Source organism: Corvus cornix, chromosome 4, assembly GCF_000738735.6.
Source record: "Corvus cornix cornix isolate S_Up_H32 chromosome 4, ASM73873v5, whole genome shotgun sequence".
Taxonomy (NCBI): Eukaryota; Metazoa; Chordata; class Aves; order Passeriformes; family Corvidae; genus Corvus; species Corvus cornix.
This window is the reverse complement of record NC_046334.1, coordinates 60266387-60410565: the sequence shown is the minus strand read 5'-3', so window position 1 is coordinate 60410565 and position 144179 is coordinate 60266387. Positions and strand designations below refer to the sequence as shown.

Below are 144179 nucleotides of genomic sequence, written 5' to 3'. Positions count from 1 at the left end.
TAGATACGTCTTTATCTTGGAATTACCTTGTCTCTGGTCTAAACAGGCTAGTTTTCCATATGTTACTACAAATTGGTCAATCAATAAATTCCTTTGATCAATATCTAGGGAGAAGCACCACCCTTTGATTTGATATCTATTTCTTCAAGCTACTCAGTAGTAAAGGCTGATAAGAACAGAGACAAAAGATTACCAACAGCCTGAGGTTAGGAATGTAGTTGAAAGCTAAGATACCCACAAATCAGTGCAGTGCTGTTTAAAGAATGGGATCATCGACAAGGAACACTAAGAGTGTGTGTTTTGCATGTTATAACTATGTGTGCTATCCTTGCTTGTTATCAGTGTTGAATGACTAACAACCGAGCACTACACTTTGAAAAGGCAGAAATAAAAGGTGGAATTTTTAGGACAAATCAGTGAAAGATTTATGCATAAAACTGTCATAGATAAACTTTTCTTTTTGTACCAAAAGCTGGCAATCTAGACATGTAATATCCACACATGCTGGCTCGAAGAGAAGCCCGGAGGTCTAGCCACGCAGCCTCTGATTTAGGGCGGCACACACAAAAGGATCAGAGGGGAGGTGCTCCTCACCCCAGGGAGCCGTCCCTTGAGCGGACTGTGAGAGCACACAGGCAGAGGCAGAGAAGCAGAGAGAGGGGACTCTCCGTATAGGTTCCACACAGAAGGTTTATTCCTGTGAAACAATGGGGGGAAGGAGACAGAGAGCCAAGGATCTGCACGTGTCCAGGGACTTTATAGTGGGGATAGGAAATGCGGGGATAAGGGATATAGCCAATGGAATACTTAACAGGAGATGAGGTTGAGGCTGAGGGAACCAATGGAAATAACACCGAGGAGGGACTTGGGGAAGGAGACAATGGGGTGTTGAGTGCAACAGAACTTTCTAGAACTTACATGTATTAAATTAATGGAAATGAATATACATAGAATTATACATAAAATAGGCAGGGGAAAACATTCACCAACCATGCAAAAGTATGCAGATAACTGAACTGGGAGGTTATGGGCTCTCACCCTGACTAGAGTGAGGCATTAAACCTCAGGGCCTGACCACCACAGCTCGTTATCAGTGTTGTCCTCAAGCGCCAGGGTGGGTGCAGCCGCTTGCACTGCCACATAGATATGGTGTGCTGTAGCAATACCTGTGTTTGTGCAGTCACAGTCAACTGCAGGAAAGCATAAAAACGTAAGGTTTAACTCACCCAGTGCTCCCACATCTTGCTGCAGCCAAGAGGGCTGATTGCAGTCCTGCAGTCAGACATGTGGGGTGAGCTGTGGTAGTAGTTGATACAACAGAACATTGCCTGCCATTGAAGAAAATGAGGATGACAATGACAGCCATTAGCAAGAACATTTATATAGATTTCCTTTTTGCCATAATCTTTTTCAATGCAGTTGGCAATTCAGTATGGTCCAGTCTGTGCCACTAAGTGATAATGGTACCTTACTCTCTGTTCTCCCATTACTGGAAAGGAGAAATTCAACCTCAATCCACTGAAATTTGGACAAATGGCACCATCTACATTGTGATACGAAGTTGATTGTGATGCCTGCTTTAATGCTTTGCTGGCTGAGGACTAAACAAAAAAGAAAGCAAAGAGGTATCTCAACATTATAGGGGGGATGGGAAAAATCTGTCAAACTCTAAATAAGGAAATAAAATTCACTGCACTATATGGGAAATACCTAATTTTGGCAGAAGCATTTTACAAGCAATTGCATAATATGAAGAGCAATGACTATATGAGTAACAATTTGCTCTGTTCATGACACTCATTTTCTGTTCCCTTCAGCACTTTATGACTTATCTAAAAAATATTTGAAACCCTTCTTTTTTGATTATGTAAAATCTTTTTTGATTATTTGATTAGTATGCTCTAAGGATATCTACAGGATATCTACATTTAAACTAAAGTTTCTGCAAGTCTTCCATGTTGTGTTTATTGCTTCCTCTGACAGGACACTGGGCATCAGTTTTTGGGATATTTTGTATTGAATGCTTGCAGAGGCACACAATATAGTTGAACAAGTGACTATACCCAAAACCTGAGCCTATTCAATACTCCATGCTGTAACAAAGCCCTGTCTGAGACCAAGATTGCCCCTGCCTTCTGGCAATTTCTAGTCCATTCAGGACAATTATTCAGGCATTCATAAAAGAGTATTAAAATTAATACTTTGTTTATAAATACATGTTTTCTATGAAGCTCGCTATTATTTCTAGTCACTGGGAAAGCTCTCAGGGTAATAGTAAAGCTTAAAATATATATCCCTAGAAGGCAAGAATATGAAGCAGACAGCAATATGATAATTTTTCTGAAGTGGTAACTGAGCTCGTTTTACTTAGTAGCTACATAGTTATTAGCCATTTTACACATATAACTATCATTTAGTTACTATGCACTAAAGACTGCAGTAGTCATTGAATAATTGTGTTTGTTTTATTTAGTTGAAGCTCATGTACTCAGAAGGTTTTCTTCTCACTTCAGAAGGGCTATGAGTTTACCCCCTGCTTAGCAACCTCACTCAGCTCCCTGGAGGAAGTCAGAAACTGCAGATGGGATTTATCTTACCTAAATATAGCTGCCTTAAGGTTAGGAGTCTAGTCTGCACCACTTAGCCAGACTTCCCGTATGGCCAGTGAAAAACTACAGTCGTTTTATGCAATAAATTCCATCTACCTTGGATGCTTTATTACTGTTGCAGCTACACAGCTATGAATCTATAGCTATGCTCTCCTAAAATACGGAGTGTGTGCTGTTTCTTCCAGCTTCTTTCAGCCTGCAGAACACTTCACTCCGAGATGCTCCTGCACCACTGCGTCTGTGAGGTTAGCTGTGCATGGCCTTTCCTACCTAGCTTTTATTTTCAACAAATGCTCCGACTTCAAAGAAACCCTGTTGATGTTCTTTGTTACCAGATACAGTCTACGAGATGATTAAGCTAGAGACACACACAGGTTGCTGATGGGGGCAAGGAAGGGCTGCAGTCAGAATGCTGATCTCATGAGGCTGTAGTGATTGCAGTGGCAGTGGAGCAGAGTCATGACCTAGGCATTTGGGAGCCGAGATTTTGTGTGGGATCAGGGGCGTAAGACCTGACTGCTGAGAGGCCATACACAACGGTTTTCTACTCCATCTCTCCACTGTGGCTATGGCTGTATGGATAATTATATTCTATTTCAAGTAACAAATGGGTAAGTTCAACATGTCCTCCTTAGCAGAGATTTCAACTAGCCTCTTGTTTGATTTTGCCTTAAGCAGCCTTGTAGACACCACAGAGCATGCTAAATTTCTCAGCTGAGCACCTACTATCTGAAAATCAGTGTCTTTTAAACCATTTCTCATATGAAGCTTGCATTTTCAAAGCCAAGTCAAACCTGACAGATTAAATTACTTTTAGAACTTAAGGTAATATCAGGTTAAGCAAGTACTTTAAGAAGCTGTTCCTTTCTGCTTTCAGTAGTGATTTACCACTTCTCAGCTCAAACTGGGCAATGGATGCATATGTATATGAAGACTTATTTGGTAAACACCAAATGGGAAAATCAATGTGACAGGTTAGCATAATTCAGTTTGGAGATTACAGTTGATTTTTCAATACTAGTTAAAATCTTTCTCTTTATAAAGACATTCTCCCTGATAGACTGAAGTTCTTCTGCAGAAGAATTCTTCCACAGAAGACTTTTCTTTGCCAAAGCATGCTATTTTCATCTTCTGCTCCTCATAGATCAGTAAATGGTTTTGTAGTCTCTGCACCTTCTGTGATGAAGATTCACAGCTTTTTTAAACATGTTTTGAGAAGAAGAAAAGACTTGAAAGACTGTAGTCTTAAGGGACCATATAATCAGCTGTTTTATTCAATCTTATCTTCATGGTAAACTCCATAAACTGCCTACTTATGCAGCATCTAGCCTGTTTCCTTGATTGGAGTTTCCAGTTGCTGTTGTAAAGAAAAAAATCAGGAATTCTCAGTGTTAACAGCTCTCATATTTAACAGCAATTACTGCAATATAAACTTAAGGATGGCTGGTAGAATCATCAGGAATTCATTTGAATGTGTTCTACTATTTCAAAATTATCTAGAAGAAATAATTTAAGTAAGATGTTTGTCTAAATTGGCAGGAAGCAACTACATGGGGCTGAAATTAAATTACATGCACTTATTCACTGTGAGTTGAAAGAGAGTTTGATTATTCTAGTGTATTTTGAAGTTACAGCTAATGTAATGAAATTGCACTTGCAACCTTCAAATGGGGTTGTTCTACTCTTGCAGTAGTTCTTTCATATGCTCCCTGCCATGACACTTGCTTGGACCTAACAACCAAGTGACCTAAGTGTGAGTTAGTAGAGTATTAGTTAATTTGCTGTTCCAGTGGAAAAGTAATCCACCAAAAGGAAAAAAAATAATTTTCTCTTGTGACAGTTCACTGAACCAACTCTGCTAGAGCTGTCACAAAGAAGGCAAAAAAAGCAAATGTTCAGGGAAGGGAATGTGACCAGTCATTCCACAGGATGTCTGCAGAGCTTGGAGTACAACAAACCTCAGATACCAGTCATACAAATGCTTTAATTTCATCTGAAAGGAGATGCTGCCAAAAAGCCCTATAGCAATGTCTGTGTTGCTGGTAATATGTTCTTACATCATCCCTCATGCTGACATTGCATAAGTGTACCTGGGCCAGGCACCTCATGTACAACAAAAGTGCTTTGCAGCATCAGCAAAACCAACCATTGGATTTTTAAAAAAAAAAAAAAAGCTTAAATTTTTTGAATTCTTATTGGTAAATTGAAATTCAGGTATGTCAGTGCCCTGGTCTAGATCATTGGGTAGTTATCTAATTGCTAGAGCTGGCACAGGAGGAAATGTCAAGTTATGAGCAGAAGAAGGTCCCTTTGGTAGTTCATTCCTAAATTGTCTCAAAGCAAACATGAGATGTGAGACTACACTCAGGCCACAATGGATATCAGGTGTAGATCTAAAACACAAAGGATGAAATGCCATCTGTTGTAATTTTGTTGCACTTTGTTGTGCATGTTGCCTGTTTTATGCTTTTAAGGTTCATGTTCTCTGCAGAAATAACTGCAACAACTGGTGTGGATACCCCACCCCTGGAAGTGTTCAAGACCAGGTTGGATGGGGCTCTGGGCAACCTGCTCTAGTGGGAAGTCTCCCTGCCCATGATCTTACAGTCTCTTCCAATCCAAACTGTTTTATGATTCTAGGATTCTGTTCCGATAAGATAGTTTTCAGCAACTGCTTTCTTTTCTATTCTGCTATAATCATTATTCTGAATATCTATAAATATTACACACCATTCTGAATATGATTTCTGGTTTTGATCTGTTGATTCAAATAAAATGTGTCTTTAATTAACTTCTTAAAGGAAATATTATATATGTTGGGTTAAAAAAAGGCCATGTTTTACTAGCCTAGACAGACTCTGTTCTGCTAAAAGAAAATGCTGTGCATAAATCCACAATACAACATAAATACTTAAGGGACTCAGCTGTACTCAAAATGTGGATTAGAGGCCAACAGCTCCATTATATATTTTTGTATATATTTTGTATAATCAATTTTTATACCATGTATTTCTTCCTTCTTTCCATTAAACATGAGGCATAGGTACGGGAGCCCCTTAGTGTAATAGCTTTATTTCTCTTATTTTGCACCTTCTTAGGACCTTCCTGCTAGTCATCTATGGTATATCTTGCAACTTCAACCTCTTCAGGAGACAGACAGATTTCACCTTCCACTCTGCTGCACCTCCTTCACTTCAGGTTGTTGTTTGCAGATAAAACAGGTCTCTAATTTTCAGCCAAATGTCTGCTTTCCAAAACCTGCAAATTAAGTCCATCTAGTAAATACAAAGATCATCCTCAGGCATTTTAAGAGAACTTGCATACAATTCTCTTAATGCTTCTTTCTTTTTGCTTCCGGTGACATGTTGTGAAAAATAGGCATGTGCCAGTACTGAAAAAAACCCTGCTTTCTTAAAAAATATAAAAATGCTTTCCAAGGGTGACGATAACAAGTACAGTAGTTGTTTCATTATATAATTGTTCAGAAAATAGAGTAGGAAAACAGTAACTGTTGTGAACTAAAAAATAAGACATAGAAATGTCTTAGTGGAAAAAAAGTCTAAGATGAAATCCTGACTCTTAAAGCATGCCTTTCCCATTGATTCCTTACAAGGCATGGATTTTATCAGTAGCATTTGTACTAATTATGCTTACTATTAACTCCTTCATCCTCCCCATGAGACAGGAAACTCTGATTTTCTTTTTTCTGCCCAGCTGGGGATGTGCAGCATTCACTCTCACAGGTTTCAGCTGACTCCAGGCCAGGGGTCAGCATCATGTGAGAAATGTGGTCACATTTTAAAAAATGCTTGATCCCAAGTTATTCTGTCTATTTTCTACAGCAACTGGAGAGCAGGGTAAAATATGGCACTTGGAGGTTACCTGCAGATTTTCTACTGCACAAGCCACAGAAAGCTACTTAATGCAATGAGCTACTTTTAGCTCTAAGTATCTGAGCTCCTTCCCATTTTTTACATATGAAACAATAATGTAGTGGGGCCTTTCATCTTCATGAGCTTTCATTGTGAAACAGTTCTTGGGAAAACATGGAGCTTGAAAGTGGTTAATGAGGTTGCCCTGCTGCCATTAATTTAACAGAGAAGCACAGAAGATGACTGTCCATAGTAACCACAGAAAAGATGCGAGACACTACCCAGCCTCTTTCATCTTCTGAGAACACACCCTAAAAAGGCTCAAAAATATGAAAAGTGGAGAAAAAGTAGGAGCAACTTGGGTATTCATACCTCTTCCTCTGCAGTGCAATGTAACACCCAGAGGCTTAACATTATATTTCTTAATTTTTAAATAGTTAAATTACTATTCTCAGTTGATTCTGCTGACTCCTCAGAATACAGAGTATTGACAAATATTTGAGTATCCATTCTTTTTACAATGAAAACTACAGAATTATATCTGTGTTTGTGAACTAAACACAAGCCCAGGCTGCAGATATATATGATCAGCCATGATGTTAAATTTTTTGCATAATCCCTAGGACAATTTTAGTCTGTTCCAAAAACCCCTCTAGTCTCCCAAACTGCACCTGGGGCAATGACCATTATCAACACAGAGCCTGGATTTGGCTTCCTGATACCAAGAGAATTCAACCATAAAGATGTGAGCTGTGTCACAGCACTAAACCATGGGGCCTGTTTTATTTCTTGCTATAGATATACTCTAAGTGTGTCAAAGAAGAGGAACTGTATTTCCTGATGCAGCTTAAGAAACCAAGAAGACTGATACTAACACATTCTTACACATGACAGCTTCAATTACACACAATTCCATAAAAATTAAGTTGTATAAAAATACACTTTAATGTATTTTAATGTTATGTTTACATTTTTTATTATTTTTGTTGTTAAAATCTTATCAAAATATCATTTTTTTAATAAAAATATATACTGGATGTTGTTTTAAGAGCTAAAGAAAATCTATCTTCTGACTTGCATCATAAATAGAATCTTGTCTAGTTTGTTCATCACACTCATCAAAAATTGAAACATAGGATTTTTAAAAATTGTTGTAATCAGAAACGGTGAACTTTAAAACAGGTTCTTTATTTGTGTCCATGCATTTTTAATTGCATTCAGTTCCAGGTTAAAAAGAAAAACACAACAGAACTGAGTCAAAGGAAGCAAATTTTTGCTCTTGAGCATTGGCAGCATCCTACCTCAATGGGAAAAAGGAGTCTCTGTAGACGTTCAGAAAGAGAACAAACCAGAGGATGCTGGCAGTCACATCACTTGTCATTTGGTATGATGTAAAAGTTGCAGGTTATTCCAATCCCAAAGTGGGGAGAAAACAAATCAAAAGTTATAAATAAGCCAAGATTTAATAGCACTACAGAGAAATCAAAGCAATTACCAGACACCGTGTGTTTTACATGAATTCAAGCATGTTAAAACTAATGTAATTTGCTTTTGTAAATAAAGAATAACATCCAAGCATGCACATTTATCTCTTTTGAAAAGATTAGTGTTCCATCTGCCAGTGGTCTGTGCCTACAAGGTTGGGGTTTATCTTATTGTATATTTTCCATATCTAATGATCAACAGCGGTCTTTCCCATGTGGAACTGCTTTGGCATTTGGATAGTTTTAATCTTATTTTCATTTAGCACTTTAACATATGATTCATAAAAGGCAAAATTAGGTTTCCAATGTCTGGGTCTTAACCGTAATTTTTGTTATGTCTTCTTTCCTGTTCTAATGGTTCATAAATCACTGGAATGTAATACCAGTGATTACCTGTGTGTTTCCATTTTCTTACCCTTCAACTCTTAAGATGGTGGAAATTATGCTGAATTCTGCATTGCAGAAGGTGAGAGAAATATGGCAGTAAGTTTATGCACCTATAATGCTGCTCAAGCTGGAAGCATCAATGTATGATATGCATATGTGATAACTTTTCTGAGAAGAAATGTGATCAGACAAATCGTTATGCAAGTTGTGGTTTCATTTAACCTTTTTACTCCATGAACAGATTTGATGTTTTCTTAGAGCAAATTTAATAAATTCAAACATCCCTAGACTTCCTGGCCACCACTGTCCTTTGCTGGCATGTAGATCTCTGAAACTTGAATAGCTGGAGGTAACTTACACAGTCTGTTCATGCTACCTTTGCTACTTACGCTTTAATCCCGTATAAAGCAAATAAACTTTCATCTTCTAAGCACTTAAGCTAATTACATTTAGCCAGAATCTCAAGTACTGGAATCAGTTCTATATACAGCCATTACAAAGACAAACATCATAAAATCCAGATGCAAAAACCATGGCAACTTAGTCTAACAAATTTTCTTTGGCGTGAAATATAAACAAAACCGTATCAACCACTGTGGCACTTCAGATGTCAAGCTGTTAATCAGTGTTTTCAAATAAAAACTTATTTTCCTATGATGGTAATACACATGTACATTACTAAAAAGTACTTTGATTCAAATACCAGTGGATGTTAGTCTAACTAGTAGAATCTTTGAAAGTATTTTTCCAGAATAGTAATCATGAGTTATAGAATCGATTTCATTTTAATTTGATACCGTTTATTATTTTTTCCATTTAAGGATTTTCTGTATTTTCATTTCTATGCCACAAGTATTGGGGCATTACTGGTTTTTCAAAACCTCCTAGGGTTCATAATTTTAAAGTCCTTTTCAAATCTATCCAAGTTTCAACACAAGTTAACCCTCCAAGCTTGGTAGTGCTTGATTGTTCTCCTACACTGCTAGTGTAAAACTGTTCCATCTTCAGTGTTCTGATTCCCAAACTCACACCCTAGTTCATATTGTTGCTCATCACCTTAGGTTCATACGGCTGTTTTTATAAAAGTAAGCCCTAATTATTCTATGGAATTTATAGGATCTGTAGTGCACCGTTTGAGATAGCTTGGCAGTTCTATATCTTATTAATTCATAGAAACTTGTTTACCATTGGGTTCATTTAGTAGAAGGTACACTGAGAATGTGTGAAGTCCAGCTCCTTTTTTGTTGCAAAAGTAATTTGAAAAATGATCATCTGGCAACATCCTGAAGGCAGCCTATGAGCTAGTTTGCTTTTGAGTCATTATGAATCCTCAGTGCCTGTGAAGTAAATGTGACAACTAGAGTTCATCAGGGATTTCGTGTCATGTCATTTTCAATCAATGTCAATCAAAAACAAAACTTCTCAGTGGGATATTTGCACCAGTTCTAATGAAGGTGCAATTCTTGTCCACATTAAGGAGGAGAGTAACCCACATTAGATTAGTCAGTATCAGGGACATGAGAGAAAAAAGTTCAGAATTTATAGCTAGTAATTTTTAAAATTTTAATCAGCTCCTATAAAAAAGACTGGGAAGATTCACCCCAAAAGAAGCAGATGGAGCCATTCATGGGGGATTTAGAAGCCTGAGGCAGGCACAGTTACAGTAGAACATGCTAAAAACATTACTATTCCTTTTTGGCTGCAGACCACTGCTCCAGAGCTCTGCTGGAGGAAAGAGTCATATTCATGCTGCCTCAGGAGTTAAGTTAAATTAAACTGTGAGTGTAGGTGTTTTGATATTGCTTGATATGGGCTATGACTGCTTTTGTTACTCTTCCTCAGTCTTGCTGCTGGCAAAGAGAGACAAGATAATGCACAGTAGGTGTTGCTTGAGCTGGAGGACACCATCTCCACTGCTTTAGATTCCAGTCCTTTGCTTCTCAAGCAGGGCATGATGTAGGTTTCCTCATAATACAAGTTTAGATCCTAACTACAGGTTGTCTCATTCTTTTCCACTGTGAGATAGGAAATGTCTTTCCTTATCACTCTTACTGGGAACCATTACATCCCAGAAACTGACAGTGAAAGCCTTGAAGCACAGCAAGGTGAGATATTCTAGGATTCAACCCTTCCCATGGCTGCTGCATTGAAAAATTCTTGTTAACTAAAGACTAAAAGCTGCCTAAGTAAAACTTAAAAGGGGATTCCGTGATTTCAGCACCAAACACCAAACTAAATGACAAGCCTAATCCAATCAATCCTCTAAGCTCAGTAAAGTTCTGAAGCTCATGAAACTAACTTTCACTGTAACACATTTCTTTACACCTTTAAAAAAGGACTGATCAGGCTTTGTCATTGTTGTTGTTGTTATATTACTGCTGGCATTCCCTGAAACACGATTATTTCAAGGACAAAATAAAGCCTAATTGCTTTAAAAAGAGAGCAATAACACTCATTTTGAAAGGAGCCAATGCTACACAGGTTACACTCCAACTTCTTCACAGGAGATTGCCAAATCTTTTTAGTGCTTAGGGCCACTCCTTCCTTCACCTAAATGAGCAATAAAGCTGCAAAACAATGTTTATAACACAGTTCTATCTAACAACTCGTGTTACTCCTTTTCCCCAGGAATGCTACAGGCCCTGAGCTTCCTCACAACCTTCCTGTGACATTAAGTTCAGATATTTGGCATAGGGAAAAGTTAAATATGCTTTATTTACACTCTGCCTTGTTAGCACATCTCACATATTAGTATACATTAAATCTAAATGTTCTGTTTTGACTCTCCTTATGCTCTAATTCATACACTGTGCCTCCACAGAGGTTATACTTACAGGAAAGGTGTACATGTTTTCTACATCAGAGCAAGCCTGACTTATAAGCTTCTCCAGATATACCACCTATATGCATCTGAGGAAATCTCAACTTAAGTGGATTTGAGTAAGGATAATGCCTTACCTATATCAGAAATCTACTAAATATATTTAAATTAATTACAATCTTTACAAATTTATGTAGTCGCATTGGTGCAAACTTTTACTAAAATAAGCTTATTTATCATAAACAATTTAGGAGAGTAGGTCTGACATTTCTCAGGTCAATACAGACTTTGACACAGTGAGGGTCAGAATTAGACGAAGTATGTAGGCCAGTCCCAGAGCAAACTTTTAATAACTGATGACACCACAGATTTTCAAAATGCATGGGTAGCTCTGGATTACTTACCTTCCACCAAAAGCCAACAGCAGTTGGATGACTGGTTTCCATGGTGTTCCCTTCCTGTGCAATTTATTTCTCAGAGCCATTGGATTTCTAACTTACAATTACATTCTAAAGCAAAATAAAAGTCATTCTTCTTTCACACACTGCTCATAAACTTACACCTTGATTTCCCCCAGGGAGAAAAGTGGCCTGCAGGGAAAGATAAGGCCTGTGACCGGTGTGCAATCACTATAGAATTAAGAGTCTGTTTTAATCTAAGTATTTGATCATATCTGAAGTGTGGTAAGTTTTTCAGCGCTTTTATACAAAATGCTGTTGGAGCTGCAATTTGATGTTAGCATGCATTTGCCAAAATGCTTCACTAGTGTTAAAATTCAGAGGTCTTATTCTCCTCTGAAGTTGGGTCCCTGATGTAGCAAAGTCACATCTCCTTTCTGGCTTGCTGCGCAAGAGGGACTGTCTGACACAGGGCATTCAAGGACATTTATAAAGGATGTTCAGCCAGTGAAGGAGTACCAGGCTTGAGTCACTCAAGCTACAATTCTCATGAGGCAGCGTGGCAGCTGAAGGATTCCTAGGGCAGCAGGCCAAGGCTGGGCATTTGGGCTTGTGTTTGTAAAAATGCCTATGCTTTAATTTTCTTGGCATTAGTAACATTGCATTCCAAAGGAAGACCTACTTCTTCAGATGTCTGCCCTAATCAATGAGTTACTTGAAAATACATTTTCCAATACAAAGCTAAAGAGAGAAATCCTGAATGTACTGTTGAGCCAGCCATGTGCTTTTCTTCTTTAACCAGAATGACAGCAAAAGTAACTGTCAGCATTTTCTTAGACACTCACACATTCAGCTTTTCCAAATGACATGGATATCCCATTGCAGTATTTGAACTCTGTTAAGAACAGCAGTTTCTTCTAAAGATGGGGGTGAACTTTCCTAACTACTTTTCCTTTTCTTTGTTTTTCCCCAAAATACATAGTTTTAGTGAGGGTCCAGTGGGCCGTTAAGGACTGTCTTTATTTTGGCTTTCCTTTTGACTGAGCCCTTTATAAGAGATGTTGTGTGGTTTCCCTTTAGAAGAAGAGGAGTTTTGTGAATAGTTAAGGGCAAAAAATTGAATTTGTTAGTGGTGCATTCCACACTTTTATGACTAAGCCCATAGCACATGTCTATGTAACTGGTACATAACATGATACCAAATCAGCCTGCATAACTAAATTGCAACATACCATTGATTTTAGTCACTAATAAAACACATACATGTGTTTCAAGTGGTTTTAATTATCTGTTTATTATTAAAGCATGTTTTCTTTGCTGTGTTTCTATATAGTTTTGATGTAAGAAAGAATTTTTCTTCCAAATTTAAGCTCGACTCTTTTACTTGATACGTTTTTGGACCAGGCAAACAGTGTCAAATGGCCTTTTACCAAACTTTTGTTCTTTAACTTTGACCTCCTAAAGGTGGCACAGAAATCATGCCTGAGAGCTGGTGTTCAGGGAAAGATAATTAACGGTCTGATGGATTGCACTGATAGGACTTTGTCATTAGCTTCACAGAAATGAACTGCTTCTTGAGCTGAGGCCAGAACAATCTGTAAGCCTGACTAGCAAACTCATAGCTCTCTGCCTCACCGTCTGTTCCCTTCTCTCTCTGATCTGATAACTCCTGCCTCTTTTATTCCCTGTCTTCCACTCTTCATTTTGTTTTTATCCCTTCCCTGACAGCAGAACTCTAACTGACTCCCACTGCTCCTTTCCTTTCTTCCTGATTTTGCACAGTACAGTGTGACTTGGGGGTTTGGAAGCCTTCCTGTATCATAGATGTGTTTTCTCTTCCAGTTTTGCCATTTCCCTAAGTAACACCATTCAGAGCAAATCTACTTAATTCCAGTAACTTTTTCCACATCTCTGACTTACTCCTTAAGCTCCCCATCTTCCTGTATCCACTTATCTCTCTACTCAGATGGCAGCTCATTAAAATCTTTGGAGAGGAAATCAGCAAAGGCTTCGCTTCTGCTTTGTCTTGCTCTCTCTTCTCCCCAACTTTCCTTTACCTTTGAGGCAGAGATGCTGTAGTGGCTCTCTTCTCAGAGCTCTGCTTTCTTCAGCAGTCTCATCCCTTCATCTCCCTCTTCCATTTTATCCTTTACTCTTCCTATAGCTTTTGTCACTTTCCCCTTTCAGTACAATCCTGCTTCAGTTTATCCCACAGTTACCTCCCTGCCCTTGTCTCTCCAGCAAGTGCCCTATTTACTTCTTACTTTACAGATTCATGGAATGACAAATTAAAGTGCTCTCCTCTGGTTCCATCCAAGACCAAATTCTGCCAAAACAATGATTGCCAAGGTCTTTTTTAACCTTTAGATGATGTTTCCTTATCCTGTTTGGTATCTCTCCCTCAGTTTCCATTATTGGCTCACAGATACTAACAGAAATGTAAAGGTGCTCTCAGCAGCTTATGCTCACGAATTCTAAAACAAGGATTTTCATTCCTCCTCCAGCCATGTTCATTATGCTTGGGAGGAACTATTGACAAATATTGATGGGACATGGTTTCCTTACAGTCAGAATCCTCTTTCTCTGACATCTGTGGATGATAAAACAAATGCTAGATTACTGGCCTGCAAAGACCTTTGTCACTACTTTTGATAAATTAATTTGATATTGCCTAGTTTCCTTGTACTCATTTGTCTGCATCTGTTCCTTTGTCTTATCTTTAGATGATTTTTGAGGCAGGACTGTGGGGTTTATCCAAACTTCACAGAACTCTTCTCACAGTGGAGTCTCAGTCCATGACTAAGGCACACCACTTGATTTTGTTAATAACAGCCGTACCTTAAAGACTTAACTGAATTTCAGCTGTACCTAAATGCACATAATTGTTAATAAACCAGCTCTTACTTTTATTGGAATTGTTTAAATTTAAGGCCTTTTTCAGTAATTTAGTCTTCTTTGTAATTAGCAATAGTGAGAAACATATGGTTACTCTTTTTGATCTGAGCAGCTAACCATATTTTGAGATCTCATAGGTTATTCCCACTGGATGGAGAAATTGATGGGGTAAATATTCTTTGATGTTTATATATCTTTATTTCTGAAAAGGTTTATTTCCAAGAAAAAAATAACTTTTTTCATGAAAATATCAGGATTCAAGCAGCCAGAAATAATGCATCCTTAAGTCAGTACCCAAGCAATAATACACTCTGAGGGCTTTTCCCAAGGGATGTGTGAGCATTAGTTCTTTTTATGTCTTCAGTTATTACTGAGCTTTGCTCCCCTTCTGAATTTGAAGTGTCTTCTGCATACATATATCTCCATGTATGTGCAAGCTAAGCAAAACTGCTTCACTATTTTTATTTGGATTTCTGTTTTGAATCTGGAAACTCCTGCTTGCCTACATGGAGGGCTTGAATGACCTCTTACAAATATTGTAAATAAGCAGCAAGTTCATCTCTATCCAAATAATGGATCAATTAAATGGAGGTTTCTTTCAATTATTGTATGCAGATGCATTTACTATGGATTTTGCTTCATAGCCTGTAAAATCCTAACAGATAATAAAACTGGTTCTGTATTTTGACTTTGTAAATCTCTGGAAAAACTGTTTCACTCAAAAAGATAAAGGATTTTTCACAGATGACTGGAAATGCAACATTTACATTGAGACATTGAGATATCTCCATTTTAAAGCCGTAAGAAAAATATTTTTAATGCAGTAAGGTGGACAAAAGTTGAAGAAGTCCTTTACTCTGTAAATGCACTGTGCTCCATTTCAGAACCTGTCAGAAACCCAGCCAGAACCTTTGCATGTAGCTTTAGGCTTTGCTGTTTATGTGCATTTGGAAGACTCAGTTGTGGCTGTATGGTTATGTCATGTGATTTTATGGCGTCATGAATAAAAGGCACACCACAGACTTTATAATAAACTGTAAGTAATGTAGTGCAGCCCTTGCTAAACCGTATGTAAGAGCTCTGTTAGTTCTACTCACACTCACACATTCCATAGCTAGTGTTTTGCTGTCACTTTTTATTAGCACATTTTAACTAAAAGCTATCTTGTAAAGTCTAATATATTGTGATATGTTAAAGAATGCATAATGTATTTCTGTCAGGAAAAATCCTTTTCAATTGCCTTAGTTTTTCCTTTGCATTTTCAATTCTAAATTTGTTTGTAAATACTTCTGTACATACCCTGTGTGCAATTACTGTCTCTCAGTAGCTGTGGGGTAAAAAAGCTAATTTGGGATTTGTATCAATACTTTGTTGTCATTTCCTTGGATCTTAGTTCATGTTGAGACACCCTTTGCTGCATTAGTAATCCTACTGGAACATTATCATTTTGGCTTTTTCATTCATCTGTAAGTTTTACACCTCTGCTAGTTCTGACAAATAAGGGTCAGTTCTACCAGTGCTGAGTTCCACTGGGCAAACGAACGTATGAATATGCCTTCACAGACCCAAGAGACAGGAGTGAGCCCTGCCCTGCTTCTGGGACGGGCTCCTCCAGGCCTGCTCTAGTCAGAGAGCTGGTTTGTGACAGTGCAACGTGGTATCTCAGCAGTCACATTTGCTGAGAGGTGTAGAGTGTTTTGGGAACGGGGCTCCCTAATGCAGTGGTGTGGCTCCTGGATTGTGCCCAGCAAGCTCATGACAGTTTGTCTAGGCAGAATCATGGTTAACATTTTGTGGTTTATATATTGTGTTCTTCACTTGACAGCATCACTGGGGCATTGTCTTCAACCAGCCTTACACAGGGGCAAATACAGAAAGTTGAGTGACACCTGCTACAGCTCTATATATGCATCCTCGAGTGATGTGTGCATATTTCTGCAGCCCCTTGAAAAAAGTTCTTTTTCAGCCTCATTTATAGAATAACAAAGTAGTTGTTGTAAACTGTAACCTTTCAACACTGATCTTGATGAATATGCAACAAAAAGATAAGGGTTTTGAGAAAAGCAATTGCAAAGATCTAACTATAATAATACCTAGCTCTTGTACTGTCCTTTTCATCAACTGATCTCAGAGCACTTTAGAAAGGAGATCAGTATCATTATCCCCATTTTACTCATTGGCTTCATTTTCTTACAGTGCATTGTCCTGATTTGCAAAATGTGTACAAAACTCTTTATATTCATCTTTCAGATCCAATGTGAAGTGGGAGTTATACTCACTCTGGCATGAGAGGGTGCTTTTTGCCTTTCACATCCTCCAACCCCTACGCACACAGACCCTTCTATTTTTTCCTGACTGAGTGGTTTTGCAGAGCAGAGATCAAAAGAAAATTTATCAGTATCTGTCTCCCTTCAGACCATTGAAGCCAGACTTCTGACAACTGTGTAGCAGCCTTAAAGCTGAAAGAAGCATCAAGAACAGGGAAAGAAAAGAAATAAAAAGTCCCATGGCTACACTGTCATAGTCAGATTATGGAGGAGGAAATTGCAGTGTGAGAGAACCACAGATGCTTTGAAGGTAGGGAGGCAGGGGATGGGGACTGTGGCCTCACTTGATTGTTGGTTTGTCCAACCCAAAAAACCCAGGGCCTCCAGTCCCCAAAGACTCTTGAGCTCTGAAGTTGAAACAGCATCCTTGTGTGTTATAGTTGTGGTTAAAGGTGACCTAAACTGATTGAAACACATAAAATTCATCAGAAAGTACCAAGTGTGTAATTTAAACATAGTCCTTCCTTCATCTGGCTGCTAAAAAAGGGGCAATAGGGTTCAGAATTTCCTCTGCTAGAAAAACTCTTGTGTATAAATCCTGAAACCTGGAGTAAAAACTTACTAGTCTGAACTCTTCCAGACTCCAAGGGATTCAGGCTAGGGGATGTCTGAAGCTCCTTGCCTAAATACTCAGCCAAGACTGCTGTGATGATATTAGGCAGCACAGACTGTTCAGCTAAACCAGAGGAAAAGTCAGTGGCTCCTTTCATGTCAGATGTGCTCAGTACCCCTTTAACAGTATCCTCTATCTCTGTATTCCAAGTGACTTCACTAAAGCACTGGGGAGAGTTCTGCTTCTGCATTGCTTGAAATAATCATGTTAGTTATGTGATTCAGTGATGAAAGAGGAGCAGATAAATCCCTGAGCTCTGAACTTGGAAAGCAGAAAGAAATGATGGATGAACCTTCTGCATTGGCAATTCAATTGGGTTCAGATAATGAATCAAATGTTTAGCTGCTTACGCAGACCGAATCCCCCCAAAACTCTCCAAACAGTTCTCTCTGACACTGGGACTTCATCCAGCTCCCTTTGAAATCAATTAACAGACTTTCACTGACTTCAGCTGGGAGGCCATCAGGCCCTAGGGCTCAAACAGGTTTGTTCTCGCGTGACTTACAGATTGTTTGGCATTGTGGCTGAGATGGGGACAAGGTTGACAGAACACTAGTCAAAAGATTAATCTCCAGTCAGAGACAAATGGGACAAGTGAAAATTCAAAGGATTTTTAAAATCCTCTAAGAAAACCTCTGGTGGCACACCATTATCATGTATTTATTTTCTTTAGAAAATAGTTGATTCAGTTTGGCTTTGTGGAAAAAGAAAACCAAAACCAAACCCAGACATTCTTATTTGGACTATTCTGGTTCACCCACATCAGTAAAATGCATTACATTTTATTGTCAATAAATAATTATTTTGAACTTGATGGCTGAGAGATGCATTCTGTTAATGAGTAAAACCTGAAAGAACCTTTTAAAAAAATACTCAGATTTACCTTTGAATTAAATAATGGCAGCATATCTAGCAAATTCTGCACCCATGGTCAGGGAAGAGTTTAGAGGTTCCATATGGCAACTTGCACCAAAGAGAAGCTGGTCAAAGAGGTAAATTAATTGGGACACATCGTCTCAAAGTTTTGCACAGTGTCCTTACTACCCAGAGATACTCAACAGGATGTGGTTACATTTCATCTTCTTGGCATTTCAGAAATGTGTCTGAGTCTGCATTGTTGAACCCTTTTCAGATTTAAGAGCTGTCAGTCCCAATATTTTTGTGTGACAGTGTAAATAAGAAAAGGATAAATGTTTATAAGGAGGTTTTCAACATAGTATTCATGTATTTACAGGGGAAAAAAATCTATACGCTACTAGCAACTAGCAACATTTTTTTTTCAGGAAATAACATTGGAGTCTAATTTTTTTCTTTCTAAAGAAGATGGAAAACATTTCTAATTAATCTAGAAAAACCTTTAAATCAACCATTTTCTCATTAAAGAATACCAGACTGATCAACAAAATGACACTTTCTGATAAGAATAAATTTTGTAGTAAGAAAATGAGCCAGTTCTATTAATAAATCCTTGTATCTTCATAACTACTTGACAGATATTTCTGGACTCCATCTTTTTCCTTTCAAATTAACCTTATTAATTTGAAGGGGAGAAAAGAACACAGATGTGTTTTGTCTCTGTGCAGCAGTTGGGTCACAGCTGCAGATCCTTTTTATTAATCTCTTTGTCTGTAGACACCCAAAAAAAGAGTTTGAAAGGCCTCAAAGAATTAAAGCTCCAGGTGCCAATGTGGTGGTGCCATTTTAGGCCACCTCTGTGAGAACATTGAGCTCATTTGGTACAGAAGCAGCTGTAGGGACAACCATCTACCCAGTGCGGCCATGCGCAATAATAGGAAAAGATTCTAGTATAAAAGACTCTAATATAAAAAAAACTACATAGAGCCGAGACAAACAAGACCATACACACCCTAAAGTGCATCTTTCTGGCCCTAGTCTGCTGCCTGAGAATTGTTTCATGAGCTTCTGTAGGGTGACTGCAGTCTGAAGATTTTGGGGAAGGTACAATTTAGTATATGCCTGTACAAGGAGCCCCAGATGCCAGACAGAATTGAGTCCAAAACATTTTTTAATCCAATTTTCTTATTATTACCTTCCACTTGAGTTAAAGGCAAATGGAAAACAGAGAGATCCGTGTTACTTGTTTTTATAGCTGTTTTCTGGCTGGTTCACAGTCTGGTTCTCAGGCTCTCATAGAGGGTTAGCTGGGCTCACAACACATTCTCACAAAGAGAATGTTCAAATGCAAAACATTTCCCTTTATAATGAGCAGAGATCATGCCAATATTTCCATTCCTACTGTCTTTCGAAAACCAACTTCATGAAATGTAATTTGAGGCCTTAAACCATGTGACATAGTCCTGCTAATGGTAAAAAAAAATCTGAAACAAAATGCTATTTTGTCAATTAGTTATTATTTCTGAAAGTTATCACATATTTTTAATTTCCACTCAGTTGTGGATTTCCTTGAGGAAAAAGGCAGACCTTATATTGGTTCTGATAAGTTGGCTTCACTACATCTGATGCAGGAAAAAAAAATAAATCAGGACTTGAAATATGTTTCTTGTGACTCTTCCTCTGTCTTTTCTGAAAGTAATTTAATATTGGTCTTATCAGTAGCAGGTTACCTCTCATGTCTGGATCTATTACTTGTGGTACAATGTACACAGTGCTGTAGAAGACAAAGCATGCCTGATGTGTCACCTCAAAACCACAGGAATGTCATAAGGCTTTTTTCCTTAGTCTACCTTTGTCTGAAGGAATTGGCCACGAATCCCAGTGCCCTGAGTGTGCTCAGCCAAACGGGATCACTGTGAGGTGCAGTTTGGCAGATACTGCATCACACTGGTGTCCAAAGTTTGTTCTGCAAACATCTCCCAAAAGTGGGCATAAAGATTAAATGGTTTCTTCAGAGAGCTAAACAATGGGAAACTGAGGAAAAGGAATCCTAATTCACAGGATAGACTAAGAGGGTTGTTTGCACTCTCAGTAGTATAATAACATAAGGCAAAGATGATAGTCTGTTCAGAACAGTTTATTATGAATGTTCAGATTCTACAAAAATCACCAAAAAAAGTCTTCATTCTCTTCTGGTGTTTGGCACAACATAATGAAAATCTCTTTAAGACTGTTTTGGGCAACAGATGAAAGAAAAAACCCTTTGTGTTGTGGGTAACCTCACAATATATTCTTCCACTGAAAGTATTGGAAAAAGTATCTTTAGATACACATCATCATACTGGAGATCAGATACAGCTCATGGAGGGAAAATCTTGTCTGTTTGTGCAGGTTATTTGGGAAGACTGTGTTGACATTGTAGTTTCAAGCCTGAAGTCACCAATTCTCAGAAACTCTACTCTTATTTGTCTAATATGTGCATATGAACCAATGACAGTGCAATTTTGCTGGTGGAAGATACCTTCTGAACTGCTCACACATGTGTTTCAGAAGAAATTCAAATGTAGCACAGAAACTCGTTCTTTAGAGTAATTAATTAGTTATTAATTTAGAGTTATTAATTAGTTATAGAAGATGTTGTTTTATAAGACAGTAGCTACAACCACTGGGATATTTCCTTGTAATGAAATGTCTCAGGTGATATAATTCTTAACATTCAGGTCAAATCACACATTTTTAGTTCTAACTGCTCCCTGGAAAGGTATCCTAAGCACAACCATGACTGAACAGCAATTAAATTGAAAACTGGAAAAGCAAAACTGGATAGAAGAATGGCAAAATTATATATTAGGCCCTTTTATTTACTGAATTTAGAAGGCCATATGCTGACTCAATCCTTACTATCCTAGCTAAGCAAAAACACCATTCAAGTTAAAAAGTAATAATTAATGATAAACCAACAAAGAAGGTAGATTTGAGGATGGAGGCAATAAATAGTAAGATTGACATTTTCACTATTGTATGCATTAGAACAGCCACATTTTTTAGGGACATGATAAAGCAAACCAAATTTTCAGAAAACTGGAATCCACACAGGAAATGGTCTTTTCTCAGTTGGAAAAATGCCTTTTTTTTTTTCTTATTCTGTCCAGAACTCTCTTGTCCTTTCTTCTTTGGCATTCTTTCCTTACTACTGTATTCATCATGATTGTGATGCATTTGAAGAAAGAGTATGTGTTGATAAACCTCCTCATTCATTATGGACCCAAAATACAATTACAGCAATTACATATAATAGTGGCAATATATTTTTAAAAGCCTCAGTGAGACAGCTGCTTTGAAAAAATAATGAACACCTTTGGTTTAAATCACTTATGTCTGAGATTAGCTCTTTTGCCTCATTTCCTAGATACGTTATGGAAAGTATTTAAGACAGAATAGCACAGACTTGTCATTGAAGTTCTGTGGCAAAACATGCAAAAAGAAAACTTAAAAACAGAGATGACAGTCACCTACTGCATTGCTCTAATTTCTTAATTGCTTATTCCTACATGCAGTATTGAGGCTCTTAGGCAGTGTTTTAGGAAGACATGAACTCTTTCTGTACCAAGATAAGTGGTTGATCTTCAAGACTTCAGCACCACTTGACAGAAGAAAATCCCCCCTATAAGCTCTACTCTGGGATCTGCTGTGTGCCAAGAACATTTGAAATGTAAGTCTCACTTACCTGGTGGGTAAACTTTCCTGTCTGGGTGGGTTCTGAGTTTATCTGAAACACTGGTTGTCTGATATTCTAGTGATGAACTCTAGAAAAATGAAAAACTTACAAATATCTGTTTCCTGTGGTTTAGACTACAAAATACTTTCAGGAAAAAATCCTGGTGTTTATCTCCTAAAAACACATTTGACTCTTACTTAAGCTAAAGCACTATCTGCCAACTCCTTATTAATGTCCATCACTCAAATATGTTTTCATCTTCATTTTAGGTCAGTCGATGGACATTTTATCAGACAGACTTTTCTGTAGAGAAGAAGCATACAATCATCATATAGCCCCAGAATCTCTGCATTACTCTGATCCCATATTGCCTGACTCACTATATTTTTAGTCATCATCATCTCATATTTTTAGAAATTTTATAATTAGCACTTTACAATGACTGGAGACTTCTGGAAGACTCGGATGATACTAAGCTGTCACAACCTGACAAAGTTTGCACATCCTTTACTCTGCCCAACCCTATGTCATGGCAGGAGGCATGTGCTTTAGATATGTATTTATTTGTGCACAGTTACAATGACTGCAGTATATGCTGATGGTGAGGTTTTTTCCATAAATAGGGAAATTGACTCCTAAAGTGGCACTCAGGTAGAATTAGCAACTTTCTGTCTCACTCATTCTTAACTTGTGATCACCAGATAATAAACTGCCTCTTTCTTCCCCCCTCATTGCATTTTTTTCTTTTAAACCCCATTCTAAGTTATTTAACTTTTGCATTGCACTGGAAGCTTTGCAGTATTCAGTTCTCCAGGTTATTTCAGAAGACAGATGACAAAATGTGAGCTACAGCACTATTTAGCATTATAACTACACATCTTATGAGACACAGCTCCTAGAGTATGGTAGGTGAAGCTTTCATAGGAACAGCAGGTAAAGCAAGAGAAAAGAACAAGGTTGAACAGTAACATTTAAATAGCAAAATTTTAGTAATGAAAAATACATTAACACGTAACAGGTGATTCATATTCCCATGCAATTAAATGCATTTGGATGCAATGAGGAGAGCATTGGAGATCAGTTGGGGATCAGTATCTTGCAAGATTAGACTCATATGACGTTGTCCTTAGAATTACCTTTTTTACTCACCACTAATCACTTCTACTGCCTTTTCTTAGTCATTTTATTTGTTTCAAGGGAACTGATAAGGTCCTTAAGGTAGTCCCATAATGATACTAATTAATTAATAATTGGTAGCAATTTGGGTGTGTTGAAGAGCTGACCTCATATAATTCATGCATTGTGACATGATGTACTTGACAGTGCCAGCAGCAGAAACAGCAGGAGTGCCATCCTCCAGCTGCCAGAACTAATTATAAGCAGTTTGTCTTTTCCCTCAGTGGCAGATTCTGTTTGTTTCACAACAGCCAATTTAAAAGTCACTTTTAATATCATCATCAACAAAAGGATACCTGGAAAAAAATATGTTCACTTTTGACCAAAAAACTGTAGAATGAGTTGGATTTCCGTGGTCACTTTTGCTAATTCAAACAGTGAACAGAAGGTAAAAAGCAGATGGAATGTTTCTCACAGGAAAACATAAAATCTGTTCTTGCTTTTACACAATTGATGTGGTGCTGATGCATTAGTTGATACAGCAATTTAAACAACATAAAGTCCCCTCCTGAAGCTCTTCTATTATGTGATCAAGTTTATGACAAAGGACCATAGGCTACATTTTCCATGAAAACTAATTCTGTGTGAGTCTTAGCAGGGATAAGGTGCTGAGAAAGTCATGTAGTCTTATAGAACTATCCCAGTGTTAGTTGCAGGTAATTCACTGTTATGAATTCTCATCCTTCCTATTACTTCGTATGCTCACACCATTAAAATCCCATCTTAAAATTTCATCCTTCTTCTATAGTAAGGTGAAAAGGTTAATTCCCAAGGGACTAATCCTGTGAGGTGCTGGGCTCTCTCAGCTCCCACTGACTTCAAAGCTAAATATTTGCTTCACATGAAAGCCTCTTTAATTCCCCATTACTGTAAGGTATACTTGTATACAACAGTGGGAGCAGTTGTCATTATAAATCAGACAGTTTATCAGGGGAGCTATTCTCCAGGGCAGAGCAGATTCTAACACACCAGACATACTTTATTTGTTAGCCTCAGTTCCACAGGAATTTTATTCAGGCAGACACCTCAAAGCATGCATCTTTTCAAAGTGTTTAGGCAGGAAGCGAAATTCAAATTAGATACACTTACGATGCAAATGCATTATTATTTAGCTCAGAACGACTGAGGCTCAGGGGTTGTAAATCCTGCCATAAAGAGATCTTTCAATTACCTTCTGTTCAGTGAATCAGAGAAGAGGAACCCTTTCCCTGGCTTTTTCATGCAGAACAAATTTGACTCCCAAACAAATATCAATCACCATAATACTCTATATTTTGGCCTCTATACAGACCTAACTCCAAGCTGTTTTATATGGGGTTTTCTTTTAAGATGATGTCAAACCAAAACCTTGTATCTTTAGTGTGACTGAATCTGAACACGGTCTTAAATGGCTCCTCCCTTTGTAAGCTCAGCAAAACTCCAGAGTAGAGGATGTGTGAAACCTGGAGCCAGATGTAGATCAGATTTAGGAATTTTTTCTTTCCTTTGAAATTTCATTTCTTCCTCAGCTCATCCCCATCCTTCATTCCAAACCACAGATAAAATATATTACTGCTCTCCCTCTAATATTTCGACAGCATGACTTTTTCTGTTGGCTCAAATTTCCCTTCACCTCCTCACTTGATGTTTGACTTTTCTAACATTCAGTTGATTCTCCTCCTCCTTTCCTGTCCCCATCTGATACCACCTGCCTGTTTAAAGCATGGCTGTTATAGTCTTTACCTTCCATGGACTCCTCTTGGTAGTTTCTCTCATTCCACTGCACCAAATTCACACCTTATTCCCTCAGAATGCCTTGAACTTTTCCTTTTCCTTGCCTCTCTGTGTTTGTGTTATACTGATCAATTACACCCATCTGCTCCCCAGCAGCCAAATTTCACATTTCCATCCTTGAGTTTTGTGGCACTCATTGAGGAAGTTTTATGTTTGCTTCTGCTTTGATCTTCTGAAGCGGTAAAAGAGCAGACAAGCACAACATCACTTTTCATAGATCTTTGAAAAGCGTGTGAACACCTGTGTCCAGGGACAGTGCCTTGACTGGGACTGTTCCTTTGCAATCAGCATAAGGCTTCAATCAGTATTGTTCTTGGCATGTATGTCTACTCTTTAGGTTGTCTGTAGGAAAATTCATCTTTCTATTGCACATTGATGATTGTGTAAGTGGTGGTTTAAAGCTTCTGATGCAAACTAAAGGAAAGAAACAATTCCTCAGATACACAAAGCCATCCCAACACAATTTTACAAAAAGCCTGTTTCTCTGACATGGAGAATCTGCAGGCTTAAGTTTTAAGTTGCTCATATTTAAAAAAAAAATCCTTAGTTCCATATTCAAATATCATTTGAGGACATATTTATAACAATACATATATTCCAGTAACATTTTTGCAAATACATATTGTATGTATATATGTTAGAAAAACCCTCAAATATGTCTTCTTAGCAAAACTTGCTAATGAAGCTCATATTCATCAAATGAAATATTTGTTTCATTCATCAAATTAAATATTTAGCTGTACTCTAACTGTATGCATGTATTTTCTCACAGAATAAATGAATTGTTACAGTTTTCAATGTATTTTAAATGAGACCATGCCTTCCCAAAACAATCATGTGTGACTGTAGTGCTAGTGAAAACTGCCAAACGTCTTCAGAGACTGCAGTTTTGTATGGGTTTCATCTAGAGACTATTACTTTACATCAACAGTTGTAGAAGGTACAGGTCCTGTGGTTAGGGAATAGAGGCTGTGTCAGCAGGTCAGGCTTGTGTTCTCCACCCTGCCGGACCTGCTGCTTCACCTCAGGCCACTCACCTGAGCACTCTGTAACTCAGTTTGCCCATCCATGAGGGGGGCTTAATCTTTCCTACCTACTCCACAGGAAAGTTATAAAGCTTATTTTGCTAATGTTTGCTAAGTGCTTTGAAATATTTGGCTCAAAAAGCAAAGCTTTTTTCTTACGGTGGTGTTTTTCGCCATAGAACTGGTACTACCTTTATAGTCATGGTACCAGCTCTCTAACACCACTAATAAAACTGAGTCCTAATGAGAAGAATGGCCCCCATACTGTAACTTTTTTTTTTCTTTTCTGTTTCCTCTTGTCCTGTCAGTTCAGGTGATGCTTTCTATGGGGGTTTTTTGTTTTGCTTTTTTCAGGCTAAAGCCACAAAGACTCGAAAGCAAATAATAAACCTTTCAGACACTCTCTCTCAACCAAAAGGGAAAAAAAAGTTTGGATTGTATACATTTAAAATTATTTTTTAATTAGCCTACATGAGTACCTATAGCAGGTAAATACAAGCACAGTGCCACAGCTTCGAAGATAATATCACTGCTTCTTGAGTTTATGCAGGCCTGCTTAGGTCTTTATCTGTGATCCCACTATCTAAACAAAAGCTTAGCTTTCTTTTGCTGTCCTTATCTTGTTTGCCAATTGATTGTTTGCTAAGTATCTCGGTGAACAAGAGCCAAATGAAAATGACTGTTCGTGTATGATTTGTTTGGATCAGATTAAATTGGAAAGAAGGTAAAAGTGAGAGAGAAAGTAGAATGCACTTACAAATGAGTAGTGAAGGTCAAAATGAGTTACCAAACATCGTGCATGAAGCTTTCTCTTCCTCTTGTCTGACTTTTCTGTGCACTTTGTGGAAAAGGGTAGCTATAACAGCATGTCCAAAGGAAATTCTTTAGATCATGTGAATTTGAAATGTCTCTTTATTGTAACATAAGAAAGTATCTTGGGAAGAATAAAATAATCTAACACAATTAAAGCTAACATAGTCAGTTCCTTTCTCCCACTGTTGCCTGCTGACAATTCTTCCAGTGCCTGCTATTACTTTGTTATGCTCTGCATTTCTCAGCTGATTAATTTTAATTGCTGTAGCAGTGCAAGTCTTTAAAATTGATCCAAATTTTTTGCAAGAAGACTCAGAAACCTGACTGGGATGTGATTTGGAAGTGAGACACTAACCATGTTAAAGTTCTGTGGTTTTGTTCTCTTTTTGTATTGCAATAAAACCTGTTTGTGAGAGTTCGATTGTTTTTTTCAGAAGCAGCACACTTATGACTTCATTTGAAGTAGATAAGATAATCAAAGGATGCCTGGGGAATTAAAATCCTTGCAAGACATCATGACTTGCCAAAGGCACAGCAGGCCAACAGCATCAGGGCCAGGATTCCAGAGATCTGTTGTGCTTCAGCAGAATCTGCAAGCTGCTATATACACATCTTTCCACTTCCCACTCTCTCCTCACCTCCTCCTTACTGCACTCTCTCATAGATATAAACGCAGAGGGAAAAATACAATTATCTAGTCAATGACCCTTTATCCTACAAGCTGGATGATTCTGTAGTGGCATTCTTCTTCCATTCCCTCTGGCCTGTTTCTTAGTTATGACAGACTTGTTGATTTAAAACCCAAACCCAAGCCACAACACCCATATGAAACCTTGCACTCTTGTGTAACATCTTTCAGTGGTACGTTTTCTAAAATGTATGATTTTTTTTTTCTGGATTTGCCACTTTCAGTTTCCAGATGTTGATTCTTGTTAAGTATTTGTCTGAGAGATTAAAATACCTCAACTAAATGGATGATTTTGAATGGTCTTACGCTTCTTTTAGACAAAGAAGATTTTTATTCATTCACACATCTTTAGAGCTATTTTCTGTACTTCTACCTTGCCAGTATTTTCCTTTGGCAAAAGGAGTATCCAAGCTTGGTACAATATTCTTCTGCAGCAGTTTCAGAAAGATCATGTACAGTTGCAATATCTTCCTTGTGTTTGTCTAGTCCTGTGCTGACACACCTAGAGATTTTCCAGCCATACTATATTCAGTTCATTTTTCACTATGATGACAAAAAGTAGATAACCTGTGTACCCCTCTGTCCATACAGATTTGCCGGTCTCCCACTGCCACAAGTTACTGATACTGCTTGAAGATTTGACCACCCTATTTAAATGAATCCTCCGTCAAGTTACCTTCCCTCCCATGCCTAACCTCACAGCTCCCTATGTCATCCTAATTCTTTCCTTGCCTGAGCCTTCACTGAACCCCACAAACACCACAGATAATTTTTCTTCCCTGCTGTGAGCATGTCCAACAAGATGTGATCAGTGCTATCTGTAGGGAAATCATTTACATCAGAGACAGCTCCAAATGAGAAGCCCTAGGCATCATTGCCATGTGTCCCCAAAGTCTTACTCTATTAGAAAGGAAAAGGTCAATGGGAAGTCAACAGAAGATGAAAGAAAAATGTGTAGCAGTGTTCTTTCGACAAGCTACTTCGTCTGCATTTATATGCTGTAAATCCATATACTTTTAAAAATTTGCAGGGCTGTTATGTTTCCCTGTTTTGCCTATCTCATGGAGACATTCTCAGGCTTATTTAGTCTGACATGTACTTTGTGGTTCTCAGTTCAGAAAAAACCCATAAAGCACTACTTATGCATTGACAATTTATACAAGATTAAAACAGAAGTCCCCATACTCACAGGGTGATGAAACAAGAGCAATAATAAATAGCCTTCAATCCAAAAATTGCCACACTGAAGACTCTGAAAGGACCTACTCTGGCATTTCCAACATCCTGATCATCTCATTAGGACTTCAATATCTACCACAGGGCTCGTTTCAGTAATTGAACTCCCTCTTGTGAACTTTAAGAGTCAGTAGCTCTCTACTTAACACCTCCAGGAGAAAAATGACAGAGCATATCCTTTTCCAAAATAGTATGGGTCAAACTCGAACATTAATTGGACATTTTCTTCCTTGTTTAACATGACCCTCAAGCAGAAGATTTCAAAATTTTTCCAGGTGGGTGACTCCTACATGGAATATTGCATCATGGGAGAGTATTCATGGAGAATAGCCTATCACGTTGCTGCAGAGGACCAGTGAGTGAGACCCTAGATTTCCTTGGTGTTAATCAACAGAAGGCTTGTTCTGACAGAAGGTTGTGTCACAGTGTAAACAGGAATGTTTATAACTGTGCTGGAAAAGTGAAAAGTTTGTTAGTGGGACAACATTACATGTGAATGCCAGCCAGGGTGGATCAAGCTTTGCCAATCCATTTCTTCACGCAGGCGAGGCTGTGGCCCTTTCGTGCCAGTCTGACTTTTCCAGCGGTGGTTTCGTAAATCTGATTTATGTCCCACAACCCTGGCAGCACTGAGCCCAGCTCCAGCCCCAGCCCCAGCTCCAGCTCCAGCCCCAGCTCCAGCTCCAGCCCCAGCCCCAGCTCCAGCCCCAGCCCCAGCTCGAAACCCAGCTCCAGCCCCAGCTCCAGCCCCAGCTCCAAACCCAGCCCCAGTTCCAAACCCAGCCCCAGTTCCAGCCCCAGCTCCAGCTCCGAACCCAGCCCCAGTTCCAGCCCCAGCCCCAGTTCCAGCCCCAGCCCCAGTTCCAGCCCCAGCCCCAGCTCCAAACCCAGCTCCAAACCCAGCTCCAGCCCCAGTCCCAGCCCCAGCTACAAATCCAGCTCCAGCCCCAGCCCCAGCTCCAAACCCAGCTCCAGCCCCAGCCCCAGCTCCACATCCAGCCCCAGCTCCAGCCCCAGCCCCAGCTCCAGCTCCACATCCAGACCCAGCCCCAGCTCCAGCCCCAGCTCCACATCCAGACCCCAGCTCCAGCCCCAGCCCCAGCTCCACATCCAGACCCAGCTCCAGCCCCAGCCCCAGCTCCAGCCCCAGCTCCAGCTCCAGCTCCACATCCAGCCCCAGCCCCAGCCCCAGCCCCAGCTCCAGCCCCAGCCCCAGCTCCAGCCCCAGCCCCAGCTCCACATCCAGACCCAGCCCCAGCCCCAGCCCCAGCTCCACATCCAGCCCCAGCTCCAGCCCCAGCCCCAGCTCCAGCCCCAGCCCCAGCTCCACATCCAGCCCCAGCTCCAGCCCCAGCCCCAGCCCCAGCTCCAGCCCCAGCCCCAGCTCCACATCCAGCCCCAGCTCCAGCCCCAGCCCCAGCTCCAGACCCAGCCCCAGCTCCAGCCCCAGCTCCACACCCAGCCCCAGCTCCAGCCCCGCGGACTTGTCCCGGCCCCGGAATCTCGAGAACCGGGGCTACAAAACGGCCAATTTTCCCCTGACCCCTAAACCGATCGTTATTCACTTGAAAGGCAGGCTTGCACAAACAAATATTTTGTGTAGCTGTTATGATTATTGTCAGTATCTGTCCCCATTGTTCAGGCGCAGGAATTCCTTTGGTCTCGTAAATACTGAGCCCGGCCCTCCCCTCCCCCCTTTAACTGTCAGATAATTACACAGTTGGCTTTAGAGTTTAACTTGTCAAAGGAGTTTCATTACTTTGTTCCTTTTGGGCAGCTTCCACTATTGTGCCTTCTGAACACTAAACAGAACCTATATTAACTGTCAGTTAATTACACACCGTTTTTCTTCAGTATTTACCAGTCAAAGGGGCAGGTAGGCTGCAATCCTATCATCTCAATCACTGTCTCTGCTCACAAAAGAATCAATAAAGATGAGTCACTTAGTGTCACCCAGTGTCTGATACTCAAAGCCACCCATTCCTAATTGCCTTTAGAGATGGATGATAATACAAACTTTGAAGTGATAATCAGCCTAATGAGTGGCCTTGCTGAGAGGGTAGATCATGTGTCAGAACAGTTTGCAGATGCTTACAGGCAAACAAAGCCAGCTTTCCTTTTAGACCCGAGAGGACCATGGCAAGTCTGGTACCCAGAGCCCCGCACAATGGCAGAGACTGGAGCACAGCAGGACGCTGTAGCCTGCTGATCACAACTGACTCCATCCATCTTGCTCTTTGCCTTTAATCAGCACAGTCAGAACAAGTCCTCCAGATCTCTGCATGTTTATGCTGGATGTTTAGGCAATAACTGTGTAAAAGATAAATTCTCTCATTCTGAGTCATTGGATTTAAATAATAGCGATTGGACTTGATAGGTAATGGCCGGGGATCCCGGCTAAAACTACTGAGTAAATGTAATTAAATACAATCGGGTGCAGTCAGCCAGGCAGAGCCAGAGACCATAAAAGGCTCATTCAGACAGCAATGAAAACAAACAACGTCAGCAACAAAAACAAAACCAGTGTTTGGTTTGCTAATAAGAGCATGATCTGAGGCCTGATCTACACTCAGTTTTTGCACCCAACTACTTGACCAAATCAATAATTTGTAAAAAGCCAGCAACAAACAAACAAACAAACAAAATGACAAATTAAATTGCTATTATCCCTTAATGTGGATGCAGTTATATCATCATAAAGACATTTCCTTTTTAAAATAGTTAAGCTGTCATGAATTCAGTCAAGTGTGAACAAATAGTTTATGATTATGTTTGTGCTAATATGGCTGTCTCAATGTAAAAGGATTGCTTTGATTTAACCATCCTTTACTAATTTAGCTGAATTTTGACACGAGCTGACCATGGATATTGCTTCAAAATCAACTCACAAAGACTGGGAAGCTGTAGGATTACACCAATTTGACTTCAAAGTATAAATGAAATATATGTCAAAACATATATATGAATGGGTTAGCATGTTTAACAATTTGGATGTAACAAAATAAAACTATTTTGGGGGAAAATCTGTATTCACGTTCTTGGTGAAAGGTGGTGAAAAAGCTGAACAAATGGGTTCAGGATTTACACTGTTTTAATTAGAAGCTGTCAAGTTTTAGTATTTTGTAGTCAACTACTTCACTTGTAAAACCTGTCATGCAAATCAGTAAGTAATGCAATAAACCAAATGAGAAACAGAAATTTTCATAAAAGTAAACCTACCCTTTGAAATTAAAAGCAAGATTATTGCTGCCTTTTCAAAAACTACAGAATGAGGCCTCTTTCAGATAAAACCAATCATATTTTCATATTTTTACTAGCTTTACATCTGCCTGGCTTCCTTTCTTCAAGTCAGTGAGAAAAATGCAGTCTTTTGGATCTGAAAGTACAGAAAAAATAGCCTTTCATTTTATACAGTTTGTGTATGAATATAACAGATGTGCTTGTGGGGAGGTTTTAGAGTTTTCTGGTTTGAAGTTTTGTTTCGAGACAGCATTCTCCAGTAAGTGATGTCTGGTAATACTTGCTGCATGCTGACATGAAAACCTATGCGTTCATGCTCTCTGCTGTAACTAATATCAGCAATTAGCCCAACCTAACACTATTTGAAACTGAATTCACAAGAAGGAGTTAATTTCTAGAGAATATGAGAAAGAAAATACTTCACTGAATTAGTAAGTGGGCTTTAGAGGCACGTGTCCACCAGTGCTCATAAGTTGCCCGTGATCACACAGGTTATCTAAGGTTCCTGAATTCACAAGGCTGGAAAAACATCTGACTGACTGCCAGCACCCTGCTCTCACTCTGTGGCAGTCAAACAAACTCAGCTCTGCTGAGCTCCCTCAGTGGCAGCTGTGAAAAACACAAGGGTTTTCCATGCATTGAAGCTGTGGGGTTGTTCCCTATAGACCGACAGCCCCTTCATCTCTGTGCACAAAGCACCCCAGAGAACCAGACTTCTCTAACAATGCTGCCAGAACTTTTGGGAAGCGGTTTTGAGCTATGGGGGAACCTCATGTTCCTTCTTACCTGGTGAATCAGCTGGGAAAGACCACCCTGCCCATAGTAAAGTAATAGCCTTCTCTAAGGCAGATTCTAATCCACACTTATATTTCTGCTACCGAAAATATTCCTTTAAAATTCTCTTAACTTACACATTTATAATTCATATGATTCAAGTTAATTGTTAAGCAATAAAGTTGCTGAACATGGTTTTTAAAGCCATTGTATAAGTCCACATACACCGTAGTTTCATAGTAATTTAGCTCTACACAAATGTATTCACAAGCATGGAAGCCTAAAAATACCCTGTCGAGCACAAAATATTGCTATCATTACATATCTTATCACTTGTAATCATATTCAAAATCTCAATTTGAGCTCTAAAGCATGTTGGACAAAGGGAAAACTTACCTGTAGTCAGACCTATAGAACTGAAGCTGATAATTTGTGATTAGTTAATGGAAATGTGTTGACATATGAATTACAATTGCAAGTTTAAGCATGTATGTTGCAAGCAACTGTGATTTGGAAAGGAAAGGGGACAATGAATTGAATAAATGGGTTTGGTGATGCATGGTTGTTGATATCTGCTCAAGTAATCTCAATTCAAAGTTTGGATTATAGGCAGAGACGTTAAAATTCACATGGCATGATACACTGCAAGGAATTTTCTAACTTTTTTTTTGTAAACAAAACAAATGGGACTTTTAATGTATCTTTGAAAACCACTCAGTTGATCCTAACCTTAGAATATGAATGTAGTGTTATTTTGTTTTCTCCTATTTGTATTATAACATCTCGTAGTCATACAGAAGAGGATTTTGATGCTCAGCTAAGTACAAGTAACAACCAAATAATCCACGTCTGAAAGATTTCCCTAGACATAAAGCCCTAAGCAAAAGAATTATAGTTAAGATTTTCAGATTTTTTTTTTTTTTTGGTGGGTATGTGAGCTAAATTTGAGAACCTTAAAGGTATCTGGTTATCAGAGGATTTTAATCTTCACATGTTCTAAAAAGATCTTAAATTAGATACCCAGAAACAAGGGCAGCCATAATCACTAGCCACATTTAAAATCCACAGGTATGGTTTCTCTCTCAGTTGATGTCACTCTTGCATGGGATCGTTGCTGGAAAAGGGAGTCCTAACCTCTCAGTCGCCTCTGGCTATGCACTCTCATTGCATTCAATATGCTGGCACTCGTGCTCGAGAGCAAGCCAATCTGATGGAAACATAAGCCTACAGAAAATGCAAGGCGATCTGCTTGACTGGGCAGCCACACAAGTGGTAATGACAGCACATGGGCACAGGCTGCCAGGGCTGGCCACAGGCAGGACGGGTCTGTCAGCACCAGCCCGAACCTGCATTACCTTGAGAGACGAGGTAACTGCATCCCGAGGCTGCATGCATCTGCTTCTTGTACTGTGTAAGCAATCTGCTGGGGCTTTGCCAATAAGCAGGCAAAGAAATAGAAACAGCACAATAAATATTAACCTTTAACAAAACAGAGACTTTAACTTCTTGTTAGTGTGACAGGAAAAGTGGAAAAAGAAACTAAGTATGCTCTTGCTTTAATCTTTTGGTTTGCATATTGAGATTTCCAGTGACTATGAATTTAAACTAGTATCTCCAAGATCTTTTTCCAACAAGTAGCTCTAAATGTTTCACAAATACCGACAGAATTCCATAAATCTTTCCATGAGGCAGCAAAACATAGCAGCAGCCAGAGGAAGGCAAGTACATCTTGAGGAAAATGCAGCAGGGGTAGTAAAATCTAGCACCACTATAAATAATGGAAACCACAGGAAGAAATGAAGGTAGTTAAATAGCTACTGGAGATGAAATTTAGCCAAGACATGATGGTCTACAATCCTTTTCCCAGTCTCAATCCTGTTAAAAAGCGCCATGGAACTAGTAATGACAAAAAGGAAAGGGCGACTCCTTTTAGCTCATCTGAGATGTATCTCTGGAGTAAGAAATTTGCTTTTAAAATGGTTAGCTTTGTATTTATTCCCTCTGAGCCAGTGTAAACTTTACCCATTATTTTAATTGGACCAGATCCTTAGTGTGTTACCGAATAAATTACCAAACCCACTTCCTATTTTCTTGGAAATGTCTCCATACCCCATATTCATTCCGTTCAGCTCTTCCCTGAGCTGCAGCTCTGTCCAATCTTACAAACTACTAGGACAGGAAAGAACTGTAACTCTGGAACTCTGCAACACATTTTGGACTTTTTTAAAACAAATCCTGCTGTATGACAGCAGGATTTTGAGCAGATAAACTCTATAGCAAAAGTCACACACAGAAAATCAAATGCAGCTTTTACAAAGTATTTTCTTATTTAAAAAAAAAATCAAACCGGTATATGATCACTGTTATGCTAAAATGCAGCCTGATTCGGCACTGGGCTGTATTGCCTTCCCTCCCATTGACTTCAAAATGAATAAGCTCAGCCTGGGTATTTGAGAATTCATTGCTGTGAAGACATATTCTGGCAGGTCAACACAAGCATTATTCATAGGCCTCAATTCAGTCTGTCATCTGAAATGAAAGAGAGCCTTTCTTTAAAAAGCTAAAATCCATCTTTAATTTGTTATCCTAGTAACTGTATCAAAACTGTTATAAAACAAATATTAAAAATGAGAGCAATCTGATGAGCAGTTGCAACAGAGTAAAATAGATTTGGAAGTACTGCAGAGCCACGAAATCCTTGCTCCAGCTATTGCAGACAACCAGTTCATATAACCGTTTTCATAAACATATCAAGATGTCTCTTAAAAGCAGCTAGTTTTATTTCTTCATTTATTGCTATTGTACAGTTATTTGTATTTCTTCCAGTTTGAGTTATAGATTCATAGATTATATGCCAGAGTGAACCACTGTGATCATCATTTGACCTCCATAATCTGCAGGATTGCCTTGAATTCATTTAAGCAGCCAGTGATTTTGCAGCCATGAGTTTATTAGGGAAAGGGCACAAGACCCATGGTATCAGTGTTGACTGATGGGATTAATCAGCTCATGTTAACACACTGATTATCATATAGTAAAGGGAAATGTTTCAAAAGAATACTCCAGTCTGAAACATAAAGTAAAATCATTTGGACTTCCAGAGAGGTCATGGTTGAAATATCACAAAACTCTTTTTACTCAAAGCAGATGTTTATTAAGATTAATTTAGTGTGAAAAATGAACCGGAATGCATATAAAAGACAATGCCTCCTCAATTATGTAATAGGACACCTCCTCATTATATTGTGTTCACTGAAGATGATGGTATTTTCCTAGGGGATGTATAACTACAGTTTGCCAAAGTCCCTCTCCCTCATTTTAGATTAAATATCAGACTGCAGAGCATGAAGCCAAGTGAACAGAAACAAGAGAACTCAAATAAACATAATTTAAATGAAAAAGAAAAGGCCTGTTAAGCATGTTTTCTAAGTAAATGTGTTCAAAATAGAAAGTTACAATGATGCCAGGATACAAATACAGAGAAAAATCACCAGAATTTAATATAAGCAAAAAACCTTCTTTCCTACATTGTACACCTATCGAAATGAAATGCAATCTGTAAGTGTAAATATTCACAGAACTTTTCACAGAACTGAAACAACTTCTCTATCTTGCCACCTTTTCTCTTTTTTTCCTGTCTCTTTCTGTGAGCTCCCTCCAGTGTTCTCAAGGAAGTATTGAATCATTTCATTTTGGTACATCCCATTTTTATCACAGGAAGCACCAGGATAAGAAAGATTATATTAATCTAATCTCCAAGGATGCCCAGTCTGAGATAAAGGTCTGAACTAAACCTGATTGCGAAAACAGGTGCTGCAAGAAGATGCCCCTCACCCACCACAGATGTCCCTTAGAATGAATGGCACATGTGCCAAAAGGGCTGCTGGCTGCAGAGGTGACTAGAAAATGAGCTGAGACTATGTACCAATTTTGAGATTATTTAGAGTTAAGGAGTATCAAATATTTCCCTATTTCCCCCCAGGGATTAACAAGAAGGATTTCTACTCTAAACTGGAGGTTCATCAGTTGGAAAAGACAAAATGACCAGGAAAGCCAGGTCACTGACTCTCAGTCATCAACATGAAAAAAACAAGTTGGCTCTAAGACCCTCTCAGGTAAGGTACATTCCATATTGCAATAATAATGCCTTTGTACAAGTCTAAGCTGAAAAGGGATATGGTTACACTTTGGCAGAAACCATCCAGGGCACTGAATCCAGTATGCTGTGGACATGCCAGTCTGCTTGGAGCCAACTCAGGGATCTCTATACAGAGCTGCTATGCAGGCTACAAACCTGCCAAAAGTGCTCTAACACCTATTTACATCTAGCTCAACTCCTGCGTCTACCAAGATAAACAAAAATAGAGTCAAACACTGTATTTCTATGTCTCTTCCACTGGCTTTGTGGAATTACTAAACAAATGAGAATAAAATTATTCTCTGTAAGGCTACCCTGCCTGGTTTATTTCTGCTGGTTTGTGTTTTAGTATTTGTTCACTGACAGAATAAAACAATCTGAGCTGGGGCTCTTGCAGTATATTTCTATGCTTTCTTCCACAAGCTATTTGCTCCCATCCCTTCCCTTGTACCCACAGTAGTGCTTTGGGCAACTGAGCCATGGAAAGCGTTGGGGAGCTTAGTTGTAACAAAACTAGGCAAATATTGGGAGAACATACAGAAGCTTAAAGTCAGAAGTAATAGAAATAAAGATAACTTAATTTTGAGTACTGCAATGTCAATTAATTTTGTGTCTTTACTGGTACTTTAGTTACTGTAAAAGTGACTGTGACAAGCCACTCTCCTGCTAATCTGCATGATATCCAGCAGATAGTGAGCCATTGCCTGACCTCAGAAATGTCCGAATGTAGCTATGGAGTTACTCCAGTCCTTTGTGGGTTTGGCAAAGACTTTGTAGGATTTCTAGTGACGTGTGCTGGGCCTGACTAAAATCCCAGCAGTGGAAATTTCTTTGATTTGGCTTATTGTTATTTCTGACCCTGTAAATGTGGGAAGCACTCAGGCATTCAGAAAGACATTGTTTCCCTGACATATCAGTTGGTCACTGCTGTTTACATCAATTGAAACAGAATTAAAATTCCACTTTGATTTTTCCTCTTTTACTTTCAAAGCACTTATAATAACATCAATTCAATGCCCGCCCAACCATTATGTTGGATGGTTTGTTATGTACACAGCAGGATTTGTGTTTCTTATGTGAAAACTGAAAAAAAAAATAGTCCGGATTTCACAACTCCCTTTCTTCTATCATTGTCTGTAAGTAACTCCAGAGAAGCTCTTTCCATTTTCTCCCCTCTTCTCCTTTACAGTAATTCTTTAATAGGTTCTTTCTACATTTTAATTTTTCTACCCTTTTTGCATTTTTATTCTATTCGTCCTCTTGTAAAGGTCACCCTACCATCACGTTTGCATGTTGTTAACATGGAATCAATGCAAGGTCACTTCTCAATACAGTTCCTTCTTAATACAAGACATTAGTATGCTCTGTGCTGTGTTCCTGACTGAAGTTCATATTAATATTTCATAACAGATTTTTTAATCAACTTTTATTAAAGGCTTAGAATTATAGCGAGTAGTTAGTTCATTTTCACTCTGAAACCCATGAATCTGCAGAATAATTTTCCAGTTATAATTTTCTCCAAAAATATCTATTTTTAGACATCATATATACAGACATGTTTTAAGGCAAAAATATATTTTACACAAAGAGCTTCTGTTTTTTAACTATTATTGATATAAATGTTGTTGTGATGGTCTACTTCCAAGAGGAATAACAGAATCTTGATGTTACTGCCAATAGAACTGGTTTCTAGCAGTCAGTATTTGTGGCCACAGACAATACAAGTTGCAGCTCATATCCATTCTTTCCACAAAACTTTGTTTCAATGAAGTGACCATACTTCCTTTGCACAGGTTGTACTGTCTTCCAGCCCTACTTTTAAACACCAAAGAAGATTGCCTTACACATCCACAAAGTTTTATTTACTTTGAGTGTAAGCCAATAAGCATGCACAGTATTGGCTTAAAAGTTCAAACTGTCATCAGAGTTTCTCCCTTTTTGATTTGTCTTGGTTACAAATGTGCACTGTGAGCAAATTGCCTTCCTCTTGATATTCTGTTCAGTTTGCAACACTGCCATCACATAAAGAAAGTTGCTGGGTTTATGGCAGAAAAAATATAAAATGTATAAAATGGACCACATGTAGTTTTCTATTGCCTGTGCCACATTAGGACCTTTGTAACATTGGGAGGAAGTTCAGGAGCTTTATTCCTTTTGTTTATCTCTCACACCAAAGGAAATTACAATTTGAGGAGTTACCTCTCTCTGAGACAACCCCACCAGTCTCTCTTTAATGGGAACATTGATAATCACAGGGCAACATGAACTCCTTTTCACTGGCAGGTTTTCCCAGGACATTTTACTGGAAATGCCTGTTAAGCAGGTAGGTACACCGAGACTTGATGATCAGCTTGACATCCTCACATTGCACACAAAACTGTTGTAGTTTGCAATGCCCTGATTTCTTCTCTTCAGACGTGCTTCTGCTGGGGCACAACAGAGTGCACAGTGCATGTGGTCTTACCAACTTACCTGCATAGCTTGTGGTGGGACTGTAGTCCTTTGTGTGTGATTTTGGAATTTTACTCCAACCTTAAAATCTTAAATTTCAAGGTTAGTGTTTTTAGCAATTACAGGAAGCTCCAGCATGTACTATTGAAACCTATCTGCTCCAAAGTAAATTCTAAGCTTTTAAAAGAAGGTGGCTGTGGAAGTGCAAATGGCTACTGAGGAGATGCAGTTACTGTGTACAGGAAGCTCGGATCAAGTTCAAATGAAAGCTCTGGGCACCAGTTCTTAGCAACTGATTTTAAAGCAGTTGTAATCTTCAAAGCTATCTATTTATCTCTACAGCAGAGGCCCTGGGTATTATATACCTAATGAGTTAGACCATTTGAGCCACCTTCTTTCATATTAAAAAGGTACTTTAACTTTTTCTTTTGCCAGATTAACTGTTCAGTCTATTTCTGACAGATGAGATCAGCTATATGGAATTTTAATACTCTGTTTCTTCTAAAATGTGTCTCTGTTTATTTTCTTGGGCCGGAATGGACGTTTTAATACTGTTGAGGTTCAAAATTAGTTGTGTAATATTACTATAATTGTTTTGGGGTGTTTTTCAGTACTATTGGTCACATGCATAAACCAAAAGTAAGTAAGTAAAAGTAGAAATAAAGACATGATCTTGTTCCCAAAGAATTTCCAGCTAAGGTCCTGATCTAGTAAAAGAGTTACGTGCTTAACTGTGTGTGCCTTGTGAGGTTCCATTGACCTCGCTGGGACTATTCAAAGTAGTTTAATATATGTATAAATCTTTGCAAAATTAAGAGGTAAACTATAGTATGTCTGTTAAAATTTACTCTGCTTTAATGAACTGTGGATTCCTTTTTTTTGGTCAAAGTAAGTATAGAGTATTCCAGTTACTTTAAAGAACCTGAATCTCATTAGAGAATAATCTATTACTTGACATAGGCACCAACACATCGTTTTTTTCTAAAAGCACAAAGGGAAGGGGAAGTTCAAAATTTCAAAATAGCTTTAGTATTTCTACAGTTTAAATGTAAAAAAACCAGCACTCTAATAGAAAAAACTCTGTAGATTCTTTCCCAATGGCCACTTAAATGAGAATATTTTAACAGAGTGTTAAAATATGTTAAAAAATGTTAGCTTTATTAAATATTGGAACAAACCATATAGTTGAATGTGCACAAAACCACAGGTTAATGCTATCACCTGCACTTTTAGGAGCATACTACCACAGGCCAAGATGTGGACTTCTGATTTCTACTAGCAAAAAGATGCCTGTGCAAGTACCTGTGAAAGAACGTGTATGTGGAATGAGTTATTAGTTAAGGATGGCAGAACCACAGCACACAAAGATTACCTGAACAGGTAGCATTCATGAACATGTCTCAAAAGTGTCTTCAAGGAGTTTAAGACTGAGGATGTCAGTGTGATCAAGTCATTCCTGGAAGTTTATTAAATGTGACTGCTCTGGTTTTGGTAATGCAAGGAAAAGAAAATCCATCAATATCAGGAAACATACCTGAAAGGATCTGATTTACTATGTGTGTGTTTCACATAGCTTTATTAAACATGTCCTTTGCTGAAGTATTATTATACTGAATTTCTTAATCTTGAAAGAGCAAAGCATTTGGCTCAGGGTTCAATCAAGTACTGCTGGCATTCCTGAAGTGACAACTTCAATCTCCTTCATTGTCCACTTATTTAATACCTTAAACATATTCTCACGGTAAATCCAGCACCGAGGACAGAGACTTAAAACAGCTTATTCCTTTAATTAGAAATACGTATCTGTATCACAATAAAAACATCATTTAAAATAGAACAATAATAACAAAGTATGAATGAATGCTAATTACAATATAACTGTGAGGGATCCACTAATATAGAGCTATGGCTGAATTGATGGGAATTGAACTGAAAGCAGAGTAGTAATCAACATGAGAAGAAAGCCTGATACCCTGGAGTAGATAGGAAAAATATTTCTGGTTGATTAAGTTTCAGGACGCTTCGGTGAGGTAGGATTTTGAAATTGTGTTCTTTGGAGATTGTGTCAGGGAATGTGCTTCTAGTCAGTGAAAGGACAGATAAAAACTACATCGTGTCTGCTGGATCCCAGTGCATTGGATGGCACATATGTATGCATAAGCATATTTATATAAACACCACCACTAGTTATTTGGTCGAAAGCTTTCCCCTCTCTGCCACACAATCTCACATAGCTAGGCTATTGCATGAAACATGATAATAAAGTTGCCTTGATAACAAAGGTTATTTCACAAAGCTTATTTTGGAACCAGATTACAAACCTTGTGATACATCTTGCAGGTACTGATGTGACACTGTCCCAGTGCAGGATTGCAGCAGATCGGGGGACCTAGGAGGTCAGCTTTCTCTTCTGGAGAAAAAACCATCACTGCATGCTCCAGGTGTAACAAGGTTGCTCCACCTACACAGGTCAGGCATATGTGATCATGGTACATACACAGAATCACAGAAACACAGAATATTCTGTGTTGGAAGGGACCCACGAGGATCATCGGGTCCAATTCCTGGTCCTGCACAGGACACTCACAAGAGTCACACCACGTGCTGAGAGCAGTGTCCAAACCTTCTTGAACTCTGTCAGGCTTGGTGCTGTGACCACTTCCCTGGGGAGCCTGTTCCAGTGCCCAACCACCCTGTGGGTGAAGAACCTTTTTGTAATATTCAACCTAAACCTCCCCTGACACAACTCCAGGCCATGCCCTGGGGTCCTGTCCCTGTCACCACGGAGAAGAGATCAGCGCCTGATCACACGTGTGGACATTTCCTAGGGGAGCCTCACACCAGCGCCTACCCCAGATCGCAGTGCAGACCTGGTTCATATCTATTAATAAACTCTAATTAACCTGCCTTGCAACAGCACCCGGCAGGACGCCCTACCGGGGGGTCGTTACACCACGTATGTTCCATTTTCCGTACAGCGTTTCCGTAGCGCTGGCTACACGTGCAGGCTCTGCCGGGACACGGCTCCCACCCCATCCCAGCGGTTCCCTCCGCAGGGCGCCGTTATCCCTGGCGCGGGCACGCTCCGCTCCGCGCCGCCCCGCGGCCTCCCCGCCCCCTCCCGCCCCGCCGCGCAGGCGGAACGCGCCGCGCGGGGCCGCGTTGCGCGGGGAAGGGCGCGCGGCGGCACCGGCGGCCGCCATGGCGGTGGACATCACCCTGCTCTTCAAGGCCAGCGTGAAGACCGTGAAGACCCGCAACAAGGCGCTGGGGGTGGCGGCGGCGGGGGACAGCCCCAGGGACGAGCTGCTCAAGCGGGGCGCCGCCCGCTCCAAGAGCGACTTCACCAGCCGGGCGCGGGAGGTGGTGAGTGCGGCCCCGGCGGGGAGGGCGGGGGGCAGCCGGGGCCGCCGGCAGCGGCTCCGCCCGGGCGGGCAGCCCGCCCCTCACCGCCGCCTCGGAGCGTCCAGCGCTCCCCGGGGAGAGCGAGCGGGCCCCGGAGTCGCCCGCAGAGAGCCCCGGGGCAGCGCTTTCCCACACGGGTGTGGGCTGGGAGCGCGGCGTGAGAGCCGGGGCCCGGCGCTGCCGTGGCGGCTGGGGCCGGCTCCGAGCCCGCCTGTCGCCCGCGTTCCCGGCGGCGCGGGTTCTCCCGGGAGGCTCTGCGGGCCGCGGCCCCTCCTGCCAGGGCTGCGGTTGTGTCTGTGCGGATCCGCCGCCCCTGCGGCCCGTGCCTGCCTGCGCACGGGTGTTTCCTCCTGCCGGCTGCCACGTAACAGAACGCTGCCGTAGCACATGCGTTCGTCAGCGTTCGTAACGCTGCTCCCTGTATGCTGCCTTTGGCTTGGTTGCTTCCCCTGTCACACGTTGTGGCAGTAAAGCGCCAGCCCTAGGCAGATTACATGTACAAAGGTAATCGGAACGTTTTAGGACTTGAAAAGACAAGCACTGAAAAGTTAAGGAATTACAGAGGTGAAAGCTGATGGGCATTAACAACAGTCCTCAGTCCATAGTCGTTCTTTAAAAACAATTTTTTTGCAGATTGTTTTCCTCCATCCTTAGTCAAAGGCAGGGTTTGAATAAGATATCTTTAATAAGGCACTGGACTGTATTTTGAAAAACTAAGAGGTACTCTGAGGAGACAGACTTAGAGAATGGATATGCAAGTTTGGGACTAAATGAGGAATGCACAAGTCGTTTGTAGCAGCAGAGAAAGCACAAGGAAATCTGAGGGTCTTAGGTTCCATTCTAGGTACTCTTATAGCCACAGATTTGTTTCTTCCCTCTGATCAAGCTTTTTGACCCATTGCCTCCGGTATTATCTCTGTCTGCACTTTGATTCCTCCTTCTCAGTTTCCATGTCTGTATTTCAAATAATTTACAGTCTGAGACTAGGTTCATGCCAACTTCTTCCTCCCTCCTAGTCTCTGCTCCCCCTTACCTTCCTACTGCCAGGGCTCTTTTGCTTCCTCCCAAGTTTGATTTTCTTTTTTAAAGTTCTGTGCATACTCAAGCCTACCCTCACTTCCATCTTCTCCTTGCCCCGCTGTAATCCTGTGCAGTGATGGTGTGCTATAGCCATGTACTTCTCTTCCTGCCCTAGTTCTTTGGCTTCTCCCTGTTCACACCTGATATTTTCTGAAGATCCTAGTTTTCTGTCTGAACTCTTCACCCTTTCTGAGTTTCCTCACTGTCCAGACAACAGAAAGAAGGACAAAGGTGTGGAGGAAAGTGTCTTGTTTAATTTGTAAGAATGTCAGGTGAAGTAAACAGCTAATGCCAGTGTGGATGAGCTGAACCATCTGAGGGGGACAGTGGTTTTAAATAATGGTACTTATATAAACAACTACTTTGTAGAAGAAGCAAAAGCTGAAATGTGTTGTTGAAGCTTGTGTGAACACATGGTAGCTGTTGACAGTGGATCAGTGAGAAGGAACGAGATGCACTGGCCTTGCTCCATAGCTCCTGTACCTTTGCAACAGTGAGCCAACAACCCACCAGACCACAGAATGTCATTTTAATGTGTGAATAAAACATTGAAACTGCAGCTAGAAGAATAAGCTTTATAGTAAAATAAAACGATGATTTTAACTGTTTGTTTCAGCCAAATGCAGTTCAGTCTGATTATGTATGTGTCAGACCCTCTTTCAAATACTTTATTGTAGGCTTTCGATTAAAAGTTTAACTGCTTCAGCCAAGACTATGCACCTTGGCAGGGAAATGTAATCTTTGACATATGCATTAATTCTTTAATGTATTGCTTTTCTAAAAGCTCTCCAAAAGCTAGTGAATTCTTGTTAATGTACAGGTTTTTTGTTTATTTTTTAATCTGAGGAAGGTATCAAATGGTTAACTGGTGTTTGCCATAAAACTTGTAATGAAAGACACTGGTCAGAATCTGTGTAGGATAACAGTGAAGACCCTGAATAAGCTACACTTAGCCACCACCTTCTTTATGCTTTATTTGGTTGCAGAATAGTTCAGTTGGAAGGGACCTACAGCCATCATCTCTTCCAGCTGCCTGACCCCTTCAGGGCTGAGGAGAGTTAAAAGCAAGTTATTAAGAGCATCGTCCAAATGCCTCTTGAACACTGACAGGCTTGGGGCATCAACCACCTCTCTGGGAAGCCTCTTCTGGTGTTTGACCATCTGCTCATTATAAAATGCTTCCTAATGTCCAGTGTAAGCCTCCCCTGGCACGGCTTTGAACCATTCCCAGTCATCCTGCCCCTGGATATCAGAGGGAAAACATTGACACTTCCTTCTTCATGTCCTCTCCTCAGGAAAGTTTAGAGCAGTGAGGTTGCCCCCTCAGCCCCCTTTTCTCCAATCTAAAGAAGCCCATAGTCCTTAGTACAAGTTCTCCATCTGACATGCAAATATGGAAATACTGAAATAATAGTCTACACAGAGAACTACTCCTTTCAACATTATATTCTGGGTGGGTTTGCATAGCATCTTGCAGGTAGGGCTGTGCTGGTGGTGCTGCTTGTGCTCCAAGCTCCAGAAGCAGCTGCTTCACAGTTGCTCACAGCTGCCACACAGCTGGAGTGTGGGACTGGGCAGGTGCTCCGCTGTAGGATCAGAGATATCTCTAGCCCATCCCACAGAGGTTTTGTATCACATAATTAATGTGTTTGAGCACTTTGCTGAACAGTATTAAGCGATGTAACTATCATACATTGTATGTTCTCTTTCTGCTTTCTGCCCCTGAAGGACTATGAGTTTTGCTGTAGGATCCAAGGACCGTGGAAACCTTTTTGGGGTTTGACTTCTTTGTATACAGTCTCTAAGTGATGTTTAAGAGGGAAGATTGAAGGTGCTTAGTGTTTGGAGAAGAAGCTGACAAACTTGTAACAAGCAATCCTACGCAGATTCTGTATTTATGGTAAAGGTTCATTGCACAGGGGAGATAAAGTTATAAATTCCTGTTTTACATTCTCAAACTTAACATGACTTTTTTAGGTGGATTGAACGAGGCACAGAGAATAGAATATAAGAGTTTTGACTTGAATCGATATTGTGTGGGATAGCTGGTTTAGAGATGTGCTTGGTGTTTTGTGTTAATCACAAGAAAATATTTCAACAATCTGTATTAATTTGTGGTTTTTTTGAAGCTGGCTGTTTTATGCTCAGGTATACTGTGTTGCTGCAGTCTCAGGGGAGTTGATGAAGGTTTTTGTGTTTGAGACTAAGTTGTTAACACAACTTAGTGTTATGAGGTCATCTATAACCATGGTAATGCTAGTTGCAGAGACTGGTGTTGTTGGTGATGTTATTAAACTGGGATAAAACTGTTCCATTCATATAAATTGAAGATGAATGTTATGGCTCTGAACTGTTGAAAGGATTTTCTTTGCCCTGGCATTGACCCATCACTGTTTATTTGGTTTGGGACTTTTTTTGGTCTGTCAGCTGCATTGTACAACCATTGGGTTGTCTGATATGTAATGTGACTTATGCTTTTTTATGGTGAATATTTTGGCATCTCTCCATCTCTTCACCAGTTGCATATTGACTAGGACCAGGTGAGAAATGATTGTTGAGGGATTTCCTACAGGAAAGTTACAGTAACAGTGACAGACTTTCCATTAATTGCAACTTATAAAAGATGTAGAATCCATTATGTGTATGTCAGTGCTTTTTAGTGAATGAAAACAAAACATTTTCTTCCCTCTTAGACTTTACAGTGACGTGGCTATTTAAAGTGCAGTATACAGGGATTTTAAAGTTTGCATTTCTTCATACGTTTACATAGGCTTATGTAGCTGTAGCAGTTTGATCCTGACTGGATGCCACATGCCCACCAAAACTGCTCTATTACTGTCCTCCTTGTCTGAGTAGGGGAGAGAAAATAGAGGGAAAGGCTGATGGGTCAAGATAAGGACAGGGAGAGATCTCTCAGCAATGGGGTCATGGGCAAAACCTACTTGAATTGGGGAAAATTAATTTATTGCCGATCAAATCAGAGTAGGATAATGAGAGATAAACCAAAATCTTAGGAACATTTTTCCCCCACTCGTCCCATCTTCCCAGGCTGAACTTCACTCCCAGTTCTCTACCTCCTCCCCACCAGCGGCACAGGGGAACAGGTAGTGGAGGCTGTGGTCCTCACGTGTTGTCTCCGCTGCTCCTTCCTCCGCAGGGGAGGACTCCTCACACTGTTCCCCTGATCCAGAGTGGGGTCCCTTCCATAGGAGACACTCCTCCATGAACTGCTCCAGTGTTAGTTTGTCGTGGGATCCTGCCAGCCAAACTGCTCCAGTGTGGGCTTCTGTCTCCACAGGTCCTGCCAGGAGACTGTGCAAACTTCCCTTGGAGTCCCAGCTGCCTGTGGGAGCACCTTCTGCCCCTCCTCCTGCACTGACCTTGGTGTCTGCAGGGCTGATCCTCTCACATATTCTCACTCCTCTCTCCTGCTGCAATTACTGCTGTGCAGTAACACTTTTTCACCCCCTTCTTAACTCTGTTATCCCAGAGGCACAACCACTGTTCCTGCTGAGCTCGCCCTTGGCCAGTGGCAGGTCTGTCCTGGAGCCAGCTGGCATTGGCTCTGTTGGACAAAAAAAAACCTTGCCACACAAATCCAATACATTTGTTCCTTGGTATGGTGTCAGGTTTGGGATTAAGCTAAATGACTGAAGAATTTTAAGGATTAGAGCAAAAGTATTCAAGTGAAAAAATGGACTTGTAATTAGTGCTCAGTGACAAACACAAGCAATTCAGAGCTCTAGTTTATGTGACGCTGGTTCAGAGCTTTACAGTGCCTTAAATCTGTTGTTTTGGATGTTTTAGAAGATTGTAAGTTTTGGCATTTGAGCTTCTGTTTTAGGACAGTATTAGGAAATCTGACTCTTTAAGCCTTCCCTTTTACTTTTTTATGGCAAGTGTGAGCAATTGGGAATATCGTCTGTCAAATATACTTCTTAGATATTTGAAAATATTGAAGGAACAAGAACTTTTTATGATTGCTGGCTGTTCAATATGTGTTGGAGAAATGGAATCAAGGCTGATATAGCCTATTAACAGAAATAAATATAAATTATTGGTCAAGCAGAATTTCATGGTGGATTTAATTGCAGTCATGAATAAAATGCTCTTTTGCTTTGGGAGATACTCTTCTTTAAGGTTTTGTGAAAAGCTAAAAAATGAAGACTTGGAGCATGAATTATTCAAAAACAATATCAGGCATATCTGAAGACATATCCTTAAGAAAGGAAAATTTGAAGGTTAAATGTTTCTGAGTCTTTAAATGCAAAATTTCAGAATGATCAAATGTCCATGTTTGAAGCTGTTGAACATGTAAGGTTGCCAGATTCATGAGGCTGCAACATCTGTTATTCATATAAATTCTGCATATGGATTCTGTAGGATGATTAACTGATTCTTCAAAAAAAAATTGGTACAATAGGCCAATATTCACACAAAAAATATGTTCAGCTGCTCTGTACAAATGTGTAATGAGGAGGAAAAATCCCCACATAAAACTTGTCTCCAAAACTAGTTCTTGTGAAAGCCAGAACAAATGACATTGCATATAAATTTTAAGCAAACCTTTTAATTACAAGGCCACCTGACTTTTGTAGTACATTGCTTTGGCTACACATAGGGTAGTGGTGACCTTATAATTTTATTTTCTTTTTTAATTTTACGTACTCTATGTAAAACAGCTTTTCATGTGTACCTGTGAAAGTCCAGCTTATTTCATTGTTTGGAATGCAGCCTATAGGATAATTTAAAATAGCAGTGCTATTAGAAGAGATGGAGAGCTGGTGTTTTGTCTTTGGTGCCAGATTTGAGATATTCCTGCACATCTTTGTACAGTGTGGTATTTAGAGCATTCCCTTAGGAGAGAAAAAGGATTGGAGTGTTTATATGTGGTGTTATAGCTTATTCATTGCCACTGTCACTGCATTAAGTAAGGCCTGAAAAAGGCATGGGGAATGCCCAAACTGACTATAGAGGATCACCTTGAATACCATGATGTAATTGTTGACATAGCACAACTAAAACAGGGTGTTTTTAAACATACATATTTTCTGATCCCTTTCAGAGTATTCAGGATTGTTTGAAAAGGTACTAAGAAAAAGAACTCAGCCACTGAAATTGTGTACTGTACACAGTGCTAATAGAGAAAGAGAAGAAAGAAAAGACCCTCACTGGAAAGTTTTTAGGTGTTTACAAATAAAAAGTTTGAAAAATACTAGTTGATGAAATCAGAGGATTTCAAACAGAGGATTCCTCATGCTTAATACAATTCTAATATGGTAAGAAAAGAGTTGACTTGCAGACTGGGGGGTCCACAGGCTTTTCCACTGCCTACTGGTTTCAGATGTATCACAACTTCAGTGATTGGCAGGTACCAATGTGCTGGTGCTGGGAGTAAGACTATCCCTGTTCTAAAAGTAAAAGGTACAGAAAAATAAAAATGCCCAATATTAAATGTTTTATTGGCATGTACAATAATTATTATGATGCTGGTTCTGGGTGAAGTTCAGTTTGGTGACTCCAGAACGAGTCGGATTATATACGAGCTTTTTGAAAGACTGAATAATATCCAAAATAATGAAATTGTCAGTTTGCTGTATTAACTTTTATGGAATGGGACATGTATTTGCCAGGTCTAAGACAGAACTGAAAGGGCCTTAGTCCTTAAAAGTTCCATATCCAAGGGTGGTACCATTAAAGTCTGTGGCAGAACACAGGCAGAGCATCAAAGACTGCATGGTCATGTAGTGAACTGCTTCTGTTGTAATTGAATAGTTGATACTTACCAGTGCTATGAGGAAAATGGCTAAAATTGTGTGCTTTAATGGTTTGGTTTTATACTCCAACTAAAAAATTATAACCTGATTTAATAAAGTTATTTAATACAATTTTTTGGCTCTACCGATTGCATAAGAATAACTCTCATGAGAGAATATTTGAATGCAGGGGAAATATATCCTGCTTGTGGTGTAGCCAGTTAGAGTCTTTATTAGATGTGAATGAGTGTGCCAAATTTTGGACAGTGAGTAGTATTTCAGTTCACTTCTTAACTTTTAATGAGAGGTAAGTTCTATTCAATTGAGCCCATTGCTGAGGTCATTAGGATTAATTCTGACTTCTCCCATGAACAGTTACGAACAGTCACTCTTTCCCCCAAAGTTCACTTATGATGCTGCATTTTGTCATTTACATGCACATGGGTTTCCCTCCCCCATGTTGTAGGCAGAAAATATAATTGTACTTAAATTGTACTTTATCAAATAGAGAGTTACAGTGTACTGCTGTCTAATATCTCAGATTTATCTCTTCCCCTATGCAAATTACAGTCAATATTAGTTTTTTATTATGAGCATTTATTGGTTTTACTTCTCATTTTCTTCATCCTTGTTAGAAAAGTTTAGTCTGAGAGATGGAAGGGAAAGAAGATAATTTTAATTAGTAGATGAGAAACATGTAAAAAGCTGGTTAAGGAAATAGCAGAGTATAGATTTAGGAAAAAAAAAAACCAACAGAAACTTTTGGAGAATAATGAAATGATGACCTTGTTCAGTACATTAGGACTAAATGCCAAATCACTAATGTTCCCCATGTGATACTTCTGGTTTTAGCAAAAATCACTTCAGAAGCGGTGGGGAGGGTATTGGTTGGCCTTGGGGAAAAGTTACAAACTCCTGCATTTTGGGAAATGTCTGTGCAAATGTCTGTCATTGTTTCCCCCTGCTTTGTTTGTTTGTTTTAAACTGCATTCTCAACTCCATGGGAATTATTTTCTGAGTTTAACAGAACAGCAGGATTGAAAGTTGGCTTGGGAGACAACTTTCCTTAGTTGCCTGTTAATTTTGTTTTGACTAACTGGACCTCATGTGGTGCTAAGGAGTCCAAAAGTATCTAACACTGCAGTTCCCATTTTGAGGATGTTGTCTTCGTCCTCACCTCACCTCCTTCCAGGCTGGTTGTGGGAGGCTCTTTCCTGGCTTGGAGCTGGAGGAATTGTTATATCCTGCAGCTGGTAACTATGAACTCTTTCCTGACTGTGGTGTTCCATTAAGCTGACACCTTTTGCAAGTTCTTGCTTTGTGATCCTGCCACAAATAAGGATAACATTTGTGGAAGTTTGTAGTGCATGTGGAAGAAAACAGAGGTTTATCATAGGTATCATTCTTAAACATAGTTTACATTAGCATGACCTCTGAGTGAGGGAGATGAGCTGGGGCAAGGTGGTGGGCCTTGAGGTGTCTGAAAAGCTGGAGGGATACAGTGGAAAAGATAGACAATAGAAAGTGAGCAGGCATAGCTGGAAGAAAATTGAATGATATGGGTTGGAGAAGAGACAGTCTAGCATTAGAGATAGAAATAAGAGTAAAAAAAAGAAAAAGAATGAATATCAGGAAATGGTATGAGGCTATGATATAGTTCATCTAAATAGGAAAGAAAGGAAGGGAAATAGAAGAAGGGAGAACAAAGCTGGAAGTTGATATTTTCAGGTTAGTGAGTTAATTTATGCATTTATGCTTTTTGCTGTTTCTCTGAGTTCTTTATCAAAGATTTTGGAGCAACAACAGCTTACTATTTTGAGTACTTTGATACACTGCCATTGCTACAAGCTTTGGGCTCTATATTTATGTATTTTGAAATATAATCTCTTGTTTGGGACAGAAATGAACATAAAAATAAGCAGACTCAAAAGAGTATCAGTGTGGTTTGTTAAGAGATGTAACTGTTGGGGTTTATTTTTCCAGATATTAATAGTGAGGCCAAAATAAAGCTAATTTTCCTGGAAGTTGGTAACTTTAAGGTGTCTGATTATTCTCCTCCTCTACTTTTTTGAAAATAGAACAAGTTTGGTGGATAGCAACCTAGAGAAGGTCTTAGGTGTGAGTCTTCCTAGCATCCTGCAGTTCTCTTTCTGTGTGCATGGTGTATCCTGCTTCTTCAGTTAGGTAGAGAGGGATGTTCTTGGATGTTGGAAAAGTAACTTCTTTTGTTATCTTCCACTAAATCAAGACTGGGCTGAGGAGTTTTCTCCTCTGTGACAATTATCAAACAGAATTTCTCAGTCATCACATATGTTAATTGGTTTGAACTCTGAAGTGTATTGAAATATTAATAAAATGGGGAGAGTTATTTAGGATGCAAATTGTGCTTCACCAAAAAAAAGTTTAATTCTAATCTCAGGGAACAGGTATTTCAAAACATAAGGGTTTTGCAACTTCTCACAAAAATTGGTTACATATCATTGCTTTCAATGAGTAGTACACTTGTGTTTTTGCTAATTGAAACTCATTTTGGTCATCAGGTTTAGTTACTGCTGTAATGCTGAGTTAATAGCTTGTGATTTTTTGGTAATGAGTCGATTAAGTTTTTGTGTGTTTCACCATAGACGAAAGGATACAATTTTTCAGTGAAAGATTATGTAATTATATGCTCTGTCTTTGAAACTTCAGTCCACTATACTTGAAAATATTTTTCAGACTGGCAGATATTAAAACCTGGCATGATAGCTTCAGCAGTGAGAACAATTAAAGGGTGAAAATTGGAGGTATGAATCATTTCCAGCAATTTGAGGAAAATGTTCTTTAGTGTTGAAAATATTACACTGTGGTATAATTGCATAGAATGTTAAATGATGGATACTTTCTTGAAAATGTGAGTTTCCTGACTTCAGGGTGGTGTGTCAAAACTTTCTGTCTGGCAAAAAATTACATTTTATAGCAATCAGGTGTTTGTTGTCCCTTTTTACCCTTTCATTCTGACTCTGCCTTCCCTTTTGATGGAGGCTGGTGAGACCTGTAGAAAAATGCATATGCTGCATTGACTCGAATTTGCATCTATTCCATTTTTGTAGGTATTGTCCAGCATTTGAAAAACAAAACAAAAAACAGATACAATTAAATGTAATCCAGCTTCCTTTCAGTCTTTGATTTCCACTATTAATGGATTGCTTGTCATTTCCCACTGGGTATTTCCTTTTGTTTTTTGTGGACTTTTAAACAGTTTTGAATATGGATGTAAACTTACTGATTCTAAATTGAATATTTCACAACTGACTGGTGTTTCCCACCTCTCCAGTTTTTCAGCTGGATAGGAAGTGTGAAGTGGGCTTCAGGTGAATGTTGGTGGACATTCTGTGGGGATATCCATAAGCTCTCAAATGTTATGTTGGTTAATGGTTGAAAATAAGAGAAGGGGTCTTGGTTTTACTCCTAAATTTATTTGACCTCTAATTTGGAGTATTAATCTGATATTCTAACTAGAATTTTGATATGGTCTTTCAGTGAATTTTTTATTTTTCTTATGGTAAAAAAACCTAAGGCCTCCAGTTTAGTTGAGATGAAAACAAAATCTCACTATATGCAGAAGACCAGTAATAATCTTGCTGCTGGGCTTGTGGGAATTCCTGGAATGAAATGCACACCTGAGATGTGTCAGGCGAAAGAAGAGGTGAGAAGGGAGCATCGGGATGTACGGGAACCCACCATGAGTGTGCTGGGACTCCTCACTGGCTCTATGGCAGCAGCATGCCTGTGAGTGCAGAGCAGCCTGAGTCATCAGCCTCCAGAAAAGGGTAGGAAAACAGAGGAGTTTATCAGTAATGGGTTGAAACCAAGGTGTGTGGCATTTTGGGGAGGAAAACAGATTCTTGGAATTCTGAGTTGTTATAAAAGTGTTGTGTCATCTGCTGGTTTTCAGACTGATGTGTAAAATCCAGATGTAATTGCATGATGGATTTTTTTTCCTTGACTATTTTCAGGTCATTTGGATGTTTTTAAAAACAAATTTGAATTCCCAGGACTTTTGAGATTGCTCTCTCTTAAAAATTTCCAGTCTTCCTTTGAGACTTTTTGGCTGAGCTAATGGTCTCACTTTTCCCCTATCTCCAATTTAACAAGTTTGGGTTTTTTTTCCCTGCTTTTACTCTAGTTCTTTCCTGGAAAAGAAGGAAAACATTGCGTGAGCTGTAGAAGAACATACTGCTTACTCTTAGGACACTTTATGTGTAACATACGGCACATCAGACATTGTATCTGCCTTTTTTATGACTAGTTCACTTACATTAAAATAAACACTGATAGCAAACAGGCATGAGAGACAAACATGTAGTGGTGATGAAAACCATTTAATGATTAGTAGAGAAACATATTTTTTGGAAATAAAAACCATGTCTAAAGGCTCTAATGGTGACTTCTCTAAACACTGCCATGATGTGGTATTTGCAGTGCTGTATGTCCTGTACAGTAGATATTGTTTAAAATTGCTTGGGAACTGGAGCTTGCAGTTGTGAGCTTGGAATGTCCTGCAGATAATTAAGTTGTGGTCAGGCCTTACAAAAATAAAAAGTTCTCGAACTATGATTTTATAAACATGCTACAATAACATTTCTTTATATTTAACAGTTTCTTATAGAAAGCTGATACTCTCACAAGGCATTGACTAAAGGTAAAACATCAAGAAAGAAAAAGTATTAAATTAAAACTTCACTTAGGATGTTGACAGTTGGCTTGTAATATTAAACAGATGTGTGTGTTCTTGGGATGTTCTTCTTTCAGAACCTTGTTGCATAGTAGTTTTCAAGTGACAGCTACAAATTTTTGATTAATTTAAAATTCTGCTTTCTTCAGTTGTCTTTGTTATATCTTATTTTCTTTGGGTCTGTTCAGCTGGACAGTGTGATGCCAGCTGTAGTTTCTGCTGTGAGATTCAAGGGAAAGTGTTCCTTTGTGTAGGCTTAAATTGAGGCATTCCTCATTCAACTATATAGAAAAAATATTTCATATATGCAAAGATTCTTGGGCATGGTATTAGCTTTGCGTGTGTAAGCATGGCATTTATTGGTTCTGGTTGTGGGTGTGGTAGGGCATAATTTGGCCTTTTTGGCTCCTAGTAAATATTGCGCATAGAAGCCAATACCAAAATTAATGGAACTTAACTTTTTATAAGATGTAAGTTTAATGAAACATAGAGGAAATTATCAATTAAAGGGAAAGTGTATAGCACATTTAAAATGAGAAAATGTTGTGTCCAGTGCTGATGTCAACCTTTTTCAGAAGTGTGGTAGTGGTGGGATGTTGCTTTGTTGGGTTTGGTTTGGTTTTGTTTTGTTTTGTTTTAATAGAGCTACAAAAATGATCTAAAGTCTGAAAAATATACCTTGTAGTGAGAAATCCTTTAACCTTGTTAGTTACGACACACGATCACAAGAAAAAAAGTTTTTGATTTCTTCATGGATCCTATGAAGAAGCAAAATAAGATACAGTGCTGCAAGTAGTACACATTATTTGAGGTATGATTCAGCTGATCCTTGATTGGGTAGATTCTGCATCACTTGAAATCTCTTAAGTCAAGTGCATGTATTTCAAAATACGTACGGTACTCAACAGGTGATGCAGCGGTAAATGCATAGAGATGGCTCTGGAATTCCTTTTTACGTACGGGACACTGCTTCGTACCAAAGCAAGGAATTGGGTACTGGTTTTCCAGATCCCAGACTACTGCTTCAGTGACCTGTGACTGTGATCAGTCTGACCTCAGACTATGAAAATGTATGAATGTTCTCTCTTCATTTTTAATAATAAATTAACTTACAGGAAACAAATCATGCTAGAGTATTTCTAAAATAAAATACCTGTGTTAGACTTCACAGGGTGTTTAATCTACCCCAGAAGTTTGTTGCTGTGAAGTAAGCAACCACTTTTAATGTTTGTTTTTTTTTTTTTTAATTGTCAGATTTCTTCCTCACAGATTTGAGGGCTTGAATGATGTACAAATATCGTTAAATTATATATTTTCTTTTTTTTTTTTTTTTTTTTTAGGACTGAAGGAATAACTAACCAGTGTGAGGTGCTTGTTGATTAAATAGTGCCACATTGCTGTAGTCTGCATATTGACTCAGTTTAATAGACATGAATTGGATATCTTTATTTTTTCTTTAAAGATTGTGTAAAGACACAATGATACAACATAATGTGAGTGAGACTAGCTTGTAAGAATACACTTTATTTTTCTTGATGATGTTGTTTTCGGTTCTCAAAATTTTTAGCTTATTGTGGAATCCATTAAAGTATAGATGGGAAATATTTATGAGAGCTCAGAGACCGTTTCTTACGGGTTTGAATATCATGTAAAGGACTGTACAGCAAATACAGGAAAATACTTATTACAGATAGACCAACTGATTAGCTCTTTGATATTTTTTCCTTCTCCTTCACATTTGCACTAAGATGTGACCTAGTGTAACTTCTTATATTGCATTTATTTTCTGCCATGTTACAGCATACAGAATGTGTGGTGCTATGGTCTGGCTGTTTCGCTACTTGACCATTTCTTCACAATTTATTGTCTAAAAAATTACAGTAGTTTGAGGAATTGTTTGTGGGTTCCCACAATACACTTGAAGTACTTCCTATAGTTTTATTTTGTAGGGAGAATAAGGCATGTGTATTTTTTGAAGGAAACTTTTTTTGTTGCTTACAATGAAGGAGAAACCTTTTCTATATAGCTCTTAAGTAAAGATTGAGACTTTACTGAACTAAGCTTATGAACCTCATGCAAATTCTATATATGAGTATTATTTCAATTTTAAAGAAATACGTTTAAAAGCATCCATTAGAGATCTGGGGGAGGAAGATAATGCAAATATTAATGGATTTTTATCTTTTGAGTAAAATTGCGTGCTTGTTTCAAAGACCACTTTTATTTGCTTATACATGGTTGCTACTGATGCTCTTACATTTAAAAAAGAGCTACTGTTTCAGAAACCCATACTCTGCTTGCAGGCATTTTACGGACTGAACTGTTTTGAACAAACTGATTTGTATCAATCAGTTCCTAAAATGCAGCAGCAGAAGTTCCTCCTTTGGTGAGACTTGTAAGTTGTGGTGGGAATTCCGCGCAGCCTGATGATGATGGGCAGGATCTTCTGTCTGAGCAGGCATACAAATAATGAATGTGTCTTTCTGCTGGGGCTTTGTGGTGGTTGGTTCTGCCTTCAGGTTTTGTCCCTTTTGTGGAGGACTTTGAAATAATATGAATAAAATATTAATCATGGAAATTACATGAGATAACATGCTTTTTCATTAGCCCACTTGGAGACAGAGGGAGATTATATTAACATAGTTCCAATTATCCTTACTACCGGTGCTTGAATACTAAGGCTCTGGCAGAACAACTCTATAGATATCTAGATATAGATCCTACAAAGATAACTTGTTTGACTGAGACTTTTGCCAATGAGATGTTGTTGTTGATTAAACACAAATGTATGTTTTAACAAAAAAATACTTTCCTATTGGAATTTTATAAGCAAGAGGATTGTTGTAATACAAAGAAACTGAAATAGTAAGTTGAATATTAAGTTGTTTGGAATTAAGTTTTCTATCTTCTAAGACTATGAACTGAACTATTATATTGCCTTCTGATTGCATGATGTGTTTTCTGCTTTAAATTACTATTACGGTAGCTCTCAGAATCCCTAACTGAGAGCAGAGCTAGATTCCCTTTGCAGAGCATTTGAACTGTTAACTAAGCAAGACATTGAAAAATGCAAGATGAAATCCTGGCTGTACTGAAACAGGCAGTGGAGTTATGGTTGATTTAATTGAAGAAAATACTCTGCAAAAAATTCTTAACAGAGTGAAAGTTTAATGCTTGCTCATTGTTTGTTCCACATTTTATCTTGAGTGAGAGTGAGGATGAGGGCTCAAATAAGAGATTATGAAAAAATAAGTCTTCTGAAGTGTTCTTTAGGATTCTTTATTAAGATATATTTTTTTTTCTACTTTGCAAGAAATTAACTGATTTAGTTGAGACTATTCAAATATTATTCACTTGGGTCCTAAGAGAGCATTCCCCAAATGGGAAGGCATTATGAGTAAGGACATTTCTAATTTGTGTTACTTATTTGTATTTCCAAAGATATGCTATATCCTAAACCAAAATAATTTAAAATATTTATGCATGACAGTTGTTGGGTAAAACTAGCAATTTTCTGAAAAAATGTAGTTTTGAAACTCTCTCTGAGTTGTAGCAATTAACCTACATGCACATTTATAATTCTAGAAAATGGACAGCATATTACATTCAAAGACTGGATCTGATAGACTCAAATTGCTTAAAACATCAGTTATTGGAGATGTCCCCCTGGGACTTTGAGAAACTATTTAACAGATGAAAGTACATTTTGAAAAGTCTGACCTTACAGGCAATCATAAAATGAATCAAAACAGTTCTTTCCTCCCCTGAAATGTACAGAGCCCATCTGTATCTAATCCAGTAATTATAGACTGAGTTCAATTACCTTTTCAAACTTGGAGCAGACTGGAGACTAGGCAGTGAACAAACATAGGGTTTTGTCTAGACCTCAATTGACCACAGTCTAAGACATGAATTTATATCTAATTTTATTTTTAGCGTCGTTTGATAGTTTTTAAAGGATTTATTTTGCTACCCAGTTGCTAGATCATGAAGGTTTTTATTTGCTGACTTAGTGTTTATGGTGACATTTTTTATTCCAGTGAAGTTAATAAAATGGCACCAAGTTCTAAGAGTTTACTGTATAAATAATTTTAAATTTTTAAAAAGTGGATTAAACAGCTCTTTTGAATCTTTAATATTGCCACAATGAAATAATTAAAGAATCTGAACAAAATTATGTAATTTAATGTCTGTGCTCATACGCGTATGTTTAATATTCAGATTAAAACACCCACCTTTGATGTTTTTTGCTCCTTTAGAAAAATGAACCCCAGATTACTTGACTGCATTATTCCTTGACTCAGTAGTTGACACAGATTAGAAACTATGCTGAAAATAGATTCTCAACTATTTTATTAATTTATTTCAGTTAAGGCAAGCGAACTATCCATTCAGCCACACAGACAGTGTTAGAGAATACATATACAGCTGCAAGTTGTAGCACTTAAAGTAAGTTATCACTTTGACCACTAAGTTGAAGCCCAGGCATCCTTTGGTATTACCCTGCAAGCAGAACAGCCCACATAATATACATCTTGCTAAGAGGAATCTTGTGCTGCGTTCACTGTCAGACATAATGTTTCCAACACGGTGGAGTTCCTCCTTATAGGACAGCAGTGAGCAGCCTTCTCTTGACAGGCGTTCTTTGCAACAAAGCTGTGTAGTTTGCAGAAGCCAGCGCAGTGCGCAGGACTGGGGTTGTTACAGCACTACGTTTCCTATCTCTTGGGTAGCAGTGAAGGAGTAATGGTTCAGGACAGAATAAACACTTTATTTTTAACTTTTAATTGTGTACTGTGCTTTTGATAGAATGGCGTTTCTTGGCAAGTGGAGGCTATGATAATTAGTGCACTTAGTTTAACTTACTTGTTCTTAATAGTAATCGGTATTTTGTAGCAGTTGCTGTAATTAGTTAAGAATGTGGTTCATGATGATTTCCAAGTCAACACGTATTTGATGAATAAGGCACAGTGTTCCAATAAGTAGTAAATTTGACATGACAAGTAGGAGTCTTTTGATGTTTAATTGGCTTTCCTTGTAACACTTGAGGAAAAAAATGATCTAATGAATGTTGTGTTGACTGTAAAGCTGAAGCCCAAGAGATTGCATGGATTGTACTTTGTCTCCATATTTTGTAAGCATGGGAAAAACTCTTTCAGTATTTGTCTTTTGGTGGGGTTTTTTTTGGGTGGGGGGTGGTTGGTTGGTTGGTTGGTTTGGTTTGGTTTTTCAGTGTATAGTAATTTTCTGAATGAGTGATACTGTGCCGAAGAGGTAATGTGGAAAAGTATAAAATTGTTTTCATAATCATAATTTTAAAGCAAAATTTGTAATAGTATATTATCAGGAAATGTAGTAGTATATAACATCAGTCTGGTTTGTTGGTTTGGTTTTTTTCCTCTCAAAAAGGAAGGACTGTCATAGACTCAGAATTCGGGAAATCCAATTTTCAATTTCAGTCCTTCATCAAATTCCTATTTGCAAAAGCATTGGGAAGTTCTTTTTTTCTCCCTGCCTTAACTCCACATCAGGAGCCAAGAAGACCTTTCAGCTGTTGCTAATAGCAAATGTCATCATCTGTTGTACAATTGTATTTGTATTAGTAGAATTATCATAGAGGTTATGACTGTACTCTGCTTCCAGTAAGCCCCCTAGCACTTTTTTTTCTTCCTCCTTACCATAATGACCATATGAAATAAAATTCACCTAGAAATTCTATTAAAGTTTATGCTGCCATAGAACGTACCACCAGACTTTGCAATGGAAAGTAGGGGTGGTTGATGTAAACTCCTGGATTTTTAATAATTCTATGTTACAGCTTCATAGGAAAAAGCTGCTACAACCAGGATGTGGAATCTATTTCTTGTGCTCCATTTCATTTTACAGGGCTTCAGTATTGCACAGAACTTCAGAAATGAAAGCATTTAAGACAAACAGCTGAAATTAGTATGTTCCGAGAGTAAACTAAGGCAGTACCTGTAGTCTGCAGGTTACCTTAAATGAGAAGTCTAGTTGTAGCTCTGTGTTTATTCTGATCTGGGTAATTTTAATTCTAAGGGGTAGTGAGACTGCTGACTCCAAATTCTAAGGCTATGAACAGTAACTTAAGAATAATGCTGGCTGCAATAGACAGAAGCTGTGTTACAGGAAAAAAGACTTTCATAGTCTCTTGCAAGATTTTTCATGACCACATCAAGTGTTTTTCTCAGGTGAAGGTTGCTTGGTTCAGTTCCATCTCTTAGCTCATTAGAAAAACGACTTTGTTTTGTGGCTGTTGCAAGAAACTACTGCTAATTTTCAGTTGCATTCTGACACTGCCTAACAGATTTTCTCCTGTGTGCACTGCATACACTATAATTGTAGTGTAAGATAAAAACAGTCAGTATTAAAAAAACAACTGTGTTTTCAGTTTAATGGAAAGAGAAATTTTAAAAGTGAAAGTGTTTGTCCTTCGTGCTTCAATGGATATTTGTGTGTTGGCTGTTTTCGAACCAGATCACTTGAGTCAGCTCCTATAATTGTACATGTCCACTGCCTCGGAGCAGGGCTCCAAACCCGGCGGAGAGAATGCATCTTTTAGCTGCCTCTGTTCAAGGAAATGCATTTAATTTCCCTTGTAAGATCATTTTTAAATCTAAAGGGAATATTAAGTATATTATAATCCCTAGTACTGATTTCAGAAAAAAATTGATGTCCTTCAGGAGTCACCCCATTTTCTCCTGTTCCACGTATTTAAAAGAAGTAACTTTCTTTTGCCTTCATTTTTCTTTCCGTCTCTTACGTTTCTGACATGGGCTTTTCTTTCTGGTTCTGTGTATCGTATTTTGTCATAGGTTTTTGTTGAAAGCTGTCACAATTTTAGGGTCACTGATTTCTTGTTGTTGGTGTTTTTCTTCCTCATTTGCTCTCCATTTGTTTCCTTTGTTGCGATATTTATTTCCTGATTTTTGGCTGACTTTCTATACATTACAAAATTAGTAGGCTCTCACTTACTTAAGTGGCAAGAAACTGTTAACTATGAGAAGGATAATTTGGTTGCCCGCAAATACCTAGTCAGCTGTTTTACTTTCTGCAGCAGAAGGGAGGCTTGTTCCTCTTGTTGCTATCTGATTTGTTGTATAAGACAAAGGAATTCAAAGTGCAGTCTGTGTGAACCCTTTTCTTTCCTGTCTTGTCCAGCTCTTGCTTTTTGGACTTCTTCCTTTTCTTGACTCCATTTGTGACATTAATTAGTATTAATAATGGCTACTAACTAAACAATAAAAAAATGGTTGCAGTCATTAAAGCTATGCTTTTTAAAAATTTTCTGAAGTGCAAATTCCTCAAATCATTTTAAGTAATAGAAAAATCATGTTGAGTTACTTAAGCTACATAAGAAGTCAGAGTACAGCTAATTTGATACAGTGCAACGAGATAGAGCTAAACAAAGTTATGTGAGCAAAACCTTCTATTTAGACAATGGGGTTTATTTTCCTTCTCCTTATTTTTCTATCTTTACTCATTTTTGTCTCTTCCGTGCTTATTGATGCTGTAGTCAGACAGACACTTGAGTTGCTTATGCAGGAATAGCATTTGAATTGCGCTGTAGGAGACTGAAGAACATTCAGGACAAAAAAGATAAAATATCTTCAAACTGGTTTAGATATTCTGACTTTAAGGATGCACCACTGCTATATTCAACAACATGCTTTTCCATTGGTATGACATTAGAGGTACAGGCTTTTGAAATTATGTGTTTCTGTGGGGAAAAATTATAATTTTGGAATGCTCTGCTTCTAACGCTGATATGCCAAAGAGTGGAACATGCTATTAAAACATAAGGTCAGGTTAACCCTCTCCTTGCTAGCGTATATATAGCTTACAGTGTTTTGTTTAGGCTATTTTGAGCATGTTCAAGGAGAATATTTTACGTCCAAAGAGATTTAATAATTGGTTTGGGGGTTTGTTTCATTCCTCATTAAATGTGGGGTTTGGGGTTTTTTTTGGGTTTGTTTTGGTTTATTAAAACATTCTTCTAATACATGCTAGGCTCTTGTGTCTCTTTATATCCGTCTCTTATTTGCACTGAAACTAAAATTACTGCTTTAGGTTGGGTGTACCTTACTTCTCATGTTTTTTCACTCTTTACCTCAGACCATGCCTTTCTGCTTCTGTTTCTATTCCCCCTTCCATCTTCAATTCTTCCCTTCCTTCACTTTTCAATGTTTCTCTTATTTTTTCACCCTTGTACTGCAGTGAGCTTTACCAGCTCCTGTTCCATTTATTCATACAGTCAGATATCTGCTTGACATTTACCACTTCATCTTGACCAGTCTCTGTATGGTAAATTCTCTTGCTAGTGTTAAGTTTTCATGTTCTAGTTGTGATGCACAGCCTCAACATTTCCATTTAAAGTTGCTAGTGAGATAGCTCCTCAGCAGGGACGTACTTCATGTTTACCTTTCTCTCTTCCTAAGCTCATGCCAGTGCATGAGCAGAATACTGAAAAACTGATGAAATGTGTTTCAGTAATACTGACTCGTCTGTAATGCAGAGCAGAGCTGTGGAGCAGTCGTGTGACATTTGTTAAATCAGGTGTTTGTAACCCAAATAGAAACTGGAAAATGTAGTATCGCTTCTGTCCTTGACATGGAGACTGTTCTTTAATTCTTGTGAGAGCTGTGAAACATTGTGGCAAATTGCAGTAGCATTTCCCTCTAACCTTAAGTGAAAATTGTGCACAGACCAGTATCCATCTTACAAGAGATACTGCAATTTCTCTGTATGCTTGTCTGCTGAAACACAAGTACTTTTCATCCAATTGTTTTGTTATTTCTGCACAATGCAGTAGTATTTAGCTACTGCAACCCAGCCTGGGCAATCTAGTTGTTATGGCAGAAGACAGAGGTAACATTGATTTTTTTTTTCACTGTGTATGGGTTGGTGAGATACAGTGAAACTGCTTGATAGACACTGAGTATTAACACAAAGCATCTTAGTAACTCCTACAGCTTAATCTGTAAGCTCCTAGACAGTTTGTGTTTACTTGTTGACATGGTGGTGTTTTAGTTACTTGGTGGTTCCTTCTTGCCCTACATGCCAAAGCAATGGCCACATGTATATCAGCAGAAAGTTGTGAAAGGAAGATCTCTATGAAAACGGTGGCATATCTGAAATGCATATGACACAAACTGTTGAGAAACTGTGATGTTGCCTATAAGATAAAAAGGTGTATGAAGGAAAGTAGTCCCTGCTTTATTCTCTCTGTTAACAGAGTGTTTCGAGTAAAATAAGAACTCAAGTTCATTTTGCAAAATAAGTGTTTTGATAGATTTTTGTCTTCTAAAGGTCTTCTGATTCATGAGAGTTTATAGAGTAAGCACAATCTTTTTCATTGCACTGGTGGTTTCTGTGATCTTATCTCAGTGTACTTAGGTGCTGGATAGCTGATGTGGCTCCCACTGCAAAGTGCTTGTGAACAGGAATCTATCAATAAATATAATATGTCAGTGTCTGTCCCACCATCTTGTTTCCTAAGATTGTCTCACAGCTGGCTGGGCACTTAGTAATTCCAGAATGGAGGCTGTGATCCTTTCCTGAGCAGCCATGGGGATAGTGCTGTAGTTTACAGCCCTCTCTTCTTGGAAGCCCTTTGGAGTTGACTGCTGACTGGAACCTCAGACTTAATACAGTAGTATACAGTGGTGGTATGTCTTAGTGCGGATGCTGTTTCATTTTATTTCAGCTAACTCTTTTGTTTCCTTTTCTTGTGTGTCTTGTTTTTGCCTTAGTTTTTTTTTGTTTGTTTCTATTTCTCTCCCTATTTATGCACTGTGTTTTCTTTTCTGTGAATGTGCACCTTCAAAAAGCCACCTACTGTGTGAAGTTGTGGGTTCCTGTGAATTTGACTTTCTAGAGACAGATAAAATGCTTTCAGAAATTAGTAATATGTTGCAGGGAATGGGAGCCAATTACAGGATACAGGTCAGTTAACTAGGAGACAGCAACAGACTTGTATTTTGAGGTGTCTTGCATGGTCTTGCAAAGTTCACTTCAGTGAGTCTCTTCTTTGGCATTTGGATTACAAGCCAAGCTTTGTTATCTCCATGTGAGTCTTGGTTCGGCTGAGTCTCCTAGATCATTCTTTCCTACAGACTGAGTTTAGCGGAGGAGACCAGAAGCTCTTATCTCTTGAGGCTTTCAGAGTTTGTACTCTGGCTTATGAACAGTTAATGTCTTACTAGAAACTTTCAGCTTTTAAGCAGATTAATTTTCTTTCTTTCTCTTGTTTGGTAATGTATTTGTAATTGTATAATAGAATAATTGAGTTCACAGTGCAGTTGTAAATAAGGCTGAACTTTATTATGTATTTTTATTACTTTTCTGATATGGTTTGATTATTTCCTATTGTTATGGTCAAGGAAGGCTTACATGGTGGCTTATATACAGGTAATGTAACCACAAAAAGTGCCACAGAATAGTGTATTATAATGTATACGTGAATTAGAGATATCATCTGTTAAACTGTATTTTTTGATTAAGTTTCCTTCTACTGTATACTTCAGTATTTTTCACAACTTCTGTAAAATTTATGTGGCTATTGCAGATGTTCCCACAGGAAACTTTTCCAGTTTATTGTGATGTGATATTTTTTCTAGGTTTTGGGCAATGTGTTTTGTTTTGATGTTACATTGTGAAGCATATCAGTGTTTCCTCATGTGAACTTCAAGTTCTTTTCCTTGCTTTTTGAAAAAGCAACAAATGCTGTTGCTCTTTTAACTCTTAGTTAACTGACCTATAAATACTTAATTAGTTTAACCTTGAAGATCTTTATGTTGTATGATTGTTGTTGAGGGTCAGAATGCTGAAATGTTGCAGGCAAACTTGTAAATACTTAGTCTATAGGAACCACTATTTCTGAACATTTTTTTTAGCTGTGGTGACATATAAAATGCCTTCCAGTTTGTGCACTTTTATTTTTCTCTGCTATTCCCAAACTTTGTATATGAGAAACTCATAAAAATTTTTGTGTTGTGTTCCTGTTGGCCTCGCAATGTCAAAGCAGTTTCTCATGATTGCTTTTATCATTGAAAATGTTTCGTACATTTAATTTTAGCTTTTTAAACCTGAAAATCCTTAGCTTCTTTTTTTTTTAGTGATTGGCATTTATATCAAGTAAAATTAAAACTCAGAAATCTGAATGCTTTGTTCAAATTGGTTAAATGAGTATGATTAAGTTGTAAGAAGTAGCCCATCAAGTAAAATCTTACAATTGCATACAAAACTGTCTGTTGGATTAAAAAAACAGAAACCCAACTTTCATTTCCAATAGCACCGTTCTGATTTTCATTAAATAAATGATGTTTTACTCTATTTTGTTTAAACTCTAGATTAATTTCTATGGTTACAGCGGATATAAATCTCTACATTGCCTTTAAAAGGGATTGTTTATTCAAAACAGGACTGACAGTCTCTCCTCAAGAGAAGCTATTACTTAATTTTATTTTTCTAAGTTTAAATGCTTAAAAAATATTTGTAATGATACCCCAAAGGCATCATAAAAATGTAAAAATAATTATACTCTAAAATTACCAAAATTACAGGAAGTGGACATTTAAAAAATCTTACTGAGATTCATGGCTGGGAAAAAGTGAGAAAGGAAAAGTGCCTTACTTCACAACTTGAAATCTTGTCAGGGATTTCTGCTTTCAGTGATTAAAAATATACATTTGAATTGTCAGTACTACTCAGATGTGAGAGAATAGCATTGATTTCCCTTTTAATTACAGCTAAAACTTCCTCCTCACAAATTCTGCAAGCACTTTCTAGAGAGAAATTTTTATGTGACTATTTTTTTCAGGTAGAAATTATTCTCCTCATGGTGGGGGCATCTATTTCATAGGCAAAACAGCTGTCAAATACCCCTAGGTAGATGAAAATGAGCATGAATAGCATTTTGTGACGAGCAAATCCTGGCGTCCAGAGATACTTTTTTGGACACTTCATACATTACCTTGGGAATGTGATGGTCATTTGGTAGTTAACTTAATGGAAATATGTAAGGGCAGTGTGCTCTAAAGGAAGAGATTATTCTCTTGGACTTTGGTCATGTCAGAAGATTCTCGAGTGGGGACAAAATTAGCTGTCTTTGTTCTGTGATGCTTTTAGTCCCAGTTGTGCTCTGATAAACTTGTAGCCCTTGCTGTAGTTGAGAACCTGTCATGGTTTGCCTTGATAACCATTTTATAAGATACTCATATTTCTCAGAAAGGGACAGGATGAAAGAAATTGGATAATATTTGGATTTCAGACTGACAGTATTCCTGTCTGGTCCAAGAGTTATTGAAAAGATTATCCTTTTTTTTGCTACTATATTTTTCCTCACCTCAGTTTGCTGTTACAAGGACTAGTGGAGAAGAGTTATTTTGCCCAAGGATGGAGGAGGTTTTTTTTGGTATGGACTATTTCCTAGGTGCTCTAACAAAGGAGAAGTGGCTTGCTCAAAAAGGCAGTGAAGCAGAGCATTTGAGATGGGGCAGAGGAGGAGATGTGTGTGCCTGATGGAGAAGCTCTGTCTGGGTTTCCTGAGGATGTGAATAGCCTCTCTAAGTGCGTCACTCTGCATCAGCCATGCAAGGACTTAACGGTTGCCAGGGCCCAGGAAGTTCCTGCAGTTTAGAGTAGAGGATCCAGCTCTTGGGGTTTCCTGTTACATGGGAAGAGGGAGCAGAAAGGGCCCTTTGTCTTAATATTTATGCTGATACCATAAAGCACTTGGATTAAAATCTTAATGTGTAAAGATTTATCTTATTTCCAGTGTCTGTATTTATTGTGCCTGATCTAGACATGTTCTTTAGAAAAGGATTCATAAACATCTCATTTCTGACTGGGTGGTTTTCTTGTTGTTTTAATGGAGGAGAAGCTTGCTTGGAATAAATGCTAGGGCAACCACTAAAGTAATGTTCAGTCTGTATAATACAAATTAAGGTGTTGAAACATAGTAGAAGTATTTTTGCAGTAAAAACATTATTGTACCAGTGATGAAAATCCAGAAAGATACTTGCCCCTTTGAATAGTATTTGACAAGAGTTGTAGGATTTTGAGACACAGTAGGTGTTGTGTCAGTTCATGCTCTACATGAGTGTATGGGTGTATGAATATAAATACACCGAAGATGTAGAACTCTGAGCGGGAAGGGCCTGGCAGAGGGACTGCGGAGCGTGAGCGAGGCTCAGCTCTGGCCGCGGCTTCAGGGAGCACGACGGCGGCGCAGCCCCTGCCCCGGGCTCAGCCCCTGCCCCGGGTTCATCCCCTGCCCCGGGCTCAGCCCCTGCCCCGGGCACAGCTCCTACGGTGCCATGCAATGGCTTACGCTGAAGCAGATTCAGCTTGGTCCCAAAGTGAAGCACGTGCACATGGAACTCTCTGAATTGCACTGCAAAAACTTCTCAGAAAATCAAAAGATTTCATAATAATGGTCAGAAAGAGTAACCTAACCATTTGTTGCTGAGTATATGTTAAATGAGACTGGAAATCTCTCTTTATATCATAAAACATTTTTGAGTCAAGAAAATGTAGTACTAAAATGAGCTCAGACTGAGAGCAAGGGACAAGGAAAATATCTCTTACAGAAAGACACAAGCAACATTGAACGCAATTACTGAAAGGCTCTAAATGGAGCATTTTCAACAGCAATGGTAAAGGCCAATTATTGCAAGTATGCATTTTGACCAATTTCCTTGTATCTCTCAACCAAAACATTCCCCACAATTGTTGTGGGGGTATATATTTTAGTCAATGAGGTTTTGGATGATTGTGTAAAAATACAAATGTTAAAGAAAGTTATGATTAGAGTTTGACAATAAACAAGAAAAAGGAAAATAGTAAGTTTTATTAAAATCAGATGTTGTGCTCTTTCTTTTTTTTAATTGAAAGTTGTTGCCACTGAGAATAAATGAAAACTAGTTACTAAAACCCTTTAGCATGATGTTACATTGTGGGAAGCCTACTGTTAATTTTTTCAGGTCATCTCATGTTCCTATTGACTCTCTACAGACCATTTTCAGAATATCTAGATGTGCTTCTGTATGTGATGGTATCAAACCAGTGTGTTCCCACAAGACCTAAGGAAACAGTGACAAAATTAACCCAGACCTCTATCTTAAAGTCTGTGTATATTGCATTTTTCTGGTTCAGAGTTGAAATTCAGTATTTGTAAGTAATTATCCTAAAAAGTAAGACTTTTTTCCCCCCTCTGTTTACAAATATCTGAAGTACAAAGCATTTAAAACAGTTTTAAGATATACGATATATTTTAGGATAATTTCTTAAAAAGAAATCAGTGACTTCAAAGTAATTTTTCTATACAGTTGGACTTTGCTGTCAGTACCATACACATCAACCTTATCCCCAAATAACATTCCAGTAAAACCTTCATCCAGTGATAATACAGGGTGCTTTCAGTCTTTATTGTGGTCAGTGGGGAACTTGAGTTTTTGAGCTCTTGGATCTTAGGTTTTTTTGCTACACTCTTACTAGAAGAGTCTTGAACAGAAAATGTTTGCAGTTGTGTCACAAAATTGCAAGAATAATTTTTTCTTTATATATTTGACTGAATCTTACACTAAGTTTGGATTATTTTTATGGAAAGCATAGTAAGATGAAATATGAGGCTTTTAGGCTGATAGTGAGTTATTTACTACCAAATTTTCCATTTTGTATAATTAACAATGAATAAAAAATAAAAATAACCAAATGCAGATCTAAAATGCACTTTAGAGGCAAAGTATTTCAGTGTAAGCTGACAGTAGCATAAATCAATGAGTCAATTTTTGAACCACAAGCAGTATATATAAAAATATGTTAAGTAAAGCAAGAACAAAAAAAAAAACCCAACATAAAACCAAGAAAGGTTTAGAGCTAAGTGGTTTTTTTTTAGTTTTAATGTACAAGATAGTGCTTTTTTACTTCTTCCTTTTTGACGGTTTGATAGTAAGCAAAATGAAGTGTTTTCTACTCCAGACCAGGTGTCAGGAAATTTGCTTTGCTTCTTAGTGCAGTTTAAGAAACCTTTAGATTTCTTAATTGGTTTGTTAATGTGCACCAAATAATGCCTGTGGTATTCTGCAAACACAATATTCCGCAATCGCTAATGAAATTTTCTGAGATGATTCCTTAAAATTTTGCCTCCATTTTATTTTTTTTAAAAATTGTGTTATTTTAAATTAGAAAAATACTGATAATATTAAACTTAAAAAAAAAAAAAAATTAAAACCTTGTACCATCTTTACCTTGAAGTTTCAAGTAGCCTCACTCTTCCTTTTCATGGCTTTTAATTCAATTAATTCAGTTTTGAATGTTCTTATTCCATGTACCACACATTTTAGTAACATGACCCCCCCATTCTTGGTTAATTCCTTTGCTCCAAATGCAAGGCTTCTAATAAAATGCAGTAAGAAGTGTTTCCCTGCCCGTTGCTGCTGCTGTAACATATATGCTGATGTAAAGCAGAAACTGAACAAAGTCACAATTTTCCTGAGATTAGAGGTAGCCAGGCTGGCTGTCTCCTCGCCTCCTGCTCCCCACTTCCAGCTCCGGGCCACCCCCACGCCACAGTTTAGATATTATTTGCTCTTTCGGGTCTCAGATTACGAGAGCAATTGATCTGCGTGACCTATTTTAGAAACTTCCACATTTGCTGGGGAAACCTAAACCAAATGTATCCCCTCAAGAGACAAATCAGTTGCAAACTGGCCGGTTGACGTGTGGAGGCAGCCAGTGTGTCCCTGCCATCAATCCTGGGGGCACAGCTCCACCTCATGGCGTGCTGGGAACTCACCAGCAAATCCTTTAAAGAACAGTCTTCACACGTTTCAATTCAAGAGTTTCGGCTCCTGATTCAAACTTTGGTTTAATTTAGTTGGTTTAATCTCTGTTGCATGTCACTGTACCAGCGAATTACATAATTTCATCTTTTGAAGGTTCCAGTGTCTGAAATGTAGAATCCAAGTAGCAGTACTTTAAAATCAAAACTCTTGTCAGTTCTTAGCAAGATCCAGCAAGAGCCTGCATTGATTCAATGGGCTGACAGTGCTTAAAATATTACCTAGACAAAATATAACCAATCTGGGACCTGGCCTTTCCCGTGTTGTATTTTTTAAAAGTTCATATATCTAAGCAAAGGTAGTTTGTACTGGAAAAGTTCTCTATAGGAGTTCATTTCTGCATCAAAACCTTTCTACCTAGTTTTCAACTGTAATAGTTTAGGTAAGATTAAAAAATGTATTTAATATAAATTGTGCTTCCATTTATAGTATCTATTCTGTTTGGGTTTTATTCCAGATTACTGAAAACACTTACCTTTGTTACATGCACTAACCGTGGAAAATTTCCTTTTTTTTTCTTTTTAAATTTTTTTTTTAATTATTTTTTCTAAATATGATTTAGACATTGGAAAAACAAGTTTATCTTCTTACACTAATTACTGTATCTCCTCCTAGTACTGAGACTGAACAGAAACATCCAGTTTCTGTTCTTCAGCTGATGTCTTACTGAAATTCAGAATTTCTCTTGAAATAGATAATGGCTATGTTTGGCTTGACTGTATGTTTGAAATTGAAAACTTGATAGGTGTCTAGATACTAATACCATAACAATCTTAAATTCTCTGCTTTTTGCAAAGGGGCTTGTAGAATATAGTCACCTTTTCATGAATCTGTAGATGAAATCTATTTAGATAAGACATTAGAGATAATGTTTTTCAAACATATTGAAAAATTAAATGTAACATTTTGTTTAGTTTGGTTTTTTTCCCCCTGTTTTTAGGGTTAATAAGGCACTATAGTCAGTAGTGCTTGTTAGTGCTGCTGAATCAACAGTAAATACCATGTCTCTCACAACTTTTACAAAAGCCTTTCTATTATGTGTTGGTTTTAAGTAATTTTTAAAGTTTCTTTTAACAAAGTACACCTTTCAAAAATTCAGAGTGGCAATACAGCGCGAAGTGTAACAGTCAATTTTATATGGTAGGAAATAGTTGTGCATTGTTCTGATGGAAGAGTAAATTTGATAAAACGCTGTATTTGTTCAATGAAAATGACTATTCAGCACGGTTGAATTCTCTCCACAATATGTCACGGGAACCTAGTCCAATCATTTTAATCGTAAACAATGCTGCTGCTTCTTGCAGTGGGTTAAATGCATGCAAATTGGAACCTACTGTTTCATGAGTGATCAATTCTTTGTTGGGAGTGGAAAGAAATGCTGTATGTATTGCTAAGAGACTGAAGGAAGCGTAGTCAGCGTCTTCGTTCTAAAGTCTGTGCGTCTCATCAAGATGCTGCTTTGGAGGCAATGCTTTCCTGTTTCTCATCTTTATAAATAACTTAGGCTGGGCTGAAATCATTAGAAAAATCTCTAAACAGGGGAACATCTACCATTTCTAGTGCAGGCCCCAAGTATAAATAGAGCTGTGCATGCCACCTGTGGTAGCAGATGGCAGCCATTCACAGCTTCCTTTTGTGTCGGACCTGCATTAGATGCAATAATTGCTTTTATGTTTTAGTAAGAGTTGTTTAAAAAATCTAGAGTGGCAACAAACCACAGATATATGTATTATAGATAGTTTACAGTGAGGATCAAGTGCAAACTGGAACCTAAAGTCACTTCTAAAATGTTACGTTACAAGCTTTAATGTGAATTTATAGTGTTTTTCACTTGCACGATGGTCATGCTTTTGTTTGTCACACAGTGGCAACCTGCTGCTGCTTCACTGTAAACCAGTTGGGTTTTCATGATCAGAACTACACTTGGGAGTTCTTAAGTTATACCTGGAGTCTCCAGATTCAGTACCTGAGCTTAGGAGGTTATCATGTTGAATTTCTTAGGTTGTAATTAAATATACCTTATTGATTCATGGCAGATGCATCCTGTAGGAAGTTCCCTACTGGTGCTATTCAGTTCCTGCCCTCCCTTGTGCTGTTACAGGTATTTGTGGAGCTGAAATGAAAGAAACCAATTCTTTCCAGAAGAGTAATTAAAAAAAAAAAAAAAAGTAATTTCAGTGTTTTGGGGTGTGGTATTGACCCTCAAGGGAGTGTCAGTGGGAATGAGAAGAGAGGAGGGAGAGCCTGGTCCTAAGTGGTCTTCACTGTTAGAAGGAAGATAACCCACTGTATTCTGGTAGTGAACAGAAGCTCAAGAAGATGCTGTTGCTATAATGATACAACTGGTGCTCACAATATTGTGAGGGAAGGTATTTTATTCCACTGATTCTCCTAGAAATGTCAGTTACCTGGAAATTCAGCAGTGTTCTTCCCTATGAGATAACTGTAGTCTTTATGTAGTGCAAGAATGCTGCAGCTACAAAGGGCCTTTCGCTGAGCCCTCCTATCCTGTGGGGGCGAGGAGAGGGGAAGGAAATAATTTCTTTATTTCAGGGTTGATGGAAAGGCTTATTTCTCTGCTCCAGACTTTCAGAGAGAAAGCAAGCCAGTTTCCAGATGCAAAGAATGAGAACCATGGCGAGAGGCCAATAGTCAGATGTGTTTGTGCTTCTTCAAATTGCTTTCATCTATCCTTTTGACACCTGTGGCAACTGGTGGTATAAATGTTTTGAAAACAGGCATGTAGAGCAAATTGGAAGTTGCGGTTATGATGGATGGGTAAATGGAGTGGAAAAATGGATGTGCTGAAATGCAAGTGGGATTTAAAATTCTACTAGATCTACTTGAAAGATTAATTGGAGAAGATACAAAAATTTATCCCAGAAGCAGTGGAAACCAGGGTGAGGAAGACAAACTGGCCAAGAAAACTGTTGCAGAAGGGAAGATATTTTACAGAAATAAAGTTAGATTTGGCCAAATTCATGATGAGTTGCTAATGATACTAAAACCCTCCTAAAGTTAAAATATTCCTTAGCTATTTTAATAAAATTAGCAAAAAATGTGGATTTGTCATGCAACTGGAGTATAGATGGGGAATAGTTTAGTCATGGACTCTAGACTAAATTAATAAGGAAAAAGCCATGGACCAGTGGGGTAAAAGCAAGATGCATACTTGGAACTAGAAAAATAGTAGGGAAAAAAGGTGTTTCCAGCAGAAATAGTTACAAAGTAACCAACACCAGTGAATGCCTTTCTAGTGATCTGCATTGGAAATGGATGGATACAAACTGGAACAAATGCAGAGGAAAGCTCTGGGTTCAGCAACTTCAGAACTGTTTCGTGAGAAGGAACTAAAAGCTTGGGGTCATTTGTCTGGGCTACAAAAGATAGATAGATACATAGATACAATTACTGACGGTAAAGTCAAAAACACAGGCAGGGAAGTAGACCTTTAAGGGAAAGGTCCATTTTGAAGCAAGAACAGATGGATAGAAGTTGGTAATCAGTAAACCTGGAAATTAGACAAGTTCTTATTTTTAATAAGAACAATAGGATTATAATAAAACCTCTCAGTTGTAATAGGGAGAAGCTTTATTACCTTTAGGCTGAAGCTTGATGACTTTCCAAAATGTGTATGATGGGCCTCTGATAACCTCAGAATAACTGCAAGTTGTTGACCCTGGAGATATCTTCAAGATTTATGTTTGTATGATCAGGGATATTTTGTGTCCACAGAAAATCAAGCATCATACAAAAATACCAATGAATTTTTAGAAATAAAGTTAATATTCTCTCCCTTTAATACTAGTGAGACCTTCTTTTTAATAAAAAGTGTTCATTTTGTTCATACGGTTGTGACAAATTCAAAGCTATGCCAGTAGTACATGGTAACAAAAGGCAAAAGAAATATCAGCAGTGCAGAATTGCAGAAGATACTGTTAGAATTTGAGGGAAACTAGAACAAGAAGTCTCACTTCTGATGCAAATCTTGGGAACTAAGAGCTTGATGTGAGTATGGGCATAATGGTGTCATTCTAAATTCATGAAAATAGCTTTACAAATGAAGGAGAGGCAAAGTGGGGTCAGTGCAATTCAAACACATGATGACAATTTTAGCCTAAATAGAATGCTCTTTGTGACTAGATGAATTAATTACTGTAAGACAGTGTTCTTGCTTGTCATTCTGATTCTTTCTGCTTGTTAATCACTCCTAAATTGTAGCTATTGCAGCAATATTAAAATTTATTGCTTATAAAATTTTGCTTATCTGTTTTCTAGTTCAGTGTGTTCTCATGCTTTAATGTAAATGTTTTGAAATGTTTCTTATTTTACATTTGTTTTGTCCTCTGTAGTACTTTCTGCCTATTAAGTATTATTGTTCCATTGGAACACTGTATAGCTGTTTTAAATGTTTTGCTTTCATAGACAAGCTTGATTTACCTATTCAGCAAATTTGATGACATACCAAGTCTGAGCTGAGAAAGAGGTTACTGTGCAAATAATAAGTTAACATGGCAATGAGAAGGAACAACTGTAGAATGGTTTAGCTTACTCTTTGGGCCTCATTGGTCTTGTAGGAATTGCCGTATTTCCCTTCTTACTCTGTATAATGGTGCTAACACACTAGGAAACTCCTGAAGGTACTGACAGAACTCAGTTTGCTATGAATTGGATGAAATTTCCTGTGTTAATCACACAAAAAACTTGAAACATGAAAACAGGGAAAATCCTTATCCAATATGATGAATTGTAGTAAAACTGAAACAGAGCAAATAATAATAGGGAAATGGAGGCTTATTTATTTGCACAAGGAAACACCTTGAGTTGTAAAAATTACTGTGGTTTTACTAAGTACATTTTTTTCCTTGCACTTTTTTTAAAAGACCTGCTTTTGAAAAAAAATAATTGGGGGAATTAATCTTCTATTTATCCAAACTATTCTGTGTTCTTTCTCTGTGGTTTTTTTTTTTTGTTTGTATAATTACAAAGATCATTTGCATGAAAATAGGATTTTAAGACTTGAACAGTTTCTGATGCTTTTTCCCAGATACATGGAGTAAACCGTATTTATTGTAAACTAAAACAACTATTGTTTTGTAAAATTCCTTGCATGCTTTTTTTACAGTGAATTATTAATTAATATTTGAGAATATAGTTTAAAAAGTTTCCTCTGCATACCTTGGAAAATATATACTGCTAATGTATAGAATTCTCTTCCCCCTTCCCATCATGTCTTCTCATATCTCTGGCAAATTAAGCTACACTTCTTGTAGTTCCTCCATTCTCTAAAATAAGCAGCATCTTATGCTACACCAAATCTTTTAAATCAGACTGAAGTTTGCAAAAGTTGTTTGAGATTTTTTTTTCTTTTTTTGGCTTCCCAAAAGATCTTTGTAAAGATTTCTTAAAAAAGAAAATAAAGTGATTTATAGTAAAAGTTATCCAGAGTAAGGTGGAAATTCAGAAATGGAAATTTGATTGGGATGTATGATCTGGCAAAACTTACTAATGATTATCAGATGGAAGAGATACTACTTTAGTTTGGGCACAAACTGGTCACTGTGTTATGGCAAAAGTAGAAGGGAGAGGGTCAGTACTTTGCCATACAAGTTTTGATAGCTGAACTGGAATATGTGTGTCTTATCAGTAAAGAGTTTAAAAATTTCTTGTGTGGTCTTCCAAAATGAATTTATTTCCAAAGTGTACATTAAATTCTGGAGTCACTAAATTCTGGATTGACAATTTAGATAATGTTTTGTGTTACCTTGTTTAATATTTTTAATGTTTAATATTATAGTTATATTTACTTTTTAGTTTATGCTTTTTGGGAAGAAAAGCTGGACCTTCATACAACAGATCTTTTTTAGATAATTTTTATGTATTGACTGCTTGGAAAATGTGAAAATTCTAGTATAAAAGAGTAAATTTTATTATTCTATTTAATTATAGAAAAAAAATTTTATGAATTCACATTTGAAATGTGGAATACTGAACTTTAAACAAAATCAGTTATCTGAAAACTAATTATGATTCAATTCATTTAGATTTCTCATATTGGAAAGCTGAAAGATTTTCTTCTACAACACAGAAAGGATTACATTAATGCTTACAGGTAAGTGTGTACTGTTTAAATGGATTTATCTATTTATTTATTTATCTTAATGCTTATAAAGTGAACAGCTTAAAAACCTATAGGCATAATAACTAAAATCAAAACAGAGATTGTTATTAATTGGCTTACTGTAAACCACTATAAGATGAAGAATAGTGCTGTCACAAGAAAATGGTGCACCTGAATAAAATGAGACTCAGAATTTGAAAATGATCTCTGGCTCTTAGGGGTGAGTTCTGACAGAAAATAACCTGGCAGTCAAAGTCCCACACCTTTTAAGGACCTGCAGAGTAAGTTTATGAAGGGGTTCCTGAGACAGCAGGATGATCCAGGTTTTCCTTTTACTCTGTCATACTAAACCTACCCGTCATCCCAAAGTATACAGTCAGTAGCATCAGCAGGTCCTGGAGGGCAATGATGCAAACTCTTCAGACTCTGGAATGTGAATTCCAGATGAAGGACACCAGTGAGGAGGTGGTGTCAGGGGGCAGCAGCACAAGATTAGTTTTTCTGTAACAAAAACCGTAGGCTTCAGCTCAGGTAGCTACTGTGTGAAGAAAGTTTTGATTCTCTTCAGCTACTAGGAAGCATTCAAAAGTACTGTATCTGCCTACTTGTTGGTAACTTTAGTAGTAGGATTTTTAGAAGATTAATATACAAATTTACAAGGTGGTGTTTGTAGGAAAAAAATAGTATCTTCTGGTCTGCAGGTACTAAATCAAGTTATCCTTAGATCTAAATGTTACTGCAGCTTGTATTTTGGTGAACTGTGTACAAATAATTGTAGAATCTGAGAAATGTAAAACTTGCTTTTTATAGAAGTTCTGTTACATGCAAACTGAGTGAGTCAGCCCTGTCTTCATTCCAGTTCTGCCACCAGCCCTAAAGCTGAGCTGTTGCTTCAATCAAGGTAGATAAAATGCAGCCTAAAATCATTTTGGGTTGAAAGCTTCATAGATATCACTTTACAGTTCTATCCAGACAGATTTCCTTTCCCTTTTTCCTTATGGAAAAGACCAAAAGAATAGATGAGCCATCTGCTATTCCTTAGGGTCAGTCCGTATTGGAGGAACTATTTTCCTGAAAAACAACTTCTAGGCCTGAAAGGGTCTGTCACAGTAACAGCAATACTGCCTCATCAGAGGAATCGAGGTGCATTCTGTGTAAGTTACCAGAAGACTTCTGGCACTCTTTTCTGTCTCCACAAGAGTTTAAAAGGTGTATTTTGTTGTTTTGAAAATGAAACTGATGCCTTTGGTTTTAACTTGAGTATTTTTCAAATCCTGTACTGCTCAGTGGGTAACTCTGAAGTTTCTTGGAGCCTGTTAACTTCTGCTCTCTCGTGCTAGGTAGACATAACAAAGCCTCTCCAGGCCTGCTCTTCAAGGACACTCAGACCATCCTAGGCCCAAAATGTAAACCAAAGCCTCTAAAGGGAGGGGGGCAAGCTTGGGGAAACTACATCATTAACTGAAGCTTTAATTGGAGAATTAACCCTGATATACAAATAAACCAAACTTATAAAAGTGTGAAGAACTTGTGACCTGTTGTCCATCTTGGAAGTAGCCTCTGGCTCCCCAGGGGGTACCTTTGAATGCCCTTCAAATAAATACCTACCTTTATTCCCTTTTTCTTGTCTAGCGTCTGGTTTTAGGTGGCCTCTCAAGGCATCGAAATGAACAAAGGAAGATGGCTTATTTTATAAGTGAGAGGCTGTATTCATGGTCAGTGCTGGTGAAAATGCTGCTTGGGGTGTGCACAGTTCTGTGTGAGGTGGATGGGAGATGCTTTTCCAAGGAGCAAGCAGAAGTAGTGCACAGCTCCGTGTGATGCCTGGCTCTCTGCTTTCAATGCCTGTTGGCACTGGGCATGAACAACACTAGGTGGAGCCAGCAGTTTAATACTGGCATAACTGAGTGTACTGTGTGAAAACTTCGTATACATGCAGAGGTGGAGAAACTGCAAATAATTCCAGTAAGAGCAGTCAGTGGTGGTTAAATTTTGGGTAGTGTTTGTATTTTATTAACAGTAGTGTACATAAAATGGAAGTGGTTAGAGTAAAAATGTGTCCTGGTTATTTTGATTTCTAGAAGTTTTTAATGTTCTTTTTGTAAACGCTGTTGCAACATTATTATGGTAATTCTCAGTGCTTTCCACCTTCCACTCCCGCCACCCAGGTCTTCATTAAGGAGAGGAAAGAAGTGTCATTTCCTTTATTAAACCATAAAATAATCCAGCAGATCTCATCTGAGATTGCAGTTGATTCTGTCTTTAATAGTCAAAATTAAATTGTTTATGTTTGACATAAAAATGTCAAATTCCATATAGATTACCTGTGCTGTTCTACTTCATGGATGCAAAGAGCATCATAGCATCCATGCTGTCAGTCTTACAGTCTTAGCAAATGCCTCACTCACTCAAGACAGCAGTTTTAATAACTCTTTAATACTCAAGTAATGGGGACAGTTTTTGAACAATTTAATACTAAAAGGCTGTTCTGAAATTTATGTAGGAGATGTCAAATTTCGTGAACAAAATTACTACTGTGTATTTTGTCAGTCCTGCTGTTGGTTTTCCCAAGTATAGCACAATGTGTTGGTGAAATTGAGCTTTTGAGTTAACCAGTTGTATTATTGTATGCCTTTTAAAATTTCTTCATCATGCACTGCATCCAGGTTCTTGATTGCTTCTTTGACCTTACCTTTGAAGACTATGAATTATTTAATAATGGAGTTTTTATTTTTGGCATACATGAAATATCCTGCTACAGAGGGTATGTCTTTAATTCATTTTTAGAGGAAAATTTTTAGCAATGAGAAAGTCAGTTGAAATAAGGGTTATTTGAAACCAAGGCCCTGACCTATTTTATCAAACTTTAGCTATTTAACTGAAATACCTAAATTGAATTAGTAATTGCTTATTCACCTTCTTTCTTCTTGATTATGACTATTACCTACAAAATATGAAAGTGGCAAAACACATGACATTCTTGGTGTAGTGATCTAAGCTTGCTGGCTTACAGGCCACTGCACCTTTATCTTCTCCTCTTTCTTAGGATTTATTTCCTTTCTCTTACATGTAGGGTTTTTGCCTATTGTGATAAGGAATTTTTGGTCATGGTTTAACCCCAGCTGGCAGCTCAGGCCTACAGAGCTGCTCACTCACTGTGGGATGGGGGAGAGAATCAGAAGAGTAAAAGTGGGAAAACTCATGGTTTGAGATAAAGGCAGTTTAATAGGGAAAGAAAAAGCCATGTGCACAAGCAAAGCAAGGAATTCATTCACCATGGGTGGGCAGGTGTTCAGCCATCCCCAGGAAAGCAGGGCTCCATCACATGTAACAGTGAATTGGAAAGACAAATGCCAAATATTTCCACCCTTCCTCTTTTCTTTCCCCAGCTGTATATGCTGAGCATGATGCCATATGATCTGGGATATCTCTGTGGTGAGCTGTCCTGGATGTGTCCCCTCCCAGTGCCTTGTGCACCCCCAGCCTCCTCACTGGTGGGGTGGGATGCAGAGCAGGAAAGGCATTGGCTGTGTGTAAGCACTGCCCAGCAATAACAAAAACATCCCTGAGTTACCAGCATTGTTTCCAACACAAAAACAAAAACACAACCCTGTACTTGATGCTGGGAAGAAAATTAACCCTATCCCAAGTGAAACCAGTGCACACAAGTTTATCACTGTTTCTGGAAAGGAGAGGGCAGGGACTTGAGTCCTGAAATTGTTAACAAGATGTGGGTACTTTTAGATTTTTTCTTATTAAACAATAACTGCTTTCGGATGAGGATTTCAGATGAGGTCCCATTTTTAGTGAAGTGGCTGCTATACATTCTGTATTATTCCTCTCAGTCCATTTGCTGTAATGTGTTGCTGTGCTGCTTTTTACACTGCTAGGAGAGATCCTGTCTTCAGTCTTTGGTAACTTGTCTGATGTCTCATCTGTGAACAACTTGCACCTTTGCTTTTCATCATCAGCTCCTTCATGCTTTTGATCACTGAGCCATCAAGACAGTTCATATGTTTGTGTGAAGTATAGTTCAAGGAACTAGCTGTAGTACCCTAACACTTGGGAATTTGAAATGATCCTCTTGGGATTCTTTCACTGCCATCAGTTTCTCTGAAGGCTCTTTCAAGGTTTAAGCAGTTTAAAGACCAGTCATTATTCCTACTGTTTTAATGAGACATTGGAAATGAATTGAGAGAGTTCTAGATTCTGATCACAGAACACCTCATACTTAAAGAAAAATATTTGAGAGGAGAGCTTTCCATCTGGGAATATTAGACATCTAGTTAAGTGTGTTTTGCAACTGCAGAGGTACTTGTGCAGTTGATCAGTGTAGTTTAGGTGACTTCTGAATAGAAATGTCACTTGTTCCACCAGAAAGCTGCATGGGTGGCTTTTGATGTATCTTCGTTACATGCTTCTGTGGTCCTTCTGTGCAATTAAGTGTTTGAACATTTGTTGTTAATTGCAAATTAATATACCTTGAAAAAATTATTTACAAATTATCTTTCTGTCTTAAAAAATAATGTTGGAGCCCGGTAATTATGCCTCCTGCCCTAGCATTTATCTATCTTAAGCATTTCTCTATCTCAAGGCAATAAATCAGTTACATCATTTGCCACTTAACAGAAAATCATTGAATGCTTACACAGCGTTTTGTGGAGAGTGTTTCCTTGTATTTAACAATAAAAGAAGTAGCCGTTAAAGAACTCTAAAAATAGTGTTTTACTGACTCCTATACAATGCCAGGCTGCATTCTTGTCTTGACTCACATTTTTACAGGAAGCAAGGCTTGCTTTTTTATATTGAGGTTGTAAAACATGTAGATGATCTGTAAAGACTTTCTTCCTGGAGCAGTGTATTTTTGTGTTCTTCAGGGAATTATTGTCAAATTATTTATCTTCTTCTTTTGCACTGAATTCATATATCACATTTCAGAAATAGTAATTTTTCATAGTAGCACTCTGAAATTTCTGAGCAATATTAAAAAAACCTGAGAATACCAATTTAGGTATGCTTGTATTGCCTATTCTAGTACCTGAAGCTTCCACACAGAATTAAAACAACTGTGTAAAAGTTGTGGAATGTTTTGTCATTTGAGTGACAATCTTTTAGCTTGAATTTATGTCAGACAGCATTTGGATGGAAGAAGGCAGTTAGTGAAAATGCACAAAACTTTGTTAAGTAAGAAATCAATCAATTTACAATACACTAGATGCCCAAAGGGAAGAATGTGACTCCTGTATTTGCCACCAAGTTTATACATACACATATGTTAACTTAACACATGGGGAGTGTTTCTGTGTGGGTTTGCAAGGCAGTATGTGCAGGTGGTAAGTTGGGCAAATCTCTATTATTTTACAACTCATTTATTTCTGCTTATTGCTTCTCTCTCTTTTGTAATACACTGCTGGAGGAAAATGAAATTTTTCTTTGTGATTTGTAATCTTCATTGGATTAGTACGCAGAAGATATTTTATGCACCAGCAGAATTACTAATTCTAAGAGCTGATTTAACATCAGCTTTGTTTCCTTGCACTTTGCCAGCAAAATAGGACCATAGAAAGGTTAGGCTGGAAGGAGCATGGCTGAAACACCCGAAAAGAGAATGATTAGTGTTTTGCTTGCTTTTAAATATTTCTTTCAGTGGAGATTTCGTATTCTCACTCTGCTTTTTCCTGTTTCCATATCCATGTTACTAGAATAATGAATCTCATTGTAATGATGACTTTTTATGCAACAACATGTTGTTGTTGTGTTTGGTTTATGATCCAGTATGATCCCAAATGACTTTCTGAAGAACTGTTGCCTAATCACTTGTTCCCCATTCTCTGTGGGTTCAGATAATTGTTCTTGCTGCAGCAAAGAGCTTCTGACCATTCCTTATTAAAATTCTTCATGTCATTTCTCCAGGCAGTGTTGTTTTGAATTGAAGTCTTGTTCTCCTGATACAGTTTTAATTTGCTTAACTTTATGCCTCTGAAAGTTTAGTAAGTATATACTCCATTCTGCTGAGTTGTTAATGAAAGTATTAAATGGCATCAGATTCGGGACAAAATCCTGTGGAGCACAACTCAGTGTTTCCTTCTGTTTTGGTGTATAGCTACCCCCAAGTTCAACTTTGCTTTTTCACATTCATATTTCTTCTAACTCATCTATTCACTGATAGCTTGTGAGAATGTTGCATGAGATGGTAAGAAAAGTCACACTAAAACGTAGCTGTGATTGTTTGTCATCCATCCATAAGACCTGTTACTGCATCCCAGCAGTAAATTACACTGCCTATGACATACTACTGGTACATCTTGGCTACTGGTAATCTTTTTGGTCTTTCCTAAGTGCTTAAATATTACTTATTTATTTCTGTATTTTTCTAGGCTGAGTGGTCTACAAGTCCTCTGCTTTTTTTTTTGTCCCTTTAACCCTATTTTCAAAGATAGTCTTTTTATCAATCTGTCATTTGCTTATTCTCTCCTAGTTCTTGGCAGTGAGGATACATCCTGTCATTTGATGCATTTCCCATCTTATTTCAGGGCTTGGTCTCCTGTCTCTGCACACTGTATGAATGTGCATGCGCCCTGGGCTTTTTTGGAAGTTGGTTAGTTCTGTTCAAGAGCACAGCTTTGTTACACAGATAGGAGGGGTATATACTTCGTCAGATTTACCTTCAGCTTTGTCCCAGGAGCCACTGCACCTTCAGGTACACTTGTGCTATGACCTGGGTCACATAGCTCTCTCCCTCATACCCTATTCACTCAGCGGCCTGTTAACTAATACATTAGCTGACAGTTGCTATTGTTGATGATAATATCAACAAAGAATTATGATCTTTTTAAAATGTCAGAGGTATTAAATGTGACCCAGATGATTTAGAAGCAGTAAGCTAAAAGGAATAGTAACTGCAGCTTTTAAGTGATGTTAATGATGAAAGTTAATGCAAAAAGAAAACAAAGCAATAAACATCTAGAATTAATTCATACTCTGCATATAATTTTACTTCTTTGCTGAGTAACAAGCCAAGACCACATTCTTTGTTGTTTCTTATAGTAATGTTTGCAGAGCAATCTCTTGTTGTCACTGGCATCCCTTCCCAGTTGTCTCACCCTGCAGTTGACCCTTTTCTGAGTGTGTCCCTGCATGCTGTATTCCTTTAGACTTGTCAGTAGAAACCAGAACTAATTTGCACTTTCTATTCTGATCTTTCTGTTTGAGCTCTACAATGATCAGTTGATCTCTCACTGTATTGCCTACTCTTCCTTTTCATCAAGGGCAGAGTTGCAAATTAACATAATGTAATTTCTATGTGAAAACTACTAGTTCATCCAAATTCTTTTCTGTTTCTTTTTAGGTCTGCATTTTCTCTGCAATTTAACCTACTTATTTTTCTAGACTAATAAAGTCTGCCTACTTGATGGTCACTGTCTTCATTGTACTCTTCACCCACTGTTAAAAATCACAGATAAACCAAGTTGCCTTCCAGCCCAAGTTTCTTATGAAGTTTTCTCATATTGACAAGGATGAAAATCCAGAGGAATTTCTTTTCCTTCTTTCTTCCTTCATCTGTGCATGTCTTGGCTACTTTTTCTGATTGCTTCTGAAAAACCTGATTTGCTTGGCCTTTCTTGATCTAGTGGTGGATCAGTCCACTGCTGTGATACTGCCATTGCACTTCTGAGCATGCATCTGTATCTCTGACATACAAGACACAGCTGAATTTTTTTTGTTCTGTTGGTTTTTGTTTGATGTTTTTATGTGGTTTTGGTTTTCTTTGGCCTGTTTTATTTTAATGAACGGTTCCTATTCCGGTAGAGGATGGTGATTAAATGGATTTTCAGTATAATCTCCATGTGCAGATTTACTGGGGAGTGCAGTGGGGACTTCAGTACCCTGTTAGTACTAGTGGATGCCATATGTGTTTTGACATAATGGGATGTGATTGTATGACTCCATTCTTGCCTTCCCAAGGAGTTTGGGTTTCAGGTATCCTTCCCTCTGAGTGGCTCGACCAGCTCATGTTCAAAAGCACTGATACCAGACTCTATTTAAGCTGTAAGCAGTTACAAAAGGAAAAGTATTCTATTTCTTGTTTACTGGATTAAGCTGCATTTTACTAGCTTTGAAGCTGTGAAACTCCTATTTAAGAATTTGATCTACCCTGTTTTTCTATAAGCAACTAGGAAAAGTAACTGAACAACTTGCTTCCCAGTGTTAAGAAGCTGTTGCAATTATCCTCACTGTATCACTACACTGCCACTAGTTAAACTGTTAGTAAAAAGTGAAGTGTGCCTGAGGCAAGTTTTTCATATTTATTTCTAAGTCTGATTGAAAAGAAAATTCTGGTTTGCATTTTGTAATCTTTATTTTACCCTCTTGTGTTGAAAAGTGCATGGAAAGTGTAGAACTCTGCAAATACCACAAAGCCGGGAAGATTACAAGAACCTAGACATATAAAGACAAGAACTTTATATCCTGGTCAGTAGCAGACCAGCCAGAATTTATTATCGTAATCTGAAGTAGAAGAGTGGAGTTTTTTCTTCATCAAGGAGCCATCATGCAGCTGTGACTCCACTCTTATTTCCCACCTGAATCTGTGTGTCCCAACATGCTCAAGTAACTCTCTAGGCTGAGCTCACTGAAGGATATTATGAATTACGCCATACCAGACGATCTTAATGGTCCTCTTCTGTCTTGGCCTGTGTGGAGATGGATGTAGGAATGCATTTCCTGGCTTGAACTTGCTTATCCGACAGACTAGCAACAAAAATACTTATACAAGCTGTGTAGAGGGAGTAGTGGAGAGGTCTGCCCCAATGTATTTAACAATATGAATTATCTTGTGTTGCATTTGTAACTGACAATATGTCATCTCAGCCAAGCTGGGGAAATCCCCTCTTATCAGATATTTCTAAAATCAGGCAATTTCAAATCTTTCATCATTCAGAAGCTACTTTCTCAGAAAGTGTGATTTAGAGTTACAGCTTAGAAAAACACTGATTACAGCTGGGATAGGGATTTTGCCACAAATTTATGAAACCTGTCTGTCCTGAACAAAGGAGAACAATTCAGGTACTCAAAGATAAATGGAAACACTATATATGGCTGGTTTTCTGTAAGGAATAAAAAATAATTTTATGACATTTAGAATAGTTTTAACCAGAGGGAGAAAAAAGCCTTGATATTTAGGTGTCAAATACATGGCAGTTTTGGAAACAAACATGTAAAATACAGAGTATTACTTCTAATAATTCTTCTAATTACTTACTAATCTGTGCTTGTGTACTAGCTGACCAATAAGCAGAGACTAATTTTCAAGCCAGATGAACCATGTGCTGATTTTTTATGTAAAACCAGTAATATGGGATGGGAATGAAGAGATTTTGATATAATACTCAAAGACTTTAGAGTATTATATCTTAAAGCTTTGTGGAGGAGATCTGGACCCATGCTTGCAGTACAGTGATGATGCAGGGTTTGTATAGGATGAGTTGATGAGATGGGGTTGTGTGAACTGGTGGGCATTCCTGTGGCTGGGTTTGCTGCAGACACAGGGGAGCTTTGGCATTATTGCAGTGAAGTGTGTAAGAGATCTCTAAGGATATCAGGCTAAATATTGAAGATACTCTCTTTTTACTTGTATTACTGTGTTTTGTAGTTGCATTACACATGAGGGAATTTTCACATATAAAAATAATAATTTCAAATGTAGGTATGAAGTAAGGTTTTCTTTCCTTTTTTAAAAAGCAGATATAATAGGCTGTGATCACTGCATCATCAGGAAACCCAAGATGATGAGGGTTTTTTTGCCTTTTTTTTTTTTTTCCCCCTGTAGCAGAGTTTTATCATCCTGTCACCTCTGACTGTGGAAACACTGTTAAATACATTTATACAGTATGCTTCTGGTGGTTACCTACAGTGAGTTAATATTTTAAGGACAGGCCTTCATTTTTATTGATTTAGCAACAAAAAGATACATTAATAACATTAGAAAATACTAAATGCATAATGTATAATTTAAAATAAACAATGGGAACAGGTTTTAATAAATATTGCAGTCAATTTGATATTAAAATTGTGCGTTATTTTCCATTATTCTTCCTCTAGTTTAAATTCACAGATTTCATAGTACAGCTACTTTAAAAATGAAACACTGTCTTCAGGATAATGAAAACATATTTAAGTAAAATAAGTTCCCTTTTTTTTGTACTTCTTTCTGTATTTGAGCTATTCCTTTATCTTAATTGGTTTTGCGTTTTTAGGACACTTCATTGCAATAAGTACCGAGGGCAATGATATATTTTCTGATTTCTGCTTATCTGTTCCATATTAGATTATGTTCAAGATGATAGGAGATACTGCTTTTTTTTTTTTTTACATACTTTACTACTAAAAGTGTTCTAAAAAAAAGCCTCCCAGCTTTATAGGAGTGGCATTTTTATCAGTGGTAGTTACTGTACTTTTTATTACTTTTTCTGTGAAAATGAGTGTTGCAGAAAAGTTTTTGCAAAGATGGTGAGTCAGAAGAAGGTCTGAGGTGTGTACTTGTGGATTTTATACTGGGGATTTTTTAAGTGACAAGTTTGTCTTGTTTCTCAGCCATATTATGTCTGAGTATGTGAGGATGACGGATACAGAGCGTGACCAGATAGATCAAGATGCCCAGGTGTTTATGAGAACGTGTGCTGATGCCATTCATCAGCTCAGAACAGAAGGTAAACTAAGCAGCTCTTACATGTTTTTTCTTAGTTCTTGATAAAGGCTAAGGTAATGCTGAGTATTACATGGTGAATCTGAAATGCTTTAGGAAAGATATTGGTGAAGTCTTACTGCCTTTTTGTTTGCATGTGTAATCCCGTTGGCTGATTAGTACTGTAATTCATTTTCTTTAATGATAGTGGAAAGAGAAGCCAGAGCATCGAATTTTATTTATTTGTTCAAATACACCAGTTAACAAGTGAAAAAAAAGTCTTAAATATTTACTGCTTGAGTAGTAATTCAGCACTGTGGCACAGAGGCCTAAACCAAAGCTTTCTAAATTTGGTGATTGTCTTTTTCTAGCTTGTCTACCTGTAAGGTATTACAGGTGTAATACTTTCAAGTTTGAGATAATTAAATAACTTTAACAGTGTCCTGGTAAATTAAAAGCATTTTTGGCAGCTTGAATATAGGTTCATACCTTTGCTACACTATCTTGTGAAAGTCATAGAGAGAGAATTTCTGTGTTGCCATTTTCAAGTTGACTTGCTGCATCTCTGTATTTAATCAATACATGAAAGATTTTCATCAGCTTTGAAATGCCATCTAAACATAGTTGTAGCATTATTCAGAATCACTGAACAGAATCAGTCATGCATGAGAACTACATCGTATAAAAATGAGAAATAACAATATATTTAATTAAAAGGATGTTTGACACAATAAATCCCAAATATATCCACATAGTCTATACACCAGAGAATTTGAAAAAGTTCAATAATTTAAGCTAGTTAAATCTCTAGATCTGTTTTGCTGTGCTTAGCTAGGTGACACCTATTCCTGTTTAGAATTTAATTGACATAGTAGAACTCTCTGGCATATATAAAAATACTATAGGATACTAGTTATTTTCAGTTTTTGGTTTCTTGTAATGACTTGCTGTTTTAGAGAATCTAATTTAAATATAGCTATGTTTGAAAGAAATACTAATATGTAACGTGTATAAAATGTGAGTAGGCTTTTGGATATAACTTGCATATCAACTGAAAGTGCAAACAGCTGTGGAATTCAGTGAAAAGTTAAAAGATTGTCTTGTATCTTTCTCTTGTATTTCAGCACACAAGGGTGTCCAGTCTGCTCAGGTAAAGGAGCACAGAACAGCTGTCTTGGACTTCATTGAAGAATACTTAAAAAGTACTTAGTATTTATTGAATAGTTAAAATCAGATTATTGCATTTTCCAAGAAAGGAATCTTTCTCTTCTAACCTGAAATTTTGTTTACTGCTGTCTTGAACAGGAGTGTGCAAGCTGTATTCTGAACAAAGAGCCATCCGAGTTAAGCGAGTGATAGATAAGAAGAGATTGTGAGTAGTGTCAAAAAATAGTTAAAATGTGGCTTTTACTTGTAGGACATTCAGCAAAACTATTGTCCATGTTTAGATTCTAAGGAGATTGTTTTAATAGAAATTTGTGATTGGATGAGCAACTTCTGCTGTCAGCAGGTGCATTACAGGGTTCCTTACACTTTGGGCATGTAAAGTTAAATCTGAAAATGGCTGCCATTACAGTGTTGTACTTCTCATTTAGGTATAAAAGCACCAAATCAGTAAAATGTGGGTTAATTAAACCTATTCGACTTCTACAAATTCACCAAAAAAATTTTTTTTGCCTTTTTTTTAAAGGTCCTATCTTTCTGCTAAAACAAGTGACTGTGTTGTTAATAAATACTACTTGAGATGGCAGGTGTTCATGGCAAGCAGAAACATGATGAAAATAAAAAACTAGAATGTAACTTCTGAACTGAAACAAGAGCTTCCACTTCTTATAGTGGCATTTGTTAAGGCTGCTAATGTAGAGCTGAAAATGTCTCAGAGACATTAAAGGTGATGTGCTTGATGCCTTTTTGGTCTGGTGGGATTTCTTTTTCAGTCAAGTTTCAAACCCTGTATTTCTTCATTTTCTTTTCCTGCATACTCCCAATTAGGAGATTGATAGGGAAAATGAGCAGGTTTGCAATTTATTTAATACTTGGCTTTCCATGTCTTCTCACTCTGCATTATTTGAATAGTAACCTCAAGGTCCATTATCTATATTTTAATATAAAAATATATAGTTCTTGAATATGCACATAAATAAATTCTTGAGCACTTTTCCAAGACTTGATGCTGGTTTATCAGTTTGTTGTTTGGCTTGACCAGCTACAGTTACATTGAACCTGGAGAGATATTTTCAAAAATACATAAGTATATGTTATTCAGAATCATTCAGCATGATTAAGCACAATTAGATTCACTCACATATATCCTCATGAGACATAAATAGTAGTACAAGCCGAAACCAAGAAAACAAAATACCCCAAACCACTTCTGAAATTTGGTGAGAAGCAATGAGTGAAAAGTAAGGCGTTGGTGTTTTTGTAGCTCCTATAACTTTTCAGAAAAAAACCATACAGAAACAAACGGTGTGATATTTTTCATGTATAGAAATACAGAATCTTATTGGTATTCTTAATGTGAAAGAGCTTCAAAGAAAGATAGCATTGTTCCTGCAGTCATAGCAGTGGCTAATGAATACTAGCTCTTCTGTTGTACTCTTATGTTACTGTTTCCATGTGAAATCCCACATTCAGAAAAAATCTCAATTTGATGCATTATTTCAGAAGTTAGAGTACCACTTAACTAAAGAGCAGTAAGGCATTAAGAATTAACCTGGAAGATACATTCTTTTTATGCAATATTGGAGGGTCCCTCTAAGCCTCTATGGATGTAAGAACTAGAAAACAGATGTTAACCAGGTGGAGTCTGTTTGCATTGCAGATGTGATGTAATGGCTAAATAGTCATTTAAATTCAAATTCAATTTAAGTAAATCACAGGACATAACCCAATCTTTATTATGACTTAAAGAAAAATAGTATAGTTGATTTGTAATTTCCCCGAGGATTTCAGCAGGTGCTTTATGTGATAAGAACGTGTTCCTTCTCTTAAAAGAACTAGGCATTCTTTAAACAATGCATCCCAGACACTTTGTTCATTTTAAATTGAAAGTTTCCTGTATTCCCATACTGTGCAAAGTAAGGACAACAAACAATAAAGGAATATGTTTCTTTAGAAATAAATTAATCGTAGTGCAGCTCTTCTTTCCTGCAGTTTAGTCAATTTAAAATATATGCATGTCAGACAATACTGAAAAGTTTGCCGTAGAAATGTTTCCTTTTATATCAATAACTACCCTAAACTCTTCAACAAATTGCCTGAGTGTTACAATTTTCTTACAGAAGTTGCCTTTATGTATTCACTCACATTTTTTGATTAAAAAGTTCTGGGTGGACTAGTTTCGCAGAAAGAAAAGCTGAGAAATAGAAACACAAGCATTTTTTTCTGTAAAGGTACTTGGTTGTGATTTTCAATTTTAATGTTTATTGGTATTCAAGATTATATTTAATTTCAGTTTTAAACTTCTTTTTCCATTAGAAGTTTTTGTGAATTATATATGCAATCATTCAAATCAAGCTGATATTTTTGTTACCTGGGGAATTGGTGTTTTATTAGTATTAAAACCATTATTTGAACTGCACAGGTATGTAGATAAGTATTTTTTTCTTATTATTAGGCAAATTTGAGAGAAAGGAGAGGAGAGAAGAAGTTCTTCTCTGTAAAATTTCCAAAAGCCCAGTACTTGTAGAGGTTTTATAACTAAAAAAAGTTCCCTGCTACTGTTTTTTCTTGTTAAATAGCAATCACTCAGAGATGACACTTGCATTACATTCTATTTTTCACAGAATTTCCTAATTATGGTTTAGAATTTAGACACAATGCAAAGAAGGAACACAAAAAGCAACACCTTCTGTTAGGCACAGGGGAGAGGTGCAAATCATAATGAGATTAACTCTTGATTATATTTGAGAGGGTAGGAAGTGATAAAGGTGGCACAGCAGGTGATTCCACCTATTGCTTTTTGATTTTTTGGTTCTTTAGTTTCTCCAACAGCATTACTAAAATTTAACTGCTTGCTATGTAGCAGTTACAGAATTCATTGTAGACAAAAATAAACCACAGAAATTTACAGGAAAAAAATACATTGCCACTAATTTTCAACATTTTTAATGCCACACTGAAACATACTTGACAAGTACTTAATATATAATCACTAAATAAGCTTCTCATGTTTTGCATTGCCATTGTATTAAAAGTATGTAATAGGGACTTAGAAGTAGTATAAAAAAGCTAATTCTATTGTATTTCCTTTATGATAATTGAAAATATAAAGTAAAATTATCATAATTATTTGAAAAAAATAAAGAAATAGTGCTTGGCCATTGGTACTAAAAATTTTTCAGTATGACCAAAATGTTGGCTTTTTTTAAAAATAAAATTTAATACACTGGATTTTTGAAAGGAAGTTTAATAAAGTATTTTTATGCTGTAGCATGAAAATATGCTATAGCCTTCAATATTCTCCTCAACTCTGAGCATATGGTGCATTTTGTCCAGGAATACGATTCCTGCTTCTTTGCCTCTGTAACAATATTTGAGTGACAGTTGCTAAGTACATTTTGTATCTTTACTGGAAAATCTTTAATGAGAAGTTTGCAAGAGTTAAAGTACTGAATTTCGTAATCTGTGATTGTTCTCATTTTAGTAAAATACATCTGTGTAGTATCAGTTAAATCATAGGCTCTTGTACTTCTAGGTCCAAACTTGAACCTGAGCAGAGCAATGTGTCCAAATCACCTCTTTCCCCTGAAAAATCTTCACAGAGTCCTTTAGATGATTCTGAAGAAAAACTTTCTGTTGAGGAAAGCAAAGGTAAGAATAAAATGTAGTTAATTTAAGTGGCAAGACCTGTCCAGTCAATAGTACTTCCTTCACTTTAGAAGGGCCAGTTGCTGTGACTGGCACGTTTTCCATTTTCATCTTCCTTGAGCTGATCAGGCTTCTGTGAAGCATATTGTGAGACTGAGGAAGCAATGTCTTAAATGTCAGATAAACAAGTATTATGCTTTGTTGAATTCCTCATCTTCTTGATAAACTCTACATGAACTCTTTCCTTTTTATTTATTTTTTTCAATGTCATATTTTCTGAAATTTGTCTGATTTTCCCATATTGCTTTAACTGAATGAAAAGAATGAGAAAGTAGGTCAATGACTCTTGGGAACATTCTGTAGTTTTTAAGCACAGAGACCTTGAGTTGGACACTTCTACAGTAGGAACTCAAAGGTAGAATAGCCTCACAGAGAGGAGGTTATTGGCTTGCCAGATCCAGTAGTTTTGGGGCTTTCTTCCTGAGGGCATTGAGTTTCCCTGCTGGGAGGATTGGATCTCATCTTTCAGTGGGCAGGAGATAGCCAGAAGTCCAAAGCAGAATCTCTGACCCTGGGGTCATTTCAGATGGTGCAGATCTTGACAGGATTTGTGAACATTGGTTGTCATTGCTTGGTTGCCTGCTTCTCAGGCTGAGGGATAGAAACCATTTCAATTCTCTTCGCAATTTCAGCCTGTCCTAGGATGTGTACGCTGGCAGAGCTTTGGAGCAGAGTGCCTTTTGGAGTACCACCACAATGCAGAGAATTTCAGGTTTCATACCTAAAGAGAAATCTTGTTTCTGTGATTCTGGAGTTGCTTTCTCTGGTTTGAGTTCTCCCACTTGTGCTGTCTAGAGGAGACCAAGGTACCCTGTGATTTACAGCAGGAATTTTTTTCCTTCTAATTACATTATATTGGTATAATACTTCATCAGGATAGAACAAATGCAATGGTTGGCTATATTATTCTGATAAACAGTTGTTGTTTCTTTAGTGATTTTTATTAAAAGAGTGAAGTTCCTGTGTTTGGTGATGCCAGGGCCATACGGAGGGTGGATTCATATGAAGTGGGTGCTCCACTTCTGGATGGAGCCTCAAATACTGAATTACCTCACAGTGTGTGAACAGCTTCATTTTCTGATAATGGCTTTGCTTATCTACCTAACCAGTTTGTACTTCTGCAGCCCTATCAGTGTGCCTTTTTTTTCCCCCAACACTGAATTTATTGTAAGAAGTACAGGTTTTGATTATGTGCCGTTTCTAGTGCTTACTACCTTTTTATAGTGTGTCATAAGTGATGCAGCAGACAGGCACATAGAATGAGTTTCACCTTAACCTGTTATCACTGTCTTGCAGCTGTGAGCTGGTGTCACTGGAGAAGCAGCAGCATAGTAGCATCTTCATTGCCCTGTGCTCTTTCCTTGTTACCAAATGTCCCTGCAATCTCTGGAAGCATGCACTACCACCACATAGTGTCATTACAATTTTTAGCTCCAAAAATCTGTGCCACACCATGGAAAATACTGTTCTTTGGTTGCCTTGGACACAGCAAACCACTGCAGTAAATAGAAATACAGCTAATTTGTTGCATGTTAATTTTGATTACTCCAGTTTTCACTTTTATGAGTTTTTGCTTTAATTTTTATGAGAAAGTAGGGGTCCTGCCACACAAGTGGTGCTACTGCAGTACTTACAGAGGGGTTAGCTGACTAGACTTTGAGAAAACTATGGAACTTGTATATCATCAATACATCTGTCTGGAACAGTACGCAAATGCACACAGCCTGCAATTCCTCACATAAGGATAAGTGCTGGTTGCTGCTGCTTATAGGAATCAGCCTTGTGACTTCGCTGGTAGGTGGTTGTTGAAGTGTGAAAATAGCATGAACAAGATGACTAGGAAACAAGAAGCTCAGTTTTAAGTCTTACAGCCTTTGATTTATATTTTTTTTCCAAGTAACTTTTCAAATTTTTAAGAAACTGGAGAAATGTTTTTGAAATAAGCTGTTTTATCCTCAGGATGTTGGTGGTTTAGAGAATGGTGATAATTTGTTTTTATGAATTAGCCATCAGCAGCATGCCTGAGTCCCTTGGGTTAAATCTCATCTGTAAAGATAGTTTTGAGAGCAGCTTGTGGTGTTGTCCTTAATTTGAACATTATGATGAACAGCTGAATGTGCTACTAAATGTGCTGAAGCACAACTTGGGTTTTGTCTGGTTTTTTGGCAGAAACCAAAGCAAAAGGATATTACTTTTGTTTTGAGGCAAAGCACCTGTTTACCTTAGAATTATAGTGGACATATCTCATGGTAGGAAAATAGCCTCTCTGGAGAGTGCTTTTATATACTGGCAGTATTTATTTGCATATTACAAATTTGACATTTAGTTTATGGAAATAAATGTAAATAATGAGTAGCTTTTGAACTGGTCCACAAGCTTAGCAGCTGTCTCCTTTCAGCATGGAAAAAGGTTCAGAGGATTTGATCATTATTTTGTATCTCTGTCACGAGTTAACTACTTCTCTTTCTGAGATAGAAATGTAGTTTGGCTTTTGCTGGCTGAATTGCAGAAAAGCATTAATGTCAGCTCCGTGAAAGCTGCAGAAAGCCCAGAACGTACCACAGTGACAGGAGGAACCCTGGGGAGATACGTATTTCTTGCTTACCTCTTGTCCTAAGTATATTTGCTTATTAGCAATCACACTGGATGCAGATGCTGTTTTTTTAACAGTGCTGGCAGGGCCTGAAACTAATTGGTTCCTCTGGGATAAAATAGGATATTTTTTCTTTTTTTTTTTTCTCCATAAATGAATTATCTTATTTTGTTTGAATACAATAAACTATTTATTATAATTTTGATATAATGTAAATACATTGTTTAAAAAGTAAATTTTGTGTTTCTGTAGAATAGACTTGAAATATTGATAATACCCGATGAAAAAAATAGTTGTATGCCTTCTAAACAATCTTTAAAGATATTCTTGGGTTTATATTTTATTACTCATAAGAAAGAACTGATCTATCTTGAGGTTTGGGGGTTTTTTTAAAACTTATTATATTCCTTATCCACATCCCTCATTTGTAACATTGTCACTGTTTACGCATTCTGGTTTGGTTGTTGGGAAGCCAAAAAAAAACATTTATAAAGGAGACCTTTCACAATATTAATGTTTTCAAGAGTTTGCACAAATACTATCATGAAGGATAAAAGGGAAAACTTCTCCTTATATCTCTTTTCATAAATGTGTTTATAAATAGGACTACTCCTTTCAGAGGCTTCCCAAGATAAGTCAGTCTCTGAATGATGATGCATCACTGCTGCTTAAGCAGTTGAAAAAAAAATATGTCTAGGAAGTTATAACAAAAGAAATTAAAATACACATAAATGGCTAAAAAATTTGACTGGGATAAATAGGAAGCCTGAAATGTATGAAAAAGTAAAAACTAAATCTTTCTGTGTTTTAATTTGCAGCCTGCATCTGATACATCAAAGAGGTTGAGTGTTGATCCATTGTGGGGTGGTACAAATCTCTCTTGGGTTTTGTAAGAATGTTACAGCCAGTGGGGAGAAGAGGCTCTCTCAAGGCTGCAGTCTTAGAAGGTTTTTAAACACTCATGCTAGAACAGCTTCAGAAACAGTAGATTCCTGTAGAACAGATTATTTTCTTCCCCATTCTAACTTCTTCCTCTATAATCAGAAGTATATAATTAAGCCTAAAATTAAATCTTCCAGAAAGGAATATCCCAGAAATAGCCCTTCAAGATCTTTTATGCCCAACTCATACAAAGATTTATGCAGATGAGTAGCTTTAATCAAAGGGAAAATACTACTGAAATGAATGAAGCAGCTTTGATGTGTTATGATTAATTTGTGGGGTTGGAGCTGATTCCTGTTATATGCAGGAAGACCCCTTCCACAGTGTGGTGTGGGATTTGCACTGTAATAGGAAGTTTGAACAGCATGACAAAAGCAAATTTGTCTGTGAGCTTTGCTCAAAACATCTTTGAGATTTTAGTTTTTGAAAGGAGGAGCTGGTGTTCTGTCAAGTCTCAGTGGAAGATAATACTTTGCATATAGACTGTCATTTTGAAAATTGTGTGTTTTCATCTGTTAAAAGACAACTGCTACAGCATTTTGTGCCCAAACAATTTGTTAGTGCATTATGAGTTGTTTTACATCCTTGTCTGTCAGTATGTTAATGCAACTCCCTTTAGTTCACAAAATTAAACCTACACGTAGACTTTTGGCCCAGTTTGGACTTAAAAGTTACTGGTGTAATTTTGTGCTGTAAGTACAGGGTGAATCTCAGTAATTGACAAAGGAGATAGAACAATTTCACCAGCAGTCTAACATGGATGAAAAATTATTTTGACTTTACTATTCAGTGCTCTGTACTATTCCGTGTCTCAAGTGTTTGGTGGCTCTTTTACAGACAGGAATCTGCCTGATGCCCAAGGTAACCTTGGATTGTGGGGGGACGGCAAAGGTGAAGACGAGCTGTCGCCTGAAGAAATACAAATGGTATGTTTACCTTGTGCCTAATTGGCCATTTTATTGTATTTTCTGCTGTAGTCATGTGTGGTAAAAAAAAATAGAGATTCACCTAAATTAATTTTAAACATTTTATGCAGAATAATGCCATAAGAAGATACCCCTTTTGCTTGTGACTTCCTGGTTCTTCTCATAGCAGCTAATATTTAAACATGTTACAAAATGTTTACATGGAGACATGAAATTAATAAAAACTATTTTTCAACAATTGAAATTAAAATTGTTTTTTAACACTACAATTACTGATTGCTTTGTTTAGTCAGGAAACAATAGAAGTCAAGGCAACATCCAAAGAGTCATTATGAAACTTCTGAAAATAAATTGTTTGCCCTTTTTTCTTGGGCAGTTTCTAGAACACAAATAGTAGTATTATTTAACTATTACTGTGAAGTTATACTTCATATTTTTTTTATTATCAAGATCAGATTGGTTTCCTAGAAGGAATAGCTACAAGCTATCACAACAGAATTTAATGAATTTTAACACTTTTGCATTTACCTGCTATCAGCATGTTTAGAGATTGTTTGATCCAATTCTGCTTACAGTTGAACAGATAAAATAGAACATTTTTGATATAGGTATGATTGCTGACAGCTTGTCAGATTTTTTGAAATTCCTAAAATTCATCATTTTGACCACAGCTCAAAAGTCTTAGAAAATCTTTCTACATTAGCACACACTGCCTTGGGTTTATATAGAGAAAGAAAAACTGATTTCAATCAGTAGCTGTGCAGATTTCAGAACAGTGAGCTTTACTGAGGCAAAGGGCTGCAGCAGTATGAGTTTGTGAAGCTTCCTTGGCAGTGATTCGAGGTGTTCCCAGACACAGCACACATCATTCTTCCAGTCACAGATGAGTAAGTTGCACATAATTATGGTATGGTTTGCTAAAGAGAAAATGTTCTTCAGAGGCTGCTCTGTATGCTCTCATATTGTTCTTCAATGCCAGTCTAAAATCTAGAGGCTTACTCCTGCTTTCTGTTTGCTTTTAAAAGTGAATTCTTTACATATTTTCATTCTCCTCCCTTTAGGCACAATACTGTTAGGCCCCTTGCTGTCAGCTTCCAGAGAAATGGGGAAACAAGAGTTGGAGATGATGGCTCTGACAGGGCCTTCTGACTGAAAGCTAAATGCAGGTTGTGTTTTGTAGGCCTAGGATCATAGGAAAAATCTCCTCTCCAAAAGGGTTGTCAAGCTTTGGAACATACTGCTCATGGCAGTGGTGGAGTCACCATCCCTGGTGGTATTTAAAAGACATGTAGACATGGCACTTAGGGACATGGTTTAGTGCTGGCCTTGGGTTAATGGTTATCTTGATGTGTAATATCTTTTCCATCCTATGCAATTCTATGAAAAGGGTAGACTGCAGTCTGTAAACTGTTGTGTTGGTTTTAAATTGGGATGGTTTGTGTCAAATCATACTTAACAAATCTCAATCATGGTTTTATGATCCTTCATGTAGATAAAATAATGAATTAAAGCCCTATCATTGCTACAGCAGCAATTCCTATCAGTATTTTACCTTCAGGAGAGAGCTTGATGTTGTTCAAATGTTTGCAGGCTATTGCATGATATGCACAATAGATTTCAGTTTATAACTCTGAATACAGGTATATTAACAGTTTTTACAGTTACTGATGATGAGCAGATGTCTTGTGGTTGCATTGAGTGGGAAAAATCTGACTCTGCCGTTTGGAGTCATGAAAATACCTACTTTTCTCTGACTTTATCTTTTTTTGGTTGGCTGGTCTTGTCTTAAATTCAGGAACAGCACATCTAATGACTTCTCTCATGGGATAACAAAAAGGAGTGGTGATTATTTCTTTTATGCATTGGATTTTATATATTAAGCAGTTTGTCACTTTATGCCATGCTTTGATAACAGAATATTTCACTGTCATAAAAGAGGCTACTTCAATAAGCCAGAAATCGCTGAGCTGTACTGATCACTAGAGCTTGGTTTTATGTTCCCATCATGGAAATCCCTTTGTGGCACACTGGTATATGATGTCTTCAGTGCCCAAACCCTTTGTTCAATTGACTGTTTTAGCATATCTTAGCTGCTGTCTGTGCAAGTGCTCCATCAGCCATGATTTCAAGTTGCAAAGATCATTTAGCAGTTTAAAAGGCAATCTGTGCCAGTGGAAGCTTTTAAATATCAAAGGGACTTTTTAAAGAATACTTTCTCAAGTGGATTTGTGCTATTTGTAAAGGATTAAAGTCATTCACTGTTTCTTTACTGAAAATTTGTCTTCTCAATTAGTTATCATCTCAGTCTTACTAAGGCAGCAAATTTGGGAATTTCTAATGTTGAATATTTGTACAGACATCCTTACAGAAGTCAGAAAAAACAATTGCTGCTTGGTGGCCCCACATAGTCACTCAAGGACCAACCAGTGATCCCAGTGCTAGATCTCATGGCTCTATTTCATTGCTCTGTTCCTTGGCTTTGTTGTGAGGTGGCTCCACCAGAACCAGACATAAAATGGTCATGAATGTAAAGCAGTGCAGTGATGAAGCACCTTTAGCCATCTGCTGCTGTGAAGTAAATATCATGGTATTTTAGGCAATTATATTTTCAAAAATGCTCTGTTCTGTGGGTGGTGTTGCTACAGACAGCAGTGACAATGACACTTGAATGTATTACAACACTGGTATTACTTTATTTGACAAAACCATTGGATCTTTGGAGTGGAAATCAATGGGACCTCATGGAAACTGTGCAGTGTGTTGCTCTCTGTTCCCCTTCAATTCACGGGGCTGGGCACCTTTCCTGAGACCTCTGCCCCACAGTGAAGGTGACAGTGCCCCGTAACCCCCCTCTTAGACTCAGTGAAATCCTTTAACCCAGGAGAGGAGGCTGTTCTTACCAGTAGACAGTGAGCCTCTAGTACAAAAAGAAATCTGGATATTAAAAGAAATAAAACATTTTTCTTCATTCTTTATGACAGAAATTGCCCATACCAGAAGACTAAACCTTTTTCTGTGAGATTCACTGTTACCCTTCTTCAAACACATACCTGTCATTTCCGATTTACTTCTATGAAATTGAACCTAAATATTTCATGTGTCATTTCCTTCTTCCCTTTTTCCAGTTTGAACAGGAGAACCAGAGACTTATTGGTGAAATGAACAATCTCTTCGATGAAGTCAGGTACAATTTTCTGTTACTTGACAGACAGTGGCCCATGCCGGTCCCATGCCCCAGTCAGCACCTGTGTGCAGGGCACTGGCTGCAGGACACCTGCCCACACCCACTGCAGTGGTGTGGGAGGAGCTGGGACAAAACACCAGCGCCCAGGAAAGGAGCTGCGTGCTGTCCCACCTTGTAAAGAATGGTTCTGAGGGACACAAACTATCTGGAATAGCACTGGTTAAGTCTGGAAGGTTTACATCCTCCCTCTTCCAAGTTTTAAAATACTAAATTTTCCATTTTATCCTGTTGTCCACTGGATATCCAGATGGCAGTAGGGGAGGTGCCATTGCTGACCCCATGCAGAGACAGGCAATGGTGCAACTCACTCTCCCCAGCTGTGTAAACACCCGAAGAACACTACTCAAGCTAGAAACTGACTTCTGTATTTCAATCCTAGGCAAGGTGAACTGCATAAGCCAGAGTAGCATATAAAAAGGGTGTGTCAAAATCAACTGCTTAGGGCCCACCGTGGATTTTGTTATATGAAATGAAAGAAGGGAGACAGGTGAAACCCTGGCAGTGAGAGCTGCTCACTGAGCACTTCTGGGGGTGCCTTTCCCAGGGCTTCACTGTGGGCTGGTTGTCTTCCAACCAGGAACTGTCTGAGCCCTAGTCCCAGGCTACTGCTGCCTCACAGACAACTGACAAACAGTGGCCTCCTGAGCAGCCACTTACTGGCTGAGAGTCTGAATGTGCAGCAGCAAGACATGTTTGCAGTAGTTTTTAATGGAGTATTTCTGTTCTTTGCCAAGACAAATTGAAGGAAAAGTGGTGGAAATCTCCAGATTACAAGAGATATTCACTGAGAAAGTCTTGCAACAGGTTAGTATAACTTAATACTACAGCAGCAAATACAGCTTGAGGATTTTCATGGGGGTAGTTTGGTCTTGGTCGCCAACTTTTGAACATAAGATTAATGAATCTGATGCAAATGTGACGGAGAATATTTTTGTTTTTCAAATTCAAAATCAAGGTATTCACGTTGTTACTTACTAGCATGTAGCAGGAATAGAAAATGAGCCATATGTGTTAGAATCCTCCCTCTGCCTCAGAACTGGTGTGCTGTTAAATGTGTTAACAGGATCCTTTCTGAAAATGGTGGCACCTCTTCCAAAAGAGCTGGGAAAAATCAGACAGGTTAGATTTAACTCTAGATAAATGGGAGGCTTCCTACTGATCTTGGTGGTCTCCATTCAGATTTGTAAAACCACAGATAAAGAAATTACAACTTAATTGTATTACTCTATGCCTTTGTATTACTCTATGCCTTTGTATCAATGATACAAAGATGTAATACCAGATTTTATTTTACTGTTGAGTCTGCTTGTTCCCCAAGTCTATGGAAGAGTTTATTTCCTAACATTCATTACTATTTCTCAATTTTATTTCTTATTTAAACAGGAAACTGATATTGACAATATCCATCAATTAGTTGTGGGTGCAACAGAGAATATAAAAGAAGGCAATGAAGACATAAGAGAGGTAATATCTTGAAGTTGTGTTTTAAACTCACTTGTTTCTCTTAACTTTCAGTTTTTTCCAGGTGTGGCTTTAAACAGCATGTGTGAGCTCACCCATGGGGCCAGTACAGTGGGCACTGGGGTGTCAGGACAGGGCTTTGGGAAAACTGTACAAGGTAGCTGAGCTTCTCAATAGTTCACACTTGCTAACCATGATCTGAAGAGCTACACAGGGCTGCACAAATCTACCTGGCCTCAGCAGTCTTTTAAACGTGAAGGTCACCTGGCTGGCATTTAAGCACCTGTGAAGTTTTTTAAAAAAAAAGAAGGGTGGGGGGTGGCAGAAATTGCAGACTACCAATAAAAGAGAGTGCTGAAATGGTTGAAACTGGAGTTAGATGCCAAGTGTTAGCAGAAGAGACTCTTTACCACTCTGAACACTTCTTGCATGCTCTTAGTAAACAAATCTCTTCCCCTTTTTTACTAATTAGAAGGAAAGGATGTTTTCTTTTGAGAACTGAGATTTCAATAAAAACTAAGTTCTAAATTAGGCTACTGAGTAAATGGCTCACTTCTTTCTCCCTTGTGAAAGCACACAGAAAAGGTATCTCAAGGATGAGTTATCCACTGCTTTGCTCTCCTGAAAAGTGCACCAAACATGACAAGAACTGAAGCTGTATTTTGCATCACTTCTCACATTTGTAGGTAGAATGAACTTTCCTAAACCATCCTGAGAAACAGTAGCAAATGGTGCTAAAATAAAAAGCTTTGTTACTCACATTAATACTTGTATCACATAAGAAAAAAAACTTCCGTATGTAAGTCTGAAAAATGAGATCAAAAAACAGGTCCCTTGCTGGTCTCAGGTTTGGAAAGGAAAATCCAAGAAAAATACTTGCTGTCAGACTGAAAGAAGTGACTGAGTCATCTCCAGAGTTGTCAGGAATTTGTTTGTTTGCTTTTGTTGTTTTTTCATTTGTTTAAGTCAGATCTTTATTAGAAAGATGAAGGCCTGATTACTTTTAATCATGGAATTTCACTTTTGGAATTTAAAACTAACTTTGAAGCATGTACTTTCTGATATAATTCCTAATGTTTGATTGCATGGGATCTTGGGAATTTAATGGTTTTTATTTTTTTCCAAATGTCCAATTTTAAGATTTTGAGTGTGACTTCAGTGTGATAAATCTAAAGCGGTACAGCCAACCTGACCTGTAGTCACCTGAAATTAAGGGGAAATTTTGTTGTTTCTCTTGTGGGAGGGAAGGGTGATGCCACTAACAGGCATTCTGGGTTGCCCTTGTTGAAACTGTGTGTTTACTGGTGATGGTAACAGGGATAACCTTTTCCTCACAGGCCATCAAAAACAATGCTGGATTTAGAGTATGGATCCTGTTCTTCCTTGTGATGTGTTCATTCTCCTTGCTTTTCCTGGACTGGTATGATAATTAACTAAACATACTATTGTCTCCATGCACTGATTGTAAATGTGATCCTTTTTTCAATGGAGGGGGGTATATAGCATACCTATGTATTTTATGCATTTTTTCATACCTCTGTGATGGAAATATTTTGCAATAAATACATGTGTGCACATATCCATTAGTACATTCATTTAAAATCCCTTTATCAAACATAAAACCACACTTAATCCTCTGGAGAACATGAAACTCTTTGAAAGAGCTGTGAAGAAAGCTACAAGCTGGAGCAGAGCTACCAGAAGAAAAAACAACACTACTGGTTTGTCACAGCCACCCACCTGCGATGTGGAAAGTCCAGCTCCCATCCCAGATCAAGAGAAAACTGTTACTGTGCAAAAGCATCTACACTGTCTCAGGCGTTTATTTCATCACACCACTTCAGTACACAGTGATCACTTTGCACATAAATGACCTCTACTTCTAATCCTTTGAAAGTACTTGACTCAGAAATCAGCTTGATCTAATGGTAGTAATAATGATAAGGAGTCAACTAAAGAGCTTTACTTGTAAGTGAAAAGAGAGAATACAACATAAAGAGATTGTGCAATGAAACAGATGTTCTGGGATGCTGGAACAAAGCCAAAGGATAGACAATATTAAAGTCAAACTCTTCAAAGTACTAAAACTGGGAGCAATTTAACTAAAAAAATTTTCAAAACCAAGTGTAGATAAGACTCAATAAAACTCCCTCCTATTAAATCAGAGGAAAAATGGTTTTGACTTCAAGAAGCACAGACAATCTGTTTCTGCTAGATCGTAAGGCTTACTAATTTTTATTGTTTATTGTTACGAGGAGAAGAATAACTTGTTTCTCATCAGTACTTGCTTGTGTATTAAAGTTTTTATTGTCCTAAATTTAAGGGGAGGAGATGTGAATCATTTCTATTTAGGACAGTCTTGGGAAACAGATCTTTCCATCCTGCAAAATCTGAATGTCCTCTACAAATACGTTGATATGAAATGTGTGTTTTCCTATCTCTCTTCTGAAATGTATATTTCTATACATTTTATGCAACAAGCAGCATCATTCTTATTCCTTACTCTGCACAGAGTGAAAATGTCAAAAGTTACATGTGAATTAATTATATTCAATAAAGCAGTTGCCTGTTAGAAAATGAAAACATGCTATGTTTTAAAGACCTTAACATAAGCTTGATATTTTTAAATGCAAAGAAAAACTTGGCACATAGTTTATTGCTTCTCAGGCATTCCACATACCATGATGACTTAATAAAAAGCCTTTTACAGCTGCACTGTGTAATGTACATTTCCTAGCAAATCTAGAACATTGAGTCATAATGGTTATTTTTACTGTATTGGGATAACAGGCTTCTGTTGGAGAAAAACAGCAGTAGAGCTGACCATGTTTGTTCTACTACAGAACTTGAGAAACAGCCTATACTGCTGTTCTCCCTTAATTTTTGTACAGACTCTACCAAAAAAAAAAAAGGAACTTTTGACATGTCCACTCTCTCCCTTGTCCCATTCAAGTTACATGAATAAAAAGGCAACTGGCTTGCCCAGATGCTTCATCCTCTTATTTTGTATGTTAAATTAATAAAATGTCTTTTTATAATGTATATTTAAGATTTGTAATAAAAATGAAAACATGATTTCACACAAAGAATAGGTAAGTTTGTAATTACAATGGAACTTTAACGTGCATCCACAATACTATGTTCTTCTACGTCTTTTCCCCTCCCAAGCCATACACAAACAGTTCTACTCTTCACTCTGTTTCACATGGAGCTTCAACAGCCAGCTGTGGTATCTAATATGCTACTGTTTCACTTGTGATGCTCTGTGTTTTAAAAAGTATCGAACTGCAAACCATACATAAACAGAAAGCTCTTTCTAAGTAATAAAAAGGGAAAATGTGAATGTAATACAAGAGAAAATTTAGACATTTTACTCCTTCAGCTGTATCCAACAAATGACACAGTGGACTACATGTGAATAGGCTTTCTGCCTCTTAAGAATGAGCAAAAGATGTCATTTCTCAATAGAACATCCTGAACTGTATATTTTTTACACTATCCTTAACACCCACCACTAAAACTGCCTGTGTTTTTCCATAATGTCTATCTAGTTTGTGTTTCAGTGCACATCCTTACCAAGATGCTAAAGCCACAGTGGAAATGCAGTTAAATCTGCTGACAGCAATAAGAAAACACTGAGCATGCCTTGTTGCAGAGAACTTCATTATCACTTACAAAAAACAGTAAAGGAAATGTAAGGAAAAATGCAACCTGACAGTTTCTTTCTCCATACAAGTATTACATTATGCCCTGATGTCAGTGCTGACTGTCATTCTTGCTTGAGCCCAAACTAAAGATTACTTACAGCTTTCAGCTAAACAAGAGATCACTCTAGTTATGGCTGGGGTGTTTCGGTTTGCAAAATGACAAAGAATTCAAAAACTTAATAAATTAAGTATCTGTTCAGACAACAGAACACATGATTTATCTAAGGTCCAAGCCCTGAAAATCCAGTGACAAAATCCATCAGTATCCAATAAACTGCAAGAACATATCTAACATTGGGGGGTTTTTTTTAACATTGAAAATGGTGTCAAAGCTCTACAGCAATGCTGATATGCACCTGGGGTTATGCCCATGAATGTTCTGCAGCAAGATTTGTTTTCGTTTTTTTTTTTTTTTTTTGCAAAGCAGTATCAGCAAACAGAAGCAATTGCACCATAAACATGAGTAACCTCTAAATTATCCATAATTATATTAATGAAAAGTTCCTTGAAGTCCCTTAGTTACCTTCAAATGACATAGTTTTAATAATTAGCTTATCATACTAAGCTGATTTCTCAGCAGCTTCAGTCTCCTGTTCAGACAATTTCTCTTCTGACAGTACTGTCATCCACGGGGACACGGAGCGTGTGATGGTTTGTTTGGCCAGGTTGTAGTGATTTATGACTGTGTAAAATTTCCCTCGAGCGCTGGAGTCTTGTTCAGAGTAGTAGTTTTCCAACCCAGCTGGAATGCACTGATTATTCTGAAAAGAAAATCCATTGCTTAGATTTCAGATACAGCCCCCCCAAACACATGAAGCAGGTTAGGGTTTTTTTCTCCTTTTCCTTTTAGCCTAAGCCAACAGTCACTTTGTATGAGTCAAGATGCAACATACAGCAATTAACTACCGTGTGTTGTCCTGCTGTGTTCAAAATGTTCTTCCCTGCAATCCTCAAACTACTCATGCATTTGCCAGGAAGAACAATCTGAGTTTATATGCCAGAATTATTAACATACAAGATATGTGCTTGCCTAAAATTTTTTTTAAAAGTATTCAGTCTTCAGTTCCAGCCACATTTTGCTGTTTATTCCTGCCCGCCAAATTCCAACTGTTTGGTTTACAACAACAGCTGTCTGTATCCTACTGTTAGATTAACTTCAGGCAATTTACCCTGGTGTTTGCAGTCTGAGGGGCAGAAATTAATACAGATATATTTGTGCCAAGGTATGAACAGTTTTACAGCCCAGTAGCTAACACACAGAGGCAAAACACTGTGGGTAGCCAAGTGTATGTGCAAGTGTGTACACACATGAAAAATACTTCACTCCTGATTGTCAGAAAGATATAGCCAACAGCAGGCTTTTAAAAAGCTCTCTAGAGCTGTGAGACTACATTATGTCATTTCCCAGGAGTTTAAGAACACTAAATAGAACCTGCTAGATGCTTAGAGCTTTGGAAAGTGAAATAGATAATTTAGAGAGTAAAATACAAAGTAGGATCCAAATTTTGCTGTCATCTTAAAAGCCAAACTAAATGTGTGTGTGCAGTGTGTTTGTCTCAAGTATCATCCAGCAACTCTTCCAGTGATGGTGCAGGAAGAGCCTATGGAGCAGCTCATTGCACCAAAGGAAAAAATGATAAGGACATGTACTGTGACCCGCCCCCCGGTTTTGCCCCAGAAGGTTTTGGGGTCTCTATGCAGGTCCTCCTGCCACACTGGCCAGTCCAGGCAGTCTTGCCTTATACTTCAATGTGTTAGGGCAGTCACCTGAGCAATTGAATTGACTCTTTGTGAGCTAGAAGTAGCTGGAGCTTGAGGAAAAATATGTTCAGTCATTTCTACTCTGGCTATTTTAAAAAGAAATAGGATATTCAGTCTTCCTGCTTCCAGCACCAGAGGACTAAAATTTATAATACTACAGCACAGCAGCTTTGAACTGCTGGTGTTCTCCTACTCAGCAAACAAAATTTTATATTGGGAATTTCTCAGCAGAAAAACACATGCAGAAATTCTGTGGGTTTTAGGACCAGATGCTGCCTTAAAAGTGCCCACATTTAATTCTGAGTTGACTTTTGTCTGTGTGAAAAAAAAAAAGGCATAAATAAGCACCAGTAACAACAGTTTCAAATGGGTTTAAGTCATAAAGCAAAAGATGGGTGAAGACCCAGCAGACAGTCTTGGCTTAATACAAATTCTGCTTCCTAAAAAGGCTAGCATGAAAAAAATCATGAAAAGATATGAATGAAGAAAGGAATACTTGCAAAAACAAGAGGCCCACAGCTAGTCTTAGAACCTGCCTGCCCCGATGAAGTCAATCATGTGGCACATGTGATAGCACAAAGATGCCTCGCTGTCACAAAACCAACAGCCCTCCCACAGAGTCAGCACCTCGCTGGCTCAAACCCACAGGTGTGACAGAAACCTCAAAGTGTGTCAGACTTACACAAGTGCCCAGAGTTACCAAAGCCACCCTGGTTCCCTTTATTGGTGATCTTTTGTCAAGGCAGCAGCTGGGGCAAGTCTCCCTCACAGTTTTGTTGAAGTAGCAGCACAAAGCAGACAGGATTTAACCCTGGCTAAACAGCACCGGTGTCCGTTCAGCACTGTAACAACAGAGGCTTTCCCATGCTCATAATCAATTTATTTGCCAGCTGCAAGACTGGGACCTAGATTTATAAAAACATAATCCAGGAACATGGAATGGAGCTATTTCATATGCATATTCGTATACTTTTTCTGGAAGTATTATCCATGTTTTATCTGGGATAACTGACACTACTGCTGATGTGATAAAATGACTAAGAAGTACATAGACAGACATATTTGTAGTGATTATTTCACCCAGTCACAGGATGTAATCACAATTCTAAATATTTAAGATGGGGAAAGGAACACAATCCATTGAACTAATGAAATCTGCCAAGGAAATTCAAGCAAATATAATTATTAGAGCTGAAGACAAGCCAAGATTACTGACAGTCTGAAAAAAAGCCATAGAATCTTGTGTTGCCTTCAGAAGCAATTTGCTTTGTAGCAGGCAAAAATGACTCAGTAACATTGGGGGAGGGGGGTTTTGGGGGGTCGAGGGTGCTTGTAGTCACAAACATGCAAAATATCTGACAGAAGAGCCTAAAGAAACACATCAGTTTCCCTCTTGACTGTGTTTTTGCTCCCAGGATTTCATGCTTCTAGAAGAGATGGGAAAACCTCTCCTTTTACTCCTTGCCCCTTGTGTGCTGCCCAAGGACAGCCCCTTGGCTTAGTTCCCAGTCAAGGCAAGCCATGCAGCACTCAGTGACTGAGTGATGGGAACTGCTGCTGAGTCTTACCCTGCCACTTGCCTGAGACTTTCAGCTATATAGAACATTTATTTCCATCCTTTTTATTTGTTTCCGTGGCTCCCATGTGAGAGAAGTAAGGAAGGCCATGAGGAGAAACTGGGATGCTCTGGAGTGACCTGCCAGTATTTTCTTTTTTTCACAATCCTTCTATTTTGGAAATTAGTTACAGGTTATGGCCTTGGATACCAGAGAAAACCGTGGTTGCCGTATATATGGCTGAATTAAGATGATTCCTTTTGTTCTTTGACATGAAGACCCCAGTGGTATTCACTTATAAATAGTATCTTCTGTCACGTTGACTTTGCTGGGTCAGTAATTCCCAATTTAACATTTAATTGATGGTGCAGTCTTCAGTGCTCTGAAATGACTTTGCTGTACTGTCCACAAGTCTGACAGAACACAGCTGCTTTGGCAACAAAAGCTAAAGGGTAACAGATAGGGTACAGAACATACTGAAGCCCTGGGGAAATTGCTCAGGATGTAAGTGCACTCAGGTTTTTGCAGTGAGTCTCACCAATAGGTTCTGATGAGTGCTCCAGAGAGCCAATCTGCACAGAAATAAGACTGCTGTACAAAGGAAAATGAGCACCTTTTTAAGCACACCTTCATGCCCTGGAGGCGTAGTACAGCAGAAACCTTTGGAACTGCTCCATGTATGAGAGCATCAAAGCAGAGAAGAGCGAGTCTGACTCAGAGCTGTGGTTAGCTCAGCCTTTATGCAGAGATTCCTGCAGTACCAGGCTTCCTGAGGCAGGGACACCTTTGGCCTTAAGCAGGAAATCACCTCAGCATCTGAAACCTGGGAACATCCAGGCCAGGGAATGTTGTTCAGTCCACCTGAAGCATGAAGCCAGTCCACAGAGATACTGGTCACAAGGTGACAGACTTCAAGTTTCCTAGGACATCTGTGGAAAGCTGTGCCATCACCTATCATGGACTCTCCCCAAAAGAGATGCAAAGTCATCTTAACAGTGGTAGTTTTCAGGCCTTGTGTCATTTGCCAACATCCTTATCCTGTAGAACTCTTTTAAAAAAGAGTTACATGATCAAAGATGCTGTGTTTCCTGGCATTATGCCATGAAGCAGCTGGAAACAAAACATCATCTCCAAGAAAACCACCAGGAGAGTAACCATGATGCAGCCCTGTGTACGTGCTGCACCTTAAAAACAGAGCATGAGCTATGCGACATTCTGCCTAACTTCTGTCCCGAACACACAACCTGAAAGAGAGAAACAACCAGACCCTGTTCACAGGGCAACTGAATTATAGTGTTCTTTCCTTAAATACTTGTGACACTGGCAAGAAAAGCCAAAAGAAGCCAGAAAGCTTCAACTCAGAGGAGAGAACATCATGGTGTGAAAGGAGGCAGAAGCAGGAGACTTGCTAGACTTGCACAGGAACACGTAACTGGCCATTCCTGTCAAGTCAGGATCACATCAAGACAGGCTTGAAAGGAACATACAGTCCATATTCCAAACTGCTCAATGCCAAGAGAAAGCTTAGGGGGAAAAAAAATGCCTGTTGTCCCCTGAGACATGAACACAGAGGGGTTTCAGTGCCTGAGACAACACAAAAAGCCAACAGCAGAACCAAAACTGGATCTTCTAAGTTACAGCCAAGTATTCTAACCACAGCATCTTTTGCCCTTGAACAAACGGAAAGGAGTAACCAACTGAATGCTTGAACCTAAATTAATCCAGAAGGGCTTCACTGATTATAATTTTGGACTAGATTCTTGTAAGATATTTATGTGCCTGAAGTGACAGATAAAATCCTGAACAGCATTGTTGAGGAGTCCTGAGGCAGCCATCCCTTCTTAAGTCCTTTTGAAGTTCATACTGGGTACCCATTTGATTCATTACGTGACTAAATATTATTAAAAAATTAAAGAGAAGAATGCCATTATCACTGCTACTTTTCTTACCTAATTACAGCCAAGTTCAACTCTGCTAAATTTACAACTGGGAAATCAATGTTACTTTTCTGACTTTCAGCCCAGGCCATAGCGAAGGAGCCAGCACTACCATCTCACACAAACAAAGTGAGCCCAGCCTCCCTTTTGGTTAAAACCAGTATTTTTTCCAATAAATGTGTTTTCCCTTTTTTGGCATCACTTTTGGCAGTAGAGCTTGGAGATCACTGTTCTAGAACAAGAAGTTCTTCCTACAAAAATAACCCTGAAGTAACTCTACTACTCTTAATGAGAACGTCACTCTACTGTTTCTTTGACACATATTCCAGATTTTTTTTTCTCCACCTTTTATCAGTTTCTTATTTTCTAAGACACAGTAATTTGGAGGAATGTGCAACATTAAACCATATGACCCATAAATGAGGGCTTTGTCCAGACAACTGCAGGTGAAGTAAGTCTGAAAGACACCAGTGTTTGGACTTTTGCTGTATTTTCCATGTTTAAAGCATTAGCAAATAGCACTATTAATATTGTGCAATGGTACAACCTCAATTATAAATTACCAAGAAAGAGTATAGCAGGAAGCACACTAACCTATGAAAAGAAACACCCAATCTGTGCAACACAGCATGACTTAATCAAGGTTATGCCTAAAACAACACAGAATATTACATACTCTACTGTTTTTCTAGAATGGGTATGCAATTTACCTTGAAAACAAATCCTTCTGGACAGGTATGATCATACTTGTAAACCTTGTAGACTACCAGAAATACAACACATGTTAAGAATGCAAGGGCAAAAAGGACCAGCACAGTTACCTGTAAAGAAAAATAAAACATGCTTATGTTAGTAACGCAGTGCTTATTCTATTGCTGCTTGTTACTGCAGGCAGCAGAAGTCAGCTGGGAATGCACTTTTACAGTAAAATCAAGCAAAGGATAAAACCAGCTGCTTAATTATTGAGGGAGAACAGGGAAGCAGCACATAAGCGCTTCTACCCTGCCCTTCTCAGAGAAGAAAGAGGATCATCTGGTCAGTGGCCCGTTGCCTCTGTACTTGCAAGGCTTTTTTTGACTGCATTTCTGTTTAAGGCCCACAAGGCCAGGACACACCAAGGTAGCTTGTGTCTGCTGTTTTTTCAGCATGTGGATGATGTAAGTCTAAGTCTAGTTAATGTCAGCTGATAAGCATGTTTGTTTTCCCTGTGCCTGTCCAAGAATGCAGTCAGGTGATAGTAAGTTAGCACAGGTGTCATCCAGAGGTGACTCTTGCACAGCATGGAGAAAGTAACGTCTGCCCTCTCTTGTTAGGATCTGAGTTTGTTGCACCTGCTCTGAACTTAGGGATAGTTACACCAGCATTCTGCATTCTTGGTTGCTCAGTGCTCCTTAATTTATAGGTTGACACAGTACTGCTTCATCACACAGAGACTGCACAGGAGTAGTTCACTGCCAGATCCGTAAGGGATACACCATGTTCAACACTGGGCCGGCCCTCAGGAGCTGTGTGGCACCTCTTTCCACAGTGCTCACAGAGAAGCCATTGCAGACAGCCTTGCCTGGCTGTTCACCATGTCCTTCAGTACCTCTCTGCCCCTGAACTTAGGCTGTGGAGAAGTCCAAGACACACCTTAAGACAAATCTGAAATCAGTGTCAGTATCAAGCTAACCTTTCCCCCAGGTACAAACTCTGAGCAGCTGGAGACCAGCAGCCTTCTGGTGTGACACAAGACAGAATTACCTTTAGAATTATGTCACCCACTGATGAGAGGAAGCACAAAATTCTGTCCAGCAGTTACAGTGCAAACCTCTCTAATTCAGACCCATTTTTGTGGAAGGTATGAGCTGAGCAAATCGCATTCATTATCTGGGAGAGTATCCCAGATGTGTTTGTATTATTCTAAAACTTCTACTGATAGACAAATAAGTAGGTCATGGAGATAACACAGTAAGAGTGATAGAGATGAATTTTCTTTTTGGTAAGTTAGAAAGAAGCAGGCATGTCCTATAGCATAAGAAACAGTAATAAACAGAAACAAGATTATATGATTCATTTTTTAAAACAAAGCATAATATGATCTAAATTTTAAAGTAAGATGAGTAAACCAGCTACATACATCTCCTGAAAAGAGAACTAAGGCATAACGGGGTCAATTAATTGAAACAAGAATAATCTGGTATTTGAAAAAGCAAAAACAACAGAAAATTGTAACTTTGCCTATTGGTAAAAACAAATACCACATATCCCCTTTATGATAAACCTCTGAACTAACAGAGTTTGCAACACTGCAAACTGTGTGTGGCAGTGGTATTAGGACATTTCAGGACTACAATAAACTTAAGGGACTTCTCATCCTGTGAAAGCAAATTTCATCATGGGCAGACAACAGCAAGTGCTGTATTTCCTGGCTGAAACAAGGTTTAGGAGTATTGTGTGTTGCTGAAACCAAGGATTTGCTAAGGACTTTTGACAGAAAGAAAATAAGCAAAAAAAAGGAAGGCTGAAGTAGAGGCAAGGAGAACTGCAGATCAAAAAGTAATTTAGCAGGAGAAATGGAGATATTAATGTAACAATGCCAGTTGAAATGAGACTTGGAGCAAAGGACCTTTCTGGTTAATAGCAACACGTTCAGTTTCTCAACAGTCTCTGGATTACAAAAGAAAAAGGAATCATATTCTTAATTACCCTCTGAAAACTTCAAATTGACAAGAATTTTCATATCTAATTAGCCTTTCTCCAAGTTTGTTACTTGTTTGCATACACAAAAGTTAACATGGATAGCTCACTCTGTCTTGCCAACCTTGTATGCTTACATCTCCCATGCCCACTATGTCCTGCATGAATCCAAGAGACAAAGTACATTTTCACCTTCCTTTCTGGTCATTCCCTGTGGCCCAGTTTAATAACAACCAACGTAACACACACACATATCCCCATTCCTGGTGCAGCTATGCCCTAGCTCAGCCCTTCTGATAAGTTTTTAATCAGGCTTCTGGCTCCACACAGCCTTCAGCAAAGGCTGCTCTCTTTAGGTGCACAGGCCTGTGACATGGAGCACAGACATCAGGCAGAAAATTGCTATGGCACAGATCAACCCAGCTCATATTTGTCTCCACCACAGATAGGAGCTAAGAGTTTAAAATGTTTTGAAAAGTATTCTCAGGTCTCATAGTATTTTAACCATATTTCCTGGTCCTTCTACTACCAGCCAGTAGTAGAATTGTAACATTATTTCCCAGCTGTAACCATTCTGACATATAGATGAGGTCTCAAATATACTGAGACAACATACTAACAAGCTATTTTGTAATTGAGACTAAATACTAAGACATTAAGGAAAAACTGTATTTCCACAATCACTGCAGGATCACTTTTCAAAGCTTCAAAACTGTTCTGAGAAGTAACTGTTTTTTAAAAGAAGATAAAAAGCCCAGTGTTGTGTTGGTTGCTGGAGCCTGGCAGGTTGCAGAGCCACAGCCTCAGGGGTGACTTGCTGAGACCTGTTTTCAGTGACAGTGTGGAGCTGTGAGTTCTCACTGCTTGTACAAGTTCCTCCATTGCCACACAGGAAGCCATGGGAAGCATTCTCAGGGGTCCTGCTTCAAAAATCTCACAGAATTTTTCTCTCTCACTTACTGTATTTCCTAATGTTACTAATTTTGGTATTACCATGTAAATTTTTACTCTCATTATCTCCAGTGATTTGCAATCACGCTCCAGTTGCAAATCCCTAATCAAGTAAGATCTTGTCTCCTTCCTATTAAGAGAGAAGCTCCCTTCTTTACCATCCTTCAGGACAGAAGTAACTTCTATTTAAAGACAGTTGCAGATGCAAACGGCACAGATGGAATCTAGTGATGGATTTCTTTCCAAGGTGATTGCCATCACCAGTTAATCCAGCCCACGTCGCCCTTTTAAGTTGAAAATCCTTCCCTTTTTACTAATAGCCATTTTTCTTCACTCTCATAATAACCCACCACTGATGGTCCACAATGACCATATCCCCACGTTCACTTCTGAACCTGAGGCAGTCAGCTTCTCTCCCCAGCCACTAACACAGTGCAGCCTCTGTGCTTCACCTTCTGAGCCCTGTCCTCCCAGATGCTTTTCAGAAATAAAAGGATAGGAGGCAACAAGCTGCTCTTCAGACCACAAGCAACCCTAAAGCTGCCATTTTATTGCTTTCTTCCACAGCAACTTTGCACACTTGCTATAAACTAAAGTTATTCTCTTCCTCCTACCAACACACTACTCAGAATTTGCCCTATTCCTCAGGCAGGAGTGGATGCAGTGCGTGCATGAGCACCACTTCCCTTCTTCTGGAAGGAAATCTTGAATCTCCTTTTTGTGGTAGCCAGCTGGCAATGCAGGACCCCACACAGTACAAGCAGAAGTCTTGTGAATTACTGTGGTCATTCACTGCCATGTACGTCCTGCAGAACTCCAAGGTAACTGTCACACCTCAAGAGCAATGGGCTTTTAAAATACTTTTCTTGAAATAACTATATGATAGGACAAACAACCATTTCTTTTACCTAGGAATTCAAAGTGTGATTTTGCTTTCATCTTGAGTGTGACATTTAAAGTTAGTTTTAAGGGGATCTGGCAGCAAAACGAAGTGAACAGAGAAGATGACAAGATATTATGTATGTGGCAGATTTTTGAATAGATTGTAAGTGAAGAGCAGAAGAAGGACAACATCTAGCCAGAAGCCATTAGAGTAATCAAAATGAGAAATGACTAATGAATGAACTAAGCATACCCACAGCAAAAAACCTGTGTTCAGACTCTGTAAGCAGTTAGCTGAACAAATGAAACTCACCGTATCTGACAACTACACTAGCATGTAAACAGCTTGTGATAAGGCCTTTACCATAAGATCTAGCAGATCCTCCCCATCAGTCCATGCTACTTTGCCTCAGCTGCGAAACACTGCAAGCTGTATTTTCTCTGCCTGGCTTTATTTGGACTACCTTTTTCATCCAGCTGGGTAATACTACAGCAAAATTCATCAATTGCACCAACAGTGCCTGCTTCCTTCACACCCTTTCCTGGCCATGTTTCAAGGCATGCACAAGTCTATCCTTTTTGCTCCTCTCAGCTCCATCCACTTTGCTATTTTATCCTACTGTCCCACTAAAGCCTAGGTATCATCCATTTCTCCTCCTTCACCTCTACTTGTCTAATGCCTCCTCTTGCCTGAAGTTCTTTCATTAAGCCACTCATACTGTGCTGCTCTGCACCACGCCTTCCTTCATGCTTTTCCTTCCATCAGCACACAAACCCCTATAAAAGCATTCCTCTTATTAGAAGTGGAACTAAAGTGGAACTAACAAGATATGTGATGATTTTCACTGCTCAATCACTGGCACTTGGTCACATCTCATCTCTGCTCTACATCTATGCATTATCTACTTCACCTGCAGCTTCTTGGGACACAACTTTCATTTCTGATCTCTCTGTAAAGTGCAAGGCACAGACTTGCTGCCAGCACTGAACAAGAAGAGTGGAAACACACTTCTAGAGCACCTTTCATATGAAGTGATTTATAGCCAATTAGTGCTTTGCTCACCAGTAAAATGCAGAGACCTCTGGGGTGAAATACAGCAACTCTGTGCAACCACTCAGGACAGGAAACTAAGATTATTGCTATCCAATTTAAACTACAAGAGAATTTTAGGCAGACGGCCTGTAATTACAATAGATTGTGTCTGGCTACATCCCACAGACAAAAATTCGTAGAACATTGCATTGACTTTCCTGCTAATGGCCGTGACCTCCATTTCACCTCTCTCCACTAAAATTTTGCATCTCCAGCTACACAATGCCCTCTACCAGCACATTAGAGAGCACAAAAATCAGCTTTGCACTTATCACTGCTTTTGCAAAATTATGTCCTTGTTTGCTATTACCTCCGCCTGTCCCTGGAAGTTTAAATGAAAAACATGTCTAAAACAACACACTAAAGGATTAAGAAAAGTTCACCTTGTGGGAAATGGCAATGTGAAAGAAAAAAGGAACATTTACATCTATACATGCAATATTTGACTTGTATTCATTTACAGAGCAATGCAAATCACACAGAACACCCTGGTACAATGTCCTATACTTGCTGTGGGAATATACAGGATGACCAGTGACTCCAAAAGACAAGCAGATGCCTTGTTTCAGAAGAGTATTTCTAACATTACATGTCATGTTTAGCTGTATGACTGGTATCTATCTATTAAATTTTATTTCTTCACCACAACAATCCCATCAAAACTTTGTGCTCAAAGAGGATGATAGTTTTGGGGCAGCTTATACAGAAAAAGCAGGAGAAATCCAAACACTGTCCTTCTCAAATAGAAATGACAAAGAGGAGGAGAGAACTGCTTTGGATGCTTACCTGGAGATGACTGGGAGTAGCAGCAAAAAAGGCAGGCAGATTCATGAGGACAGTAACAGAAAAGAAGCTATAGAACCAGAGCTTATTAACAGTGACAGTGCAAGACAACAGGACCAGTCTGCAAGGGAATTGATTAATGAAACCTGAGGGACACAGTGTTAGACAAAACAGGTTAACAAGGCACTGGCCTTGAGATCCTAGAACTGCAGCTTAACTCGGTTGTTCCTGACAATGTTCCTGTCATCTTCCATCACAAGACACCATATATTGTGTTTCTTAACAACAGGGATCTGAGGAAGCAGTTCAAGAAACCCTGTGGCACCAAGATAAGAACCTTACTACCTTCCCATACAAACCCAGAGGATATTACTGAGGCCAGGAAAAAGGCTGCGTAAGTTATTACAGAAGAGGAAAGGTTATTTAAGTGATACATGTGGAGAGATCCAAAACATCTTCTCTGTCACCAGTGTGACTGGTTCTGTTCCAGTAAAAGGATTTCTAATGGAGACAGTGGCAGAGGACACCTGACTTATAGCAGGGGAACTGTGTTAAGCATCCACTTTACTTTAATCTTCCAGCTCTGACTATAAAATTCCTTTCAATCAAAAATTTAGCAGGAGGATTGTCAATGTCACATCAGAGAATGTCAAACATAAAAAAAAGGAAAAATGACAGTTGCCATGCAGTGCCTTTACTTACATCAATTATTTTAAAGTAATAGTTACATTGAAAGAACCACCTCCTTTTTCTTATTTGAAGTAGTAATGAAAAAATTCAAAGCCTGCCAAAGACTTATACTTGTGAGCAACTTTAATCTTGTGAGTGGTTCCACTGGAGGAACAGAACTACTAATGACAGTAAGTACCTGTCACTCTTCAGCACTAAGTGACAGACACAGAATATACTTAAGGAAGTGGTACCTGTACAGGAATCAGTTGACATCTCAGGCTCTTAAGAGACTTTTAAAGTGGGAGCAAAGAGCTACTCAACACACAAAGTAATCACACAGCAACAAAGAGAGAACTGATTTCCTTGTTTCTGATTATTTTTGCAGCAATAATAATCACTGGCATTTACTAAGAAGAGGTACAAAAGTGTTGAGGCAGAATCATGTTTGAAGGATGCCCCTTTTAAGAAGGAAAAAAGCCCTGAACAGTTAGATGTATGTTGCATACATTTTTGCAGTCTTAAAGTGACCAGGAAAAACTGCGAGAACTGATCCTGAAGTTCCAATTCCTCTCCCATAACCTCGTGCAGACATTTCAACAGCTGCTTGCTACTTGACAGTACATGGTTTGCACGGTCTTAGCACAGAGAGAAGCTTGAGGCTTTGGCTCTGCAGTTAGATGGATGTAGAGGTGTCAAGGATAAAATCAGAAGAACTGCTTTTGAACAGAAAGAAAAGGCTGAAGGCATATCACAGCTTGGGTTGATTTAAGGGCTTGAAATTTATTATGAAAAATCAGTGTTTGCTTTCAAAACACCTCTAAATGTTCTTTATTGAGGTTTTCTCAAGGACAGAAAAAAATGCTTTGATACAACAGATTTTTTTAAATGGGTGTGGTTGTACACAACTGCCAGCTGTAGGCCAATCAATGGGTGCCGGAGTAGACATCCCACTACAAAATCCAACTGGATGTCATAAAAACACTGCTCTGTCAATGGGGGAGGCAAAGGTGTGGCCTTGGGTAATTCATACCATCAATTTTCTTCTGCCCTAACTTCCTTCTATGTCCTGAATCACAAGGCTCCTTTGAAGTTACATTTCCAGCCTTGTGTTACTCTGTACAGTGGACAATTTACAAGAGAGAAAAATCTGCCTTGTTCAAAGTTGCTTTCCAGATGTGAAGAACCAACTCCCCATATCAGCCTACACTGTTAAAAGAACAAAAGCAAGACTTCTGTTTCTATATGGGAAATAATCTCCAGTGAAAAATCACATCTTCCTTGGTGTGGTTAGTGCCATAAAAATAAATTAAGACAACAGGGTTCTCAGAATTAGGAAATCTTCACATTCTTCTGAGAGATTCTGATTTGAACTCAGAATGTGGTTTCATAGAGGAAAATTATACTTGCAGTTTTCTTTGTAAACATTCTCAGCTCTGTTATAATAACTGTGGTAATGTGAATTGAATGCAGAAAAATACATTTTATAATTTGTTATTCACCAGGTGCTAAAACACCAAATGATCTACATGACATAGGCCCATGCTGGAGCGACTTCATTTGTTATAATGTGTAACTTCTCAAGAAGAACAGCTTTAGATGATCTGCACTGCTGAATCCGAAAAATGCAATCTGCTTCGTCATTATTTAAGAAGTACATCCTAGAATACACATGTGAATTATTTGTAAATATGACTGACTGACTTGCGTTATTTTTAGCACAACATTTGGGCTGTGTCTTGTGGCAAGCTTGTGCATCAGTGATGTACAACACTGAAGTCATTAAAACAGCATCTGAAAGTTTTTTCATGAACACAAGCCAAAGTCAATATCTCACCAGTTAAATAATGCGTTTCATAATTATAGCAAATATTTAATTTTCAAACAAATATCTTTTTGCTCTCTCAGAATCAACAGCAGAAGTTAACATGATGGTTCACAATTAATAAGGACCCAGGAGAAAACCTCACACAATCAGTACTTTTCATCTACAAATTCATGAAATGTTATCAATTATTCATGTCATATTTACTACTGGGAGTGGTGAATACGACAATCATCCCTTCTGGAGAACTAGTCAGTTTTCTTTAAAGTGCTGCAAGCAGCGTAATTCAATTCTAAAATTGTTATACAGAGATTAAGGGACATTTTAGGACCTGAATGTTCTGCATGCACATTGTTTTCAATTAAGTGAACCACAATTTTCCTAATTGATCAATCCCCACACTCTTCTTTAGAAACCTAGACTTACAGCCACAATGTGAATCACCCTGCAATTCCCAAGAGATACTAAATCTTACAGAAACCTCTCTCTGATGCAGTAGTTACCTAGCAGCAAAACCTAGCAACCCTGTAGTATGAGATTAATCCCAGAGCGATCATCATAAAGTAATATCTAAAAGATATTTTACTTAAGTATGCCATCCAAAGGTATATAAAAATGCAATGCAAAAATCCTCAGGCTTTTAACTGTTCAGCTATACAAATTAGAAAAGACTACCCACCAGCATGACAAGCTATTTATTTGTTTTCAGCAGGGTCTCATTTGCTCAGCTCTCCCAACAAAGACAGAAAAAAACCCCCAGATTTACAAAAGGATGCACAAACCTTTTAGATGTGACCAAGATATTCAAAACCTTTCCTTAGCTACAATTTAATGTTCCAGCAATGAAATCCATTAGGCCCTACTGCTAAACCATAAGTGCAAAATTCTTCAGGTATAGGCTCTGCTCAGCTGCTTGGAACCGAAGTCCTAGCAGGGCAGTCAAACTAAAAACTGCCTCTCCTTTCTCTTCTACAACACAGTAAGCATTTTCCAATCACCTTCGTGTGACCAGGACTGCACAAAGACAGCCAGACATAAGCTCTCCTTGTTCTAAGCTGTCCATTTGCATTTACCAAACCCTCACCTGAGAGGAAGGGGATTACTCTCAAGCACTGGTACTATGGAGCCAAGAGGATAGAGAATGTTAGTCAGAATGTACCATCTTCCCTCAGGGATGGGACATCCTTGCGCCAAATCAAGAATAGGAAAACCTGGAACTAGGTTTCCTACCTCCTTAGTAAAACTCTACCACACCCCATAACATCTCTTCTTGGCTGTCTGGGGTGGTTCCCCACACAGCTGACTGGGAACCTATGTGCTTCACTAGATGCCTGAAGGCTCCACCAGGTGAATGGCACTTAAAACGTTTGGAACAGCAACACTCTGCAAAGTTCCTTTCCAAACATAATCTAATCCCTCCTTGAGCCTTCACTTTGTTTCTTTAGCATGCTCTGATTCCACTGTGAGCTGCATATACACTTCTGAAGGTCAGCTTGGGCCTGGGGAGCTTTTAGAGCACTGCTCAGGCACAACAGTACCAAAATCTCTGGGTGTGCCCTAAAACTCCTATCATGCAGACAGAGTTTAGAACTGTGCAACAAAATCAACACCTTAACTGAAGCTCTGCATTTTTCCCTTACACTAAATGTTAGGCTTTGCAAAGGTATTTGCACTTGTACATTAAAGAGTGTGGTTGCCTACTCCTTAAAAATGCTTTGGCATCCTTGGGTAAGATGCCAAATTAAAAGCACCTAAAAGCTGCAGCCTTCCTTTGTTAAAAGAGCAGAGGAGCATGAGCTGAAGTACCAACTTTCCTGGTTTGCTTTAATTACACAGAACAAGAAAAACTATTCTCCAGTGGGAAGGGGGAAAGGTAATTCAAGCCTTGCACCAGTTAAGCTCTCAGGTTTCCTATGGGACTAATGAAGGGATTAATAAGGGTGTGGATACTAAAGAATAAATCTGAGTCAGCTTCTTGCTGAACTGCCATGTGACAGTAACAGTTGTCACCAAACCATAAGATTAAATTGGACCAGGAAAACTGATAGGAAAGAGCTCTGGTATTTATCCCTGGGCTGCCAAGTCATATATTTAACTATAAAAAATACATAATGGACTATGACAGTGCTTTTAAGAGAATGGTTTGGCCACAGAGATAAATAAGAAGCCAAAAAGAAAATATATGTTCTGGTGGTTCTTGTCCTTCAACACAAACAGGAGCTTTATCCACGCCATGAGCCCTCCCTGTGTGCAGCCCACACACACCCTGGCAAGCCACATTCTGAAACCCACACGCTGACAGAAACGCCTTCAGAATTCATCTGCCAGTGAGGGATTACAACCAATAATGCTACAAGATTTGATTTTGCTTCTAATTGTTAAATACAGGACTATTATAACATTGAATTTATTTTTCTCATGCCCGGCTATACCCGCAACAGGCACCCTGTTATAGCCAGTTCTGACTACAATCAGCAATTGATTTTAAGCACTTCTGCAAACACAACTGAGTCATTAACATCTTCAGATAGCACTGCTTACCTTAAATCTTTCTGAAACCCCTTCAGTGATGCTGATTGTGAATTCAGCTATTTTTGGAGTACGGAACTTTCCCTTCTTGCGATCAGGTTCATATTCTGTTTTTGTTTTGACCACAACCTTTAAGAAAAAGAATCAATCACAAAACTATCAACTAAAGCTGGCCACAAAACTCTTAATTATTCTTTAACTCTTCTTTTATCTGCTTACGAGCACATCTAGCACATCTATTTTCCTGTCCCCATTTTGTGTAATTCTTCTTTGAAAGCTCTAAATTATTACTTATTTTTTCCAGCATATCAAACATCAACTAACTTACCTCTCAAAGTGGTTTTGATGGACCTACAGGAAGACTCGTTATTCACCAGTCTCACAAAGGTTCAATTTTTTCATCTGTGGTGATACTGTGCTGTTATACTAGGCAAGGGTAGATCAAATCCAAATCATGGACCTTTCCACTTTGTAGTTTGAAAATAGCCACCTCCATTTGCTTCAGGAAATTCCATTAAAGGGATTTCAAACTGGAGACCAACAGAAGACTATTGAAGAGTACCCAGAAAATTCTTGCAGATGAAGATGCCGTGTTCTTTGATGGCAGGATTTGGAGTTTAAAAAAAACAAACTGAAATAACCCACGTACTCTAGTTGCTATTCACCATGTGATAGACTATGGCCCTTGGCACTCTTATTTTTAACATCTAATTTCTGAATTATCAGCTGCAAGCAGCAAGATGCACACGAACCCTTGTGTTAATGAAATTTCTTCAAACACCCAAGGCTCTTCAGTTTTTTCCTTGCTATGAACTACTGCCCCAAGCTGCACTATTTAGCACCTTACCTGCATTCCCAAAATATTCATTACGTCAGTTTTATCTCTAGTGTTCTCCTAGGCATTCTAATTATACAAAATTTTCACATCCCTAACCTATTTGCCTCATTTTTGTCTTCTGCATTTTTCAGAATCTTTTTCCAAGCATTGTTTTCAAGATAGGGTGCAGTTTATTGTACTGATGGTACTATTACAGTTTACTCAATTTCCTCTGTTTTTCCAAGGAATAAGTATCTACTCTTTTAGAATTTTGAGAATCAAATTCTATCTTTAGCACAGCCTGCGGTATTAATAGCAAATACATGATCACAGAAAGACCTGGGTTGGAAGGGACCTTAGAGATTATCTTGTTCCAACCCCATGACATGGGTAGGGACCCCTTCCACTAGACCAGGCTGATCAGAGCTCTGTCCAGCCTGGCCTTGAACACTTCCAGGGATGGGGCATCCTCAGCTTCTCTGGGCAACCTGTGCCAGGGCCTCCCCACCCTCACACTAAAGCTACTCTCAGTTTAAAGCCATTCCCCCTTGTCCTGTCACTACATGCCCTTGTAAATAGTCTCTCTCCATCTTTCTGCAATTAAGACTGTGACACTTCAGGTAGCCAGACTCTGAAATTACAAGCTTTGGGTTCTCTTCTTCTCACTTCCCTGAAAGGTACCTTGAATGTGTAACTGTACCTAGACTCAGTACCATAAAGTTTATTAAACACTTTGACAGTATATTTCTTCAGGACAGAAGTTTAAAAACTACTTACCTATTTTCAGCTATAATTAGTGAGACAGTAGTTATTACCTATTTAACTTTATAGCTGCCCAACAGCATCATGGAAGTTAACTGCCTGACAATTTCTGGAATGCTTTTTAACATTTTAGCTCCCTTCCTCCCCCCTTTACGTTGCATAATCTCAGGCAACTCAAATCACATTCAGCTGACACTGAATGTACAGTTCTAACTGCTTGGTTATGTAATGTCTTCTTTTGTTTAACATATCTAAATATGAATTTAAATCACTTCATCCCTCTAATTTAGAAACTGTCAAAATCATCAAATCCTTAGCACTGTAGTCACTACTGTTCAAGAAGTTATGCTTCACTGCCGTGCTGGAGCCTTCCAAGTGAAAAATAACCAGAGATATATGAAGTATGTACTTCTATTCATTATACATGAGTGTCTGCATACTTCAGAATTTTATCAGTGTGTCAATCTTTTCTTAATACTGTTTCTTTTCTTCGTATCAGTTGCTTTGCTCCTGCCTTTGAGTCTGTAGCAACCAGTAAAGAGACACTGACATGACTAACCAGTTACAGGACACCAACAGGACCAATGAATTCATGTATTTAATTTTCCTCCTCTATGTTTGCAAAAGGAAAAGAAAGCTAATATACAATTGGAGAATGGAGACTAGAGGAACCAATCAAATACTCATTTATTTAAGCTTCTAGCTTAGCTGGACATTTGCTTTCATTCAAGGCAAATGCCATCCAGGTGGGAGGAGTTCTGTCCCATTCTAGTAGGAGCAACGGGGCTGGCACAGAAACCCCTGGACTCACTAGAGAGGCTGTGCTCAGCTTAAACCTATTACCATGCAGATCCCTCGTTCAGACTTCTGCTTAGCAGTGCAGGAACAGAACGAATTCCTTTGGTCATTGGTCCTTGGTAATCGGTTATATCCAGTCACCAGTTGGCAGATGTATCAGACACGGTAAGACTTAACTTGTTCTAAAGCCTTAGGGTGTGATTTTGTCCTCAGTTACAAGATTTACACCCATGTAACTGAGGGCATAAAATGGACCCTCAGGCTCCTGAACAGCTGTTATGGCTTATTGCATGTATGCCAGCCAACTGGTCACCACAAACAACACAGAACAGTGTTGATGGCAATTAAAATGGAGGTAACACATTTATTTGTACTGCCTCCAAGCAACACTCTACTGAGGAAAATTTTACAAGTTAAAATTCTTTAAGGTAAGATTATTTGATTTTTTTTTTTGAGGTTTGAGGAATGTATAGCTATCACTTTAACCAGAAGAAGAATTCAGCTTGTGGAAGACACAAGGCCAAAAATAAAAACTGTATGAAGACCACAAAGCTTTTTATTACCAGATGCATGCGGGAAAGGTGCAGGTAAGAATCCTATTAAAACAGGATACTGAAAACCCTGAAAAATATCCTACTCTTGTGGGCCTCATGTGTAGTAGCACTTACTGAATCCTTTATACGTGAGGACAATAAACATATTTAAAGGCTATCACATCACCTTTCCAAATCTTTAAAATTAAATCCCTAATAAACAAGGCATGTAATGAGGAATGCAGGAAGCACATTTCCCTTCCAACCTGTAAGCAGCTCACTGGACTGTCCCCTTGCAGCTACAGAGGATATCTGAATCACCTATCTGGAGGTTTTCGAACAAAATAAATTGCCAAGGAGAAAACTCAATGGCCTGTTCTCATCTCATTATTTCAGCTTGTCTGGGGTTAGCATTAGTTTCTTACTGAAGCACAGAAGGAAAATGGAAGTGCTCTCTGTTGCCAGTATACCCATGCCCATCTTGCAGAGAAATAAGGCAGGGGTCTATTCCCCCATCACGGGGGCATTTTTTTTGACAGACAAAACTTGTATTATTCACAGAAAATACACAATACCTTCCAGATACAAGAAAGAAAGATACTGAATAGGAAGGGATGTTACAATACGGCATAGAGAAGCTTGCACTTATATAGTATACATTTCATACAGCAGCACTGAAATGTCTATATGCTTATTGCTAACATTTCACCCTGATTTTTAATGCAAATCACCATTACTGGATTTTCATGAGCTTAGCTGTTCGGGTTTTTCCCCAGAGGGATCTAGCATGCCTTGAAACACCCCGTATTTCTTGCCGTTTCTAAGCTGCTCGTTACCCATAACCTATTCTTTTGTTGTTTGCCTGAGATTTGGGTGTGATTCTCCAGGGTGGAAACTAAAGCCTACTGTACCTTATCAGGAGGTGGGAACTGGAGCTGATTGACATCCAGGGGTGTGATCAGGGGGATGGTGTCAAATCCATCCTCCAAAAGGGGCTGCTTTGTGCTCTTCTCGCTGAAATTATTCCCCAGTTTCACCATTCTTCCAGGATAGAGGGATTTTCTGCTGGCACACACAGGCACACACGCACAGAAATGCAAAATATCAGAAACCAGACCTTTTCCCAGCCCTCGGGGGACCCGAAATACCTTCTGGAAAAAAGAGTAAAAAATTTAATAAAAAAGAATACGCGTTGGTCGCTATGACTCGGTTAGGTACTGGCGTTCTAGGAAGTACGAACGATGACCAGAGCTTCTACTATCAAAGTTTAAAAAACCCCAAACCACCACGCACCCAAAACAGCACCCCAAATCCCCGACACGTCAGTGTGCCCGCCGGCGGGGCCCGGTGCGGCATCGCCCGCGGGATGCGGAGGGCTCGGGAGCCCCGTGCCCGGCGCCGCCGCTGCCCTCGCCCCCCCCTGCCCCCCTCCCGGGCTCCCCTCGCGGGGCAGGGGCCGCGCTCCGCCGCTCACCGCCGCAGCTGCCGGCCCTGGCTCGGGCGCGTCGTTCCGCCGCGGCCGCGCAGCGATGGCGGAGCGGGGGGCGAGGCGGCGGCTCTCCCTCCGCGGGTGGCTCTGGGCGGCCGCAGCGCCGGGGCCGTGACGCAGCCGCCGCCTGGCTGAGGCAGCTCTGGAGCAGCAGCACAAAGGGGCCCCGCGGGGACGAGCGGGCGGCGGCTCCCCCCAGCCGGCGATGGCGCAGCGGCAGCAGGTGGAGGGGGCGGCGGCCGCGGAGCCCGGGCGGGACGCGCCGCCCCCGCGCCCCTCCCCGGGCGGGGCCGCGCCGTGCGGGGGCGGCGGCCGCGGCCGTGCCCTGCGCTAACGGGGCCGGAGCCGCCCTGGCCCGCTCGGCGCTGCTTGTGCCCGGCACGGCGAGCCCCGACAGCCCGGGAGGGCAGCGGCGGTGGCTCGAGCGGAGAAACTGCGCTAAACGAGGCGGCGGCGGGGGGCCCGGCCTCGCCTTCCCCGCCGGCGGCCGCCTGAGTCGGGGCGAGCTCGCCGGCTCTGCTCCCTCCGGTCGTTCCTGCGGGGAAGGGACGAGTGTGCGGTCAGCACGGTGAGAGCCGGGCCCCGTGTCCGCTCTGCGAAGCGGGGGGGATGAGAACACTGGGGCCGGCTCTCGCGTCACTCCAGGGCAAAGGCGTATTGCGGAGCCTTGCAGCCGAGAGAGAGAGGACATCTTACAGCTCGGCTGGCTCGGGGCGGAAAAAACCCAGAGTGATTCATATTCACTGCGCTGTCTCCTATAACCCAAGGCAACCAGCATGCTCATCTGTAGTCTTGCAGGTGCATTGCTCCCCAGCCAGTGGAGGGAAAAGCGCTATGGGCGATGCAACAAGTGACTGGGATGGTAGGCAGCTCTGAGAGAGAAGAGGCAGACAGGTGCTCAGCCTAGAGCCAGTTCCACGCTTCAAAATCAACCAACGTCTTCTCACAGATGCCAGCATGAGCAGCCTCTCTGCGTGGTTTGTTCCAGTTGCCCAATCCAACGTGCATTGTTTTCCTGAGGTCAATGGTCTGTAATGCTAGAGGCCCTTTTTGGCTGTGGCACAAAGCAAGTCGTGTCTCCAGTTATGGATCATCCTGTCTATCTCATTTATTTCTCCCATCAGTGTTCTGTCCTGAGTAAATAAAGTGTAAAATAAGCTTGTCTTACCTGAGTAACATTTCATAAATCATGCTTGCGTGTGTTAAATAGAAGAAGAAGTGTTTCATTTTATGCAGAAAATTGCACCTGTGACTAGAAATGAAGGGGTTTCTCAGAAAACAAGAAACACTTGAAATATTTAATTTTGGCAAAGCCCTTGTCTTACAAGTGATCTTGAACAGAACAGATGAATAACCCACAGATGGATGAGTGTAATCCATTCATTTGTGTGTGAAGCTAAAGTCATACAGAATCCAAATGACATCAAAAGTCCAAGTGATGATCAGAAGTGTATTTGACAGTATACTACAGGGAGCCAAAATAACACAGCAAATGGTTTAACAAATTGACTGACTAGGTCCTTTTATCTCCAGCTTTTGTGATTTTATATTTGAGCCCTTTTGGCTGAAGATGGTCAAAAGCTTTGGGCAATTGTATATTAAGTGTGCGCCTGAGGAAGTATCAGTATTGGATTAAGATGAATGGATGTAAATTTCCCAGCTAGCTAGTGAGGTTTTATTTTAGTTATGTGAGCATGTGCACAGGTTACTCCATTTTAGTGTCTGTTGTAGAGAAAAGGAGAAATTTGAACAGCGTGTTTACAGAGTGAGTTATTTTCTTTGCCACTGTGGATTTCTCTAATGGTATCTGCCTTTTAGGAACTTATGCTACCTAGTCTTACCTGGTTCTCTAGTCACACAGAAAAAATCTTTTTGTTAAGTGACTGGACACTACAGTTGTTGCCACTCAGTACTTACACTCAGTGGCCTACATCTTTTTCATTTTAAGTGCATTTCACCCCATGTACTGTGATGTAAAAGAAAAAAAAGCTCTGTGTTTGTGTGTGCATGTACATGGACACACACAAATATCTGTGACTAATAAGTGTCTTTATTTACCAGCTATGTAAAATAAGCACTTAAGAGGCTTTAGTTTCTGGTATCAAATAGCCAACTACAGTTTGCTTCTGATGGTTTTAGAAGAAGGAAATCAAGTAAATTAGTAACAAAACTGGTATGCTTCCTGGTCAGAAGTTCCTGCCTTAACAAGGCAAAAAGGTGTATATTAACATAGACATTATTTGAAAATAAATTGATTCTTCAAAACTAGCACACCTCTTTTCTCCAGGGCTCCTGCTGTAGGTCATTTTGCTATGGTTATTCAGGGGGTTTTAAATTCGGGGAAGAAACCGTCCTCTATCATCTACAAAGTAATTTAAGTTCCAGGTGATTAACAAATAAGACACATCCTTGCTGCCACTGAAGTATCATGGCCAGCAATCTTTATCTCATGTTAGTTATCTCTGAGGAAACAGATAGCTCCTTGTGGGTATGTGGGCAACAGGAAAAGCAGCCAAGGCACAGAATTGATGACCTAGTGGCTACTCTCATTAAGTCACATCGTACCCTGATTTACTTACTCTGAAACCTTAATGGTCTCAGTGAGGTTAGAATTCACTGTGTGTACCATCAGCCTGACTATGAAAGCAGAAAATTTGCACTTTGCCATCAAGCAGGTGTAGTACTTCCTAATGAACTAACTGATGGAGAAAAAAAGAAAAAAGAAGTAATGTGAAGCTTGTGTTTGCTGGCACTTGGTCTAGGAAATGATACAGAAGTCCTTTTAAAATAACAGCAGGCTCATGTCTCACAAAAGCTGGAGAAAGACCAATTGCATGGGACAGCCTACATTTTCACCTAAACCAAGAACACTTGCCAAGCCCTCATTTTGAAGCAGAAACATGAAGAATAAAGTCACAGAGTCTCTACATATGGAAATTAAGGAAATGTTGTAAACTGGTAAGTTCCATAGGGCTGGGCTTCTGATTCATCACAGGCAAAACGTCTAGAAATTACAGGATTTTTTTCCTGTAGAATAGTTTTTCTTAAAATGAGGCTGAAATTGTGACAATCTATTATTTGTGATTTGATGATGCTTTATTCAGGTTGGCCACATGTCTTTTTCTTTCTGGGTTGTAGTTTATTGACACAATCAACTGAAATGGCTCTTCTGGAGCCATTACAATTTGTTGTGTTAGTGCAGCTGAAAACACTTCAACATGCCATGTGTCACGCTTTGTCAAGTTAATAGTTGATGTTTCCAAATCAGGATTAGGAACAGTGCTGATGCAGTGCAATGCTGCAATTGCTTGTGCAACATAAGCATTTGTGAAAGGGAACAAACTCTGCTGAAGGAAAGCAGCGCTACCTATTGTTGTTTGTCAGCTGTCCCAGCAGTTTATTTACCTTAAAGCATCCAGTCCCTTTGGTATCTGAGGTTACTTACAAATACCAAAGAAGAAGAGCATTCTCACCAATCCTTTTTAGGAAGCCAATAATCTTCAGAAATTATATTAAACTCTTAGTCAGCAATAGGGAAACTTGGATTAAGTGAGGTGCTAAAGGAGGTGCAGGAAAGGCCTGGTGAAGCCAGCCAGGTAGAGCCAGCTGCATGGCTACTGGCACATGACACAACCAGGAGTTCACCTCACCAGGCTAAATTTATACAGCCCCTTTAGTCCTTCTCTCTGCCCAGCAAATCCAGACTGGGAAAGCAGTGAAGCTAAAACTTAACTTTTTCTTTAGGATTTTATTCCTGGATTTCTGTATGTGAGAGGCTTATGTGTGAACAACTCTAGAATTGTGACATTCATACTGAAATGGGTAATGGATAAATAAATTGTGAAGCTGTGCATGAACAAAAGTGATAGTGATACCTTGATGACAGAAAATAGCGATATGAAAAAATAGTGATTTTCACTTACTGTCACATTTGAAGAACTGTCAAATAAAAATAAAGGTATTGATACTGAAGAAGGCACATCTGTTATTTCCAAAATTACTGAAAAGGATGAGGTTGAATTCCTCTTTGGGGAAAATTGAGAAATGGTCACTGGAAAGCTGTGAAAGTCTTTAAAACATCGAACCATTTTTCAAGTCTGGCATCCTTAGGTTAATCATCCTGAATTCATTAACAGACATCTAAATAAGGTTTTTCAGAAAGTATGTAGTCCACACATTGGAATAATGCTAAGACAGAAGACGTTCTAACCACTCAGATTCTCGAGAGCAGCATTTCTCAAGTGCTGACAAAACCATCAGTGATACACCCACATAAAATACAGGGCAGTAAAAGCCAGAAGGATTGCTCTGAGAATCAGTGCTCTGAGCTTGCAGGTGCAGCAGAAAGGATAAATTGTGCTGCAAGGCAGATTATGTCCTGTGCCTCCTCACACCATCTGTAGGCCTGCAGGTTCACCTCTCGGTGAAGAGAAGGTGACAAAATACAGCAGGGAGATGAATGGTCTGGGTCTGGGGGAGAAAGGGAGTGGAGAATCAGTGCAAACAGATGAATTGTTCTCCAGGCCTATCAGACCCACCACTTTGCTAAGCTGGGGCAGAAAAGTGACAGTCCTGTGACGAGGAGGCAAAGCTCTGTCTGGCAGAGGGATTTGGGGAGACAGCAGTGATGGGATATACTTAAAGGCAAGGAAGCACAGCTTTAGGGGTAAACTGAGGTTGATCTTTTACTGATCTCTTGCCAGGTTAATCCTGCTTATGATTTAAACAGTCATTTAAATGGCTAAAGTTACCTGATTTAGAGAAACACAATAATGTTTTGGCTCTTATACAAATGGATTTCAAACAGCATCCAAGTAACATAAGGTCATGTAGCTATCCAAAAAGATCTTCTATTAATTTAGAGTATTAAATGAATTTAAAGGATAAGATCAATTTCAACAGAAGCTGGACTTAACCACTAAACCACTTTTTTTTTTTGAAGAAGTGCATAAACAAATCTTTCACCAGGAATGCTAGAATGTGATCCTAGACTTCTCTTTGGCCTTGAACCACTTCAAATTAATTGGTCTTCAGCCACAGGAGGTGCATAATATAACATCACAATTTATATTTAGGAAACCTCATTAGAAATGAAAAAGTTATGTAACTCCTCAGAGAAAGCAAAAGAAATATAGGACAAATTATACTCAAACACTGCAGTTAAATTATTTTAACAGCAGAGTAGCTTTTAAAAAAAAAAAACTTGTTAGGACAAAATCCTACATAGCATGAGAAAAAAAGCTCTTATGTCTTACTGTAATTAGAAACTCATCAGGTTAATGGGACAATTTTTCAAAAGCTGCCATTTAAGTTTTTGCACATGGCATTGATTGTGCTTTATTTCAGCTTGCAAATAGAACTTGGCCAGAGGAAAAAAGAAAAGCAATCAGACATTTTCTAATGTACACGTAAATTCAAAGCTCTGTATCTTTTGTGTCTGTGCTCTTTCATTCAATTTGTACTTGTGATGGAGTTCTAAGAAGATGTCACTTTCACTTCAATATTCACTGACTGAAATTGCCCAAAGCACCAAGTGATTTTGGAGTATCTCAGTCTTTAGCAGAGAATCTCACAGGCTTCAAGGGAAGGAAGCCAGCTTGTCAAGATTCACTTTTTATTGGGCACTTATATTGTGAGGCATAGGAAATTAAAGATCACTTGATAATTAAGGCTAGCATCTTAAAAAGATGTTTGATACTTAAAGATATGATAAGAAGGAATGCTGAAAAGAATGGAAAGTGGTGTAGCATTATGGGAGAAGTTTTCGAAAACAGCCAAATGACAGAGGAGCCTAAATCAGTAGACAATTCTGTTATTGACTATGGCGGGTTTTTGGTGACTCCTAAATATGCTTATTTACACAGATATCTTAATGTCAAAAGACAAAAGAGGGGGATGTACAAAACATCTGCTCACTCCAGATGACTTAACAAGTGAAAAATAAGAGGGAGCCTGCAAAGCAACTCATGAATGAGCCAGCCACCTTTACTGAAATGATGAATTATTCCTTTTAGAAAGTAATGAATTATTAGACTTAGGTGTCTAGACTGCAGCAGCTGTCCACTGAAGTTTTTTTTTTTTAAAGCTTTCAATATAGTACATTGAAAAACAAAACAGCAAACAGAGATGTTACTAAAAAACAAGGTACTGTGCTTACTGAAATATTCTTATTTTTCAGGGTGGGCAGAGCAAGGTAATTATGGGAATGGAATAATGGTTTAGAATAAAACAGACTATTTCAACTGGAATGGACCTACACTGATCTTCTAGTTCAACTGCCTGACCTATTCAGGGCTGAGCAGAAGTTAAAGCAAGTTATTAAGGGCAGTGTCCAAATGCCTCTTGAACACTGACAGGCTCGGGGCATTGTTGGGGTTTGATGCTGCCCAAGCGCCAGGCACCCACGGAAAAAAACTATTCACTTATTTTTCTCTGCTATAGCTGAGCAGAGGAGGGGGAATTAAAACAAAAAGTTAATGAGTTAAGGATTAGGGGAAAAACACTTTAAGGCAAAACAGGTTCAAAACTTAAACAGTATAAAGAAAAACAGAACTAAAAGTAAAAAGGGTAATAAGAACTAAAATAAACTTTTAGAACACCTTTCCTTCCCAGTCCCTCTCTCTTTCCACCGACTGTACAAGGAAACAAAACATGGGGTGGTTTTGGTCAATCTTTCACTTCGTAAAAGTCTTTCTTCAGTACACTTAAGGAAAAGAGTTTCTTTCTTCTGCTGTGCCATGGGATCCTTCCCACAGGAGACAGTTCTCTGTGAATTTCTCTAGTGTGGTTCTAACTTTCACAAACAGCAGTGTGCCCAAACCTGCTGCAATGTGAAATCCCTCCCACGGGTCAAGCAGTCTTCCCACAACTGCCCAGTGTGGGTCATTTTAGTTCATGGGGTTTAGCCTTTTAAGGATGAGCTGTTCTACTTTGGAAGCAAGGGTTTTCTTTCTCTGTCTCTGGAAACAAAGGTCCTCTCTCTCTGTTCGAGTTCCTTACCAGATTACAGCTTTTCAGCATCCCCTCGCTCCAGCATGGACACTCTTTCTCATGGGCTGCACGTGGATCTCTGTACCCCCCCATGCACTTATGAATTACAGGGAAACAGCCCTGTTGTACCATAGTCCTCACCACGGCTTCTAGAAAAAATCTCAGCTCCGGTGCCTGGAGCACCTCCTCCCTCTCCTTCTTTTCACTGACCTCGGTGCTGCCATGTTGGTTCTCTTCATGTGTCCTCACTTTTCCCTTTTCTCTGACTTGGGAGAAAGTTGGTGTCTGTAGGTTCTCAAGTTCCACCAATTGAAAAGTTCTTCTAGAGCTTCACTGCACTGAAAAGGTTGATGTTGTCTGGGCTCCATACTGGGGAATTGTTTGCCGTGTTTCGTCGCTGGCCACACGGTCTCTGCCGGCACCTCACGGGCGGCCCCGGCTGTGCAGTTCCGGCCTCGGGAGGGCCCCGGCAGCCCCTGGTGGGATGGATCCCAGCCCCCGCCTCACCAACCCTCAGGAGACGAAAACAGAGCTTCCCACCCTTTTTCCTTTCTTAAATATGTCATCACAGAGGCGGTACCAACTTATCTAATTGGGCTAGTTACCTGCCCATCGTCAGAGCCTTCAGCGATTGGCTCTGTGCCAGACATAGAAGTTTCAAGCAACTTTTCTCCCACCCCCACCAAAAACTGGGCTCTGTTAAAGCATCAGAGGCATGAACCACCCCTCTGGGACGCTTCTTCTGGTGTTTGACCACCCTCTTGGCAGAGAAATGCCTCCTAATGTCCAGTTGGAACCTCTCCTGGTTCAACTTTGGACTATTCCCGTGTGAAATAAAGTAACTCAATGAATGAAGTAGAACTGTGTAGCTAATTAACTAATGTCAGAAGGGTACACTTGGATTAAAAATGTATTGATATTTACATATAATATCATTAGTTTTATATTCTGGATGGAAGGGGTTTTACACTTGCCTGTTATTAAGAACTGTAAAAGCAAAAAGCTGTGATAGGTAGTGCAGCTTATTTGCACTGCATATCACACTCATCTGTAAGATTAGAGCTTTAAAACAGCAGAGTTTTTCCTATCCTGGTAACCCATTTTGCATTCCTTTAAACTGACAATCCATGCAACAGGAGACACTTTGAAAAACGACGACGAAAGGATGTAGCAAGCAATTTCAGTAGTAACTTCAAAGAAATAGTATTAACCCTGCAGGATCTGGTTGCCACAGGAATAATTCTTTCCCTGCTAGCTGAAAAAATTGAACCCAAGACCAACTACATCCAGACAGCACAGATGTTGACTACCACAGGATTACTGGTACTTCACAGCAAGAGATCTAAGAACTTAAACCCCCCTATTTGTATTCTGTAAAATCTGCAGCACTGTCCCCACTGTATTTGAATTACTTATGTTACTTTAGGAAACTGCAACTAAGGGCATTAAGCACCCTACATGCTAAGAAATCTAAATCCAGTACTTATGAATTTTAAATCAATCAAATCTCTAAACATGGTGCACTTTTGAAAAAGAATTAGTCAAAATGAAAACATAGTGAAAAATAGAAAATAAGAATGACAAATGAGGAATAATTCCAGAAAGACAAGGTTCCCACTGAATGTTAATATACATCAACTGAAGAAATCTACCAAACACATTCAAGACTCTCCAAAAACTCAGTTCTTGAATCAGTGTCTTCAATCAGAACTGGCAGTAAAGACATCCAGTTGTCTTCTGGGGACAGCAGGAAAGAAGGGATCTCCTTGAATACTCCACTAAGGGCTGTGGGGAGCAAATGTTGTATTAGTTTCCCTGAGGGCAGTTGTACCTAGCAGCTTCCAAAAATATTTTACGTCTTCAAAGCACTGGACAAAGATGAACTAACAATTCCCTATTCCATTTCCCATTGCAGACAAAGATGAATTCCAAAAGAAAAGCAAATCACGCCCCAGGCTTGAGAGACGGAAAAGGACAATTCCTCAAGAGTGTTGGGATGGCTGAACTAATTAATAGTAGTAGTTTAGTGAGAATCTCCAGGTTTTCCTACAGAAAAGTCCAAAGTGGTATATTCTAACACATTCCCAGCTGCCTCACTACATTTTGCTCAGCTGAACTCAATCCAACTGGCTCATACCATCAAAAGAATTTGCAGGCAGTCATAGGGTCATAAAGCGACAGCTCAACGGACATAGAGAGGAGCCGGTGGATATTTTTGTTGTTTCCCAGTAGTCTGTTCTTGTTTTCATCTGCCTCCAATTATCATATGTACATGTTGACTATTAGAAAATCAAAAAGAAGTGTAAGGAAATATTTGGCAGTGACAAGGAAGAATCTATCACTTCTACTAAAGGAGCACATCAGCCATTCAAGAACTATCCTGTCTGTTCTGCCAGTCTAGTCCTACTGGGCAGCTCAGGGTATTAGAGAACATTCTAGAAGTAGCAGCAGTAGCAAGGACTAGTTGCCTTCTCCTCACTGCAAGGGAAGAACTTTTAATCCATACAGACATTTTTTCTTAAACTAGATCATACTGAACTTCAGTAAGCCTAAGTCTCTAACATTTTCTTTCAGCAAAAGCTTGTGATCTTAATGTGTGCAATTACTGTCTTACTCAAGACATTTTTCTGGAGGAGGAAAACTCATGGAATTTCAGATAAATTTAAGCCTGTTCAAAACATGATTTTTGCTTAGGCTAAAACTATGTGAGTTTGGGACATGGTTTAGTTTTTTAAAAAAAACTCCAAACAGTGTCATCATGCTTACAGAACACATCATACAGTGGCAGTTCCATTTCTGCAAAGACATTTCATCCTCATCAAGCTTGTATTTACTCTCTTTTGGGAAAAATTAGGTTTATGTCAAGCATAAATAACTACAAGAAACAGTGTCTACATATAGACAGCAAATATGGACCATACATTCCTTCAGTAGTGTAACTAACCCAACATGCATTGTAAACTCCAAAGAAAACCAGTGACCAGCTTTGCTGGAAACTCAAAGTCAACTTTTAGAGACATTTTTACATATTTCTATGGTTATAGGTAGGTACAGAAGGTGTCTTTTTGAGATACCTCAGTGCTTTCATAAGTCTAACAAAGAGCCTGAATATCCTTTACATCCAGTGTACATAACTCATTTAGATTACTTAAAGAAAACCCAGTTAACAAGAAACTACTATTGCCAAAATATTAAAAATATTTGGAAAGTAATTGTTTTCTAGAAAATAATTGGCTCAAGTTGTTTTAGAATGGTTTTGTGGAATAGTATTTGAACAGACCTTTATTACAAAACTGCCTTCTAATAAAGCAATTGACAGTTCTGGTAGAGCTGAATGCTTAAAATATGATAAACAAGCATAACTTGTGGTTATCACAGCACTTGCTGTGCACTCTGAAAACTTTTGGAAGTTGTTACTCTGTGAAAGCACAGTGCTTTCAAAGAGTAATAACATGTGAATAAATACAGTGACATTTACTTAAGATTCCCTTGGAAAAATACAACTGAACAGAGCTGAAAATGTTACAGCAGTCAAATCCCTGTTGGAGCAAGAGGGAGGGGCACATCCCGTATCACTTTAAGCAGTCTGCTGTTTGGCCTGGCACAGGTATTAACAACGGGGCAATTCCAGTTACAGTGATAACAGCACTCACCACAAGTGGTACAGCAATGAAATGTCGATGGGTTGTAAAGCTGTAGTATCGACAAAGTCATTCTGTTTGACTCATAACACCTTATACCTTTGTTGCTGCCAGGTGTGTAAGTAGGTTTAAAACTAATGGTAGTGTTTGATCTGTATCTATTACCAAGCTGTGCAGCCACAATCACAAAGCCAAATATTGAAACTCCATATCGGGACATCCCTGGAAATTATATGTAGGGACCAAAATCCAAACTTTTCACTTTACTATTTGGGGTTTAGTTTTTGTAAATTTTTAAAGAGACTATCTGCTTACTCTAACAGGAAATACTTTCAGATTTTTTAAAAAATTATTATTATTGACCTATTCTCCTGTTCTGGAGAAGGCACTGCTGAACAAATTCAATCTTGCATTTCCCACTCATACTGTAATTACTCTGATCACAGACAGCTTCTCGCTGTTCATGCTTTGTCTGGGTTCCGTGATTCCTGCTCTTTCAGCCTGAACACATGCAGTTGTGCAATACTTTCAGATCCTTGCCAGAAGCAGAAGGCGAAACACTTGTTCTGCAGGGAGAGTTAGTGGGGAATGACTTCCTAAGTTGGCAGGTGGGCATCGTACAGTCGAAGAATGGCAGAAGGTGGCTGCCAGTAAGATCAAATTAGACCTGTGTTAAAAATCCTTGTTGTGCTGAGCATTTTCACTTCATGTGAAGGAAATGGTTAAGGGTTTGTTTAAAAAATAGTATCAGGAAATGTAAGAGGTCCCAAGAGCCCACAGAGCTTTGCCAGGGGGCCAGAGTGTTTCCCAAGGGACCTCTGCAGGAGTGCCAAGGAACTGGGTTACTTTGTGTGACAACCTGCAGCAAGAGAAATAGCTGGGAAGCGCTAAGGCATAAGGCGGGAGCACACGGTCACGAAGCACCGTGATAAAACACGAGATAAAACACATCACAGAACTAATGGTGTTTATGTCACACATCACAATATCCACGTTCTGGCTGTCGCTGGCAGTGCAATCTCCATCTCTGCTCGGCAGGTATGCCCAAAGGCAAGAAATTATGTCCTTGCAGTTTATTAAAGATGCGGATAACAAACCAGTTAGCACATTATCGCTTCCTAACATAACGGAATGAGGTTTATCACTGCTGATAAAGCCGCAGCCTGGTTGCCGCGGATGTGCGGGAGGAAAGCACGACTCCGGAGGGCCGCAGCGGAGCGGCTTAGCCCAGCCCAGCCCAGCCCAGCCCCCTTTGTAACTCGGGCTTTCACTGCCACCCGGCGGGCAAACGGGCTCTGAACCCTCTGCCTGGGAGTGGTGCATCAGGTGCATCGGCGCTGGGGATTCACGGGGGGAAATAAACCGCTCAGCTTGCATTCATGGAGGAACAAGGGACCGGTAAAGGAATCTATTATTTGATACGAACCACACATTCAAAAGTCATGTGGATATAGCCTAAAGCATCGTGAATGTGACCTACAGATGGACACAGATATTTTGAAATGCTTTTTGTCTTCTAATTTCTAGGCACTTACAGTATGTTAGGCTTTTCTTGCAATGACAAGGGCTAACCCCTTCCAATGGTAGGTTTTATTTAATCCTCTTTTCAGAGGGAAGGATTTTTGAGAACAGCAGGTAGCACAAATCATATCATTAAACTTCTGAATAGTGGTGATGTGATTACTGGTGGCTGACAAAGCGTTCTTGTTTAAAACAAAGCTTTTCAATGTGATAAAGCTATGATGATTCCTCTACAGCCAGGCTACTCAGAAAGATGAAATGATATACCCAGGACAGTCAGAGCACTCAAGGTGCTCATTCGTATCGCTGTCCACATATGACAGCACTCCTTATCGGAAGTACATGAGATGGCTTCCAGACTTCGAGTATTATTTAGTGTTTTGTCACAGAAGGGTTCTTCTAAGCACTTAAAAAATACAAAGGGATGTGACATCAAAGGAGCAAGAAAGAAAAGTTCCAGATGCAAACATGAAGTGGAAGTACATGGTGAAAAGCATCCTTTAGGCTTATTGTTTCTAGTCTTCGCAAAAATAAAAATAACTTGGTCCTGGGTATTTAAAAGCCACATATTATCTGGAAAAAGAAAGTTCTTTCCAGCTGGTCACAGTCAGGATTCCTGTTTCACCCATGTGCTATTGTAATCATTTGGATCTGGAGCTGGAGCTCAAAAACTTGTATTCCTGACAAATATTCAAATTATCAGAAGAGTCACTTACTAGCCAGTGGCAGAAGAACAAAATACACTTTTCTTCCTCTTTGACTTATTACTGGATGGTTCCAAAGGCCTTCCAGGCACTTAGCAAATATCCCTGGTGCCCTAAGGTCTCAGCGGGCATCCTTCTGCCAAAGAATAGATGAGAAAAACAGAGAACATTTTACAATAAAAACCTTTTTGGTCAATGTAATTTTTCTGGTAACTCTGAAACTCATGATTACAAGGCAAATAATTTATCAACTCCATGATTATGTTCTCCATTTCAGGCTGTAAAGAAACGTCTCTGAAGCAAACATGGCGTAATCTAATCTACTTTACCGTAACAGCAGCTGAACTAAGCTTTGACAGTGATTTTCTTTTTGTCTGCTCAATTCCTAAACTCAAAGTGAAGTTTGAGCTGAGAGGGTGCAGAATACAATGGGTGAAACCAAAGGCAACATTTATATGAATCTTAATGAAGTTGAATTCTCAAGCTTCAGGCAACTTCAAGCCTTCTGCAAGTCAGGCAATATCTGCATTACATGAGAACTTGATGTAACATTATGATACTCTCACAAGTACAAAAGGTTGTATTTTCCAGTACCTGATTCCCCTGTGACCCAGCTTTTAAAGTCATGATTATGAAAGCTTTTGGGAAGTGAAGGGAGTGTATGGAAAAACAGTGCAAATTGTTTGCTTAACAGCATTTGCTTTTAGAGCACGTCCAGAAGTGTTAAAAATATGCTTCAGATGACGGGAGTGATTCATGACTAGACAGCTGCTGAGAGAGACATCACTGACAGGAGAGAGAGGGGGAGAGGGTGTGTGAGAGAGAGGGAGAGAGATTTGACATGCAAATTACTTGGAGAAAAAGAAATTAAATACCATTTCTTCTGAGCTTTAGAAATTAGGAATTATTTTAATGACTTTTGAATTGAAATGAAGTTGCTTCTCCTGGAGCTGTTGGAATTTCAGTGCCCCTCAGATCTGCTCCACAGGCTGCAGTTTTTATCCAGCTGATGCCGTAACTGTCTGCCATCACTTTCTGGATAGGAAAAGGTAATATCCTTTTGTCCATTTGGCATTTTGCAATAATAAGAGACTGACTGCTGCATTTTCTGTCAAGTCCTAACTTCATAAATAATGCAATTCTGACATTGGTGTCAATCTTTAGTCAAAAAGTTTAATAGAATTGGCTGGAAGCAAGTCCCTGCTCAACGAGTAGAAGGGATACTTTCCCCAGTCTGCATCCACAGAACAAATCCAGAAAGGGATTTATTGAAATCCAAATCCAAAAGCAATGACTAAATGATTTAACACTTGAGTTTGAACTTTGATGTTCTAGTGATCTACAGCATTCCCCATCTAAAAAATATCATGGCAGAAGTTCCCACCTCTTTTCCACCACAGTCCCACTGCTTTTCCCTATCCATTTAGCATGGATCTGGTAGCACAGCCCTCAGCCTGTGGGCACAGGACTTTACTGTAGCAGCTGACCAACAGAGAGCAATCTTCATTGATTTTCTGCTTTGATATTGCTAATTTCACATGTGTTTACAGTGGTATGATGTTCCCTGAAGGCCCAAACCTAAATTTTGGATATTTGTCAAAACTAGTCAGCCCTAATCTTGGCCTTTTCATGACTCCACATATACATGCCTTCTGGATAATTTAATGTTTATGGTTGTTCTGTTGGGTTTTTTTTCCTGAAATACTATGTCTTACTTTTTGTACGTGGCAAGTGAATATGTGGAGGGTATTTGTTCTGAAGTGGAAGTAAAACACAGTAAAAGCAGCCAGAACTCTCTGCACCTGAATTTTACAAATTTTTAATCACTTCTAAAATAAGCATGTTAAACATTCATATATTTGCATTGAAAAAGTTAAGCTGATTTTAGAAAACCAAAATGATTAAATCATAGGCAATTTGTGCTGACCACCTCCTTTTTAGAAAGGGCTTTTTTTCATGTTCTTTGTTTCACCAGAATACAGATTATCTGTTTGAAATACATGAACTGAATGGACTTCCCATTGAGGTTAGTGTATTCTAGCATAGTAATAAAGGTTATGAAAAGATGTCCGAGCACCAGCTGGCCTTCCTTTGATCCTCTCCTTTCTTGTGATGATACATTTTCACACTTAAGATGATTCCCTTCTACCTCAAAGGCTGAGAGCTGCTTTGGTCCTTACAAATATTAACTGCAATCACAATGACCTATCTTTCTGGTTCCAGTCATCTGTTTAATATAGAGTGGAAGGTCAGAACTACATTAAAAGGGTCTGAAAGGCTTTATTTCAGTATACTGCCCCATGCAGAGCTTCACAAAAAGCTGGCAGACTTGTAGTTCATGCATGCACGCTCCTCAGCACTGCATTGTGCGCTTCTGTTAATGGGCTTTTGTAACCTTCCAGGAAAAATTCCCTCACCAAGTGAACAAAACTGTTGTCAGATCTGAACACACATGTGAATATCAACTACAAAGAAGAAAAAAATTATATTTAAACAGTAGGGGTACTGTCTTCAGAAAAAAAGGATGGCTGAGTCACTAGCTTGTGTCTTCACTAGGCTGTGTTTTAAAGATAGTTTTTATCTATTTTCTAGGATGGAGAATTAATAGCAGAGGTGGAAACCAACTGTTTAGAGAAGGCAAATTCAATAATAGATGTCAGTAAGGATTAATGAATAAGGCTGTGGACCAGAAAGCACAAGTCTGTGTGTACCAATACAAAGAAATCTATTTGCAGCACAGTGGAGCACAGGTCACTTTGAAGTCATTAGCATACTGAATTACCAAATAGCTGCATCTAAGGCACTTCAGTTGTCCTTCGGATATATTTCCCAAGCTATCACATTTTTTTCCTTTGAATCTGTCTATAAAGCTCATGTTTATTTGCTTTCTATTAAGTCTTCTGCTCAAGCAGGACCATCTGTATGTCTTGACATGTTTATCTAACATACTACTTCGCAGACAAGCTCTTTAGCAAGAAAGCTAAATATCCAAAATCCCAGTACACACTCCAAAACATGTAGCCTGGAGAATTTATAAAATATTACAGCTCTGTTTACCTATATGCCTCTACACGTTTCCTTACTGAGCTAGAATACGTTAACCTCTGGTCTGGATTATGAGGGGTGGGTAAGTGGCATGAAGTGAGCAGCAAGAATTGAATGCAGCTGTCCACGTATGAATGGAGCTACCCACAGTGGGGAAGACAATGCACGGAAAGAAAAAAGTGGATTCCAGAAGCAAATGGCCAATGGGGCCAGTTCCACTTGCTTCACACTGATTTTGTCTTAAATTTGGCTTGCTCTTGTATATGCCACTTAGATGTTTTGGGAATACTTCATGTGTAGCAATTACTTCCCTGTAAAATTATCAACAGGAGGTTAAGCATATTTGAATTTGCTGAAGAAGCCATGGAAACAAAGCACAACCTCTGAATTCAAGAAACATCAGTAGGCCAGGTTTAAAAAGAGTGTGAGAGAATGCAGATGAAGTATTAGACCACAAAAACACTCTGTGCTCAATGGCAATAGGCAATAAACAAGCAGTAAGTCCTTCCTAGTGAAGTCCTTCTTCCTTATACAACTTTTTCAGTTCTAACTGAACTAGATAATAAGTCTCAAGCAGAGGATTTTATTTTTTTTGGAAGGGGAGTTATTTGAACTTAAATGTAATTATATGATGTCTCCTTTTCCTATGCACACACATAAAAGTGGCAGGTTGCATTTTGTGTAGGTTTAATGCTCATAATCAAAATAACCACAGTAATGCCTTCCAAAGTCAAAACACTAATTTGATTTTTTTTTTTATATATTGTTCAGGAGTCAAATGACAAATATGTCTGCACTGAAAAAACTCAAACAAAGCCCTGAGTGGTCACCTGCACCTTCTGTAAACAAAAGTGATTCAAGTTTGCAAGACAAAGAGCAGCTCTGAGCTGCAGGATAATTATTCCAAGAATTAACAATTAGCAGTCTTCCAATTTTACTAGGCCAGGTTGGTTAACATCTTTTTCCCAAAAATTTTTTTTCTTCAATAGCATGTAATTTACATCAACTATAATGGCACCACTCCAATGTCTGGTACTGGCCAAAGGACTGATGCTCATCCATCCCCCTCAGCACCCTGGCTGCGGGTGTTTGCAAGCAATAGCTGTGGATGGGTGTCTGCTGCTTGTAAAATACCATTGGCTCAGCATTTGTGTCACAGTTTCCACCTGTTCTTCAAAGTCACAGGGTAGCTGCTCCTCTCCAGCTGGGCCAGGTTTATGGCAGCATTAGGATTATCAAACTGTATTTTCTATTCCCATTCAAATATCCTCTTCATTACAGACCTATGGGTTGGCATAGGAAGTTATTAGGTTACAGGAAAGATCCTCTTTCAAGGTAATTTTCCACTGAGGTCTCCCTGAGAAAAGCTCATGCAACACTAAATTGACATGACAGACTCTATTTGATTTTGGAAACCCAAAAGCAAAATACATTTTCTTGCAGTCAGGCAGTGATATTCTCACTGCAAAGTGGCTGCAGGGATGGGGTTTCTTAATTCAAAATGTCTTATTCTATGCAAAAAAATTCATTCTCTTCCATCTGACTCCATCTATTAATCTTTTGAAATTTCTCTCTTGCTCAGCTTTTCCTTCAAGCCAGCTAGAAACAACAGTTCTTAGTGCTCCTTCCCGTCGGGGTCCCTCCCCTGCCGTGCAGCCCTGGGAGAGGGGCCCTGAGGGCACAGACACGGGGTTTCCCTGTCCCTGCTCAGCCTCGTTCCCGTTGGTTGGTTTGTGTTCCCTGCGCGGGCAGAAGGACCCTTGGTCCCGTGATTGAGCAGCTCCTTGGCAGATCCCGGCCATGCGGCTGGAGAAATAAACATCTCTGAAACAGCTATCAAGAATCGGTCCATAGATATTTCTTTTCCACGGGCCTCGTTGTCTGATACACGTGTTGCAGTGTCCCCACTGTAAAACCTTCCCAGTGCTGCAGCTGCTTCTTTTTCTGGTTCCAGCTGCACAAACTCAGACGGAACAGCTTCCTCCTTCCAGTGTTTGCTCTACTTCCTTCTCAAAGATGCCACATTGCAATGGGGTGTTTTAACAAACCCTCCAAACAGCATTCACAGTCTGGTAGCAGTTTTGAGAACTTTCACGTTGTTCATGAAACAACTCTCACAGAAAGAAATGCTGCCAAGCAAGGGGAATTATCCTTAGTGCAACAGAACTGTCCTCTTGGCACAAAGCACCTGATAATAACCTAGGACCTGATCTAACCTATGTGTTTAAAAGTATCTCAAGTTGCCACTTTATGACAGACTTACACATTCCTCCGGACCTCCAACACTCTGTTAGAAGAGCACAAAGGTTGCAACGTGGTTTGTTTAAAACTTACCCTATAGTAATTCCTCAAAAATACAACAGAGAAAATAAAATCACTGCGAAACCAGAGACAACTAAAAAGTTAGGAGGCTCATAAATTGCAGGTTTGTCCTTTCCAAGCAACAGAATCCTCGTGGGAACAGACTCAAATTTCTATTTTCTCTTGGGATAAGTAAATGCAAAAATAGTTTCCGACAAGAGGAAACCTACAGAGCTAGTGACTGGCAGATAC

At 38.8% G+C, this 144179-nt stretch overlaps 2 protein-coding genes across 4 annotated transcripts; one reads left to right on the top strand and one right to left on the bottom strand.

The window, feature by feature from the left end:
- Nucleotides 1-42445: 42445 nt before the first annotated feature.
- On the top strand, nt 42446-103865 carry STX18 (syntaxin 18). The gene is made up of 11 exons (XM_039551716.1): nt 42446-42659; nt 76156-76223; nt 86826-86941; nt 88041-88118; nt 88222-88288; nt 91616-91731; nt 96161-96249; nt 99375-99433; nt 100228-100297; nt 100877-100957; nt 102292-103865. Exons 1-11 carry the CDS (start codon nt 42495-42497, stop codon nt 102385-102387), a joined length of 1005 nt encoding a protein of 334 aa, XP_039407650.1. The 5' UTR covers nt 42446-42494; the 3' UTR covers nt 102388-103865.
- NSG1 (neuronal vesicle trafficking associated 1) lies at nt 100181-125941 on the bottom strand. Of its 3 annotated transcripts, none has more exons than XM_039551718.1 (5): nt 125711-125938; nt 125148-125301; nt 121339-121455; nt 110626-110736; nt 102760-105422 (listed from the first exon to the last, which is right to left on the bottom strand). In XM_039551718.1, the coding sequence occupies exons 2-5, from the start codon at nt 125274-125276 to the stop codon at nt 105222-105224; spliced, it is 558 nt and encodes a 185-aa protein (XP_039407652.1). In that variant the 5' UTR covers nt 125277-125301; nt 125711-125938; the 3' UTR covers nt 102760-105221. The 3 variants fall into 3 exon arrangements, with proteins under 3 accessions (XP_039407653.1, XP_039407652.1, XP_039407651.1); XM_039551717.1 differs by having other exon boundaries at nt 125148-125298; nt 125711-125937; XM_039551719.1 differs by lacking the exon at nt 110626-110736 and having other exon boundaries at nt 100181-105422; nt 125148-125298; nt 125711-125941.
- Between the last annotated feature and the right edge of the window lie 18238 nt (nt 125942-144179).

Bases quoted from the DNA above. Each gene is read 5' to 3' on its own strand.
- STX18 (XM_039551716.1), top strand. From the start codon at position 42,495: ATGGCGGTGGACATCACCCTGCTCTTCAAGGCCAGCGTGAAGACCGTG. The intron at 76,224-86,825 runs GTAAGTGTGTAC...CTTGTTTCTCAG, and splicing joins GATTACATTAATGCTTACAG to CCATATTATGTCTGAGTATG. The intron at 96,250-99,374 runs GTATGTTTACCT...CCCTTTTTCCAG, and splicing joins CGCCTGAAGAAATACAAATG to TTTGAACAGGAGAACCAGAG.
- NSG1 (XM_039551718.1), bottom strand. From the start codon at position 125,276: ATGGTGAAACTGGGGAATAATTTCAGCGAGAAGAGCACAAAGCAGCCC. The intron at 121,456-125,147 runs GTACAGTAGGCT...TTTTTCTTAAAG, and splicing joins AGTTCCCACCTCCTGATAAG to GTTGTGGTCAAAACAAAAAC. The intron at 105,423-110,625 runs GTAAATTGCATA...TTTTCTTTTCAG, and splicing joins CAGAAGGATTTGTTTTCAAG to AATAATCAGTGCATTCCAGC.